The 144,179-nt window shown below is 47.0% G+C and overlaps 10 protein-coding genes across 10 annotated transcripts in view; 5 read left to right on the plus strand and 5 right to left on the minus strand.

Annotated features, from left to right (window-relative positions):
* Nucleotides 1-28,122: 28,122 nt before the first annotated feature.
* LOC138368083 (uncharacterized) lies at nt 28,123-30,386 on the minus strand. The gene is made up of 2 exons (XM_069330381.1): nt 30,358-30,386; nt 28,123-29,938 (listed from the first exon to the last, which is right to left on the minus strand). Exons 1-2 carry the CDS (start codon nt 30,384-30,386, stop codon nt 28,123-28,125), a joined length of 1,845 nt encoding a protein of 614 aa, XP_069186482.1.
* Nucleotides 30,387-39,832: 9,446 nt separating this feature from the next.
* On the minus strand, nt 39,833-44,599 carry LOC138368084 (ice-structuring glycoprotein-like). Its single transcript, XM_069330382.1, has 5 exons — nt 44,574-44,599; nt 42,648-43,528; nt 41,697-42,446; nt 41,129-41,293; nt 39,833-40,797 (listed from the first exon to the last, which is right to left on the minus strand). The coding sequence occupies exons 1-5, from the start codon at nt 44,597-44,599 to the stop codon at nt 39,833-39,835; spliced, it is 2,787 nt and encodes a 928-aa protein (XP_069186483.1).
* Nucleotides 44,600-53,747: 9,148 nt separating this feature from the next.
* On the minus strand, nt 53,748-54,914 carry LOC138368085 (uncharacterized). Its single transcript, XM_069330383.1, has one exon. The coding sequence runs from the start codon at nt 54,912-54,914 to the stop codon at nt 53,748-53,750; it is 1,167 nt and encodes a 388-aa protein (XP_069186484.1).
* Nucleotides 54,915-55,105: 191 nt separating this feature from the next.
* LOC138368086 (uncharacterized) lies at nt 55,106-55,932 on the minus strand. The gene is made up of 2 exons (XM_069330385.1): nt 55,928-55,932; nt 55,106-55,844 (listed from the first exon to the last, which is right to left on the minus strand). The coding sequence occupies exons 1-2, from the start codon at nt 55,930-55,932 to the stop codon at nt 55,106-55,108; spliced, it is 744 nt and encodes a 247-aa protein (XP_069186486.1).
* An 8,870-nt stretch (nt 55,933-64,802) lies between these two features.
* Nucleotides 64,803-66,824, plus strand: LOC138368087 (uncharacterized). Its single transcript, XM_069330386.1, has one exon. It carries the CDS (start codon nt 64,803-64,805, stop codon nt 66,822-66,824), a length of 2,022 nt encoding a protein of 673 aa, XP_069186487.1.
* Nucleotides 66,825-68,846: 2,022 nt separating this feature from the next.
* Nucleotides 68,847-69,377, plus strand: LOC138368088 (protein rtoA-like). The gene has a single exon (XM_069330387.1). The coding sequence runs from the start codon at nt 68,847-68,849 to the stop codon at nt 69,375-69,377; it is 531 nt and encodes a 176-aa protein (XP_069186488.1).
* Nucleotides 69,378-78,157: 8,780 nt separating this feature from the next.
* LOC138368089 (uncharacterized) lies at nt 78,158-86,789 on the minus strand. Its single transcript, XM_069330388.1, has 4 exons — nt 85,940-86,789; nt 85,621-85,797; nt 79,992-80,792; nt 78,158-79,767 (listed from the first exon to the last, which is right to left on the minus strand). Exons 1-4 carry the CDS (start codon nt 86,787-86,789, stop codon nt 78,158-78,160), a joined length of 3,438 nt encoding a protein of 1,145 aa, XP_069186489.1.
* Nucleotides 86,790-90,392: 3,603 nt separating this feature from the next.
* Nucleotides 90,393-91,843, plus strand: LOC138368090 (insoluble matrix shell protein 4-like). The gene is made up of 2 exons (XM_069330389.1): nt 90,393-91,090; nt 91,324-91,843. The coding sequence occupies exons 1-2, from the start codon at nt 90,393-90,395 to the stop codon at nt 91,841-91,843; spliced, it is 1,218 nt and encodes a 405-aa protein (XP_069186490.1).
* A 13,415-nt stretch (nt 91,844-105,258) lies between these two features.
* On the plus strand, nt 105,259-106,698 carry LOC138368091 (uncharacterized). Its single transcript, XM_069330390.1, has one exon. The coding sequence runs from the start codon at nt 105,259-105,261 to the stop codon at nt 106,696-106,698; it is 1,440 nt and encodes a 479-aa protein (XP_069186491.1).
* Nucleotides 106,699-141,585: 34,887 nt separating this feature from the next.
* Nucleotides 141,586-144,179, plus strand: part of LOC138368092 (paternally-expressed gene 3 protein-like) — an 8,051-nt gene continuing 5,457 nt past the window's right edge. The window contains exons 1-2 of the mRNA XM_069330391.1: nt 141,586-141,639; nt 142,026-143,333. Of these exons, the coding sequence (XP_069186492.1) occupies nt 141,586-141,639; nt 142,026-143,333 (1,362 nt within the window). The remainder of the gene's footprint in view (nt 141,640-142,025; nt 143,334-144,179) is intronic.

Here is a 144,179-nt window from a genome sequence, read left to right on the forward strand (position 1 = left end):
TTATTGATGGTGTTATTGGTGATGATGTCTCGTGGTGTTTTGGGGACACCGCGTGTGATGAGGGCGTTGGGGACGCCGTGTGTGGTGTTGAAGGCGTTGGGGAAACCGTGTGTTGTGTTGAGGGCGTTGGGGATGCCGTGTGTTGTGTTAAGGGCGTTGGGGACGCCGTGTGTGTTGTGTTGATGGCGTTGGGGACGCCGTGTGTTGTGTTAAGGGCGTTGGGGACGCCGTGTGTGTTGTGTTGATGGCGTTGGGGACGCCGGGTGTTGTGTTAAGGGCGTTGGGGACGCCGTGTGTGTTGTGTTGAGGGCGTTGGGGACGCCGTGTGTTGTGTTAAGGGCGTTGGGGACGCCGTGTGTTGTGTTAAGGGCGTTCGGGACGCCGTGTGTTGTGTTAAGGGCGTTAGGGACGCCGTGTGTTGTGTTAAGGGCGTTGGGGAAGCCGGAGGGTTGATGGCGTTGGGGGACGCAATTGGGTGGTGAGTGTAGTGGCGTTTGGACGCCTGGTATGGAGTGTGGTGTTGTGGAGTATATGGTGGCGCGTGGGCGCCAGGTAGTGGTCGGTAAGGTGAGTATCGGCTTAGCAAGTTCGGTGCGTTAGGACGCAGGAAGTGGTTGTGAGGATGTGTGGCGTTATAATGAGGTCATCAGTGGTAGGGATGACCAGAGGTGATGGTGTGTCGGAGTGGGTAAGTCTTATGGATAAGATGAAATGTGGATAATTGCCGAGTTGGTGGCTGCAGTAGGCAAGCCAAGTCGATATATCTATCAAGACTCATAAAAGACTAATAAAAATTCAATATTTTCATTAAAATTTTCATTAATTAAGTCGGAGTGGGTAAGTCTTATGGATAAGATTACAAGGTAGAATTTCAAAATTTCAGGTGTTGGTGGTTGCAGTGGGCGAGCCAAGTAGATATACTAATTTCTCATTAATTAAGTTGTTACAGGAATCTCGCTAGAGGCGAGCCAGTGGCAGTATGATGCTTTAGTGACATTAGTTGTGAAATTATTTTAATGAGGGATTTCTTGTGATAATGTATGTGCATGTATATGCTGTATATTACCTCATCGGCACCATTACTGAGTGTTAGGCTTGAGAAGGTCCCCCGGGATCATGTCACAGAGCTTCAGGTAGAGTAGAAGGGAAGCTATGAGGCTACACTCAGTAATTCTAGAAAAAAGGGGGGAGGAAGTGAAGCCAACGTGACGTTATAGGCGAAATTCGCCCCCTGACATAAAAGCAGGGATAAGGGCCAGCTGCAATGGCTTTGCAGCTGCGCTCTGGCTATATACGGGGAGAGAGTAAGGAGCCGAGGAAGTTGTCATGTAATAATGGGATCGAGCCAGGGGGCTCCGAGGGAATATTATGCAGCTACAGCGGTCGGGAAGGTGTGAATACAGGTGGACACACTCTGGGCAGATGGGCCTAGAGTAATGTGCTACAGCTGTGGTGAGCACAGCAAGGAAGGATGACCAGAGAGCTGTGAGGTATCCACAGCGTTCTGGGGTTGGTGCCTTGGAACGAGACGGCAGCATAAACCCGAGGGAACATGACCCTGGGGTAGGAATCTCCGTTGCTCTGGAGGCCAGGATCACGTTAGCTTAGAGCAACGATGGGACATTGACAACATTCACCAGGCTGGACAGCCTGGGTTTTATTTGGGTCATGGAGGATCTATGACCTAGCAACCATGGGACACGAAGACAAGAGAAGTGATGCTGCCGATTGTGGAGGAGGCCAGTGAAACATTGTGTGACCATTGTAAGCCCTTATGTCAACAGTACAGGGCAAGATGTTAAATTGTTATTAACTTGTTACTAAGGATGAAGAACCTTAGATATATATATGTGTTGTGTATATATTAATGACTACTGTCAGTTCTGTTTAAGTGCCAGCATTCTGGTCCATGTAATTTTATGGTTATGTTTGTATGTAATTATATGTCAGCAGTTTAGGTATATGTGCATTGTTGGAGATGGGAAAAAATTTTACAGACTATTTTACCTATGCTATGATGTGAATATAATGTGTATGTTGTAGAAGTGTTGTGAGTCAGGTCGGGGAAATTTTTAACTTAGTTCATCGTGTGCATATTGAACTTATGGGATGAATTTTTAGTTGTACATATATGGTGGGTGCATCCTCCAGGTCCTTGCACCAATGGAACCATTGCAATGATGCATATGGGGACATATGCCTGTTTAAGGAGGGGAGTGGTGTTGTAATCCACAAATTAGTAGGGATTATTAGCTAGAGGATCATTACTACAACATTTAACCAATGATGATTGGAAGTACATGTTAAGTAGACAGACTATGGATCACATATCTAAGAAAGGTCAAGGGATAAAGACCGCAGCTGCTTAGCCAAACTAATAATTCCTGGAAAGAGGACTCAGGCTTCTAGGAACAAGTTTACCGCTTCTAGGGATAAGGTTAATCGGATTATACCTTCCCTGAGAGGCGGGGTGAAATGGTTGAGGCCATGGCTGGCCGAAGACAGTCTTGTTGTGGGAGTTGAACTGGCAAGTCCTCCGAAGTCTCCGTTTGTATCAGCAGCGAAGTGTATCAGACAGCTATGCGAGAGCCTGATGTGATCTTAGTGACCAAGTTAAGTCTGCAGTATGTGAGTATTGAATGTAAGACTAACCGGGTGTGGAGCGTTGTAGTAATCATTCCGTATTAGAGACTTAGGTGGAAGTTACGAGTGCAAGTGGTGACCGCGGAGGTCAAGTGGTTTATGGGTATTGGAAATGTATTTACCTAATAGAGTATGTTAATATGTTATTATTTGTCAAAGTCTATTCTTTGTAATTAAATGACAAAACCCGACGGCCTTTAAATACTTTCCACATGTTCACTCATTGTGTTCCAGTACAAACCTAGTGGTATGCCTCAAGGGTCTGGTGTGTGTAGGAGTACACGGTGGTAGTAACGGTTGCTGAGGCAAGGTGTTATGTGTTGTGTAATCGCTGTGTTCGGAATGAACCGGGGTTCGGCGTCACGACAGAAGACAACAGTCACTGTAGCAACACTGGCAGCATAATGGTTGACTACAGTGACTGTTGCAACACTGGCAGCATTTTGGTAGACTACAGTGACTGTGAGAACACTGGTAGCATAATTGTTGACTACAGTGACTGTGGCAACACTGGCAGCATTGTGGTAGACTACAGTGACTGTAGCAACACTGTCAGCATTGTGGAAGATTACAAAAACTGTGGCAGCATAATGGGAGACTACAGAGACTGTGGCAACACTGGCAGCAACACTGGCAGCATAGTGGTTGACTACAGAGACTATTACAACACTGGCAGCATAGTGTTTGACTTCAGTGACAGTGGCAACACTGGCAGGAACACAGGCAGCATAGTAGTTGACTACAGAGACTGTAGCAACACTGGCAGCAACGCAGGCAGCATAGTGGTTCACTACAGTGACTGTGGCAACAATAGAAGCAACACAAGCAGCATAATGAATGACTACAGTGACTGTGGCAACACTGGCAGCATAATGGTTGGTTACAGAGACTGTGGCAACACTGGCGGCATAATGGTTAACTACAGAGATTGTGGCAGCACTTGCAGCATTGTGGTAGACTACAGAGACTGTGGCAACACTGGCAGCATAGTGGTTGACTACACTGACTGTGGCAACACTGGCAGCATAGTGGTTGATTAGAGTGACTCTGTCAACACTAGAAGCATATTGGTTGACAACAGTGACTGTGGCAACACTTGCAGCAACACTGGCCGCATAGTGGTAGACTACAGAGACTGTGGCGTCACTGGTAGCATTGTGGTTGACTACAGTGACTGTGGCAACACTGGCAGCATAGTGGTTGACTACAGTGACTGTGTCAACACTAGCAGCATAGTGGTTGACTACGGTTACTGTGGCTACACTGCCAGAATAGTGGTTGACTACAGTGACTGTGGCAACACTGGCATCATAGTGGTTGACTACAGAGAATGGAACAACACTAGCATCAACACTGGCAGCATAGTGTTTGACTACAGAGACTTTGGCAACACTGGCAGCATAGTGGTTGACTACAGAGACTGTGGCAACACTGGCAGGAAAACAGGCAGCATTAAGGTTGACTACAGTACTGTGGCAACAATTGCAGCAACACTGACAGCAACACTAGCAGAATAGTGGTTGACTACAGAGACTGTGGCAACAGAAGCAGCATAATGGTTGACTACAGTGACTGTGGCTACACAGGCAGCATTGTGGTAGACCATAATGTCTGTGGGAACACTGGCAGCATTGTGGTAGACCATAATGTCTGTGGGAACACTGGCAGCATTGTGGTAGACTACAGTGGCTCTGGCAACACTGTCAGCATAATGGAAGACGACAGTGACTGTGGAAACTCTGGCAGCAACACTGGCAGCAAAGTGGTTGACTACAGAGACTGTGGCAACACTGGCAGCATTGTGGTTGACTACAGTGACAGTGGCAACACTGGCAGCAACACAGGCAGCATAGTGGTTGACTACAGAGAATGTGGCAACACTGGCCGCAACACAGGCAGCATAGTGGTTGACTACAGTGAATGTGGCCACAAGGGCAGCAACACTGGCAGCATAGTGGTTGACTACAGAGACTGAGGAAACACAAGCCACAAAAGGGTTGATTACAGAGACTGTGGGAACACTGGCCGCATTGTGGTAGACTACAGTGACTGTGGAAACACTAGCAGCATAGAAGTACGACTACAGTCACTGTGGCAACACTGGCAGCCTAATGGTTGACTACAGTGACTGTGGCAACACTGGCAGCATTTTGGTAGACTACAGTGACTGTGGCAACACTGGTAGCATAATTGTAAAATACAGTGACTGTGGCAACACTGGCAGCATTGTGGTAGACTACAGTGACTGTGGCCCCAATGACAGCAACACTGGCAGCATAGTAGTTGACTACAGTGACTGTGTCAACACTGGTAGCATAGTGGTTGACTACAGTGACTGTGTCAACACTAGCAGCATAGTGGTTGACTACAGTGACTGTGGCAACACTGGCAGTATAGTGGTAGACTACAGTGACTGTGGTCACACTGGCAGCACAGTGGTTGACTACAGTGACTGTGGCCATACTGGCAGCATAGTGAATGACTACAGTTACTGTGGCAACACTGGCAGCATAAAGGATGATTACAGTGACTGTGGCAACACTGGCAGCATAATGGTTGACTACAGTGATTGTGGAAACACTGACAGCCTAGTTGTTGACTACAGTGACTTTGACAACACTCTCAGCATAGTAGTTGACTACAGTGACTGAGGCCACACTGGCAGCAACACTGGTAGCATAGTGGTTGACTACAGTGACTGTGGCAACACTGGCAGCATAGTGGTTGACTACGGTGAATGTGGCTACACTGGCATAATAGTGTTTGACTACAGTGACTGTGGCAACACTGGCATCATAGTGGTTGACTACAGAGACTGTGGCAACACTGGCAGCATAGTGCTTGACTACAGAGACTACGGCAACACTGGCAGCATAGTGGTTGACTACAGTGACAGTGGCAACACTGGCAGCAATACAGGCAGCATAGTGGTTGACTACAGAGACTCTGGCAACACTGGCAGCAAAACAGGCAGCATTGAGGGTTGACTACAGTACTGTAGCAACAATTGCAGCAACACTGGCAGCATAGTGGTTGACTACAGAGACTGTGGGAACAGAAGCAGTATAATGGTTGACTACAGAGACTGTGGCCACACTGGCAGCATAGTGGTTGACTACAATGACTGTGGCAAAACTGGTAGCATAATGGTTGACTACAGAGACTGTGGCAACACTGGCAGCATTGTGGTTGACTACAGTGACTGTGGCAACACTAGCAGCATAGTGTTTGATTAGAGTGACTCTGTCAATACTAGAAGCATAGTGGTTGACAACAATGATTGTGGCACCACTTGCAGCAACACTGGCAGCATAGTGGTTGACTACAATGACTGTGTCAACACTAGCAGCATAGTGGTTGAATACAGAGACTCGGCAACACTGGCAGCAACATAGGCAGCATTGTTATTGACTACAGTACTGTGCCAACAATTGCAGCAACACTGACAGCAACACTGGCAGAATAGTGGTTGACTGCAGAGACTGTGGCAACAGAAGCAGCATAATGGTTGACTACAGTGACTGTGGCTACACTGGCAGCATGGTGGTAGACTATTATGTCTGTAGGAGCACTGGCAGCATTGTGGTAGACTACAGTGACTCTTGCAACACTGGCAGCATAATGGTAGACTACAGTGAATGTGGAAACATTGGCAGCAACACTGGCAGCATTGTGGTTGACTACAGTGACAGTGGCAACACTGGCAGCAACATAGGCAGCATAGTGGTTGACTACAGTGAATGTGGCCACAATGGCAGCAACACTGGCAACACAGTGGTTGACTACAGAGTCTGAGGCAACACAAGCAGCAAAAGGGTTGACTACAGAGACTGTGGCAACACTGGCAGCATTGTGGCATACTACAGTGACTGTGGGAACACTGGCAGCATAGAAGTAGACTACAGTCACTGTGGTAACGCTGGCAGCATAATGGTTGACTACAGTGACTGTGGCAACATTGGCAACATTTTGGTATACTACAGTAACTGTGGCAACACTGGTAGCCTAATTGTTGACTACAGTGACAGTGGCAACACTGGCAGCATTGTGGTAGACTACAGTGACTCTGGCAGCACTAGCAGCACAGTGGTAGACTACAGTGACTGTCACCACACTGGCATCATTGTGGTAGACTACAGTGATTGTGGCAACACTGTCAGCATTGTGGAAGACTACAGTGATTGTGGCAACACTGGCAGCATAATAGGAGACAACAGAGACTGTGGCAACACTGGCAGGAACACTGGCAGTTTCGTGGTTGACTACAGAGACTATTACAACACTGGTAGCATAGTAGTTGACTACAGTGACAGTGACCAAACTGGCAGCAAAACAGGCAGCATAGTGGTTGACTACAGAGACTGTGGCAACACTGGAAGCAAAACAGGCAGCATAGTGGTTCACTACAGTGACTGTGGCAACAATAGCACAACACAAGCTGCATAATGGTTGACTACAGTGACTGTGGCAACACTGGCAGCAAATGGGTTGGCTACAGAGACTGTGGCAACACTGGCGGCATAATGGTTAACTACAGTGACTGTGGCAACACTGGCAGCACAGTGGTTGACTACAGTGACTTTATCAACACTAGCAGTATAGCGGTTGACTACATTGACTGTGGCAACACTGGCATCAACACAAGCAGCATATTGGTTGACTACAGATACTGTGGCAACACTGACGGCATAATGGCTAACTACAGTGATTGTGGGAACAAAGGCAGCATAATGGTCGACTACAAAGACTGTGGCAACACTGGCAGCAACACTAGCAGCATAGTGGTAGACTACAGAGACTGTGGCAACACTGGTAGCATAGTGGTTGACTACAGTGACTGTAGCAACACTGGCGGTATAGTGGTTGACTACCATGACTATGTCAACACTAGCAGCATAATCGTTGACAACAGTGACTGTGGCAACACTGGCAGCATTGTGATAGAGTACAGTGACTCTCGGAACACTGGCAGAATAATGGTAGACTACAGTGACTGTGCCAACAATAGCAACAATACTGGCAGCATCACTGGCCGCATAGTGGTTGACTACAGAGACTGTAGCAACATTGGCAGCATAGAGGTAGACTACAGTGTCTGTGGCAACACTGACCGCATAATGGTTGACTACAGTGACTGTGGCAACACTGGAAGCATTGTGGTAGTCTACAGTGACTGTGGCAACATTGGCAGCATAGTGGTAGACTACAGTGACTGTCGCAACACTGGCAGCATTGTGGTAGACTATATTGACTAGGGAAACTCTGGCAGGATTGTGGTAGACTACAGTGACTGTGGAAACACTGGCAGCATAATGGTTGACTACAGAGACTGTGGAAACACTGGCAGCATAGTTTTTGACTACAGTGACAGAGGCAACACTGGCAGCATAGTGGTTGACTACAGAGACTGTGGCAACACTGGCAGCATTGTGGTAGACTACTGAGTCTGTGGAGACACTGGATGCATAGTGGTTGACTACAGTGACTGTGGCAACACTTGCAGCAACACTGGCAGCATAGTGGTAGAATACGGAGACTGTGGCAACACTGGTAGCATAGTGGTTGACTACAGTAACTGTGGCAACACTGGCAGCATAGTGGTTGACTACAGTGACTGTGTCAACACTAGCAGCATAGTGGTTGACTACAGTGACTGTGGCTACACTGGCAGAATAGTGGTTGACTACAGTGACTGTGGCAACACTGGCATTATACTGGTTGACAACAGAGACTGTGGCAACACTGGCAGCAACACTGGCAGCATAGTGTTTGACTACAGAGACTATGGCAACACTGGCAGCATAGTGGTTGACTACAGTGACAGTGGCAACACTGGCAGCAACACAGGCAGCATTGAGGTTGACTACCGTACTGTGGCAACAATTGCAGCAACACTGGCATCAACACTGGCAGCATAGTGGTTGACTACAGAGACTGTGTCAAGAGAAGCGGCATAATGGTTGACTACAGAGACTGTGGCAACACTGGTAGCAAAATGGTAGTCTACAGTGACTGTGGCTACACTGGCAGCATTGTGGTAGACTACTGTGACTGTGGCAACACTGGCAGTATAGTGGTAGACTACAGTGACTGTCGCAAGACTGGCAGCATTGTGGTAGACTATAATGTTTGTGGGAACACTGGCAGCATTGTGGTATGCTACAGTAACTCTGTCATCACTGGCAGCATAATGGTAGACTATATAGACTGTGGAAACACTGGCAGCAACACAGGCAGCATAGTGGTTGACTACAGACCCTGCGGCAACGCAAGCCGCAAAAGGGTTGACTACAGAGACTATGGCAACACAAACAGCAAAAGGGTTGACTACAGTGACTGTGGCAACACTGCCAGCATAGAAGAAGACTACAGTGACTGTGGCAACACTGGCAGCATAGTGGTTGATTACAGTGACTCTGTCAACACTAGAAGCATAGTGGTTGACTACAGTGACTGTGGGAACACTTGCAGCAACACTGGCAGCATAGTAGTGGACTACAGACACTGTGGCAACACTGATAGCATATTGGTTGACTACAGTGACTGTGGCAACACTGGCAGCATTGTGGTTGACTACAGTGACTGTCAACACTAGCAGCATAGTGGTTGAATACAAAGACTGTAGCAACACTGGCAGCATAGTGGTTTAATCCAGAGACTATAGCAACACTACCAGCATAGTGGTTGACTACAGTGACAGTGGCAACACTGGCAGCAACACAGGCAGCATAGTGGTTGACTACAGTGACTGTGGCAACAATAGCAGCAACACTGGCAGCATAGTGGTTGACTACAGTGACTGTAGCAACACAAGCAGCATAATGGATGACTACAGAAACTGTGGCAACACTGGCAGCTTAGTAGTAGACTACAGTGACTGTGGCAACACTGGCAGCATAATGGTTGAATTCAGTTACTGTGGCAACACTGGCAGCATTGTGGTAGACTACAGTACTTGTGGCAACACTGGCAGCATAGTGATTGACTACAGTGACTGTCGCAACACTGGCAGCATTGTGGTAGACTACAGTACCTGTGGCAACACTGGCAGCATAGTGATTGACTACAGTGACTGTCGCAACACTGGCAGCATTGTGGTAGGCTACTGTAACTGTGGCAACAACGGCAACAACACTGGCAGCAACACTGGCCGCATAGTGGTTGATTACAGAGACTGTGGCAACACAAGCAGTATAATGGTTGACTACAGAGACTGTAGCAGCACTTTTTTTTTCTACCACAAACGTGGCCACAAATTTACAATGCTAATCAGCATATATACATTTACTTCTGTCCTCAATGGACAGGGTTAGAGATGTGTTAAACATATAGTTCTAGGGTTTATAGAACAATCAACCACAGAAGGTGCTTCGGTGCTTTTAAAATGCTAAGCTAACCTACATACGTAAATACATAGATACACAGATTTACGTATGCCCTACATAATGTGTTCGATGTGTCTTTTACATAGTGTCATTAATGTGCATTTACAAAAGTGAAATATAATTCTGATCAGCTTCCATATGTACTTTATACACATACATATACATACACACACATACATATAGATACACTCACATACATATATATGTACACATACATACATACGTACATTTATACATACATATATAAACACATTAGCTCAACCCCCTAAAGCACATCTAGGTGTGTACAACTAGTTGAGTACACACATGCATTCACATACATTTGTCTATTTTACTCTGACAGAATGAGACAGCTGATAGAGAAACTAGTGTGCAATTGAGCACTTAATCACTGAAGGTGATGAAGGTGCTTTTACAAGCTCAGGTTATATATTTTCATCACATACATACATTATATAATTGATACATTACATGGTTAACTTGGGTACAAGTCCAATATATCATCAAGTGTTACAGTACTCATATAGTAATTATACATACCTTAGCCCAAGAGGGCGAAAGTTAGTCAATGTGGGACATTCTACAATATAATGTTCAAGAGAGTGCATGTTTTCTCTTTCACAATGTTGACACATTGTGTACTCGACATTTGGGTTTTGAGAAAGCTGCCAGATACGAATATCCCAGGCGTATTCTAGCCACTATAACATCACATTGCCGGGTTCTTGCTCTATTAGTCCCATATGTGAATGTCTCCTCGCGATATCTATCATAAATTTAATGCTACAACTTTCCGGTCTTTGTGAATTTGTTAGGTCTGTGAGAGCAACACTTTGTAGCAACACTGGCAGCATAGAGGTAGACTACAGTGTCTGTGGCAACACGGGCAGCATAATGGTTCTCTACAGAGACAGTGGCCACAGTCTCTGTAGTCAACCTCAATTCTGCCAGTGTTGCCACAGTCACTGTAGTCAACCACTATGCTGCCAGTGTTGCCACAGTCACTGTAGTCAACCACTATGCTGCCAGTGTTGCCACAGTCACTGTAGTTAACCAATATACTGCCAGTGTTGCCACAGTCACTGTAGTTAACCATTATGCCGCCAGGGTTGCCACAATCTCTGTAGTCAACCATTATGCTGCCTGTGTTGCCACAGTCACTGTATTCAACCATTATGCTGTTTGTGTTGTTGCCAGTGTTGCTACAGTCACTGTAATCAACCACTATGCTGCCAGTGTTGCCACAGTCACTGTAGTTAACCATTATACTGCCAGTGTTGCCAAAGTCTCTGTAATTCAACCATTATGCTGCCAGTGTTGCCACAGTCACTGTAGTCAACCACTATACTGCCAGTGTTGCTACAGTCACTGTAGTCAACCAATATGCTACCAGTGTTGCCACAGTCTCTGTAGTCTACCACTATGCTGCCAGTGTTGCTGCCAATGTTGCTACAGTCACTGTAGTCAACCACTATGCGGCTAGTATTCACACAGTCATTGTAGTCAACCTCTATGCTGCCAGTGTTGCCACACTGGCAGCATAGTAGCAGACTACAGTGACTGTGGCAACACTGGCAGCGACACTGGCAGCATTGTGGTAGACTACAGAGAGTGAGGCAACACCGGCAGCATAGTGGTTGACGACAATGACTGTGGCACCACTGGCAGCATAGTGGTTGACTATAGTGACTGTGTCAACACTAGCAGCATAGTGGATGACTACAGAGACTGTGGCAACACTGGCAGCAACACTGGCAGCATAGTAGTTGACTCCAGAGACTATGGTAACACTAGCAGCATAGTGGTTGACTACAGTGACTGTGGCAACAATAGCAGCAACACTGGCAGCATAGTGGTTGACTACAGAGACTGTGGCAACACAAGCAGCATAATTGTTGACTACAGAGACTGTGGCAACACTGGCAGCTTAGTTGTAGACTACAGTGACTGTGGGAACACTGGCAGCATAATGGTTGACTACAGTGACTGTGGCAACACTGGCAGCATTGTGGTAGACTACAGTGACTGTGGCAACACTGGCAGCATGGTGATAGACTACAGTGACTGTCACAACACTGGCAGCATTGTGGTAGACTACAGTGACTGTGGCAACAATGGCAACAACACTGGCAGCAACACTGGGAGCAACACTGGTCGCATAGTGGTTGACTACAGAGACTGTGGCAACACAAGCAGTATAATGGTTGACTACAGAGACTGTAGCAACAATTTTTTATTCTACCACAAACGTGGCCACACATTTACAATGCTAACCAGCATATATACATATACTTCTGTCCTCCATGGACAGGGTTAAAGATGTGTTAAACATATAGTTCAAGGTTTTATTGAACAATCAACCACAGAAGGTTATTGGGTGCTTTTAAAATGCTAAGCTAACCTACATACGTAAATGCACAGATATACAGTTTTACGTATGTCCTACATAAAATGTTCGATGTGTCTTTTACATTTCACCTTTTACAAAGGTGAAATGTAATTCTGATCAGCTTCCATATGTACTTTATACACATACATATACATACACAAACACACATATATATATATGTACACATACATATATACATACATGTATACATACATATATACACACACACACACTTGCATTCACATACATTTATCTCTTTTACTTTGACAGAGTGAGATAGCTGATAGAGAAACTAGTTTGCAATTAAGCACTTAATCACTGAAGGTGATGAAAGTGTTTTACAAGCACAGGTTATATAGTTACATGACATACATACATTATATAATTGATACATTACATGGTTAATCTTGGGTACAAGTCCAATATATCATCAAGTGTTCCAGTACTCATATAGTAATTACACAGTTCAGCATACTTTAGCCCAGGAGGGAGAAAGTCAGTCAATATGGGACATTCTACAATATAATGTTCAAGAGAGCGCATGTTTTCTCTATCACAAAGTTGACACATTGTGTACTCGGCATTTGGGTTTTGAGAAAGCTGCCAGATACGTCTATATCCCAGGCGTATTCTGGCCACTATAACATCACATTGCCGGGTTCTTGTTCTATTAGTCCCATATGTGAATGTCTCCTCACGATATCTATCATAATATTTAATGCTACAACTTTCCGGTTTTTGTGAATTTGTTAGGTCTGTGAGAGCAACACTTTGTAGCAACAGTGGCAGCATAGAGGTAGACTACAGTGTCTGTGGCCACACTGGCAGCATAATAGTTGACTACAGTGACTGTGGCAACACTGGCAGCATTGCGGTAGACTATAGTGACTGTGGCAACACTGGCAGCATAGTGGTAGACTACAGTGACTGTCGCAACACTGGCAACATTGTGGTAGACTACAGTGACTCAGGGACCTCTGGCAGGATTGTGGTAGACTAGAGACTGGCAACATAATGGTTGACTACAGAGACTGTGACAACACTGGCAGCATTGTGGTAGACTAGAGACTGGCAACACTGGCAGCATAGTGGTTGACTACAGTGACTTTGGCAACACAGGCAGTATAGTGGTTGACTACAGTGACTGTGTCAACATTAGCAGCATAGTGGTTGACTACAGTGACTGTGGCTCCTCTGGCAGCATAGTGGATGACTACAGTGACTGGCAGCATAAGCAGCATAATGGTTGAGTGCAGAGTCTGTGGCAACACTGGCACCATATTGGTTGACTACAGTGACTGTGGCAACAGTGCTAGCATAATGGTTGACTTCAGTGACTGTGGTTACACTGGCAGCATTGTGGTAGACTACTGTGACTGTGGCAACAATGGCAGCATAGTTGTAGACTACAGTGACTGCCGCAACACTGGCAGCATTGTGGTAGACTACAATGTCTTTGAGATCACTGGCAGCATTGTGGTAGACTACAGTGACTCTGGCAACACTGGCAGCATAATGGTAGACAACAGAGACTTTCGAAACACTGGCAGAAACACTGGCAGAATAGTGGGTGACTACAGAGACTATGGCAACACTGGCAGCATTGTGGGTGACTACAGTGACAGTGACAACACAGCCAGCATAGTGGTTGAGTATAGAGATTGTGGCAACACTGGCCGCAACACAGGCTGCATAGTGGTTGACTACAGTGACTGTGGCAACAATGGACATAACACTGGCAGCATAGTGGTTGACTACAGAGACTGTTACAACACAAGCAGCAAAAGGGTTGACTACAGAGACCATGGCAACACTGGCAGCATAGTAGTAGACTACAGTCACTGTGGTAACACTGGCAGCATAATGGTAGACTACAGAGACTTTGGAAACACTGGCAGCAACACTGGCAGCATAGTGGTTGACTACAGAGACCATGGCAACACTGGCAGCATTGTGGAAGACTACAGTGACAGTGACAACACAGGAAGCATAGTGGTTCTGTATAGAGATTGTGGCAACACTGGCCGCAACACAGGCAGCATAGTGTTTGACTACAGAAACTATTAAAACACTGGCAGCATAGTGGTTGACTACAGTGACAGTCGCAACACTGGCAGCAACACAGGCAGCATAGTGGTTGACTACAGACACTGTAGCAACACTGGCAGCAACACAGGCAGTATAGTGGTTCACTACAGTGACTGTGGCAACAATGGCAGCATAATGGTTGAGTACAGACACTGTGGCAACACTGGTAGTATAATGGTTAACTACAGTGACTGTGGCAACACTAGTAGTATAATGGTTCAGCATAGTGGCTGACTACAGTGACTGTGGCAACACTGGCAGCATAGTGGTTGACTACAGTGACTGTGGTAATACTGGGAGCAACACTGGCAGCATAGTGGTAGAATATAGAGACTGTGGCAACACTGGTAGCATAGTAATTGACTACAGTGACTGTGGTTACACTGGCAGCATTGTGGTAGACTACTGTGACTGTGGCAACAGTGGTAGCATAATAGTTGACTACAGTGACTGTGGTTACCCTTTCAGCATTGTGGTAGACTACAATGTCTTTGGGATCACTGGCAGAATTGTGGTAAACTACAGTGACTCTGGCAACACTGGCGGCATAATGGTTGACAACAGAGACTTTGGAAACACTGGCAGCATAGTGGTTGACTACAGAGACTATGGCAACACTGGCAGCATTTTGGTTGACTACAGTGACAGTGACAACGCAGGCAGCATAGTGGTTGAGTATAGAGATTGTGGCAACACTGGCCGCAACACAGGCAGCATAGTGGTTGACTACAGTGACTGTGGAAACAATGGACACAACACTGGCAGCATAGTGGTTGACTACAGAGACTGTTACAACACAAGCAGCAAAAGGGTTGACTACAGAGACCATGGCAACACTGGCAGCATAGTAGTAGACTACAGTCACTGTGGCAACACTGGCAGCATAATGGTAGACTACAGAGACTTTGGAAACACTGCAGCAACACTGGCAGCGTAGTGGTTGACTACAGAGACTATGGCAACACTGGCAGCATTGTGATTGACTACAGTGACAATGACAACACAGGCAGCATAGTGATTGTGCATAGAGATTGTGGCAACACTGGCCGCAACACAGGCAGCATAGTGGTTGACTACAGTGACTGTGGCAACACTAGCAGCATAGTGTTGACTACAGAAACTATTAAAATACTGGCAGCATTGTGGTTGACTACAGTGACAGTGGCAACACTGGCAGCAACACAGGCAGCATAGTAGTTGACTAAAGACACTGTAGCAACACTGGCAGCAACACAGGCAGTATAGTGGTTCACTACAGTGACTGCGGCAACAATGGCAGCAACACCAGCAGCATAATGGTTGACCACAGTGACAATATTATCACTGGTAGCATAATGGTTGACTACAGAGACTGTGGCAACACTGACGGCATAATAGGTAACTACAGTGACTGTGGCAACACTGGCAGCATAGTGGTTGACTACAGTGATTGTTGCAACACTGGCAGCAACACAGGCAGCATAGTGGTTGACTACAGTGACTGTGGCAACACTGGCAGCATATAGGTTGACTACAGTGACTGTGGCAACACTGGCAGCATAGTGGTTGACTACAGTGATTGTTGCAACACTGGCAGCAACACAGGCAGCATAGTGGTTGACTACAGTGACTGTTACAACACAAGCAGCAAAATATTTGACTACAGAGACCATGGCAACACTGGCAGCATAGTAGTAGACTACAGTCACTGTGGCAACACTGGCACCATAATGGTAGACTACAGAGACTTTGGAAACACTGGCAGCAACACTGGCAGCATAGTGGTTGACTACAGAGACCATGGCAACACTGGCAGCATTGTGGTTGTGTATAGAGATTGTGGCAACACTGGCCGCAACACAGGCAGCATAGTGGTTGACTACAGTGACTGTGGCAACACTAGCAGCATAGTGTTTGACTACAGAAACTATTAAAACACTTGCAGCATAGTGGTTGACTACAGTGACTAGCAGCAACACAGGCAGCATAGTGGTTGACTACAGACACTGTAGCAACACTGGCAGCAACACAGGCAGTATAGTGGTTCACTACAGTGACTGTGGCAACAATGGCAGCAACACCAGCAGCATAATGGTTGACCACAGTGACTATGGCATTACTGGTAGCATAATGGTTGACTACAGAGACTGTGGCAACACTGACGGCATAATAGTTAACTACAGTGACTGTTGCAACACTGGCAGCATAGTGGTTGACTACAGTGACTATGGCAACACTGGCAGCATACAGGTTGACTACAGTGACTGTGTGAACACTAGCAGCATAGAGGTTGACTACAGTGACTGTGGCAACACTGGCGCATAGCTGTTGACTACAGTGACTGTAGCAACACTTGCAGCAACACAAGGAGCATAATGGTTTACTACAATGACTGTGGCAACACAAGCAGCATAATGGTTGACTACAGAGACTGTGGCAAAACTTTCGGCATAATGGTTAACTAAAGTGACTGTGGCAACAATGGCAGCATAATGGTAGACAACAGAGACTGTGGCAACATTGGCAGCAGAATGGTTGAATTACAGAGACTTTGGCAACACTGGTAGTATAATGTTAACTACAGTGACTGTGGCAACACTGGCAGCATAGAGGTTGACTACAGGGACTGTGGCAACAAAGACAGCACAGTGGTTGACTACAGTGACTGTGGCAACATTGTCAGCATAGGTGTTGACTACAGAGACTGTGGCAACACAAGCAGCATAATGGTTGATTACAGTGACAGTGTCAACACTGGCATCACAGTTGTTGACTACAGAGACTGTAGCAATACTCGCAGCATAGTGGTTGACTGCAGAGACCGTGGGAACACTGGCAGCAACACTGACAGCATTGTGGTAGACTACAGAGACTGAGGCAACACTGGCAACATAGTGGTTGACTACAGTGAATGTGGAAACACTGACAGCATAGCGGTTGACTACACTGACTGTGTCAACACTAGCAGCATAGTGTTGACTACAGTGACTGTAGCAACACAGGCAGCAACACTGGCAGCAACACTGGCAGCATAGTGTTAGACTACAGGGTCTGTGGCAACATTGGCAGCATAGTGTTAGACTACCGGGACTGTTGCAACACTGGCACAATAATGGTCAACTACAGTGACTGTGGCAACAATGGCAGCATAATGGTCAACTACAGAGAATGTGGCAACACTGGTAGTATAATGGTTAACTACAGTGACTGTGGCAACACTAGAAGTATAATGGTTCAGCATAGTGGCTGACTACAAAGACTGTGGCAACACTGGCAGCATAGTGGTTGACTACAGTGACTGTGGCAACACTGGCAGCATAGTGATTGACTACAGTGACTGTGGCAACATTGGCAGCATAGTGATTGACTACAGTGACTGTGTGAGCAATAGCAGCATAGTGGTTGACTACAGTGACTGTGGTAACACTGGCAGCAACACTGGCAGCATAGTGGTAGAATATAGAGACTGTGGCAACACTGGTAGCATAGTAGTTGACTACAGTGACTCTAGCAACAATGGCAGCATAGCGGTTGACTACAGTGACTGTGGCAACACTGGCAGCATAGTGGTTGACTCCAGAGACTATGACAACACTTTCAGCATAGTGGTTAACAACAGTGACAGTGACAACAAAGGCAGCAACACTGGCAGCATTGTGGTTGACTACAGAAACTGTGGCAACACAAGCAGCAGAATGGTTGACTACAGAGACTGTGGCAACACTGGCAGCATAGTAATAGACTACAGTGACTGTGGCATCACTGGCAGAATAGTGTTTGATTACAATGACTGTGGCAACACTGGCAGCATAGTGGTAGACTACAGTGACTGTCCCAACCCTGGCAGCATTGTGGTAGACTACAGTGACTGTGGCAACACTGGCAGCATTGTGGTAGACTACAAAGTCTGTGGCAACACTAGAAACATTGTGCTTGATTACAGAGACTATTACAACACCGGCACCATTGTTGTTGACTACATTGACAGTGGCAACACTGGCAGCAACACAGTCAGCATAGTGATTGACTACAGCGACTGCGGCAACACTGGCAGCAAATCAGGCAGCACAGTGGTTCACTACAGTGACTATGTCAACATTAACAGCATAGTGGTTGACTACAGTGACTGTCGCAACACTGGCAGCATTGTGGTAGACTACAGTGACTGTGGCAACACTGGCAGCATTGTGGTTGACTATGGTGACTGTGGCAACACTGGTAGCATAATGGAAGACTACAGAGACTGTGACAACGCTGGCAACAACACTAGCAGCATAGTGGTTGACTACAGAGTCTATTACAACACTGGCAGCATAGTGGTTGACTACAGTGACAGTGGCAACACAGGCCGCATAGTGGTTGACTACAGAGTCTATTACAACACTGGCAGCATAGTGGTTGACTACAGTGACAGTGGCAACACAGGCCGCATAGTGGTTGACTACAAAGACTGTGGCAACATTGGCAGCAACACATGCAGAATAGTGGTTCACTACAGTGACAGTGGCAACATTTGCAGCAACACAAGCAGCATAATGGGTGACTACAGGGACTTTGGCCACACTGGTAGCATAATGGTTGACTACGGAGACTGTGGCAACACTGGCGGCATAATGGTTAACTACAGTGACTGTGGCAACACTGGCAGCATAGTGGTTGACTACAGTGACTGTGGCAACACTGGCAGCATAGTGGGTGACTACAGAGACTGTGGAAACACAAGTAGCACAATGGTTGACTATAGAGACTGTGGCATCACTGGCAGCATATTAGTAGACTACAGTGTCTGTGGCAATACTGGGAGCATAATGGTTATCTACAGTGACTGTAGCAACACTGGCAGCATAGTTGTTGACTACAGAGACTGTGGTAATACTGGGAGCAACACTGGCAGCATAGTGGTAGAATATAGAGACTGTGGCAACACTGGTAGCATAGTAATTGACTACAGTGACTGTGGTTACACTGGCAGCATTGTGGTAGACTACTGTGACTGTGGCAACAGTGGTAGCATAATAGTTGACTACAGTGACTGTGGTTACCCTTTCAGCATTGTGGTAGACTACAATGTCTTTGGGATCACTGGCAGAATTGTGGTAAACTACAGTGACTCTGGCAACACTGGCGGCATAATGGTTGACAACAGAGACTTTGGAAACACTGGCAGCATAGTGGTTGACTACAGAGACTATGGCAACACTGGCAGCATTTTGGTTGACTACAGTGACAGTGACAACGCAGGCAGCATAGTGGTTGAGTATAGAGATTGTGGCAACACTGGCCGCAACACAGGCAGCATAGTGGTTGACTACAGTGACTGTGGAAACAATGGACACAACACTGGCAGCATAGTGGTTGACTACAGAGACTGTTACAACACAAGCAGCAAAAGGGTTGACTACAGAGACCATGGCAACACTGGCAGCATAGTTGTAGACTACAGTCACTGTGGCAACACTGGCAGCATAATGGTAGACTACAGAGACTTTGGAAACACTGCAGCAACACTGGCAGCGTAGTGGTTGACTACAGAGACTATGGCAACACTGGCAGCATTGTGATTGACTACAGTGACAATGACAACACAGGCAGCATAGTGATTGTGCATAGAGATTGTGGCAACACTGGCCGCAACACAGGCAGCATAGTGGTTGACTACAGTGACTGTGGCAACACTAGCAGCATAGTGTTGACTACAGAAACTATTAAAATACTGGCAGCATTGTGGTTGACTACAGTGACAGTGGCAACACTGGCAGCAACACAGGCAGCATAGTAGTTGACTAAAGACACTGTAGCAACACTGGCAGCAACACAGGCAGTATAGTGGTTCACTACAGTGACTGCGGCAACAATGGCAGCAACACCAGCAGCATAATGGTTGACCACAGTGACAATATTATCACTGGTAGCATAATGGTTGACTACAGAGACTGTGGCAACACTGACGGCATAATAGGTAACTACAGTGACTGTTGCAACACTGGCAGCATAGTGGTTGACTACAGTGACTGTGGCAACACTGGCAGCATATAGGTTGACTACAGTGACTGTGGCAACACTGGCAGCATAGTGGTTGACTACAGTGATTGTTGCAACACTGGCAGCAACACAGGCAGCATAGTGGTTGACTACAGTGACTGTTACAACACAAGCAGCAAAATATTTGACTACAGAGACCATGGCAACACTGGCAGCATAGTAGTAGACTACAGTCACTGTGGCAACACTGGCACCATAATGGTAGACTACAGAGACTTTGGAAACACTGGCAGCAACACTGGCAGCATAGTGGTTGACTACAGAGACCATGGCAACACTGGCAGCATTGTGGTAGACTACGTTGACAGTGACAACACAGGAAGCATAGTGGTTGTGTATAGAGATTGTGGCAACACTGGCCGCAACACAGGCAGCATAGTGGTTGACTACAGTGACTGTGGCAACACTAGCAGCATAGTGTTTGACTACAGAAACTATTAAAACACTTGCAGCATAGTGGTTGACTACAGTGACTAGCAGCAACACAGGCAGCATAGTGGTTGACTACAGACACTGTAGCAACACTGGCAGCAACACAGGCAGTATAGTGGTTCACTACAGTGACTGTGGCAACAATGGCAGCAACACCAGCAGCATAATGGTTGACCACAGTGACTATGGCATTACTGGTAGCATAATGGTTGACTACAGAGACTGTGGCAACACTGACGGCATAATAGTTAACTACAGTGACTGTTGCAACACTGGCAGCATAGTGGTTGACTACAGTGACTATGGCAACACTGGCAGCATACAGGTTGACTACAGTGACTGTGTGAACACTAGCAGCATAGAGGTTGACTACAGTGACTGTGGCAACACTGGCGCATAGCTGTTGACTACAGTGACTGTAGCAACACTTGCAGCAACACAAGGAGCATAATGGTTTACTACAATGACTGTGGCAACACAAGCAGCATAATGGTTGACTACAGAGACTGTGGCAAAACTTTCGGCATAATGGTTAACTAAAGTGACTGTGGCAACAATGGCAGCATAATGGTAGACAACAGAGACTGTGGCAACATTGGCAGCAGAATGGTTGAATTACAGAGACTTTGGCAACACTGGTAGTATAATGTTAACTACAGTGACTGTGGCAACACTGGCAGCATAGAGGTTGACTACAGGGACTGTGGCAACAAAGACAGCACAGTGGTTGACTACAGTGACTGTGGCAACATTGTCAGCATAGGTGTTGACTACAGAGACTGTGGCAACACAAGCAGCATAATGGTTGATTACAGTGACAGTGTCAACACTGGCATCACAGTTGTTGACTACAGAGACTGTAGCAATACTCGCAGCATAGTGGTTGACTGCAGAGACCGTGGGAACACTGGCAGCAACACTGACAGCATTGTGGTAGACTACAGAGACTGAGGCAACACTGGCAACATAGTGGTTGACTACAGTGAATGTGGAAACACTGACAGCATAGCGGTTGACTACACTGACTGTGTCAACACTAGCAGCATAGTGTTGACTACAGTGACTGTAGCAACACAGGCAGCAACACTGGCAGCAACACTGGCAGCATAGTGTTAGACTACAGGGTCTGTGGCAACATTGGCAGCATAGTGTTAGACTACCGGGACTGTTGCAACACTGGCACAATAATGGTCAACTACAGTGACTGTGGCAACAATGGCAGCATAATGGTCAACTACAGAGAATGTGGCAACACTGGTAGTATAATGGTTAACTACAGTGACTGTGGCAACACTAGAAGTATAATGGTTCAGCATAGTGGCTGACTACAAAGACTGTGGCAACACTGGCAGCATAGTGGTTGACTACAGTGACTGTGGCAACACTGCCAGCATAGTGATTGACTACAGTGACTGTGGCAACATTGGCAGCATAGTGATTGACTACAGTGACTGTGTGAGCAATAGCAGCATAGTGGTTGACTACAGTGACTGTGGTAACACTGGCAGCAACACTGGCAGCATAGTGGTAGAATATAGAGACTGTGGCAACACTGGTAGCATAGTAGTTGACTACAGTGACTCTAGCAACAATGGCAGCATAGCGGTTGACTACAGTGACTGTGGCAACACTGGCAGCATAGTGGTTGACTCCAGAGACTATGACAACACTTTCAGCATAGTGGTTAACAACAGTGACAGTGACAACAAAGGCAGCAACACTGGCAGCATTGTGGTTGACTACAGAAACTGTGGCAACACAAGCAGCAGAATGGTTGACTACAGAGACTGTGGCAACACTGGCAGCATAGTAATAGACTACAGTGACTGTGGCATCACTGGCAGAATAGTGTTTGATTACAATGACTGTGGCAACACTGGCAGCATAGTGGTAGACTACAGTGACTGTCCCAACCCTGGCAGCATTGTGGTAGACTACAGTGACTGTGGCAACACTGGCAGCATTGTGGTAGACTACAAAGTCTGTGGCAACACTAGAAACATTGTGCTTGATTACAGAGACTATTACAACACCGGCACCATTGTTGTTGACTACATTGACAGTGGCAACACTGGCAGCAACACAGTCAGCATAGTGATTGACTACAGCGACTGCGGCAACACTGGCAGCAAATCAGGAAGCACAGTGGTTCACTACAGTGACTATGTCAACATTAACAGCATAGTGGTTGACTACAGTGACTGTCGCAACACTGGCAGCATTGTGGTAGACTACAGTGACTGTGGCAACACTGGCAGCATTGTGGTTGACTACGGTGACTGTGGCAACACTGGTAGCATAATGGAAGACTACAGAGACTGTGACAACGCTGGCAACAACACTAGCAGCATAGTGGTTGACTACAGAGTCTATTACAACACTGGCAGCATAGTGGTTGACTACAGTGACAGTGGCAACACAGGCCGCATAGTGGTTGACTACAGAGTCTATTACAACACTGGCAGCATAGTGGTTGACTACAGTGACAGTGGCAACACAGACCGCATAGTGGTTGACTACAAAGACTGTGGCAACATTGGCAGCAACACATGCAGAATAGTGGTTCACTACAGTGACAGTGGCAACATTTGCAGCAACACAAGCAGCATAATGGGTGACTACAGGGACTTTGGCCACACTGGTAGCATAATGGTTGACTACGGAGACTGTGGCAACACTGGCGGCATAATGGTTAACTACAGTGACTGTGGCAACACTGGCAGCATAGTGGTTGACTACAGTGACTGTGGCAACACTGGCAGCATAGTGGGTGACTACAGAGACTGTTGAAACACAAGTAGCACAATGGTTGACTATAGAGACTGTGGCATCACTGGCAGCATATTAGTAGACTACAGTGTCTGTGGCAATACTGGGAGCATAATGGTTATCTACAGTGACTGTAGCAACACTGGCAGCATAGTTGTTGACTACAGAGACTGTGGCAACACTGGCAGAATAGTGGTTGCCTACAGAGACTGTGGCAACAATGGCAGCATAGTGGTTGACCACAGAGACTGTGGCAACACTGGCAGCAACACAAGGAGCAAAATGGTTTACTACAGTGACTTTGGCCACACTGGCAGCATAATGGTTGACTACGGAGACTGTGGCAACACTGGCGGCATAATGGTTAACTACAGTGACTGTGGCAACACTAGCAGCATAGTGGTTGACTATAGTAACTGTGGCAACACTGGCAGCATAGAGGTTGACTACAGTGACTGTGTGAACACTAGCAGCATAGTGGTTGACTACAGTGACTGTGGCAACACTGGTAGCAACACTGGCAGCTTAGTGGTAGACTACAGAGACTGTGGAATCACTGGTAGCAATGTAGTTGACAACAGTGACTGTAGCAACACTGGCTGCATAGTGGTTGACTACAGTGACTTTATCAACACTAACAGCATAGTGGTTGACTACAATGACTGTGGCAACACTGGCAGCATAGTGGTTGACTACAGTGACTGTAGCAAAACTGGCACCACCAGAAGCAGCATAATGGTTGACTACAGTGACTGTGGGAACACTAGCAGCATAAAGGTTGACTACAGAGACTGTGGCAACACTGGCGGCATAATCGTTAACTACTGTGACTGTGGCAACAATGGCAGCATAATGGTCGACTACAGAGACTGTGACAACACTTGCAGAATAATGGTTGAATTACAGAGAATTTGGCAACACTGGCAGTATAATGGTTAACTACAGAGACTATGGCAATACTGGTAGCATAGTGATTGACTACAGTGACTGTGGCAACACTGGCAGCATAGTGGTTGACTGCAGTGAATGTGGCAACACTGGCAGCATTGTGGGTGACTACAGAGACTGTGGTAACACAAGCAGCATAATGGTTGACTAGAGAGACTGTGGCAACACTGGCAGCATATTAGTAGACTACAGTGTCTTTGGAAATACTGGGACCGTAATGGTTGACTACAGTGACTGTGGCAACAATAGCAGAAACACTGGCAGCATAGTGGTAGACTAAAGAGACTGTGGCAACATTAGTAGCATAGTGGTTGCCAACAGTGATTGTGGAAACATTGGCAGCATATCGGTTGACTACAGTGACTGTGTGAACACTAGCAGCATAGTGGTTGACTACAGTGACAGTAGCAACAGGGGCTGCATAGTGGTTGACTACAGTGACTTTTTCAACAGTAGCAGCATAGTAGTTGACTACAGTGACTGTGGCAACACTGGCAGCATAGTGGTTGACGACAGTGACTGTAGCAAAACTGGCAGCAACACAAGCAGCATAATGGTTCACTACAGTGACTGTGGGAACACTGGCAGCATAAAGGTTGACTACAGAGACTGTGGCAACACTGGCGGCATAATAGTCGACTACAGAGACTGTGGCAACATTTGCAGAATAATGGTTGATTTACAGAGACTTTGGCAACACTGGCAGTATTATGGGTAACTGCAATGACTATGGCAACAGTGGTAGCATAGTGGTTGACTACAGTGACCGTGGCAACACTGGCAGCATAGTGGTTGACTACAGTGACTTTGTGAACACTAGCAGCATAGTAGTTGACTACAGTGACTGTGGCAACACTGGCAGCAACACTGGCAGCTTAGTGGTAGACTACAGACACCGTTATCTTGAGGTTATCTTGAGATGATTTCGGGGCTTTTTAGTGTCCCCGCGGCCCGGTCCTCGACCAGGCCTCCACCCCCAGGAAGCAGCCCGTGACAGCTGACTAACACCCAGGTACCTATTTTACTGCTAGGTAACAGGGGCATAGGGTGAAAGAAACTCTGCCCATTGTTTCTCGCCGGCGCCTGGGATCGAACCCAGGACCACAGGATCACAAGTCCAGTGTGCTGTCCGCTCGGCCGACCGGCTCCGACCGTGGCAACACTGGTAGCATAGAAGTTGACTACAGTGACTGTGCCAACAGGGGCTGCATAGTGGTTGACTACAGTGACATTGTCAACACAAGCAGCATAGTGGTTGACTATAGTGACTGTAGCAAAACTGGCAGCAACACAAGCAGCTTAGTGGTAGACTACAGAGACCGTGGCAACACTGGAACCAAAGAAGTTGACTACGGTGACTGTACCAACAGGGGCTGCAAAGTGGTTGACTACAGTGACATTGTCAACACAAGCAGCATAGTGGTTGACTACAGTGAGTGTAGCAAAACTGGCAGCAACACAAGCAACACTGGTAGCATTGTGGTTGACTACAGTGACTTAAGCAACACTGGCTTAATTGTGGTTGACTACAGTGACTTAAGCAACACTGGCTGAATTGTGGTTGACTACAGTGATTTTTTGTCATCACTGGCAGCATAGTTGTTGACTACAGAGATTGTGGCAACACTGGCAGCATAGTTGTTGACTACAGAGACTGTGGCAACACTGGCAGCATAGTGGTTGACTACAGAGACTGTGGCAACACTGGCAGCATAGTGGTTGACTACAGTGACTGTGTCAACACTAGCAGCTTAGTGGTTGACTACAGTGACTGTGGCAACACTGGCAGCAACACTGGCAGCATAGTGGTAGATTAAAGAGACTGTGGCAAAACTGGTAGCATAGTGGATGACTACAGTGATTGTAGCAACACAGGCGGCATAATGGTTAACTACAGAAACTGTGGCAACAATGGCAGCATAAAGGTTGACTACAGAGTCTGTGGCAACAGTGACAGTATAATGGTACCCAACAGTGACTGTGGCAACACTGGCAGCATAGTGGTTGACTACAGTGACTGTGGCTACACTGGCAGCAACACTGGCAGCATAGTGGTAGACTACAGAGACTGTGGCGACACTGGTAGCATTGTGGTTGACTACAGTGACTGTAGCAACATTGGCTGAATTTTGGTTGACTACAGTGACTTTGTCAACACTAGCAGCATAGTGGTTGACTACAGTGACTGTGCCAACACTGGCACCATAGTGGTTGACTACAGTGACTGTGGCAAAACTGGCATCATAGTGGTTGACTAGAGAGACAGTGGCAACACTGGCAGCAACACTGTCCGCAACACTGCCAGCATAGTGGTTGACTACAGTGACTGTGGCAAAACTGGCATTATAGTGGTTGACTACAGTGACAGCGATAACACTGGCAGCAATACAGGCAGCATAGTTGTTAACTAAAGAGACTTGTGCAACACAAGCAGCATAATGGTTGACTACAGAGACTGTGGCAACATTAGCAGCATAGTAGTAGACTACAGTGACTGTGGGAAAACTGGCAGCATAATGGTTGACTACAGTTACTGTGTCAAAACTGGCATTATAGTTGCTGACTACAGAGACTGGGGCAACACTGGCAGCATAGTGGTTGACTACAGAGACTGTGGCAACACTGGCAGCAACACTGGCAGCTTAGTGGTAGACTACAGAGACCGTGGCAACACTGGTAGCATAGTAGTTGACTACAGTGACTGTACCAACAGGGGCTGCATAGTGGTTGACTATAGTGACATTGTCAAAACAAGCAGCATAGTGGTTGACTACAGTGACTGTAGCAAAACTGGCAGCAACGCAAGCGGCATAATGGTTAACTACAGAAACTGTGGCAACAATGGCAGCATAAAGGTTGACTACAGAGTCTGTGGCAACAGTGACAGTATAATGGTACCCAACAGTGACTGTGGCAACACTGGCAGCATAGTGGTTGACTACAGTGACTGTGGCTACACTGGCAGCAACACTGGCAGCATAGTGGTAGACTACAGAGACTGTGGCGACACTGGTAGCATTGTGGTTAAATACAGTGACTGTGGGAACACTGGCAGCATAAAGGTCGACTACAGAGACTGTGGCAACACTTGCCGAATAATGTTTGATTTACTGAGACTTTGGCAACACTGACAGAATTATGGTTAACTACAATGACTATGTCAACACTGGTAGCATAGTGGTTGACTACAGTGACCATAGCAACACTAGCAGCATAGTGGTTGACTACAGTGATTGTGGCAACACTGGCAGCATAGTGGGTGACTACAGAGACTGTGGCAACACAAGCAGCATAATGGTTGACTAGAGAGACTGTGGCAACACTGGCAACATAGTTGTTGACTACAGAGACTGTGGCAACACTGACAGCAAAGTGGTTGACTACAGAGACTGTGGCAACACTGGCAGCATAGTGGTTGAATACAGTGACTGTGGCAGCACTGGTAGCTTAGTGGATGACTACAGTGATTGTAGCAACACTGGCGGCATAATGGTTAACTACAGAGATTGTGGCAACAATGGCAGCATAAAGGTTGACTACAGAGACTGTGGGAACACTGCCAGTATAATAGTTAATTACAGTTACTGTGGCGACACCGGTAGCATTGTGGTTGACTACAATGACTGAAGCAACACTGGTTGAATTGTGGTTGACTACAGTGACTTTGTCAACACTAGCAGCATAGTTGTTGACTACAGTGACTGTGGCACCACTGGCAGCATTGTTGTTGCCTACAGAGACTGTGGCAACACTGGCAGCATAGTGGTTGACTACAGAGACTGTGGAAACACTGGTAAAAACACTGGCAGCATTGTGGTAGACTACATAGACTGAGGCCACACTCGCAGCATAGTGGTTGACTACAGGGACTGTGGAAACATTGGCAGCATAGTGGTTGACTACAGTAACTGTGGAATCATTGGCAGCATAGTGGTTGACTACAGTGAATATGTCAACACTAGCAGCATAGTGGTTAACTACAGTGACTGTGGCAAAACAGGCAGCAACACTGGCAGCATAGTGGTAGACTACAGAGACTGTAGCAATACTGGTAGCATAGTGGTTGACAACAGTGATTGTGGCAACACTGGCAGCATAATGGTTGACTACAATGACTGTGTCAAAACTAGTAGCATAGTTGTTGACTACAGTGACTGTAGCAACACTGGGAGCATAGTGGTTGACTACAGTAACTGTGGCAACTCTGGCAGCATAGTGGTTGACTACAGTAACTGTGGCAACACTGGCAGCATAGTGGTTGACAAGAGAGACAGTGACAACACTGGCAGCAACACTGGTATCATTGTGGTTGACTACAGAGACTGTTGCAACAAAAGCAGCATAAGGGTTGACTACAGAGACTGTGGCAACACTGACAGTATAATGGTTAACTACAGTGACTGTGGAAATACTGGCAGCATAGTGGTTGACTACAGTGACTGTGGCAACACTGGCAGCAACACTGGCTGCAACACTGGCAGCATAGTTGTAGACTACAGAGACTGTGGCGACACTGGTAGCTTTGTGGTTGACTACAGTGACTGTAGCAACATTGGCTGAATTGTGGTTGACTACAGTAACTTTTTCAACACTAGCAGCATAGTGGTTGACTACAGTGACTGTGGCAACACTGGCAGCATAGTGGTTGACTACAGTGACTGTGGCAAAACTGGCATCATAGTGGTTGACTAGAGAGACAGTGGCAACACTGGCAGCAACACTGTCAGTAACACTGGCAGCATAGTGGTTGACTACAGTGACTGTGGCAAAACTGGCATCATAGTGGTTGACTACAGTGACAGTGGCAATACTGGCAGCAACACAGGCAGCGTAGTTGTTAACTAAAGAGACTTTGGCAACACAAGCAGCATAATGGTTGACTACAGAGACTGTGGCAACACTGGCAGCATAGTAGTAGACTACAGTGACTGCGGCAAAACTGGCAGCATAATAGTTGACTACAGTGACTGCGTCAACACTGGCATTATAGTTGTTGACTACAGAGACTGGGGCAACACTGGCAGCATAATGGTTGACTACAGAGACTGTGGCAACACTGGCAGCATTGTGGGAGACTACATAGACTGAGGCCACACTGGCAGCATAGTGGTTGACTATAGTGACTGTGGAAACATTGGCAGCATAGTGGTTGACTACAGTGAATATGTCAACACTAGCAGCATAGTGGTTGATTACAGTGACTGTGGAAACACTGGCAGCAACACTGGCAGCATAGTGGTAGACTACAGAGACTGTGGCAACACTGGCATCATAGTGGTTGACTACAGAGACTGTAGCAACACTGGCAGCAACACTGGCAGCATAGTGGTTGACTACAGAGACTATGGCAACACTGGCAGAACAGTGGTTGACTACAGTGACAGTGACAACACTGGCAGCATTGTGGTTGACTACAGAGACTGTGGCAACATAAGCAGCATAATGGTTGACTACAGAGAATGTGTTAACACTGGCAGCTTAGTTGTAGACTACAGTGACTGTGGCAACACTGGCAGCATAATGGGTGACTACAGTGACTGTAGCAACATTGGCAGCAATGTGGTAGACTACATTGACGGTGGCAACACTGGCAGCATAGTGATAGACTACAGTGACTGTCGCAACACTGTCAGCATTGTGGTAGACTACAGTGACTGAGGCAACAATGGCAACAACACTGACAGCAACACTGGCCGCAACACAGGCAGCATAGTGCTTGACTACAGTGACTGTGGCAACACTAGTAGTATAATGGTTAACAACAGTGACTGTGGCAATACTGGCAGCATAGTGGATGACTACAGGGACTGTGGCAACACTGGCAGCACAGTGGTTGACTACAGTGACTGTGGCAACATTGGCAGCATAGTGGTTGACTACAGAGACTGTGGCAACACAAGCAGCATAATGGTTGACTACACAGACTGTGGCAACACTAGCAGCATAGTAGTAGACTACAGTGTCTGTGGCTACACTGGCAGCATAATGGTTGACTACAGTGACTGTGTCAACACTGGCAACATAGTTGTTGACTACAGAGACTGTGGCAATACTGGCAGCATAATGGTTGACTACAGAGACTGTGGCAACACTGGCAGCAACACTGGCAGTATTGTGGCAGACTACAGAGACTGAGGCAACACTGGCAACATAGTGGTTGACTACTGTGACTGTGGAAACACTGACAGCATAGCGGTTGACTACGCTGACTGTGGCAACACTGGCAGCAACACTGGCAGCATAGTGAAGGACTACAGGGACTGTGGCAACATTGGTAGCATAGTGGTTGACTACAGTGATTGTGGCAACACTGGCACCATAATGGTCAACTACAGTGACTGTGGAAACAATAGCAGCATAATGGTCGACTACAGAGACTGTGGCAACACTGGCAGCATAATGGATAACTACAGACACTGTGGCAACACTGGTAGTATAACGGTTAACTACAGTGACTGTGTGAACAATAGCAGCATAGTAGTTGACTACAGTGACTGTGGTAACACTGGTAGCAACACTGGCAGCATAGTGGTAAAATATAGAGACTGTGGCAACTCTGGTAGAATAGTAGTTGACTACAGTGACCTTGGCAACACTGGCATCATAGTGGTTGACTTCAGAGACTGTAGCAACACTGGCAGCAACACTGGCAGCATAGTATTAGACTCCAAAGACTATGGCAACACAGGCAACATAGTTGTTGGCTACTGTGTTTGTGGCAACAAAGGCAGCAACACTGGCAGCATTGTGGTTGACTACAGAGACTGTGGCAACACAAGCAGCAAAATGGTTGACTACAGAGACTGTTGCAACACTGGCAGCATAGTAGTAGACTACAGTGACTGTGGCATCACTGGCAGCATAGTGGTTGACTACAGTGACTGTGTCAACACTAGCAGCATAGTGGTTGACTACAGAGACAGTGGCAACACTGGAAGCAACACTTGCAGCAATGTGGTTGACTCCAGAGACTATGGCAACACTAGCAGAATAGTGGTTGATTACAGTGACAGTGGCAACACTGGCAGCAACACAGTCAGCATAGTTGTTGACTACAGTAACTTTGGCAACAATAGCAGTAACACTGGCAGCAAAGTTGTTGACTACAGAGACTGTCGCAACACAGGAAGCATAATGGTTGACTACAGAGACTGTGGCAACACTGGCAGCTTAGTAGTAGACTACAGTGACTGAGGCAACACTGGCAGCATAATGGTTGACTACAGTGACTGTGGCAACACTGACAGCATTGTGGTAGACTACAGTGACTGTGGCAACAATGAAAACAACACTGGCAGCAACACTGGCCACTTAGTGGTTGACTACAGAGACAGAAACAACACTGGCAGCATTTTGTTGCTGCCAGTGTTGCTACAGTGACAGTAGCAACACTGGCAGCAACACAGTCTGCATAGTGGTTGACAACAGAGATTGCGGCAACACTGGCAGCAACACAGGCAGCATAGTGGTTGACTACTGTGTCTGTTGCAACAAAGGCAGCAACACTGGCAGCATAGTTGTTGACTATAGAGACTGTGGCAACACTGGCGGCATAATCGTTAACTACAGTGACTGTGTCAACAATGGCATAATGGTCGACTACAGAGACTGGGGCAACACCTGCAGAATAATGGTTGATTTACAGAGAATTTGGCAACACTGCTAGTATTATGGTTAACTACAGTGACTATGGCAACACTGGTAGCATAGTAGTTGACTACAGTGACCATGGCAATACTGGCCGCAAAGTGGTTGACTACAGTGACTGTGGCAACACTGGCAGTATAGTGGGTGACTACAGAGACTGTGGCAACACAAGCAGCATAATAATTGACTAGAGAGACTGTGGCAACACTGGCAGCATAGTTGTTGACTACAGAGACTGTGGCAACACTGGCAGCATAGTGGTTGACTACATAGACTGTGGCAACACTGGCAGCATAGTGGTTGACTACAGTGACTGTATCAACACTAGCAGCTTAGTGGTTGACTACAGTGACTGTGGCTACACTGGCAGCAACACTGGCAGCATAGTGGTTGACTACAGTGACTGTGGCAAAACTGGCATCATAGTGGTTGACTACATTGACAGTGACAATACGGGCAGCAACACAGGCAGCATAGTTGTTAACTAAAGAGACTTGTGCAACACAAGCAGCATAATGGTTGACTACAGAGACTGTGGCAACACTGGCAGCATATTACTATACAACAGTGACTGTGGGAAAACTGGCAGCATAATGGTTGACTACAGTTACTGTGTCAAAACTGGCATTATAGTTGTTGACTACAGAGACTGGGGCAACACTGGCAGCACTGTGGTTGACTACAGAGACTGTGGCAACACTGGCAGCAAAACTGGCAGCTTAGTGGTAGACTACAGAGACCGTGGCAACACTGGTAGCATAGTAGTTGACTACAGTGACTGTACCAACAGGGGCTGCATAGTGGTTGACTACAGTGACTGTAGCAAAACTGGCAGCAACACAAGCAGCATAATGGTTGACTTCAGTGACTGTTGGAACACTGGCAGCATAAAGGTTGACTACAGAGACTGTGGCAACACTGGCGGCATAATCGTTAACTACAGTGACTGTGGCAACAATGGCAGCAGAATGGTCGACTACAGAGACTGTGGCAACACTAGCAGAATAATGGTTGATTTACTGAGACTTTGGCAACACTGGCAGTATTATGGTTAACTACAATGACTATGGCAACACTGGTAGCATAGTGGTTGACTACAGTGACCATGGCAACACTGGCATCATAGTGGTTGACTACAGTGACTGTGGCAACACTGACAGCATAGTGGGTGACTACAGAGACTGTGGCAACACAAGCAGCATAATGGTTGACTAGAGACTGTGGCAACACTGGCAACATTGTTGTTGACTACAGAGAGTGTCGCAACACTGGCAGCATAGTGGTTGAATACAGTGACTGTGGCAGCACTGGTTGCATAGTGGATGACTACAGTGATTGTAGCAACACTGGCGGCACAATGGTTAACTACAGAGATTGTGGCAACAATGGCAGCATAAAGGTTGACTACAGAGACTGTGGCAACACTGCCAGTATAATAGTTAATTACAGTGACTGTGGCGACACTGGTAGCATTGTGGTTGACTACAACGACTGAAGCAACACTGGCTGAATTGTGGTTGACTACAGTGACTTTGTCAACACTAGCAGCATAGTGGTTGACTACAGTGACTGTGGCACCACTGGCAGCATAGTTGTTGCCTACAGAGACTGTGGCAACACAGGCAGCATAGTGGTTGACTACAGAGACTGTGGAAACACTGACAACAACACTGGCAGCATTTTGGTAGACTACATAGACTGAGGCCACAATCGCAGCATAGTGGTTGACTACAGGGACTGTGGAAACATTGGCAGCATAGTGGTTGACTACAGTAACTGTGGAAACATTGGCAGCCTAGTGATTGACTACAGTGAATATGTCAACACTAGCAGCATAGTGGTTGACTACAGTGACTGTGGCAAGACAGGCAGCAACACTGGCAGCATAGTGGTAGACTACAGAGACTGTGGCAATCCTGGTTGCATAGTGGTTGACAACAGTGATTGTGGCAACACTGGAAGCATAATGGTTGACTACAATGACTGTCAACACTAGCAGCATAGTTGTTGACTACAGTGACTGTGGAAACACTGGCAGCAACACTGGCAGCATAGTGGCAGACTACAGAGACTGTGGCAATACTGGTAGCATAGTGGTTGACAACAGTGATTGTGGCAACACTGGAAGCATAATGGTTGACTACAATGACTGTCAACACTAGCAGCATAGTTGTTGACTACAGTAACTGTGGCAACACTGGCATCATAGTGGTTGACTACAGAGACTGTAGCAACACTGGCAGCAACACTGGCAGCAAAGGGGTTGACTACAGAGACAGTGACAACACTTGCAGCAACACTGGTAGCATTGTGGTTGATTTCAGAGACTGTGGTAACACAAGCAGCATAATGGTTGACTACAGAGACTGTGGCAACACTGACAGTATAATGGTTAACTGCAGTGACTGTGGAAACACTGGCAGCATAGTGGTTGACTGCAGTGACTGTGGCAACACTGGCAGCAACCCTGGCAGCAACACTGGCAGCATAGTTGTAGACTACAGAGACTGTGGCGACACTGGTAGCATTGTGGTTGACTACAGTGACTGTAGAACATTGGCTGAATTGTGGTTGACTACAGTGACTTTGTCAACACTAGCAGCATAGTGGTTAACTACAGTGACTGTGGCAACACTGGCAGCATAGTGGTTGACTACAGTGATTGGGGCAACACTGGCAGCATACAGGATGACTACAGTGACTTTGTGAACACTAGCAGCATAGTGGTTGACTACATTGACCGTGGCAACTCTAGCAGCATAGTTGTTGACTACAGTGACTGTAGCAACACTGGCAGCAACACAAGCAGCATAATGGTTTACTACAGTTACTGTGGCAACACAGGCAGCATAATGGTTGACTACAGTGACTGTGGCAACAATGGCAGCATAATGGTAGACTACAGAGATTGTGGCAACATTGGCAGCATAACGGTTTAATTACAGAGACTTTGGCAACACTAGTAGTATAATGGTTAACAACAGTGACTGTGGCAATACTGGCAGCATAGTGGATGACTACAGGGACTGTGGCAACACTGGCAGCACAGTGGTTGACTACAGTGACTGTGGCAACATTGGCAGCATAGTGGGTGACTACAGAGACTGTGGCAACGCCAGCAGCATAATGGTTGACTACACAGACTGTGGCAACACTAGCAGCATAGTAGTAGACTACAGTGTCTGTGGCTACACTGGCAGCATAATGGTTGACTACAGTGACTGTGTCAACACTGGCAACATAGTTGTTGACTACAGAGACTGTGGCAATACTGGCAGCATAATGGTTGACTACAGAGACTGTGGCAACACTGGCAGCAACACTGGCAGTATTGTGGCAGACTACAGAGACTGAGGCAACACTGGCAACATAGTGGTTGACTACTGTGACTGTGGAAACACTGATAGCATAGCGGTTGACTACACTGACTGTGTCAACACTAGAAGCATAGTGTTGACTACAGTGACTGTGGCAACACTGGCAGCAACACTGGCAGCATAGTGAAGGACTACAGGGACTGTGGCAACATTGGTAGCATAGTGGTTGACTACAGTGATTGTGGCAACACTGGCACCATAATGGTCAACTACAGTGACTGTGGAAACAATAGCAGCATAATGGTCGACTACAGAGACTGTGGCAACACTGGCAGCATAATGGATAACTACAGACACTGTGGCAACACTGGTAGTATAACGGTTAACTACAGTGACTGTGGCAACACTGGTAGTATAACGGTTAACTACAGTGACTGTGGCAACACTGGTAGTATAATGGTTCAGCATATTGGCTGACTACAGTGACTGTTACAACACTGGCAGCATAGAGGTTGACTACAGTGACTGTGGCAACACTGGCAGCATAGTGGTTGACTACAGTGACTGTGTGAACAATAGCAGCATAGTAGTTGACTACAGTGACTGTGGTAACACTGGCAACAACACTGGCAGCATAGTGGTAAAATATAGAGACTGTGGCAACACTGGTAGAATAGTAGTTGACTACAGTGACTTTGTCAACACTAGCAGCATAGTGGTTGACCATAGTGACCCTGGCAACACTGGCATCATAGTGGTTGACTTCAGAGACTGTAGCAACACTGGCAGCAACACTGGCAGCATAGTGGTAGACTCCAAAGACTATGGCAACACATGCAGCATAGTTGTTGGCTACTGTGTTTGTGGCAACAAAGGCAGCAACACTGGCAGCATTGTGGTTGACTACAGAGACTGTGGCAACACAAGAAGCAAAATGGTTGACTACAGAGACTGTTGCAACACTGGCAGCATAGTAGTAGACTACAGTGACTGTGGCATCACTGGCAGCATAGTGGTTGACTACAGTGACTGTGTCAACACTAGCAGCATAGTGGTTGACTACAGAGACAGTGGCAACACTGGAAGCAACACTTGCAGCAATGTGGTTGACTCCAGAGACTATGGCAACACTAGCAGAATAGTGGTTGATTACAGTGACAGTGGCAACACTGGCAGCAACACAGTCAGCATATTGTTGACCAGACCACACACTAGAAATTGAAGGGACGACGACGTTTCGGTCCGTCCTGGACCATTCTCAAGTCGATTGTGATGAGGACAGGTAGGGACAGGCATTTGAATAGGCAAGAGAGAGCTGAGGAGGAAAGTCATGTGTAGGGGATAGTAGTAATGAGAACTGCAGCAGGCCTAATGTTCTAATCTTTCTAACAAACGTGACTTAACATAAGCTTTCCCCCTTCCATTTTTTTTTTCTTTCTCTTTTCCTTTCTTTCTCTCTTCTCCCTTTTTCTGTTCATTGTCTTCTACGCTCCCTTGCTATCCTCTTCTTATTCCTATTACTATCTCCTTCGGTGGTTTTAATAGGAGCTGCCTCGTATGGGCCAATAGGCCTGCTGCAGTTCTCATTACTACTATCCCCTACACTTGACTTTCCTCCTCAGCTCTCTCTTGCCTATTTAAATGCCTGTCCCTACCTGTCCTCATCACAATCGACTTGAGAATGGTCCAGGACGGACCGAAACGTCGTCGTCCCTTCAATTTCTAGTGTGTGGTCTGGTCAACATACTTCAACTACGTTATTGTGACTCATCGCCTGCACAGTCAGCATAGTTGTTGACTACAGTAACTTTGGCAACAATAGCAGTAACACTGGCAGCAAAGTTGTTGACTACAGAGACTGTCGCAACACAGGAAGCATAATGGTTGACTACAGAGACTGTGGCAACACTGGCAGCTTAGTAGTAGACTACAGTGACTGAGGCAACACTGGCAGCATAATGGTTGACTACAGTGACTGTGGCAACATTGACAGCATTGTGGTAGACTACAGTGACTGTGGCAACAATGAAAACAACACTGGCAGCAACACTGGCCACTTAGTGGTTGACTACAGAGACTGAAACAACACTGGCAGCATTTTGTTGCTGCCAGTGTTGCTACAGTGACAGTAGCAACACTGGCAGCAACACAGTCTGCATAGTGGTTGACAACAGAGATTGCGGCAACACTGGCAGCAACACAGGCAGCATAGTGGTTGACTACTGTGTCTGTGGCAACAAAGGCAGCAACACTGGCAGCATAGTTGTTGACTACAAAGACTGTGGCAACACTGGCGGCATAATCGTTAACTACAGTGACTGTGGCAACAATGGCATAATGGTCGACTACAGAGACTGGGGACCTGCAGAATAATGATTGATTTACAGAGAATTTGGCAACACTGCTAGTATTATGGTTAACTACAGTGACTATGGCAACACTGGTAGCATAGTAGTTGACTACAGTGACCATGGCAATACTGGCCACAAAGTGGTTGACTACAGTGACTGTGGCAACACTGGCAGTATAGTGGGTGACTACAGAGACTGTGGCAACACAAGCAGCATAATGGTTGACTACAGAGACTGTGGCAACACTGGCAGCATAGTAGTAGACTACAGTGACTGTGGCAAAACTGGCAGCATAATGGTTGACTACAGTGACTGTGTCAACACTGGCATTATAGTTGTTGACTACAGAGACTGGGGCAACACTGGAAGCATAATGGTTGACTACAGAGACTGTGGAAACATTGGCAGCATAGTGGTTGACTACAGTGAATATGTCAACACTAGCAGCATAGTGGTTGACTACAGTGACTGTGGAAACACTGGCAGCAACACTGGCAGCATAGTGGTAGACTACAGAGACTGTGGCAACACTGGTAGCATAGTGGTTGACAACAGTGATTGTGGCAACACTGGCAGCATAATGGTTGACTACAGTAACTGTGGCAACACTGGCATCATAGTGGTTGACTACAGGGACTGCGTCAACACTGGCAGCACAGTGGTTGTCTACAGTGACTGTGGCAACATTGGCAGCATAGTGGTTGACTACAGAGACTGTGGCAATACTGGCAGCATAATGGTTGACAAACAGAGACTGAGGCAACACTGGCAGCAACACTGGCTGTATTGTGGTTGACTACAGAGACTGAGGCAACACTGGCAACATAGTGGTTGACTACTGTGACTGTGGAAACACTGACAGGATAGCGGTTGACTACACTGACTGTGTCAACACTAGAAGCATAGTGTTGACTACAGTGACTGTGGCAACACTGGCAGCAACACTGGCAGCATAGTGAAAGACTACAGGGACTGTGGCAACATTGGTAGCATAGTGGTTGACTACAGTGATTGTGGCAACACTGGCACCATAATGGTCAACTACAGTGACTGTGGCAACAATAGCAGCATCATGGTCGACTACAGAGACTGTGGCAACACTGGCAGCAGAATGGATGACTACAGACACTGTGGCAACACTGGTAGTATAACGGTTAACTACAGTGACTGTGGCAACACTGGTAGTATAATGGTTCAGCATATTGGCTGACTACAGAGACTGTGGCAACACGGGCAGCATAGTGGTTGACTACAGTGACTGTGGCAACACTGGCAGCATAGTGGTTGACTACAGTGACCGTGTGAACAATAGCAGCATAGTAGTTGACTACAGTGACTGTGGTAACACTGGCAGACACTGGCAGCATAGTGGTAAAATATAGAGACTGTGGCAACACTGGTAGCATAGTAGTTGACTACAGTGACCTTGTCAACACTAGCAGCATAGTGGTTGACCATAGTGACCCTGGCAACACTGGCATCATAGTGGTTGACTTCAGAGACTGTAGCAACACTGGCATCAACACTGGCAGCATAGTGGTAGACTCCAAAGACTATGGCAACACTTGCAGCATAGTGGTTGACTACAGTGACAGTGGCAACTTTGGCAGCAACACAGGCAGCATAGTGGTTGACTACTGTGTCTGTGGCAACAAAGGCAGCAACACTGGCCGCATTGTGGTTGACTACAGAGACTGTGGCAACACAAGCAGCAAAATGGTTGAATAAAGAGACTGTTGCAACACTGGCAGCATAGTAGTAGACTACAGTGACTGTGGCATCACTGGCAGCATAGTGGTTGACTACAGTGACTGTGGCAACACTGGCAGCAAAGTAGTAGACTTAAGTGACCGTGGAAACACTGGCAGCATAAGGGTTGACTACAGTGAGTGTCTCAACACTGGCATCATAGTTGTTGACTACAGAGACTGTGGCAACACTGGCAGCATAGTTGTTGTCTACTGAGACTGTGGCAACAATGGCAGCATAAAGGTTGACTACAGAGACTGTGGCAACACTGCCAGTATAATGGTTAACTACAGTGACTGTTGCAACACTGGCAGCATAGTGGTTGACTTCAGTGACTCTGGCAACACTGGCAGCATAGTGGTAGACTACACAGACTGTGGCGACACTGGTAGCATAGTGGTTGACTACAGTGACTGTGGCAACACTGGCAGCATAGTGGTTGACTACAGTGACTGTGGCAAAACTGGCATCATAGTGGTTGACTACAGAGATAGTGGCAACAATGGCAGGAACACTGTCAGCAACACTGGCAGCATAGTGGTTGACTACAGTGACTGTGGCAAAACTGGCATCATAGTGGTTGACTACAGTGACAGTGGCAACACTGGCAGCAACACAGGCAGCATAATGGTTGACTACAGAGACTGTGGCAACACTGGCAGCATAGTTGTAGACTACAGTGACCGTGGCAAAACTGGCAGCATAATGGTTGACTACAGTGACTGTGTCAACACTTGCATTAAAGTTGTTGACTACAGAGACTGGGGCAACACTGGCAGCATTGTGGTAGACTACATAGACTGAGGCCATACTGGCAGCATAGTGGTTGACTACAGTGACTGTTGAAACATTGGCAGCATAGTGGTTGACTACAGTGACTGTGTCAACACTAGCAGCACAGTGGTTGACTACAGAGACATTGGCAACACTTGCAGCATAGTGGTTGATTACAGTGACAGTGGCAACACTGGCAGCAACACAGTCAGCAAAGTGGTTGACTACAGGAACTTTGGCAACAATAACAGCAACACTGGCAACAAAGTTGTTGACTACAGAGACTGTGGCAACACAGGCAGCATAATGGTTGACTACAGAGACTGTGGCAACACTGGCAGCTTAGTAGTAGACTACAGTGACTGAGGCAACACTGGCAGCATAATGGTTGACTACAGTTACTGTGGCAACACTGGCAGCATTGTGGTAGACTACAGTGACTGTGGCAACAATGAAAACAACACTGGCAGCAACACTGGCCATATAGTGGTTGACTACAGAGACTGAAACAACACTGGCAGCATTTTGTTGCTGCCAGTGTTGCTACAGTGACAGTGGCAACACTGGCAGCAACACAGTCAGCATAGTGGTTGACTACAGAGATAGCGGCAATACTGGCAGCAACACAGGCAGCATAGTGGTTGACTACTGTGTCTGTGGCCACAAAGGCAGCAACACTGGCAGCATAGTTGTTGACTACAGAGACTGTGGCAACACTGGCGGCATAATCGTTAACTACAGTGACTGTGGCAACAATGACATAATGGTCGACTACAGAGACTGGGGCAACACCAGCAAAATAATGGTTGATTTACAGAGACTTTGGCAACACTGCTAGTATTGTGGTTAACTACAGTGACTATGGCAACACTGGTAGCATAGTAGTTGACTACAGTGATCTTGGCAATACTGGCAGCATAGTGGTTGACTATAGTAACTGTGGCAACACTGGCAGCATAGTGGGTGACTACTGAGACTGTGGCAACACATGCAGCATAATAATTGACTAGAGAGACTGTGGCAACACTGGAAGCATAGTGGTAGACTACAGTGTCTGTGGCAATACTGGGAGCATAATGGTTGACTACAGTGACTGTGGCAACACTGGCAGCATAGTTGTTGACTACAGAGACTGTGGCAACACTGGCAGCATAGTGGTTGACTACAGAGACTGTGGCAACACTGGAAGCATAATGGTTGACTACAGTGACTGTGGCAACACTGGCAGCATAGTGGTAGATTACAGAGACTGTGACAACGCTGGTAGCATAGTGGATGACTACAGTGAATGTTTCAACACTGGCGGCATAATGGTTGACTACAGAGACTGTGGCAACACTGCCAGTATAATGGTTAACTACAGTGACTGTGGCAACACTGGCAGCATAGTGGTTGACTACAGTGACTGTGGCAACACTGACAGCAACACTGGCATGATAGTGGTAGACTAAAGAGACTGTGGCGACACTGGTAGCATTGTGGTTGACTACAGTGACTGTAGCAACACTGGCTGAATTGTGGTTGACTACAGTGACTTTGTCAACACTAGCAGCATAGTGGTTCACTACAGTGACTGTGGCAACACTGGCAGCATAGTGGTTGACTACAGTGACTGTGGCAAAACTGGCATCATAGTGGTCGACTACAGAGACAGTGGCAACACTGTCAGCAACACTGGCAGCATAGTGGTTGACTACAGTGACTGTGTCAACACTAGCAGCATAGTGGTTGACTACAGAGACAGTGGCAACACTGGAAGCAACACTTGCAGCAATGTGGTTGACTCCAGAGATTATGGCAACACTAGCAGCATAGTGGTTGATTACAGTGACAGTGGCAACACTGGCAGCAACACAGTCAGCATAGTTGTTGACTACAGTAACTTTGGCAACAATAGCAGTAACACTGGCAGCAAAGTTGTTGACTACAGAGACTGTGGCAACACAGGAAGCATAATGGTTGACTACAGAGACTGTGGCAACACTGGCAGCTTAGTAGTAGACTACAGTGACAGAGGCAACACTGGCAGCATAATGGTTGACTACAGTGATTGTGGCAACACTGGCAGCATTGTGGTAGACTACAGTGACTGTGGCAACAATGAAAACAACACTGGCAGCAACACTGGCTTCACAGTGGTTGACTACAGAGATTGCGGCAACACTGGCAGCAACACAGGCAGTATAGTGGTTGACTACTGTGTCTGTAGCAACAAAGGCAGCAACACTGGCATCATAGTGGTTGACTACAGTGACTGTGGCAAAACTGGCATCATAGTGGTCGACTACAGAGACAGTGGCAACACTGTCAGCAATACTGGCAGCATAGTGGTTGACTACAGTGACTGTGGCAAAACCGGCATCATAGTGGTTGACTACAGTGACAGTTGCAACACTGGCAGCAACACAGGCAGCATAGATGTTGACTAAAGAGACTTTGGCAACACAAGCAGCATTATGGTTGACTACAGAGACTGTGGCAACACTGGCAGCATAGTAGTAGACTACAGTGACTGTGGCAAAACTGGCAGCATCATGGTTGACTACAGTGACTGTGTCAAAACTTGCATTATAGTTGTTGACTATAGAGACTGGGGCAACACTGGCATCAAAGTGGTTGACTACAGAGACTGTGTTAACACTGGCAACAACACTGGCAGCATTGTGGTAGACTACATAGACTGAGGCCACACTGGCAGCATAGTGGTTGACTACAGGGACTTTGGAAACATTGGCAGCATATTGGTTGACTACAGTGAATATGTCAACACTAGCAGCATAGTGGTTGACTACAGTGACTGTGTCAACACTAGCAGCGTAGTGGATGACTACAGTGACTGTGGCAACTCTGGCAGCAACACTGGCAGCATAGTGGTAGAATACAGAGACTGTGGCAACATTGGTAGCATAGTGGTTGACAACAGTGATTGTGGCAACATTGGCAGCATTGTGGTTAACTACAGTGACTGTGTGAACACTAGCAGCGTAGTGGTTGACTACAGTGACTGTGGCAACACTGGCAGCAAAACTGGCAGCTTAGTGGTAGACTACAGAGACCGTGGCAACACTGGTAGCATAGTTGTTGACTACAGTGACTGTAGCAACAGGGGCTGCATAGTGGTTGACTAAAGTGACTTTGTCAACACTAGCAGCATAGTGGTTGACTACAGTGACTGTGGCAACACTGGCAGCATAGTGGTTGACTACAGTGACTGTAGCAAAACTGGCAGCAAGACAAGCAGCATAATGGTTAACTACAGTGACTGTGGGAACACTGGCAGCATAAAGGTTGACTACAGAGACTATGGCAACACTGGCGGCATAATGGTTAACTACAGTGACCGAGGGAACACTGGCAGCATAATGGTCGACTACAGAGACTGTGGCAACACTAGCATAATAATGGTTGATTTACAGAGACTTTGGCAACACTGGCAGTATTATGCTTAACTACAGTGACTATGGCAACACTGGTAGCATAGTGGTTGACTACAGTGACCGTGGCAATACTGGCAGCATTGTGGTTAACTACAGTAACTGTGGCATTACTGGCAGCATAGTGGGTGACTACAGACACTGTGGCAACACAAGCAGCATAATGGTTGACTAGAGAGACTGGGGCAACCCTGGCAGCATAGTGGTAGACTACAGTGTCCGTGGCAATACTGGGAGCATAATGGTTGACTACAGTGACTGGAAGCACTGGCAGCATAGTTGTTGACTACAGAGACTGTGGCAACACTGGCAGCATAGTGGTTGACTACAGAGATTTTGGCAACACTGGCAGCATAGTGGTTGACTACAGTGACTATGTCAACACTAGCAGCTTAGTGGTTGACTACAGTGACTGTGGCAACACTGGCCGCAACACTGGCAGCATAGTGGTAGATTACAGAGACTGTGGCAGCACTGGTAGCATAGTGGATGACTACAGTGATTGTAGCAACACTTGCGGTATAATGGTTAACTACAGAGACTGTGTCAACAATGGCAGCATAGTGGTTGACTACAGTGACTGTGGCAACACTGGCAGCAACACTGGCAGCATAGTGGTAGAATACAGAGACTGTGGCGACACTGGTAGCATTGTGGTTGACTACAGTGACTGTAGCAACACTGGCTGAATTGTGTTTGACTACAGTGACTTTGTCAACACTAGCAGCATCGTAGTTGACTATAGTGACTGTGGCAACACTGGCAGCATAGTGGTTGACTACAGTGACTGTGGCAAAACTGGCATCATAGTGGTTGACTACAGAGAGAGTGGCAACACTTGCAGCAACACTGTCAGCAGTACTGGCTGCATAGTGGTTGACTTCAGTGACTGTGGCAAAACTGGCATCTTAGTGGTTGACTACAGTGACAGTGGGAACACTGGCAGCAACACAGGCAGCATAGTTGTTGACTAAAGAGACTTTGGCAACACAAGCTGCATAATGGTTGTCTACTGAGACTGTGGCAACACTGGCAGCATATTAGTAGAATACAGTAACTGTGACAAAACTGGCAGCATATTGGTTGACTACAGTGACTTTGTCAACACTGGCATTATAGTTGTTGACTACAGAGACTGGTGCAACACTGGCAGCAAAGTGCTTGACTACAGAGACTGTGGGAACACTGGCAGCATAGTGGTTGACTACAGTGAATATGTCAACACTAGCAGCATAGTGGTTGACACCAGTGACTGTGGCAACACTGGCAGCAACACTGGCAGCATAGTGGTAGACTACAGAGACTGTGGCAACACTGATAACATAGTGGTTGACAACAGTGATTGTGGCCACACTGGCAGCATAGTGGTTGACTACTGTGACTGTGTCAACACTAGCAGCATAGTGGTTGACTACAGTGAATATGTCAACACTAGCAGCATAGTGGTTGACACCAGTGACTGTGGCAACACTGGCAGCAACACTGGCAGCATAGTGGCTGACTACAGTGACTCTGGCATTACTGGCAGCATAGTGGTTGACTACAGTGACTGTGGCAACACTGGCATCATAGTGGTTGACTACAGAGACTGAAGCAACACTGGCAGTAACACTGCCAGCATAGTGGTTGAGTACAGAGACTATGGCAACACTGGCAGCACAGTGGTTGACTACAGTGACAGTGGCAACACTGGCAGCATTGTGGTTGACTACAGAGACTGTGGCAACAAAAGCAGCATAATGGTTGACTACAGAGACTGTGGCAACACTGGCAGCTTAGTTGTAGACTACAGTGACTGTGGCAACACTGGCAGCATAATGGTTGACTACAGTAACTGTGGCAACACTGACAGCATTGTGGTAGACTACATTGACGGTGGCAACACTGTCAGCATAGTGATAGACTACAGTGACTGTCGCAACACTGGCAGCATTGTGGTAGACTACAGTGACTTTGGCAAAAATGGCAACAACACTTACAGCAATACTGGCCCCAACACTGGCAACATAGTGGTAGACTACAGAGACTGTGGCAACACTGGCAGCATAGTAGTAGTAGACTTAAGTGACTGTGGAAACACTGGCAGCATAAGGGTTGACTAAAGTGACTGTCTCAACACTGGCATCATAGTTGTTGACTACAGAGACTGTGGCAACACTGGCAGCATAGTGGTTGTCTACTGAGACTGTGGCAACAATGGCAGCATAAAGGTTGACTACAGAGACTGTGGCAACACTGCCAGTATAATGGTTAACTACAGTGACTGTGGCAATACTGGCAGCATAAGGGTTGACTACAGTGACTGTAGCAACACTGGCAGCATAGTGGTAGACTACACAGAATGTGGCGACACTGGTAGCATTGTGGTTGACTACAGTGACTGTAGCAACATTGGCTGAATTGTCGTTGACTACAGAGAATTTGTCAACACTAGCAGCATAGTGGTTGACTACAGTGACTGTGGCAACACTGGCAGGAACACTGTCAGCAACACTGGCAGCATAGTGGTTGACTACAGTGACTGTGACAAAACTGGCATCATAGTGGTTGACTACAGTGACAGTGGCAACACTGGCAGCAACACAGGCAGCATAATGGTTGACTACAGAGACTGTGGCAACACTGGCAGCATAGTAGTACACTACAGTGACTGTGGCAAAACTGGCAGCATAATGGTTGACTACAGTGACTGTGTCAACACTTGCATTATAGTTGTTGACTACAGAGACTGGGGCAACACTGGCAGCATTGTGGTAGACTACATAGACTGAGGCCACACTGGGAGCATAGTGGTTGACTACAGTGACTGTGGAAAGATTGGCAGCATAGTGGTTGACTACAGTGAATATGTCAACACTAGCAGCATAGTGGTTGACTACAGAGACAGTGGCAACACTGGAAGCAACACTTGCAGCTATGTGGTTGACTCCAGAGACTATGGCAACACTAGCAGCATAGTGGTTGGTTACAGTGACAGTGGCAACACTGGCAGCAACACAGTCAGCATAGTGGTTGACTACAGTAACTTTGGTAACAATAGCAGCAACACTGGCAGCAAAGTTGTTGACTACAGAGACTGTGGCAACACAGGCAGCATAATGGTTGACTACAGAGACTGTGGCAACACTGGCAGCTTAGTAGTAGACTACAGTGACTGAGGCAACACTGGCAGCATAATAGTTGACTACAGTGACTGTGGCAACACTGGCAGCATTGTGGTAGACTACAGTGACTGTGGCAACAATGAAAACAACACTGGCAGCAACACTGGCCACATAGTGTTTGACTACAGAGACTGAAAAAACACTGGCAGCATTTTGTTGCTGCCAGTGTTGCTACAGTGACAGTGGCAACACTGGCAGCAACACAGTCAGCATAGTGGTTGACTACTGTGTCTGTGGCAACAAAGGCAGCAACACTGGCAGCATAGTTGTTGACTACAGAGAATGTGGCAACACTGGCGGCATAATCGTTAACTACAGTGACTGTGGCAACAATGACATAATGGTCGACTACAGAGACTGGGGCAACACCAGCAGAATAATGGTTGATTTACAGAGACTTTGGCAACACTGCTAGTATTATGGTTAACTACAGTGACTATGGCAACACTGGTAGCATAGTAGTTGACTACAGTGACCTTAGCAATACTGGCAGCATAGTGGTTGACTACAGTGACTGTGGCAACACTGGCAGCATAGTGGGTGACTACAGAGACTGTGGCAACACATGCAGCATAATAATTGACAAGAGAGACTGTGGCAACACTGGAAGCATAGCGGTAGACTACAGCGTCTGTGGCAATACTGGGAGCATAATGGTTAACTACAGTGACTGTGGCAACACTGGCAGCATAGTTGTTGACTACAGAGACTGTGGCAACAATAGCAGCATAGTGGTTGACTACAGAGACTTTGGCAACACTGGAAGCATAATGGTTGACTACAGTGACAGTGTCAACACTAGCAGCTTAGTGGTATACTACAGTGATTGTAGCAACACTGGCAGCATAGTGGTAAATAACAGAGACTGTGGCAACGCTGGTAGCATAGTGGATGACTACAGTGAATGTAGCAACACTGGCGGCATAATGGTTGACTACAGAGACTGTGGCAACACTGCCAGTATAATGGTTAACTACAGTGACTGTGGCAACACTGGCAGCATAGTGGTTGACTACAGTGACTGTGGCAACACTGGCAGCAACACTGGCATGATAGTGGTAGACTAAAGAGACTGTGGCGACACTGGTAGCATTGTGGTTGACTACAGTGACTGTAGCAACACTGGCTGAATTGTGGTTGACTACAGTGACTTTGTCAACACTAGCAGCATAGTGGTTGACTACAGTGACTGTGGCAACACTGGCAGCATAGTGGTTGACTACAATGACTGTCGCAAAACTGGCATCATAGTGGTCGACTACAGAGACAGTGGCAACACTTTTAGCAACACTGGCAGCATAGTGGTTGACTACAGTGACTGTGGCAAAACCGGCATCATAGTGGTTGACTACAGTGACAGTTGCAACACTGGCAGAAACACAGGCAGCATAGTAGTTGACTAAAGAGACTTTGGCAACACAAGCAGCATAATGGTTGACTACAGAGACTGTGGCAACACTGGCAGCATAGTAGTAGACTACAGTGACGGTGGCAAAACTGGCAGCATAATGGTTGACTACAGTGACTGTGTCAAAATTTGCATTATAGTTGTTGACTACAGAGACTGGGGCAACACTGGCAGCAAAGTGGTTGACTACAGAGACTGTGTGAACACTGGCAACAACACTGGCAGCATTGTGGTAGACTACATAGACTGAGGCCACACTGGCAGCATAGTGGTTGACTACAGTGAATATGTCAACACTAGCAGCATAGTGGTTGACTACAGTGACTGTGTCAACACTAGCAGCGTAGTGGATGACTACAGTGACTGTGGCAACTCTGGCAGCAACACTGGCAGCATAGTGGTAGAATACAGAGACTGTGGCAACATTGGTAGCATAGTGGTTGACAACAGTGATTGTGGCAACATTGGCAGCATAGTGGTTAACTACAGTGACTGTGTGAACACTAACAGCATAGTGGTTGACTACAGTGACTGTGGCAACACTGGCAGCAACACTGGCAGCTTAGTGGTAGACTACAGAGACCGTGGCAACACTGGTAGCATAGTAGTTGACTACAGTGACTGTATCAACAGGGGCTGCATAGTGGTTGACTAAAGTGACTTTGTCAACACTAGCAGCATAGTGGTTGACTACATTGACTGTGGCAACACTGGTAGCATAGTGGTTGACTGCAGTGACTGTAGCAAAACTGGCAGCAACACAAGCAGCATAATGGTTAACTACAGTGACTGTGGGAACACTCGCAGCATAAAGGTTGACTACAGAGACTATGGCAACACTGGCGGCATAATCGTTAACTACAGTGACCGTGGCAACAATGGCAGCATAGTGGTTGACTACAGAGACTGTGGCAACACTAGCAGAATAATGGTTGATTTACAGAGATTTTGGCAACACTGGCAGTATTATGGTTAACTGCAGTGACAATGGCAACACTTGTAGCATATTGGTTGACTACAGTGACCGTGGCAATACTGGCAGCATAGTGGTTGACTACAGTGACTGTGGCAACACTGGCAGCATACTGGGTGACTACAGACACTGTGGCAACACAAGCAGCATAATGGTTGACTAGAGAGACTGGAGCACCACTGGCAGCATAGTGGTAGACTACGGTGTCCGTGGCAATACTGGGAGCATAATGGTTGACTACAGTGACTGTGGAAGCACAGGCAGCATAGTTGTTGACTACAGAGACTGTGGCAACACTGGCAGCATAGTGGTTGACTACAGAGAATGTGGCCACACTGGCAGCATAGTGGTTGGCTACAGTGACTGTGTCAACACTAGCAGCTTAGTGGTTGACTACAGTGACTGTGGCAACACTGGCCGCAACACTGGCAGCATAGTGGTAGATTACAGAGACTGTGGCAGCACTGGTAGCATAGTGGATGACTACAGTGATTGTAGCAACACTGGCGGCATAATGGTTAACTACAGAGACCGTGGCAACAATGGCAGCATAAAGGTTGACTACAGAAACTGTGGCAACACTGCCAGTATAATGGTTAACTACAGTGACTGTGGCAACAATGGCAGCATAGTGGTTGACTACAGTGACTGTGGCAACACTGGCAGCAACACTGGCAGCATAGTGATAGACTACAGAAACTGTGGCGACACTGGTAGCATTGTGGTTGACGACAGTGACTGTAGCAACACTGGCTGAATTGTGTTTGACTACAGTGACTTTGTCAACACTAGCAGCATCGTAGTTGACTATAGTGACTGTGGCATTACTGGCAGCATAGTGGTTAACTACAGTGACTGTGGCAAAACTGGCATCATAGTGGTTGACTACAGAGATAGTGGCAACACTTGCAGCAACACTGTCAGCAACACTGGCTGCATAGTGGTTGACTACAGTGACTCTGGCAAAACTGGCATCATAGTGGTTGACAACAGAGACAGTGGCAACACTTGCAGCAACACTGTCAGCAACACTGGCAGCATTGTGGTTGACTACAGTGACTGTGGTAAAACTGGCATCATAGTGGTTGACTACAGTGACAGTGGGAACACTGGCAGCAACACAAGCAGCATAGTTGCTGACTAAAGAGACTTTGGCAACACAAGCAGCATAATGGTTAACAACAGAGAATGTGGCAACACTGGCAGCATAGTAGTAGAATAGAGTGATTGTGACAAAACTAGCAGCATAATGGTTGACTACAGTGACTGTGTCAACACTGGCATTATAGTTGTTGACTACAAAGACTGGTGCAACACTGGCAGCAAAGTGGTTGACTACAGAGACTGTGGGAACACTGGCAACAACACTGACAGCATTGTGGTAGACTACATAGACTGAGGCAACACTGGCAGCATAGTGGTTGACTACAGTGACTGTGGAAACTTTGGCAGCATAGTGGTTGACTACAGTGAATATGTCAACACTAGCAGCATAGTGGTTGACTACAGTGACTGTGGCAACACTGGTAGCAATCTGGCAGCATAGTGGTAGACTACAGAGACTGTGGCAACACTGGTAACATAGTGGTTGATAACAGTGATTGTGGCCACACTGGCAGCATAGTGATTGACTACTGTGACTGAGTCAACACTAGCAGCATAGTGGTTGACTACAGTGACTGTGGCAACACTGGCAGCATAGAGGATGACTACAGTGACTGTGGCAACACTGGCATCATAGTGGTTGACTACAGAGACTGTAGCAACACTGGCAGTAACACTGGCAGCATAGTGGTTTAGTACAGAGACTATGGCAACACTGGCAGCACAGTGGTTGACTATAGTGACAGTGGCAACACTGGCAGCAACACTGGCAGCATTGTGGTTGACTACAGAGACTGTGGCAACACAAGCAGCATAATGGTTGACTACAGTGACTGTGGCAACACTGGCATCATAGTGGTTGACTACAGAGACTGTAGCAACATTGGCAGTAACACTGGCAGCATAGTGGTTTAGTACAGAGACTATGGCAACACTGGCAGCACAGTGGTTGACTACAGTGACAGTGGCAACACTGGCAGCAACACTGGCAGCATTGTGGTTGACTACAGAGACTGTGGCAACACAAGCAGCATAATGGTTGACTACAGTGACTGTGGCAACACTGGCAGCACAATGGTTGACTACAGTGACTGTGGCAACACTGACAGCATTGTGGTAGACTACAGTGACTGTCGCATCACTGGCAGCATTGTGGTAGACTACAGTGACTGTGGCAAAAGCAGCAACAACACTGACAGCAATACTGGCCGCAACACTGGCCACATAGTGGTTGACTACAGAGACTGTGCCAACACCAGCAGCATAATGGTTGACTACAGAGACTGTGGCAACGCTGGCAGCATAATGGTTGTCTACTGAGACTGTGGCAACAATGGCAGCATAAAGGTTGACTACAGAGATTGTGGCAACACTGGCAGCATAGTGGTTGACTACAATGACTGTGGCAACACTGGCAGGATAGCGGTAGACTACATAGACTGTGGCGACACTAGTAGCATTGTGGTTGACTACAGTGACTGTAGCAACACTGGCTGAATTATGGTTGACTACAGAGACTTTGTCAACACTAGCAACATAATGGTTGACTACAGTGACTGTGGCAAAACTGGCATCATAGTGGTTGACTACAGAGATAGTGGCAACACTGGCAGGAACACTGTCAGCAACACTGGCAGCATAGTGGTTGACTACAGTGACTATGGCAAAACTGGCATCATAGTGGTTGACTACAGGGACAGTGGCAACACTGGCAGCAACACAGGCAGCATAATGGATGACTACAGAGACTGTGGCAACACTGGCATCATAGTAGTAGACTACAGTGACTGTGGCAAAACTGGCAGCATATTGGTTGACTACAGTGACTGTGTCAACACTTGCATTATAGTTGTTGACTACAGAGACTGGGGCAACACTGGCAGCATTGTGGTAGACTACATAGACTGAGGGCACACTGGCAGCATAGTGGTTGAATACAGTGACTGTGGAAACATTGGCAGCATAATGGTTGACTACAGTGAATATGTCAACACTAGCAGCATAGTGGTTGACTACAGTGACTGTGTCAACACTAGGAGCTTAGTGGATGACTACAGTGACTGTGGCAACACTGGCAGCAACACTGGCAGCATAGTGGTAGGCTACAGAGACTGGCAACATTGGTAGCATAGTGGTTGACAACAGTGATTGTGGCAACATTGGCATCATAGTGGTTAACTACAGTGACTGTGTGAACACTAGCAGTATAGTGTTTGACTACAGTGACTGTGGCAACACTGGCAGCACAACTTGCAGCTTTGTGGTAGACTACAGAGACCGTGGCAACACTGGTAGCATAGTAGTTGACTACAGTGACTGTAGCAACAGGGTCTGCATAGTGGTTGACTAAAGTGACTTTGTCAACACTATCAGCTTAGTGGTTGACTACAGTTACTGTGGCAACACTGGCAGCATAGTGGTTGACTACAGTGACTGTAGCAAAACTGGCAGCAACACAAGCAGCATAATGGTTGACTACAGTGACTGTGGGAACACTGGCAGCATAAAGGATGACTACAGAGACGATGGCAACACTGGCCGCATAATCGTTAACTACAGTGACTGTGGCAACAATGGCAGCATAATGGTCGACTACAGAGACTGTGTAAACACTAGCAGAATAATAGTTGATTTACAGAGACTTTTGCAACACTGGTAGTATTATGGTTAACTACAGTGACTATGGCAACACTGGTAGCATAGTGGTTGACTACAGTGACCGTGGCAATACTGGCAGCACAATGGTTGACTACAGTGACTGTGCAAACACTGGCAGCATAGTTGTTGACTAAAGAGACTGTGGCAATACTGGCAGCATAGTGATTAACTACAAAGATTGTGGCAACACTGGCAGCATAGTGGTTGACTACAGTGACTGTGTCAAAACCAGCAGCTTTGTGGTTGACTACAGTGACAGTGGCAACACTGGCAGCAACACAGGCAGCATAGTTGTGGACTAAAGAGACTTTGGCAACACAAGCATCATAATGGTTGACTACAGAGACTGTGGCAAAACTGGCAGCATAGTAGTAGACTCTAGTGACTGTGGCAAAACTGGCAGCACAATGGTTGACTACAGTGACTGTGTCAACACTGGCAATATAGTTGTTGACTACAGAGACTGGGGCAACACTGGCAGCAAAGTGGTTGACTACAGAGACTGTGGGAACACTGGAACAACACTGGCAGCATTGTGGTAGACTACATAGACTGAGGCCACATTGTCAGCATAGTGGTTAACAACAGTGACTGTGGAAACATTGGCAGCATAGTGGTTGACTACAGTGAATATGTCAACACTAGCAGCATAGTGGTTGACTACAGTGACTGTGGCAACACTGGCAGCAACACTGGCCGCATTGTGGTAGACTACAGAGACTGTTACAACACTGGTAGCATAGTGGTTGACAACAGTGATTGTGGTCAAACTTGCAGCATAGTGGTTGACTACAGTGACTGTGTCAACACTAGCAGCATAGTGGTTGACTACAGTGACTGTGGCAACACTGGCATCATAGTGGTTGACTACAGAGACTGTAGCAACACTGGCAGCATAGTGGTTGAGTACAGAGAGTATGGCAACACTGGCAGCACAGTGGTTGACTACAGTGACAGTGGCAACACTAGCAGCAACACTGGCAGCATTGTGGTTGACTACTGAGACTGTGGCAACACATGCAGCATAATGGTTGACTACAGAGACTGTGGCAACACTGTAAGCTTGGTGGTTGTCTACAGAGATTGTGGCAACACTGGCAGCAACACTGGCAGAATTGTGGTAGACTACAGAGACTGAGGCAACACTGGCAGCATAGTGGTTGACTACAGTGACTATGGCAGCACTGGCAGAATAGTGATTGACTACAGTGACTGTGTCAACACTCGCAGCATAGTGGTTGACTACAGTGACTGTGGCAACACTGGCAGCATAGTGGTAGATTACAGAAACTGTGTGAACACTGGTAGCATAATGGTTGACTACAGTGGTTGTGGCAACACTGGCGGCATAATGGTTAACAACAGTGACTGTGGCAACAATGGCAGCATAATGGTCGACTACAGAGACTGTGGCAACACTGGCAACATAATTGTTGACTACAGAGACTGTGGCAACACTGGCAGTGTAATGGTTAACTACAGTGACTTTGGCAACTCTGGCAGCATAGTGGTTGACTACAGTGACTGTGGCAACGCTGGCAACATAGTGGTTAACTACAGTGACTGTGTGAATACTAGCAGCATTGTGGTAGACTACAGAGACTAGCAACACTGGCAGCATAGTAGTAGACTGCAGTGTCTGTGGCAATATTGGGAGCATAATGGTTGACTACAGTGACTGTGGAAACACTGGCAGCATAGTTGTTGACTACAGAGACTGTTGCAACACTGGCGGCATAGTGGTTGACTACAGATACTGTGGCAACACTGGCAGCATATTAGTTGATTACAGAGTCTGTGGCAACACTGGCAGCATAGTGGTTGACTACAGTGACTGTCAACACTAGCAGCTTAGTGGTTGACAACAGTGACTGTGGCAACACTGGCATCATAGTGGTTGACTACTGAGATAGTGGCAACACTTGCAGCAACACTGTCAGCAACACTGGCTGCATAGTGGTTGACTACAGTGACTGTGGCAAAATTGGCATCATAGTGGTTGACAACAGAGACAGTGGCAACACTTGCAGCAACACTGTCATCAACACTGGCAGCATAGTCGTTGACTACAGTGACTGTGGCATAACTGGCATCATAGTGGTTGACTACAGTGACAGTGGGAACACTGGCAGCAACACAGTCAGCATAGTTGTTGACTAAAGAGACTTTGGCAACACAAGCAGCATAATGGTTGACTACAGAGACTGTGGCAACACTGGCAGCATAGTAGTAGAATACAGTGACTGTGACAAAACTGGCAGCATAATGGTTGACTACAGTGACTGTATCAACACTGGCATTATAGTTGTTGACTACAAAGACTGGTGCAACACTGGCAGCAAAGTGGTTGACTACAGAGACTGTGGGAACACTGGCAACAACACTGGCAGCATTGTTGTAGACTACATAGACTGAGGCAACACTGGCAGCATAGTGGTTGACTACAGTGACTGTGGAAACTTTGGCAGCATAGTGGTTAACTACAGTGAATATGTCAACACTAGCAGCATAGTGATTGACTACAGTGACTGTGGCAACACTGGTAGCAACACTGGCAGCATAGTGGTAGACTACAGAGACTGTGGCAACACTGGTAACATAGTGGTTGACAAAAGTGATTGTGGCCACACTGGCATCATAGTGGTTGACTACTGTGACTGAGTCAACACTAACAGCATAGTGATTGACTACAGTGACTGTGGCAACACTGGCAGCATAGTGGATGACTACAGTGACTGTGGCAACACTGGCATCATAGTGGTTGACTACAGAGACTGTATCAACACTGGCAGTAACACTGGCAGCATAGTGGTTGAGTACAGAGACTATGGCAACACTGGCAGCACAGTGGTTGACTACAGTGACAGTGGCAACACTGGCAGCAACACTGGCAGCATTGTGGTTGACTACAGTGACTGTGGCAACACAAGCAGCATAATAGTTGACTACAGAGACTGTGGCAACACTGGCAGCTTAGTTGTAGACTACAGTGACTGTGGCAACACTGGCAGCACAATGGTTGACTATAGTGACCGTGGCAACACTGACAGTATTGTGGTAGACTACAGTGACTGTCGCAACACTGGCAGCATTGTGGTAGACTACAGTGACTGTGGCAACAATAGCAACAACACTGACAGCAATACTGGCCGCAACACTGGCCACATAGTGGTCGACTACAGAGACTGTGGCAACACCAGTAGCATAATGGTTGACTACAGAGACTGTAGCAACACTGGCAGCATAGTAGTAGACTTAAGTGACTGTGGAAACTCTGGCACCATAATGGTTGACTACAGTGACTGTCTCAACACTGGCATCATAGTTGTTGACTACATAGACTGTGGCAACACTGGCAGCATAGTGGTTGTCTACTGAGACTGTGGCAACAATGGCAGCATAAAGGTTGACTACAGCGATTGTTGCAACACTGCCAGTATAATGGTTAACTACAGTGACTGTGGCAACACTGGCAGCATAGTGGTTGACTACAATGACTGTGGCAACACTGGCAGCATAGTGGTAGACTACACAGACTGTGGCGACACTGGTAGCATTGTGGTTGACTACAGTGACTGTAGCAACACTGGCTGAATTATGGTTAACTACAGAGACTTTGTCAACACTAGCAGCATAGTGGTTGACTACAGTGACTGTGGCAACACTGGCAGCATAGTGGTTGACTACAGTGACTGTGGCAAAACTGGCATCATAGTGGTTGACTACAGAGATAGTGGCAACACTGGCAGGAACACTGTCAGCAACACTGGCAGCATAGTGGTTGACTACAGTGACTATGGCAAAACTGGCATCATAGTGGTTGACTACAGTGATAGTGGCAACACTGGCAGCAACACAGGCAGCATAATGGATGACTACAGAGACTGTGGCAACACTGGCAGCATAGTAGTAGACTACAGTGACTGTGGCAAAACTGGCAGCATATTGGTGGACTACAGTGACTGTGTCAACACTTGCATTATAGTTGTTGACTACAGAGACTGGGGCAACACTGGCAGCATTGTGGTAGACTACATAGACTAAAGCCACACTGGCAGCATAGTGGTTGAATACAGTGACTGTGGAAACATTGGCAGCATAGTGGTTGACTACAGTGAATATGTCAACACTAGCAGCATAGTGGTTGACTACAGTGACTGTGTCAACACTAGGAGCTTAGTGGATGACTACAGTGACTGTGGCAACACTGGCAGCAACACTGGCAGCATAGTGGTAGGCTACAGACACTGGCAACATTTGTAGCATAGTGGTTGACAACAGTGATTGTGGCAACATTGGCATCATAGTGGTTAACTACAGTGACTGTGTGAACACTAGCAGCATAGTGTTTCACTACAGTGACTTTGGCAACACTGGCAGCACAACTTGCAGCTAAGTGGTAGACTACAGAGACCGTGGCAACACTGGTAGCATAGTAGTTGAGTACAGTGACTGTAGCAACAGGGGCTACATAGTGGTTGATTAAAGTGACTTAGTCAAAACTAGCAGCTTAGTGGTTGACTACAGTGACTGTGGCAACACTGGCAGCATAGTGGTTGACTACAGTGACTGTTGCAAAACTGGCAGCAACACAAGCAGCATAATGGTTGACTACAGTGACTGTGGGAACACTGGCAGCATAAAGGTTGACTACAGAGACTATGGCAACACTGGCGGCATAATCGTTAATTACAGTAACTGTGGCAACAATGGCAGCATAATGGTCGACTACAGAGACTGTGTAAACACTAGCAGAATAATAGTTGATTTACAGAGACTTTTGCAACACTGGCAGTATTATGGTTAACTACAGTGACTATGGCAACACTGGTAGCATAGTGGTTGACTACGGTGACCGTGGCAATACTGGCAGCACAATGGTTGATTACAGTGACTGTGGATACACTGGCAGCATAGTTGTTGACTAAAGAGACTGTGGCAATACTGGCAGCATAGTGGTTAACTACAAAGATTGTGGCAACACTGGCAGCATAGTGGTTGACTACAGTGACTGCGTCAAAACTAGCAGCTTTGTGGTTGACTACAGTGACAGTGGCAACACTGGCAGCAACACAGGCAGCATAGTTGTGGACTAAAGAGACTTTGGCAACACAAGCAGCATAATAGTTGACTACAGAGACTGTGGCAAAACTGGCAGCATAGTAGTAGACTCTAGTGACTGTGGCAAAACTGGCAGCATAATGGTTGACTACAGTGACTGTGTCAACACTGGCATTATAGTTGTTGACTACAGAGACTGGGGCAACACTGGCAGCAAAGTGGTTGACTACAGAGACTGTGGGAACACTGGAACAACACTGGCAGCATTGTGGTAGACTACATAGACTGAGGCCACATTGTCAGCATAGTGGTTAACTACAGTGACTGTGGAAACATTGGCAGCATAGTGGTTGACTACAGTGAATATGTCAACACTAGCAGCATAGTGGTTGACTACAGTGACTGTGGCAACACTGGCAGCAACACTGGCCGCATAGTGGTAGACTACAGAGAGTGTTACAACATTGGTAGCATAGTGGTTGACAACAGTGATTGTGGCCACACTTGCAGCATAGTGGTTGACTACAGTAACTGTGTCAACACTAGCAGCATAGTGGTTGACTACAGTGACTGTGGCAACACTGGCATCATAGTGGTTGACTACAGAGACTGTAGCAATACTGGCAGCATAGTGGTTGAGTACAGAGACTATGACAACACTGGCAGCAGAGTGGTTGACTACAGTGACAGTGGCAACACTAGCAGCAACACTGGCAGCATTGTGGTTGACTACAGAGACTGTGGCAACACAAGCAGCATAATGGTTGACTACAGAGACTGTGGCAACACTGGAAGCTTGGTGGTTGTCTACAGAGACTGTGGCAACACTGGCAGCAACACTGGCAGGATTGTGATAGACTACAGAGACTGAGGCAACACTGGCAGCATAGTGGTTGACTACAGTGACTGTGTCAACACTAGCAGCATAGTGGTTGACTACAGTGACTGTGGCAACACTGGCAGCACAGTGGTAGACTACAGAAACTGTGTGAACACTGGTAGCATAATGGTTGACTACAGTGGTTGTGGCAACACTGGCGGCATAATGGTTAACAACAGTGACTGTGGCAACAATGGCAGCATAATGGTCGACTACAGAGACTGTGGCAACACTGGCAACATAATTGTTGACTACAGAGACTGTGGCAACACTGGCAGTGAAATGGTTAACTACAGTGACTTTGGCAACTCTGGCAGCATAGTGGTTGACTACAGTGACTGTGGCAACGCTGGCAACATAGTGGTTGACTACAGTGACTGTGTGAATACTAGCAGCATTGTGGTAGACTACAGAGACTGTAGCAACACTGGCAGCATAGTAGTAGACTGCAGTGTCTGTGGCAATATTGGGAGCATAATGGTTGACTACAGTGAATGTGGAAACACTGGCAGCATAGTTGTTGACAACAGAGACTGTTGCAACACTGGCGGCATAGTGGTTGACTACAGATACTGTGGCAACACTGGCAGCATAGTAGTTGATAACAGAGTCTGTGGCAACACTGGCAGCATAGTGGTTGACTACAGTGACTGTGTCAACACTAGCAGCTTAGTGGTTGACAACAGTGACTGTGGCAACACTGGCATCATAGTGGTTGACTACAGAGATAGTGACAACACTTGCAGCAACACTGGCAGCATAGTGGTTGACTACAGTGAGTGTGGCAAAACTGGCATCATAGTGGTTGACAACAGAGACAGTGGCAACACTTGCAGCAACACTGTCAGCAGAGACTGTGGCAACACTGGCAGCATAGTAGTAGACTACAGTGACTGTGGCAAAACTGGCAGCATATTGGTTGACTACAGTTACTGTGTCAACACTTGCATTATAGTTGTTGACTACAGAGACTGGGGCAACACTGGCAGCATTGTGGTAGACTACATAGACTGAGGCCACACTGGCAGCACAGTGGTTGAATACAGTGACTGTGGAAACATTGGCAGCATAGTGGTTGACTACAGTGAATATGTCAACACTAGCAGCATAGTGGTTGACTACAGTGACTGTGTCAACACTAGGAGTTTAGTGGATGACTACAGTGACTGTGGCAACACTGTCAGCAACACTGGCAGCATAGTGGTAGGCTACAGAGACTGGCAACATTGGCAGCATAGTCGTTGACTACAGTGACTGTGGCAAAACTGGCATCATATTGGTTAACTACAGTGACAGTGGGAACACTGGCAGCAACACAGGCAGCATAGTTGTTGACTAAAGAGACTTTGGCAACACAAGCAGCATAATGGTTGACTACAGAGACTGTGGCAACACTGGCAGCATAGTAGTAAAATACAGTGACTGTGACAAAACTGGCAGCATAATGGTTGACTACAGTGACTGTGTCAACACTGGCATTATAGTTGTTGACTACAAAGACTGGTGCAACACTGGCAGCAAAGTGGTTGACTACAGAGACTGTGGGAACACTGGCATCAACACTGGCAGCATTGTGGTAGACTACATAGACTGAGGCAACACTGGCAGCATAGTGGTTGACTACAGTGACTGTGGAAACTTTGGCAGCATAGTGGTTGACTACAGTGAATATGTCAACACTAGCAGCATAGTTGTTGACTACAGTGACAGTGGCAACACTGGTTGCAACACTGGCAGCATAGTTGTAGACTACAGAGACTGTGGCAACACTGGTAACATAGTGGTTGACAACAGTGATTGTGGCCACACTGGCAGCATAGTGGTTGACTACTGTGACTGAGTCAACACTAACAGCATAGTGGTTGACTACAGTGACTGTGGCAACACTGGCAGCATAGTGGATGACTACAGTGAGTGTGGCAACACTGGCATCATAGTGGTTGACTACAGAGACTGTAGAAACACTGGCAGTAACACTGGCAGCATAGTGGTTGACTACAGTGACTGTGTCAACACTAGCAGCTTAGTGGTTGACAACAGTGACTGTGGCAACACTGGCATCATAGTGGTTGACTACAGAGATAGTGACAACACTTGCAGCAACACTGGCAGCATAGTGGTTGACTACAGTGAGTGTGGCAAAACTGGCATCATAGTGGTTGACAACAGAGACAGTGGCAACACTTGCAGCAACACTGTCAGCAGAGACTGTGGCAACACTGGCAGCATAGTAGTAGACTACAGTGACTGTGGCAAAACTGGCAGCATATTGGTTGACTACAGTTACTGTGTCAACACTTGCATTATAGTTGTTGACTACAGAGACTGGGGCAACACTGGCAGCATTGTGGTAGACTACATAGACTGAGGCCACACTGGCAGCACAGTGGTTGAATACAGTGACTGTGGAAACATTGGCAGCATAGTGGTTGACTACAGTGAATATGTCAACACTAGCAGCATAGTGGTTGACTACAGTGACTGTGTCAACACTAGGAGTTTAGTGGATGACTACAGTGACTGTGGCAACACTGTCAGCAACACTGGCAGCATAGTGGTAGGCTACAGAGACTGGCAACATTGGCAGCATAGTCGTTGACTACAGTGACTGTGGCAAAACTGGCATCATATTGGTTAACTACAGTGACAGTGGGAACACTGGCAGCAACACAGGCAGCATAGTTGTTGACTAAAGAGACTTTGGCAACACAAGCAGCATAATGGTTGACTACAGAGACTGTGGCAACACTGGCAGCATAGTAGTAAAATACAGTGACTGTGACAAAACTGGCAGCATAATGGTTGACTACAGTGACTGTGTCAACACTGGCATTATAGTTGTTGACTACAAAGACTGGTGCAACACTGGCAGCAAAGTGGTTGACTACAGAGACTGTGGGAACACTGGCATCAACACTGGCAGCATTGTGGTAGACTACATAGACTGAGGCAACACTGGCAGCATAGTGGTTGACTACAGTGACTGTGGAAACTTTGGCAGCATAGTGGTTGACTACAGTGAATATGTCAACACTAGCAGCATAGTTGTTGACTACAGTGACAGTGGCAACACTGGTTGCAACACTGGCAGCATAGTTGTAGACTACAGAGACTGTGGCAACACTGGTAACATAGTGGTTGACAACAGTGATTGTGGCCACACTGGCAGCATAGTGGTTGACTACTGTGACTGAGTAAACACTAACAGCATAGTGGTTGACTACAGTGACTGTGGCAACACTGGCAGCATAGTGGATGACTACAGTGAGTGTGGCAACACTGGCATCATAGTGGTTGACTACAGAGACTGTAGAAACACTGGCAGTAACACTGGCAGCATAGTGGTTGAGTACAGAGACTATGGCAACACTGGCAGCACAGTGGTTGACTACAGTGACAGTGGCAACACTGGCAGCAACATTGGCAGCATTGTGGTTGACTACAGAGACTGTGGCAACAAAAGCAGCATAATGGTTGACTACAGAGACTGTGGCAACACTGGCAGCTTAGTTGTAGACTACAGTGACTGTGGCAAAACTGGCAGCACAATGGTTGACTACAGTGACTGTGGCAACACTGACAGCATTGTGGTAGACTACAGTGACTGTCGCAACACTGGCAGCATTGTGGTAGACTACAGTGACTGTGGCAACAATAGCAACAACACTGACAGCAATACTGGCCGCAACACTGGCCACATAGTGGTTGACTACAGAGACTGTCGCAACACCAGCAGCATAATGGTTGACTACAGAGACTATGGCAACACTGACAGCATAGTAGTAGACTTAAGTGACTGTGGAAACTCTGGCACCATAATGGTTGACTACAGTGACTGTCTCAACACTGGCATCATAGTTGTTGACTACAGAGACTGTGGCAACACTGGCAGCATAGTGGTTGTCTACTGAGACTGTGGCAACAATGGCAGCATAAAGGTTGACTACAGAGATTGTGGCAACACTGCCAGTATAATGGTTAACTACAGTGACTGTGGCAACACTAGCAGCATAGTGGTTGACTACAATGACTGTGGCAACACTGGCAGCATAGTGGTAGACTACACAGACTGTGGCGACACTGGTAGCATTGTGGTTGACTACAGTGACTGTAGCAACACTGAATTATGGTTGACTACAGAGACTTTGTCAACACTAGCAGCATAGTGGTTGACTACAGTGACTGTGGCAACACTGGCAGCATAGTGGTTGACTACAGTGACTGTGGCAAAACTGGCATCATAGTGGTTGACTACAGAGATAGTGGCAACACTGGCAGGAACACTGTCAGCAACACTGGCAGCATAGTGGTTGACTACAGTGACTATGGCAAAACTGTCATCATAGTGGTTGACTACAGTGACAGTGGCAACACTGGCAGCAACACAGGCAGCATAATGGATGACTACAGAGACTGTGGCAAAACTGGCATCATAGTGGTTGACTACAGTGACTGTGTCAACACTGGCAGCATATTGGTTGACTACAGTGACTGTGTCAACACTGGCAGCATAGTGGTTGACTACAGTGACTGTGGCAAAACTGGCATCATAGTGGTTGACTACAGAGACAGTGGCAACACTGGCAGCTTAGTTGTAGACTACAGTGACTGTGGCAACACTGGCAGCATTGTTTTAGACTACAGTGACTGTTGCAACACTGGCAGCATAATTGTTGACTACAGTGACTGTGGCAACACTGGCAGCATTGTGGTAGACTACAGTGACTGTGGCAACAATGGCAACAACACTGGCAGCAACACTGGCCGCAACACTGGCCACATAGTGGTTGACTACAAAGACTGTTGCAACACAAGCAGCATAATGGTTGACTACAGAGACTGTGGCAACATTGGCAGCATAGTAGTAGACTTCAGTGACTGTGGAAACACTGGCAGCATAATGGTTGACTACAGTGACTGTGGCAACACGGGCAGCATAGTAACAGACTACAGTGACTGTGGCAATACTGGCAGCATAATGGTTGACAACAGTGACTGTGGAAACACTGGCAGCACTCTGGTACACTACAATGACTGTTGCAACACTGGCAGCATAGTGGTAGACTACAGTCACTATGGCAACACTGGCCCCATTGTGGTAGACTAGAGTGACTGTGGCATAAATGGCAGCAACACCCACAGCAACATTGGCAGCAACACTGGCATCATTGTGGTTGATTACAATGACTGTGGCAATACTGGAAGCATAGTGGTAGACTACTGTGACTGTCGCGACACTGACAGCATTGTGATCGACTACAGTGACAGAGGGAACAATGGCAGCATTGTGGAAGACTACAGTGACTGTGGTAAAACTGGTAGCATTATGGTTGACTACAGAGATTGTGCCAACACTGGCAGCATAGTTGTATACTACAGTGACTAGGGGAACTCTGGCAGGGTTGTGGTAGACTACAGAGACTGTGGCAACACTGGCAGCATTGTGGTAGACTACAGAGTCTGTGGCAATACTGGCAGCAAAATGGTTGACTACAATGACTGTGACAACATTGGCAGCACTGTGGAAGACTACAGTGACTGTGGAAACAATGGCAGAAACACTGGCAGCATTGTCACTATCAATAACCAGCAACAACAATAGCAACAATGGCAGCAACACTGTCAGCCACCATTCTCAGCATAGTGGTTGACTACAGTGACAGTGGCAACACTGGCAGCATCACTGGCAGCATTTTGGTTGACTACAGACACTGTGGCAACACTGGCAGCATAATGGTAGACCACAGTGACTGTGACAACACTGGCAGCACTGTGGTTGACTACAGAGACTGTGGCAACACAAACAGCAAAATGGTTGACTACATAGACTATGGCAACACTGAAAGCATAGTAGTAGACTACAGTCACTGTGGCAACAATGGCAGCATAATAGTTGACTTCATTGACTTTTGCTACACTGGCAGCATTGTGGTAGATTACAGTGACTGTAGCAACACTTGCAGCATTGTGGTAGACTACAGTGACTGTGGCAACACTTGCAGCATAATGAGAGACTACAGAGACTGTGGCAACACTAGCAGCAACACTATCAGCATGGTGTTTGAATACAGAGACTATTACAACACTCGCATCATAGTGGTTAACTACAGTGACAGTGGCAACACTGGCAGCAACTCAGGCAGCATTGTGGTTGACTACAGAGACTGTGGCAACACTGGCAGCATAGTAGTAGACTACATTGTCTGTGGCAATACTGGCAGCATAATGGTTGACTACAGTGAATGTGACAACACTGGCAGCACTGTGGTAGACTACAGTGACTGTGGCAACAATGGCAGCAACACTGGCAGCAAAGTGGTTGACTACAGAGACTGTGGCAACACATACAGCAAAAGGGTTGACTACAGAGACTATGGCGACACTGGCAACATTGTGGTAGACTATAGTGTCTGTGGCAATACTGGGAGCATAATGGTTGACTACAGTGACTGTTGCTACACTGGCAGCATAGTGGTTGACTACAGTGAATGTGTCAACACATGCAGCATAGTGGTTGACTACAGTGACTGTAGCAACACTAGCAGCAACACTATCAGCATTGTGTTTGAATACAGAGACTATTACAACACTCGCAGCATAGTGGTTAACTACAGTGACAGTGGCAACACTGGCAGCAAGACAGGCAGCATAGTGGTTGAATGCATAGACTGTGGCAACACTGGCAGCAACACAGGCAACATAGTGGTTGACTACAGAAACTGTGGCAACACAAGCAGCATAATGGTTGACAACAGAGACTGTGACAACACTGGCAGCATAGGAGTAGACTACAGTGAATGTGGATATACTGGCAGCATAATGGTTCACTACAGTGACTGTGGCAACAATAGCAGCAACACTGGGAGCAACACTGGCAGCATAGTAGTTGACTACAGAAACTTTGGCAACACAAGCAGCATAATGGTTGACAAGAGTGACTGTGGCTACACTGGCAGCATTGTGGTAGACTACAGTGACTGTGGCAACATTGGCAGCATAGTGGTAGACTACAGTGACTGTCGGAACACTGGCAGCATTTTGGTGAACTATAATGACTGTGGGAACACTGGCAGCATTGTGGTTGACTACAGAGGCTCTGGAAACACTGGCAGCAACACTGGCAGCATAGTGGGTCACTACAGAGACTATAGCAAAACTGGCAACATTGTGGTTGACTACAGTGACAGTGGCAACACCGGCAGCAACACAGGCAGCATAGTCGTTGACTACAGAGATTGTGGCAGCACTGGCCGCAACACAGGCAGCATAGTGGTTGACTACTGTGACTGTGGCAACAATGGCAGCAACACTTGCAGCAACACTGGCAGCATAGTGGTTGACTACAGTGACTGTGGCAAGACTGGCAGCAACACTGGCTGCATAGTGGTAGACTACAGAGACTGTGGCAACACTGGTAGCATAGTGGTTGACTACAGTGATTGTGGCACCACTGACAGCATAGTGGTTGATTACAGTGACTGTTTCAACACTGCCAGCATAGTGGTTGACTACAGTGACTGTTGCAACACTGGCATCATAGTGGTTGACTACAGAGACTGTGGCAACACTGGCAGCAACACTGGCAGCAAAGTGGTTGACTACAGAGAATATGACAACACTGCAGCATAGTGGTTGACTACAGTGACAGTGGCAACACTGGCAGCAAAGCGGTTGACTACAGTGACTGTGGGGACACTGGCAGCATTGTGGTAGACTACAGTGACTGTGGCAACACTGGTAGCATTGTGGTATACTACAGTGACTGTGGCAACAAAGGCAACAACACTGGCAGAAACACAGGCTGCAACACAAGCAGTATAATGTTGACTACAGAGACTGTAGCAACACTGGCAGCATAGAGGTAGATTGCATTGTCTGTGGCAACACTGGCAGCATAATGGTAGACTGCAGTGACTGTGGAAACACTGGCAGCATAATGGTTGACTACAGAGTCTGTGGAAACAATAACAGGATCGTGGTAGACTACAGTGACAGAGGCATTACTGGCAGCATAGATTTTGACTACAGAGACTGTGGCAAATCTGGCAGCATAGTAGTAGACTACAGTGACTGTTCCAATACTGGCAGCATAATGGTTGACTACAGTGACTGTGGCAAAAATGGCAGCAACACTGGGAGCAACACTGGCAGCATAGTGGTTGACTACAAAAACTGTGGCAACACAAGCAGCATAATGGTTGACTACAGAGAATGTGGCAACACTGGCAGCATAGTAGTAGACAACAGTCACTGTGGCAACACTGGCAGCATAATAGTTGACCACAGTGACTGTGGCAACACTGGCAGCATAATAGGTGACCACAGTGACTGTGGCAACACTGGCAGCATGATAGTTGACTACAGTGACTGTGGCAACACTGGCAGCATTGTGGTAGACTACAGTGACTGTGGTACCACTAGCAGCATAGTAGTTGACTACAGAGATTATTACAACACTGTCAGCATAGTGGTTGACTAGAGTGACAGTGGCAACAGTGGCAGCAACACAGGCAGCATAGTGGATGACTACAGAGACTGTGGCAACACAAGCAGCATAATGGTTGACTGCAGAGACTGTGGCAACACGGGCAGCATAGTAGTAGAGTACTGTGACTGTGGCAATACTGGAAGCATAATGGTTGACTACAGTGACTCTGGCAACACTTGCAGCACTGTGGTAGACTACAGTGACTGTCGCAACACAGGCAGCATAGTGGTAAACTACAGTGACTGTGGCAAAAATGGCAGCAACACTGGCAGCAAAACTGGAAGCAACACTGGCAGCAACACTGGCAGCATTGTGGTAGACTACAGTGACTGTGGCAGCACTGGCAGCATAGTGGTAGACTACAGTGACTGTGGAAACACTGGCAGCATTGTGGTAGACTACAGTGACTGAGGGAACACTGACTACATTGTGGTAGGCTACAGTGACTGTGGCAACACTGGCAGCATAATGGCTGACTACAGAGTCTGTTTCTCTACTGGCACCATAGTGGTAGACTACAGTGACAGAGGCAACACTGGCAGCATTGTGGATGACTACAGAGACTGTGGCAACACTGGCAGCATTGTGGTAGACAACAAAGACTGTGGCAACACTGGAAGCATAGTGGTTCACTACAGTGACTGTGGCAACACTGGCAGCATAGTAGTGGACTACAGTGACTGTGGCAACACTGGCAACAACACCGGAAGCATAGTGGTTGACTACAGTGACTGTGGCAACACTGGCAGCATAGTGGTTGACTACAGTGACTGTGGGAACACTGGCAACAACACCCGCAGCAAATTGGTAGACTACAGAGACTGTGGCAACACTGCTAGCATAGTTCTTGACTACAGTGACTGTAGCAACACTGGCAGCATAGTGGTAAACTACAGTGCCTTTGTCAACACTAGCAGCATAGTGGTTGACTACAGTCTCAGAGGCAACACTGGTATCATAGTTGTGGACTACAGAGACTCTGACAACACTGGCAGCAAAGTGGTTGACTACAGTGACTGTGGCAAAACTGGCAGCATAGTGGTTGATTACAGCAACTGTGGCAACACTGCAGCAATACTGGCAGCATAGTGGTAGACTACAGAGGCTGTAGTAACACTGGTAGCATAGTTGTTGACTACAGTGACTGTGGCAACACTGGCAGCATGGTTGTTGACTACACAGACTATTGCAACACTAACAGCATAGTGGTTGACTACAGTGACAGTGGCAACACTGGCAGCAACACAGGCAGCATTGTGGTTGACTACAGAGACTGTGGCAACACTGGCAGCAACACAGGCAGCATAGTGGTTCACTACAGTGACTGTGACAATAATGGTAACAACACTGGCAGCAACACAGGCAGCATAGTGATTGACTACAGAGACTGTGGCAACACTGGCAGCATCACAGGCAGCATAGTGGTTCACAACAGTAACTGTGGCAATAATGGTAGCAACACTGGCAGCAACACTGGCAGCATAGTGGTTGACTACAGAGCCTGTGGCAGCAGAAACAGCAAAAGGCTTGACGACAGAGACTGTGGCAACACTGGCAGCATATTAGTAGACTACAGTCACTGTGGCAACACTGGCAGTATAATAGTTGACTACAGTGACTGTGGCAACACTGGCAGCATTGTGGTAAACTACAGAATCTGTGGCAACACTGGTAGCATAGTAATTGAACAGTGACTGTTGCACCACTGGCTACATTGTGGTAGACGACATTAACTGTCGCTACGCTGGCAGCATTGTGGTTGATTACAGCAACTTTGGCAACACTGGCAGCATTGTGGTAGACTACAGTGACTGTGGCAACACTCTCAGCATAATTTGAGACTACAGAGACAGGGACAACACTGGCAGCAACACTGGCAGCATGGTTGTTTACTACAGAGATTATTACAACACGGGCAGCATAGTGGTTAACTACAGTGACAGTGCCAATACTGGCAGCAACACAGGCAGCATAGTGGTTGACTACAGAGACTTTGGCAACCCTGGCAGCCACTCAGGCAGCATCGTGGTTCCCTACAGTGATTGTGGCAACAATGGCAGCAACACTGGCAGCATTTTGGTAGACTACAGTGACTGTGGCAACACTGGCAGCATAGTGGTAGACAACAGTGACTGTCGCAACACTGGCAGCATTGTGGTAGACTACAGTGACTGTGGGAACACTTTCATCATTGTAGTAGACTACAGTGACTGTGGCAACACTGGCAGCATAATGGCTGACTACAGAGTCTGTGGCAATACTGGCAGCATAGTGGTAGACTACAGTGACAGAGGCAACACTGGCAGCATTGTGGTAGACTTCAGTGACTGAGGGAATACTGGCAACATTGTGGTAGACTACAGTGACTGTGGCAACACTGGCAGCATTGTGGTAGACTACAGTGACTGTGTTAACACTGGGAGCATAATGGCTGACTACAGAGTCTGTTTCTCTACTAGCACCATAGTGGTAGACTACAGTGACAGAGGCAACACTGGCAGCATTGTGGATGACTACAGAGACTGTGGCAACACTGGCAGCATTGTGGTAGACAACAAAGACTGTGACAACACTGGAAGCCTAGTGGTTGACTACAGTGACTGTGGCAACACTTGCAGCATAGTGGTTGACTACAGTGACTGTGGCAACACTGGCAGCATAGCGGTTGACTACAGTGACTGTGGCAACACTGGCAACAACACCTGCAGCAAATTGGTAGACTACAGAGACTGTGGCAACACTGCTAGCATAGTTCTTGACCACAGTGACTGTAGCAACACTGGAAGCATAGTGGTAAACTACAGTGCCTTTGTCAACACTAGCAGCATAGTGGTTGACTACAGTCACAGAGGCAACACTGGTAGCATAGCTGTGGACTACAGAGACTGTGGAAACAATGGCAACATTGTGCTAGTCTACAGAGACTCTGACAACACTGGCAGCAAAGTGGTTGACTACAGTGACTGTGGCAACACTGGCAGCATAGTGGTTGACTACAGCAACTGTAGCTACACTGCAGCAATACTGGCAGCATAGTGGTAGACTACAGAGGCTGTAGCAACACTGGTAGCATAGTTGTTGACTACAGTGACTGTGGCAACACTAGCAGCATGGTTGTTGACTGCACAGACTATTACAACACTAACAGCATAGTGGTTGACTACAGTGACAGTGGCAACACTGGCAGCAACACAGGCAGCATTGTGGTTGACTACAGAGACTGTGGCAACACTGGCAGCAACACAGGCAGCATAGTGGTTCATAACAGTGACTGTGGCAACAATGGTAACAACACTGGCAGCAACACAGGCAGCATAGTGGTTGACTACAGAGACTGTGGCAACACTGGCAGCAATACAGGCAGCATAGTGGTTCACTACAGTAAATGTGGCAACAATGGTAGCAACACTGGCAGCAACACTGGTAGCATGGTTGTTTACTACAGAGATTATTACAACACGGGCAGCATTGTGGTTAACTACAGTGACAGTGCCAACACTGGCAGCAACACAGGCAGCATTGTGGTTGACTACAGAGACTGTGGCAACCCTGGCAGCCACTCGGGCAGCATCGTGGTTCACTACAGTGATTGTGGCAACAATGGCAGCAACACTGACAGCATTATGGTAGACTACAGTGACTGTGGCAACACTGGCAGCATAGTGGTAGACTAAAATGACTGTCGCAACACTGGCAGCAATGTAGTAGACTACAGTGACTGTGGCAACACTGGCAGCATACTGGCTGACTACAGAGTCTGTGGCAATACTGGCAGCATAGTGGTAGACTACAGTGACAGAGGCAACACTGGCAGCATAGTGGTTGACTACAGATACTGTTGCAACACTGGCAGCAACTCTAGCAGCTTAGTGTAGACTACAGAGACTGTGGCAACACGGGTAGCATAGTGGTTGACTACAGTGACTGTAGCAACACCCGCAGCATAGTGGTTGACTACAGTGACTTTTTCAACACTAGCAGCATAGTGGTTGACTACAGTGACTGTGCCAACACTGGCAGCATTGTGGTTGACTACAGTGACTGTGGCAACACTGGCATCATAGTGGTTGACTACAGAGACAGAGGCAACACTGGCAGCAACACTGGCAGCATAGTGGTTGACTCCAGAGACTATGGCAACACTAGCAGCATAGTGATTGACTACAGTGACAGTGGTAACACTGGCAGCAAAACAGGCAGCATAGAGGTTGACTACAGTGACTGTGGCAACAATGGCAGAAACACTGGCAGGATAGTGGTTGACTACAGAGACTGTGGCAACACAAGCAGCATAATGGTTGACTACAGACACTGTGGCAACACTGGCAGCATACTAGTAGACTACAGTGACTGTGGCAACACTAGCAGCATAATGGTGTACTATAGTGACTGTGTCAACTCTGGCATCATTGTTGTTGACTAAAGAGACTGTGGCAACACAGGCAGCAATGTGGTTGACTACAGAGACTGTGGCAACTCTGGCAGCATAGTGGTTGACTACAGTAACTGTGGCCACAGTTGCAGCATAATGGTTGACTACAGTGACTGTGTCAACGCTAGAAGCATAGTGGTTGACTACTGTGAATGTGGCAACACTGTCAGCAACAATGGCAGCATAGTGGTAGACTACAGAGACTGTGGCAACACTGGTAGCATAGTGGTTGTCTACAGTGAATTTGGCCACACTGGCATCATAGTGGTTGACTACAGAGACTGTTGCAACAAAAGCGGCATAATGGTTGACTACAGAGACTGTGGCAACACTGGCAGCATAGTAGTAGACTTCAGTGACTGTGGAAACACTGGCAGCATAATGGTTGACTACAGTGACTGTGGCAACACGGGCAGCATAGTAGTAGACTAGAGTGACTGTGGCAATACTGGCAGCATAATGGTTGACTACAGTCACTGTGGCAACACTGGCACCATTGTAGTAGACTACAGTGACTGTGGCAAAAATGGCAGCAACACCCACAGCAACATTGGCAGCATTGTGATTGATTACAGTGACTGTGGCAATACTGGCAGCATAAAGGTAGACTACTGTGACTGTCGCGACACTGGCAGCATTGTGGTAGACTACAGTGACTGTGGGAACACTTTCATCATTGTAGTAGACTACAGTGACTGTGGCAACACTGGCAGCATAATGGCTGACTACAGAGTCTGTGGCAATACTGGCAGCATAGTGGTAGACTACAGTGACAGAGGCAACACTGGCAGCATTGTGGTAGACTTCAGTGACTGAGGGAACACTTGCAACATTGTGGTAGACTACAGTGACTGTGGCAACACTGGCAGCGTTGTGGTAGACTACAGTGACTGTGGCAACACTGGCAGCATAATGGCTGACTACAGAGACTGTGGCAACACTGGCAGCATTGTGGTAGACAACAAAGACTGTGACAACACTGGAAGCATAGTGGTTGACTACAGTGACTGTGGCAACACTTGCAGCATAGTGGTTGACTACAGTGACTGTGGCAACACTGGCAGCATAGCGGTTGACTACAGTGACAGTGGCAACACTGGCAACAACACCTGCAGCAAATTGGTAGACTACAGAGACTGTGGCAACACTGCTAGCATAGTTCTTGACTACAGTGACTGTAGCAACACTGGAAGCATAGTGGTAAACTACAGTGCCTTTGTCAACACTAGCAGCATAGTGGTTGACTACAGTCACAGAGGCAACACTGGTAGCATAGCTGTGGACTACAGAGACTGTGGAAACAATGGCAACATTGTGCTAGTCTACAGAGACTCTGACAACACTGGCAGCAAAGTGGTTGACTACAGTGACTGTGGCAACACTGGCAGCATAGTGGTTGACTACAGCAACTGTAGCTACACTGCAGCAATACTGGCAGCATAGTGGTAGACTACAGAGGCTGTAGCAACACTGGTAGCATAGTTGTTGACTACAGTGACTGTGGCAACACTAGCAGCATGGTTGTTGACTACACAGACTATTACAACACTAACAGCATAGTGGTTGACTACAGTGACAGTGGCAACACTGGCAGCAACACAGGCAGCATTGTGGTTGACTACAGAGACTGTGGCAACACTGGCAGCAACACAGGCAGCATAGTGGTTCACAACAGTGACTGTGGCAACAATGGTAACAACACTGGCAGCAACACAGGCAGCATAGTGGTTGACTACAGAGACTGTGGCAACACTGGCAGCAATTCAGGCAGCATAGTGGTTCACTACAGTAAATGTGGCAACAATGGTAGCAACACTGGCAGCAACACTGGCAGCATGGTTGTTTACTACAGAGATTATTACAACACGGGCAGCATTGTGGTTAACTACAGTGACAGTGCCAACACTGGCAGCAACACAGGCATCATAGTGGTTGACTACAGAGACTGTGGCAACCCTGGCAGCCACTCGGGCAGCATCGTGGTTCACTACAGTGATTGTGGCAACAATGGCAGCAACACTGACAGCATTGTGGTAGACTACAGTGACTGTGGCAACACTGGCAGCATAGTGGTAGACTACAATGACTGTCGCAACACTGGCAGCAATGTAGTAGACTACAGTGACTGTGGCAACACTGGCAGCATAATGGCTGACTACAGAGTCTGTGGCAATACTGGCAGCATAGTGGTAGACTACAGTGACAGAGGCAACACTGGCAGCATAGTGGTTGACTACAGATACTGTTGCAACACTGGCAGCAACTCTAGCAGCTTAGTGTAGACTACAGAGACTGTGGCAACACGGGTAGCATAGTGGTTGACTACAGTGACTGTAGCAACACCCGCAGCATAGTGGTTGACTACAGTGACTTTTTCAACACTAGCAGCATAGTGGTTGACTACAGTGACTGTGCCAACACTGGCAGCATTGTGGTTGACTACAGTGACTGTGGCAACACTGGCATCATAGTGGTTGACTACAGAGACAGAGGCAACACTGGCAGCATAGTGGTTGACTCCAGAGACTACGGCAACACTAGCAGCATAGTGATTGACTACAGTGACAGTGGGACAGTGGTAACACTGGCAGCAAAACAGGCAGCATAGAGGTTGACTACAGTGACTGTGGCAACAATGGCAGAAACACTGCAGGATAGTGGTTGACTACAGAGACTGTGGCAACACAAGCAGCATAATGGTTGACTACAGACACTGTGGCAACACTGGCAGCATACTAGTAGACTACAGTGACTGTGGCAACACTGGCAGCATAATGGTGTATTATAGTGACTGTGTCAACTCTGGCATCATTGTTGTTGACTAAAGAGACTGTGGTAACACAGGCAGCAATGTGGTTGACTACAGAGACTGAGGCAACTCTGGCAGCATAGTGGTTGACTACAGTAACTGTGGCCACACTGGTAGCATAGTGGTTGACAACAGTGATTGTGGCAACACTGGCAGCATAGTGATTGACTACAGTGATTGTGTCAACACTAGAAGCATAGTGGTTGACTACAGTGAATGTGGCAACACTGTCAGCAACAATGGCAGCATAGTGGTAGACTACAGAGACTGTGGCAACACTGGTAGCATAGTGGTTGACAACAGTGATTGTGGCAACACTGGCAGCATAGTGGTTGACTACAGTGATTGTGTCAACACTAGAAGCATAGTGGTTGTCTACAGTGAATTTGGCCACACTGGCATCATAGTGGTTGACTACAGAGACTGTTGCAACACAAGCGGCATAATGGTTGACTACAGAGACTGTGGCAACACTGGCAGCATAGTAGTAGACTTCAGTGACTGTGGAAACACTGGCAGCATAATGGTTGACTACAGTGACTGTGGCAACACGGGCAGCATAGTAGTAGACTAGAGTGACTGTGGCAATACTGGCAGCATAATGGTTGACTACAGTCACTGTGGCAACACTGGCACCATTGTAGTAGACTACAGTGACTGTGACAAAAATGGCAGCAACACCCACAGCAACATTGGCAGCATTGTGATTGATTACAGTGACTGTGGCAATACTGGCAGCATAGTGGTAGACTACTGTGACTGTCGCGACACTGGCAGCATTGTGGTAGACTACAGTGACTGTGGGAACACTTTCATCATTGTAGTAGACTACAGTGACTGTGGCAACACTGGCAGCATAATGGCTGACTACAGAGTCTGTGGCAATACTGGCAGCATTGTGGTAGACTACAGTGACAGAGGCAACACTGGCAGCATTGTGGTAGACTTCAGTGACTGAGGGAACACTTGCAACATTGTGTTAGACTACAGTGACTGTGGCAACACTGGCAGCGTTGTGGTAGACTACAGTGACTGTGGCAACACTGGCAGCATAATGGCTGACTACAGAGTCTGTTTCTCTACTAGCACCATAGTGGTAGACTACAGTGACAGAGGCAACACTGGCAGCATTGTGGATGACTACAGAGACTGTGGCAACACTGGCAGCATTGTGGTAGACAACAAAGACTGTGGCAACACTGGAAGCATAGTGGTTGACTACAGTGACTGTGGCAACACTGGCAGCATAGTGGTTGACTACAGTGACTGTGGCAACACTGGCAACAACACTGGAAGCATAGTGGTTGACTACAGTGACTGTGGCAACACTGGCAGCATAGCGGTTGACTACAGTGACTGTGGCAACACTGGCAACAACAGCTGCAGCAAATTGGTAGACTACAGAGACTGTGGCAACACTGCTAGCATAGTTCTTGACTACAGTGACTGTAGCAACACTGGAAGCATAGTGGTAAACTTCAGTGCCTTTGTCAACACTAGCAGCATAGTGGTTGACTACAGTCACAGAGGCAACACTGGTAGCATAGTTGTGGACTACAGAGACTGTGGAAACAATGGCAACATTGTGCTAGTCTACAGAGACTCTGACAACACTGGCAGCAAAGTGGTTGACTACAGTGGCTGTGGCAACACTGGCAGCATAGTGGTTGACTACAGCAACTGTAGCTACACTGCAGCATAGTGGTAGACTACAGAGCCTGTAGCAACACTGGTAGCATAGTTGTTGACTACAGTGACTGTGGCAACACTAGCAGCATGGTTGTTGACTACACAGACTATTACAACACTAACAGCATAGTGGTTGACTACAGTGACAGTGGCAACACTGGCAGCAACACAGGCAACATTGTGGTTGACTACAGAGACTGTGGCAACACTGGCAGCAACACAGGCAGCATAGTGGTTCACAACAGTGACTGTGGCAGCAATGGTAACAACACTGGCAGCAACATAGGCAGCATAGTGGTTGACTACAGAGACTGTGGCAACACTGGCAGCAATACAGGCAGCATAGTGGTTCACTACAGTAAATGTGGCAACAATGGTAGCAACACTGGCAGAGGGGCCTCGTAGCCTGGTGGATAGCGGGCAGGACTCGTAATTCTGTGGCGCGGGTTCGATTCCCGCACGAGGCAGAAACAAATGGGCAAAGTTTCTTTCACCCTGAATGCCCCTGTTACCTAGCAGTAAATAGGTACCTGGGAGTTAGTCAGCTGTCACTGGCTGCTTCCTGGGGGTGGAGGCCTGGTCGAGGACCGGGCCGCGGGGACACTAAAAGCATCGAAATCATCTCAAGATAACCTCAAGATGGTTGTTTACTACAGAGATTACTACAACACGGGCAGCATAGTGGTTAACTACAGTGACAGTGCCACCACTGGCAGCAACACAGGCAGCATAGTGGTTGACTACAGAGACTGTGGCAACCCTGGCAGCCACTCGGGCAGCATCGTGGTTCACTACAGTGATTGTGGCAACAATGGCAGCAACACTGACAGCATTGTGGAAGACTACAGTGAATGTGGCAACACTGGCAGCATAGTGGTAGACTACAATGACTGTCGCAACACTGGCAGCATTGTAGTAAACTACAGTGACTGTGGCAACACTGGCAGCATAATGGCTGACTACAGAGTCTGTGGCAATACTGGCAGCATAGTGGTAGACTACAGTGACAGAGGCAACACTGGCAGCATTGTGGTTGACTACAGATACTGTTGCAACACTGGCAGCAACTCTAGCAGCATAGTGTAGACTACAGAGACTGTGGCAACACGGGTAGCATAGTGGTTGACTACAGTGACTGTAGCAACACCCGCAGCATAGTGGTTGACTACAGTGACTTTTTCAACACTAGCAGCATAGTGGTTGACTACAGTGACTGTGCCAACACTGGCAGCATTGTGGTTGACTACAGTGACTGTGGCAACACTGGCATCATAGTGGTTGACTACAGAGACAGAGGCAACACTGGCAGCAACACTGGCAGCATAGTGGTTGACTCCAGAGACTATGGCAACACTAGCAGCATAGTGATTGACTACAGTGACAGTGGTATCACTGGCAGCAAAACAGGCAGCATAGAGGTTGACTACAGTGACTGTGGCAACAATGGCAGAAACACTGACAGGATAGTGGTTGACTACAGAGACTGTGGCAACACAAGCAGCATAATGGTTGACTACAGACACTGTGGCAACACTGGCAGCATACTAGTAGACTACAGTGACTGTGGCAACACTGGCAGCATAATGGTGTATTATAGTGACTGTGTCAACTCTGGCATCATAGTTGTTGACTAAAGAGACTGTGGCAACACAGGCAGCAATGTGGTTGACTACAGAGACTGAGGCAACTCTGGCAGCATAGTGGTTGACTACAGTAACTGTGGCCACAGTTGCAGCATAATGGTTGACTACAGTGACTGTGTCAACACTAGAAGCATAGTGGTTGACTACAGTGAATGTGGCAACACTGTCAGCAACAATGGCAGCATAGTGGTAGACTACAGAGACTCTGGCAACACTGGTAGCATAGTGGTTGACAACAGTGATTGTGGCAACACTGGTAGCATAGTGGTTGACTACAGTGATTGTGTCAACACTAGAAGCATAGTGGTTGTCTACAGTGAATTTGGCCACACTGGCATCATAGTGGTTGACTACAGAGACTGTTGCAACACAAGCGGCATAATGGTTGACTACAGAGACTGTGGCAACACTGGCAGCATAGTAGTAGATTTCAGTGATTGTGGAAACACTGGCAGCATAATGGTTGACTACAGTGACTGTGGCAACACGGGCAGCATAGTAGTAGACTAGAGTGACTGTGGCAATACTGGCAGCATAATGGTTGACTACAGTCACTGTGGCAACACTGGCACCATTGTAGTAGACTACAGTGACTGTGGCAAAAATGGCAGCAACACCCACAGCAACATTGGCAGCATTGTGATTGATTACAGTGACTGTGGCAATACTGGCAGCATAGTGGTAGACTACAGAGACTGTGGCAACACTGGTAGCATAGTGGTTGACAACAGTGATTGTGGCAACACTGGCAGCATAGTGGTTGACTACAGTGATTGTGTCAACACTAGAAGCATAGTGGTTGTCTACAGTGAATTTGGCCACACTGGCATCATAGTGGTTGACTACAGAGACTGTTGCAACACAAGCGGCATAATGGTTGACTACAGAGACTGTGGCAACACTGGCAGCATAGTAGTAGACTTCAGTGACTGTGGAAACACTGGCAGCATAATGGTTGACTACAGTGACTGTGGCAACACGGGCAGCATAGTAGTAGACTAGAGTGACTGTGGCAATACTGGCAGCATAATGGTTGACTACAGTCACTGTGGCAACACTGGCACAATTGTAGTAGACTACAGTGACTGTAACAAAAATGGCAGCAACACCCACAGCAACATTGGCAGCAACACTGGCAGCATTGTGATTGATTACAGTGACTGTGGCAATACTGGCAGCATAGTGGTAGACTACTGTGACTGTCGCGACACTGGCAGCATTGTGATCGACTACAGTGACTGAGGGAACAATGGCAGCATTGTGGAAGACTACAGTGACTATGGTAAAACTGGCAGCATTATGGTTGACTACAGAGATTGTGGCAACACTGGCAGCATAGTTATATACTACAGTGACTAGGGGAACTCTGGCAGGAATGTGGTAGACTACAGAGACTGTGGCAACACTGGCAGAATTGTGGTAGACTACAGAGTCTGTGGCAATACTGGCAGCAAAATGGTTGACTACAGTGACTGTGACAACACTGGCAGCACTGTGGTAGAGTTCAGTGACTGTGGCACCAATGGCAGAAACACTGGCAGCATTGTCACTAATAATAACCAGCAACAACAATAGCAACAATGGCAGCAACACTGTCAGCCAGCACTCTCAGCATAGTGGTTGACTACAGTGACAGTGGCAACACTGGCAGCAACACAGGCAGCATTGTGGTTGACTACAGAGATTGTGGCAACACTGGCAGCATAGTAGTAGACTACAGTGACTGTGGCAATACTGACAGCATAATGGTTGACTACAGTGACTGTGACAACACTGGCAGAACTGTGGTAGACTACAGTGACTGTGGCAACAATGGCAGAAACACTGGCAGCAAAGTCGTTGACTACAGAGACTGTGGCAACACAAACAGCAAAAGGGTTGACTACAGAGACTATGGCAACACTGGAAGCATAGTAGTAGACTACAGTCACTTTGGCAACACTGGCAACATAATAGTTGACTTCAGTGACTGTGGCAACACTGGCAACATTGTGGTAGACTACAGTGACTGTGACAACACTGGGAGCATAATGGTTGACTACAGTGACTGTTGCTACACTGGCAGCATTGTGGTAGATTACAGTGAGTGTGGCAACACTTGCAGCATTGTGGTAGACTACAGTGACTGTGGCAACACTTGCAGCATAATGAGAGACTACAGAGACTGTGGCAACACTAGCAGCAACACTATCAGCATGGTGTTTGAATAAAGAGACTATTACAACACTCGCAGCATAGTGGTTAACTACAGTGACAGTGGCAACACTGGCAGCAACAGAGGCAGCATAGTGGTTGAATTCAGAGACTGTGGCAACACTGGCAGCAACACAGGGAGCATAGTGGATGACTACAGAAACTGTGGCAACACATGCAGCATAATGGTTGACTACAGAGACTGTGGCAACACTGGCAGCATAGGAGTAGACTACAGTGAATGTGGCAATACTGGCAGCATAATGGTTGACTACAGTGACTGTGGCAACAATAGCAGCAACACTGGGAGCAACACTGGCAGCATAGTTGTTGACTCCAGAAACTGTGGCAACACAAGCAGCATAATGGTTGACAACAGTGACTGTGGCAACACTGGCAGCATTGTGGTAGACTACAGTGACTGTGGCAACATTGGAAGCATAGTTTTTTTTTTTTTTTTTTTTTTTTTTTCAACCACAGACGTGGCCACACATTTACAATGCTAACCAGCATATATACATTTTCTTCTGTCCTCCATGGACAGGGTTAGAGAAATGTTAAACATAGAGTTCAGGGGTTTATTGAACACTCAACCACAGAAGGTGATTCGGTGCTTTTAAAATGCTAAGCTAACCTACATACGTAAATACATAGATACACAGATTTACGTATGCCCTACATAAAGTGTTTGATGTGTCTTTTACATAGTGTCATTAATGTACATTCACAAAGGTGAAATGTAATTCTGATCAGCTTCCATATATACTTTATACCCATACATATACACACACATGCGTTCACATACATCTGTCTCATTTACTCTGACAGGGTGAGATAGCTGATAAAGAAACTAGTGTGCAATTAAGCACTTAATCACTGAAGGTGATGAAGGTGTTTTTACAAGCTCAGGTTATATAGTTAGATCATATAACATTGAATAAATGATATATTGAATATAACATTGAATAAGTGATATATTACATGGTCAATCTTGGATACAAGTCCAATATATCATCAAGTGTTCCGGTACTCATATAGTAACTATAGAGTTCAGCATACCTTAGCCCAGGAGGGCGAAAGTCAGTCAGTATGGGACATTCTACAATATAATGTTCAAGAGAGTGCATGTTTTCTCTTTCACAAAGTTGACACATTGTGTACTCGACATTTGGGTTTTGAGAAAGCTGCCAGATACGTCTATATCCCAGGCGTATTCTGGCCACTATAACATCACATTGCCGGGTTCTTGTTCTATTAGTCCCATATGTGAATGTCTCCTCACGATATCTATCATAATATTTAATGCTACAACTTTCAGGTCTTTGTGAATTTATTAGGTCGGTGAGATTTTCATTAGATATTTGTTTAAGTATTCTCTTTGTCACTGCTAATGAAACACCCATATCAATTTCTACCACTGGTTTTCTGCAGGCTGTCTTAGCAAGCATATCAACAGTGTCATGCCTTGAGATGCCAACATGTGATGGTATCCATAGGAATTTAATCTCAAATCTGTTTTCTTTAGCAGCTAAAACATTCATTCGAATATCACTGACTATTTTCTGGGTGTCACTACTATGTGCATTCAGTGCCAGGAGTGCACTCTGCGAGTCACAGTATATAAGTCCACTGCCTTTGTCTTTTAAAAATTCAGTGGCAAGGTATATGCCTGCAAGTTCGGTTTGAGTTGTACTTGCCCAGTCATTGACGCGCTTCATTGCTGTATGTACGAGAGAAGATTGTTCAAATATGTTACATGCACATCCGGTACATCGTCCACCTTCTTCTACAGAGCCGTCGGTATAGCACTGATAAACATCGTTACCCATACTCTGAGTACTTTCAGTGATGCTTTTCAGTGTTAACTGTTTTAATAATGTGGTGTGCACACTATCTTTCTTGGGCGCATTTACAAAATCAACTGATAGATCCCAGTTATCCCATGGAGTAGTTGGCTGATTAATCATTAGTTGAGTTGGGTACATATTTAATATTTTGATGAAGTTGGCTACCTTGTAGAACCAATATACATAATCAGATTTCGTTCTTCTTCTATAGACCTCAGGTGAGTGCAGCATATTAGAAAATTTAGCTTGAAACTTCATGTGTTGTCTAGATCTACTCAATGCCTTCACGCCGAAAACTGTGCTAATAGACAAAATTCTCTCACTTATGGTAGGTAATTTTAACTCTGCTCTCATATTAACTATTCTCGTGGACTTTGGAGCCCCAAGGATGAGACGCACAGCTTCATTTTGCAAGGTTTCAAGAGATTTCAGCTCTTTGTCAGTATACAGTGTGAGATGTAGAGCATTGTAGTCAATCACAGAGCGTATAAATGATACATAAAACATTTTAGCAAGTCTCACGTTGAGTCCATGATTGACACCAACAAGGACCCGCAAGGGCTTTAATCTCTCCCAGAGTCTCCTCTTGAGAGAAGAAAGGTATCCAGGCTCGTTAATGGGGACACCAAGGTATCTGTAAGACTCGCAGTTCTCAAGTGCTCGCCCATCTATATGATAATTGGGTGGTGGAATACCACATGGAATGAGGGCACGAGTTTTCTGTACAGAGATAAGGAGGCCAAATTCCTCAGCTCTAGTAGCAAAAGCGTCGAGCAGAACTTGCACTCTAGGCTCGGAGGCAGCCTGTAAACATATATCATCAGCATAACAAATGACAGTGTCTTCATTATTAGTTGGAAGATCTTTAATAAGTTTATGCATCAGAACGTTGAACAACAAGGGGCTGAGGACCCCTCCTTGTGGAGTTCCCAGTTCAAAGTGTTTGCTCTCTGTGCTTTTAACACCATTAAGCAAAACATATGCTGTTCGATTAGACAAATAGCCCTTTATCCATTTCAGTAATTTTCCTTGTATTCCCAGCTCGGCAAGCTGTTCCAGTATGATTTCTCTGTTTGCTGTATCAAAAGCTGCTGCTAGGTCGATGAAGACTGTTTGAGGGGAAGCTTCAATATGTGCGAAGTACTCAGCAAAACAGTGTTGTGTACTGAGCCCAGGCATAAATCCAAACAGTTGGGGTGACAGGTGCTCCTGTATACGATACATGAGCCGGTTAAGAACAATACGTTCAAGCACTTTGCAAACACACGATGTTAGAGATATGGGTCTATAATTATCTGAGTGTGGTTTGGGGATGGGAACAATGACACCCTTTGTCCAAGCATCAGGTAATACTCCTTCACGTAAACTCATTCTGTACAACACTAATAATGGATTACCTGGTACGTGTGAGACTAATCTCAGTAGACTGTAAGTAATACCATCCTCTCCAGGAGCAGTTGATTTTCCCATCTTTAGTACATGATTTAATTCCCATTCAGTTACATCATTAAGGTCCGACACGTCCATAGCTGTACAGGCAAGATTGATGGTTCGTTGTCTGTTGGGGCGTGTGTCATCAAGTTTGTGCTGTATGTTAATTGGGAGTGAGTCGTAGCTCGATGTTAGTGCCCATTGATCAAGGAGGATGTTTGCTTGTTCTAGTGGGCTGTGGTGCAGTGGTTTGGTTGGGCTGCTTCTAGAGATTTTACGTATCTTTTCCCAAACTTCAACAAGTGTTGTTTGCTCATTTATACTTTGTAGAAACTCTTCCCAATGTTTATTACGTATGACGTTGCTCATGTCTCTCACCTCTCTATTTGCAACTAGAAATGCATGCAAGTCACCTTGTGCTTTGGTTCGTTTGTACGTATCTCCAAGTTGCTTTACTCGTTCATGTTCTTTAACAAATACGGGGTCAAGGACCCACTTGGGTGGTGGTAGGTGTTGCCCACTTCTGCTAGGCTTACGACCTGTTCCCCAACACACCCACGTGTCATAGTAGGTAGTAATCGTATCAACGAGATCTCTGGTGAAGGCTTCTACATTCGTTATTGTGTAATCTTGATACCATTTTGAAATACAATTAATAAAGTGGTCATGCAAGCCATTTGGAATATTCATTTTCCGTCTCTGATGCCTATTAGGTACATCACACTGTACCTCATAGGAAGCAGAAACTGCATAGTGATCACTAACTAAGTGATTTACCAACGAACATTCCATCCTATCCTGCACAAGGTTTCTACCCATTACATAATCAAGTCTGCCTCCCAATAAATGAGTTTGGGTATCCGTAGTATACACGGTTAATCTGTTGTCATACACATATTTGATAAATTTGCATCCATTATCGTTGTTAGTACTGTCTCCCAGCGTAATATGTCTAGCATTAAAATCTCCCATGTATATTGTCCCATGATTGTCTAGATCTGGGAACAATGTTACATTGAGTTTCTGGCTTCTGGCATATACGTTGAGGAATGAAAAGTGGCCTGCTGTAGTTTGTACATGAAAGTGATGGTACTGTGTGTGTACATTGTGTGACGTGCTCACAAGAATGTGCGGTAAATCACTTCTGACGTATGTTAATAGGCCTGTGGCGTTACTGTTATTATAGGATGCATACCCTCTGATCTTTGGTGGGGTTTTGTTTATCATGTTGGACGTGTAGGGCTCCTGTATGGCAATTATATCTATGTTGTTACTGGTAACATGTGCAATTAGGTCATTCAGTCTTTTGTTGATGCTACGAATGTTCCAACTGAGAAACCTAATGATCCTTGTGTCAACAGCAGCCATCGTCTTGGTGTTGTTCCTCCCTGGGACTGGTGGTCCCATTGTTGTCCTTGTCCCACTTACACAATGCGTCAATAAGTGACTCTACGACGTAAAGAGCCACACCAACCTGGCGTTTTGTGTCGTCAGGAACATCTGGTGACATCATCAGATTCTTGATCACTGAGTAACTCGGGATGGTCCGCGAGTGAATGCTCTCTGTAAGTCGTAGGGCATAATTACTATCACGCAGAATATTATCTTTTTCATTCTCGTACTTGGCTTGAGCGCGTTCCTTAAGGACATGAATCATTTTAATATATTCTGATGCAGGTCGACTTCCTTTTCCAGTTAATGTTTCTGTGTCACTATCACTGTTGTCATCCCTGAGTTGACTGACGACGTCGCTGCCACCGCCTCTTCTGTTGTCGCTCTCCTCTCTGCCGCCGCCGCCGCCGCTGCCGCTGCTGCTGCTGCTGCCGCTGCTGCTGCTGCTGCTGCTGCTGCCGCCGCCGCTGCCGCCGTCTCCACCACCACAGGAACCTTTACCAGCGCGGGTCACGGCTGTGACACAGCGGCATGGAGGCTGCTGTATCTCTTGTGGAGGAGCCTGACGTAGCGTCTGTATAATTCCAGTCAGTTCTGCTACCTGCGCTTGCAAGGCTGCCAACTGTCCTTTAACTGTTATTTCAGACTGTTGTGTGTTGTCACGGGGCGTTGCTGGTACTGTCACCGATATGGGGTGGGTCAACAGTACTAGAGCCGGCATCAGTAGACACTTGTTGAGTATCGGGCACTTGCCTCCTTGTGCCAAGGGAGGCTGGCCGTTTGGTACAATCTGAGTGCCAGATGGTGACTCCCTCCATACCACATCTGAAACACCTCAGCGGCGGTTTAGTTGGAGTCACAGTTTCAGGTTGTTGCCCTGCTTCTGTTACAGTGTTCTGTTGCTCCTGTTCCAGTTTTCTTTGGTCTCTGGTCTTCTTATACGGACAGTTCTTCAGTGGGTGATCACCGGAACAGAGAGCACACTTGGGTGTGGAGCACCAGCAGTGCTTAGCTATGTGGCCACTGCCACAGCACTCGTAACACTCCACAGGGCTCGGCTCCCACACCCTGAACGTGCTGGGGGGCGCAAACTCCCCACCAAACCAATACTTTTTAGGTGGCGGATCATGCTTCTTCCAGACTATGACTATTTGATTGGTGGGTTTACCATTTTTGGTCAACCTTCTTGCTTTGTGAACCCCGTCTAATTCATAGACCCACTCTAGTGGATACTCGTGATGGTATCTGTAGACTAGGTATTCATCCATCTTCTTGTTTCGCGATGGATTATCTTGAAGAGAGAACTTTATACCACCTATTGTTCCTTGCTGAAGAGCACCCACAACTTCCTTATTCTGTCTTGAAACGTACACATATGGGGAGTTGACATGTGGACGTAGGAGGTCTACAGAGCCAGGTTCGTACGCCTTGCTCAGTTCCCTGCTCCAAACAATCTTGTCAGCTACACTCGTGCCTGTAGGGAAGGCCAGGCGTGTGTACTCTGTCTTTGGTGCTAGTGGACGTCGTCCACCCTGTTGTTCACCACGCTTTAGTTTCCTTCTCTGATTTTTACTTAACACGGTCATAAACCCATCACTGGGTGGTGGGGTGACAGTGTCACTGGTCATGGTGGGGGGGAGCCCTGATGGCCCGGCAGCTGCCTCCTCCATTACTGCTTCTTCAGGTGACATTAATTTGAACTAATATCGTCCGATACCTGGTTAATACCATTTATAACCATGTGATGATGAATAACATGACAAATGGCAGTGCAAGCAGCAAGCCCTACCAGTCATCAGCGCCAACAGTCATAAACCTGCTCTGAGGGGAAGAGCACTCTCAGTGGGTTGGAGAGTGCTCAGACGACTTGGATAAACACTTGGATATTCCTCTTGGTGGGTTGGGACTCGCAGAGGGTAGCCCTCAGTGACTTATTCTCCTATGTGTGGACAGAATGTCCCCTAAGACAGCCTAATCCTGCTACAAGGGTGATCAGATGCCCAAGTCAAGTGGCCCCCCAGATTTTACAGCTAACCGCATGGGCCACTGGACCTTTCCACTTGACCTGTTGAAATGGCGAAATGAGAAGAATAAGAGAAAGTGGGGAAGATAAGTCTTATAACTAGGAATGTACAGTTGCTCTGTACAAAGCTGGCATCATTGTAGTGTTGGCGGCTGTCAACCTCCCGCCAGGGAAGGGATAGGGGGGACCGTTGGGTCAGCGCTCTAACCGCAAGGGTCAGAGGACCGTGGGGGTCAGATTACGATCCTACAACTCTCCTTGCTGTTTGTTGCCTGAAGCTGTAGATGCCCTGTGGTTCTTGCTAGAGCCTTACAGTGAGTCCCAGGTACACTGTACAGGTGATGCTGTGTTATTAGCACCAGCAATGCATTAAATACAAATGTTTGGAAGGCTTCCCCTAAGGGAGCGGAGGGGGCAGGCTAGCCTGCCTCCAAGCCTCAGGCGCCACTCCCTAGTTCACTCTAGGGTTCCCTTGATACTAGTGACTTATGCAATAGTGTTGGAACACTCAGCAGCACAGTAGTATTGTGACGATACCGCCCCGGCGATCACAGCACAAGGTTGGGGACGAGGGACTTGACCCAAAGAGGGAGAGGAGGCGCGCACATCCTCTCAGCTCAAGGCCTGGCCAGCGAGTGTGGAAGCATAGTGGTAGACTACAGTGGCATAGTGGTAGACTACAGTGACTGTCGGAACACTGGCAGCATTTTGGTGGACTATAACGACTGTGGGAACACTGGCAGCCTTGTGGTAGACTACAGTGACTCTAGCAACACTGGCAGCATAATGGTAGACTACAGAGGCTGTGGAAACACTGGCAGCACAGTGGGTGACTACAGAGACTACAGCAAAACTGGCAGCATTGTGCTTGACTACAGTGACAGTGGCAACACAGGCAGCATAGTCGATGACTACAGAGATTATGGTAGCACTGGCCGCAACACAGGCAGCATAGTGGTTGACTGCAGTGACTGTGGCAACAATGGCAGCAACACTTGCAGCAACACTGGCAGCATAGTGGTTGACTACAGTGATTGTGGCAAAACTGGCAGCAACACTGGATGCATAGTGGTAGACTACAGAGACTATGGCAACACTGGTAGCATAGTGGTTGTCTACAGTGATTGTGGCAACACTGGCAGCATAGTGGTTGACTACAGTGACTGTTTACACACTAGCTGCATAGTGGTTGACTACAGAGACTGTGGCAACGCTGCCAGCATAGTGGTTGACTACAGTGACTGTGGCAACACTGGCATCATAGTGGTTGACTACAGAGACTGTGGCAACACTGGCAGCCACACTGGCAGCATAGTGGTTGACTACAGAGACTATGGCAACACTGCAGCATAGTGGTTGACTACAGTGACAGTGGCAACACTGGCACCAAAACACTCAGCAAAGCGGTTGACTACAGTGACTGTGGCCACACTGGCAGCATTGTGGTAGACTAGAGTGACTGTGGCAACACTGGAAGCATTGTAGTATACTACAGTGACTGTGGCAACAATGGCAACAACACTGGCAGAAACACTGGCAGCAACACTGGCTGCATAATGGTTGACTACAGAAACTGTGGCAACACAAGTAGTATAATGTTAACTACAGGGACTGTGACAACACTGGCAGCATAATGGTTGACTACAGAGTCTGTGGCAACAATGACAGGATCGTGGTAGACTACAGTGACAGAGGCATTACTGTCAGCATAGATTTTGACTACAGAGACTGTGGCAACACTGGCAGCATAGTAGTAGACTACAGTGACTGTTGCAATACTGGCAGCATAATTGTTGACTACAGTGACTCTGGCAACACTGGCAGCACTGTGGTAGACTACAGTGACTGTGGCAAAAATGGCAGCAACACTGTCAGCAACACTGGCAGCATAGTGGTTGACTACAGAGACTGTGGCAACACAAGCAGCGAAAGGGTTGACTACAGAGACTGTGCCAACACTGGCAGCATAGTAGTAGACTACAGTCATTGTGGCAACACTGGCAGCATAATAGTTGACCACAGTGACTGTGGCAACACTGGCAGCATGATAGTTGACTACAGTGACTGTGGCAACACTGGCAGCATTGTGTTAGACTACAGTGACTGTGGTAACACTAGCAGCATTGTAGTTCACTACAGAGACTATTACAACACTGGCAGCATGGTGGTTGACTACAGTGACAGTGGCAGCAACACAGGCAGCATAGTGATTCACTACAAAACCTGTGGGAACATTGTCAGCAACACTGGCAGCAACGCTGGCAGCAACACTGGCAGCATAGTGGTAGACTACAGAGACTGTGGCAACACAAGCAGCATAATTGTTGACTACAGAGACTGTGGCAACACGGGCAGCATAGTAGTAGAGTACTGTGACTGTGGCAATACTGGCAGCATAATGGTTGACTACAGTGACTGTGGAAACACTGGCAGCACTGTGGTAGACTACAGTGACTGTTGCAACACTGGCGGCATAGTGGTAGACTACAGTGACTGTTGCAATACTGGCAGCATAATTGTTAACTACAGTGACTCTGGCAACACTGGCACCATTGTGGTAGACTACTGTGACTGTGGCAAATATATCAGCAACACTGGCAGCAACACTGGCAGCATAGTGGTTGACTACAGAAACTGTGGCAACACAAACAGCATAATGGTTGACTACATAGACTGTGGCATCACTGGTAGCATATTAGTAGACTACAGTGACTGTGGCAATACTGGAAGCATAATGGTTGACTACAGTGACTCTGGCAACACTGGCAGCACTGTGGTAGAGTACAGTGACTGTCGCAACACTGACAGCATAGTGGTAGACTACAGTCACTGTGGCAAAAATGGCAGCAACACTGGCAGCAAAACTGGCAGCAACACTGGCAGCAACACTGGCAGCATTGTGGTAGACTACAATGACTGTGGCAACACTGGCAGCATAGTGGTAGACTACAGTGACTGTGGAAACACTGGCAGCATTGTGGTAGACTACAGTGACTGAGGAAACACTGGCAACATTGTGGATGACTACAGAGACTGTGGCAACACTGGCAGCATTGTTGTAGACAACAAAGACTGTGGCAACACTGGAAGTATAGTGGTTGACTACAGTGACTGTGGCAACACTGGCAGCGTAGTGGTTGACTACAGTGACTGTGGCAACACTGGCAGCATTGTGGTAGACTACAGTGACTGAGGGAACACTGGCAACATTGTGGTAGACTACAGTGACTGTGGCAACACTGGCAGGATAATGGCTGACTACAGAGTCTGTTTCACTACTGGCACCATAGTGGTAGACTACAGTGACAGAGGCAACATTGGCAGCATTGTGGATGACTACAGAGACTGTGGCAACACTGGCAGCATTGTGGTAGACAACAAAGCCTGTGGCAACACTGGAAGTATAGAGGTTGACTACAGTGACTGTGGCAACGCTGGCAGCATAGTGGTTGACTACAGTGACTGTGGCAACACTGGCAACAACACTGGAAGCATAGTGGTTAACTACAGTGACTGTGGCAACACTGGCAGCATAGTGTTTGACAACAGTGGCTGTGGCAACACTGGCAACAACACTTGCAGCATAGTGGTAGACTACAGAGACTGTGGCAACACTGCTAGCATAGTTCTTGACAACAGTGACTGTAGCAACACTGGCAGCATAGTGGTTGACTACAGTGCCTTTGTCAACACTAGCAGCATAGTGGTTGACTACAGTCACAGAGGCAACACTGGCAGCATAATTGTGGACTATAGAGACTGTGGAAACAATGGCAGCATTGTGCTAGACTACAGAGACTCTGACAACACTGGCAGCAAAGTGGTTGACTACAGTGACTGTGGCAACACAGGCAGCATAGTGGTTGATTACAGTAACTGTGTCAACACTAGCAGCATAGTGGTTAACTACAGCAACTGTGGCAACACTGCAGCAATACTGGCAGCATAGTGGTAGACTACAGAGACTGTAGCAACACTGGTAGCATAGTTGTTGACTACAGTGACTGTGGCAACATTGTCAGCATGGTGGTTGACTACACAGTCTATTACAACACTAACAGCATAGTGGTTGACTACAGTGACAGTGGCAACACTGGCAGCAACACAGGCAGCATTGTGGTTGACTACAGAGACTGTGGCAACATTGGCAGCAACACAGGCAGCATAGTGGTTCACTACAGTGACTGTGGCAACAATGGTAACAACACTGGCAGCAACACAGGCAGCATTGTGGTTGACTACAGAGACTATGGCAACACTGACAGCAACACAGGCAGCATAGTGGTTCACTACAGTAACTGTGACAACAATGGTAGCAACACCGGCAGCAACACTGGCAGCATAGTGGTTGACTACAGAGACTGTGGCAACAGAAACAGCAAAAGGCTTGACGACAGAGAGTGTGGCAACACTGGCAGCATATTCGTAGACTACAGTCACTGTGGCAGCATTGGCAGTATAATAGTTGACTACAGTGACTGGGGCAACACTGGCAGCATTGTGGTAAACTACAGAATCTGTGGCAACACTGGTAGCATAATGGTTGACTACAGTGACTGTGGCAACACGGGCAACATTGTGGTAGACTACAGTGACTGTCGCTACACTGGCAGCATTGTGGTTGATTACAGCGACTTTGGCAACACTGGCAGCATTGTGGTAGACTACAGTGACTGTGGCAACACTTTCAGCATAATTTGAGACTACAGACACTGGGGCAACACTGGCAGCAACACTGGCAGCATGGTGGTTGACTACAGAGATTATTACAACACGGGCAGCATAGTGGTTAACTACAGAGACTGTGGCAACCCTGGCAGTAACACAGGCAGCATCGTGGTTCACTACAGTGATTGTGGCAACAATGGCTGCAACACTGGCAGCATTGTGGTAGACTACAGTGACTGTGGCAACACTGGCAGCATAGTGGTAGACTGCAGTGACTGTCGCAGCACTGGCAGCATTGTGGTAGACTACAGTGACTGTGGGAACACTGGCAACATTGTAGTAGACTACTGTGACTGTGGCAACACTGGCAGCATAATGGCTGACTACAGAGTCTGTGGCAATACTTGCAGCATAGTGGTACACTACAGTGACAGAGGCAACACTGGCAGCATAGTGGTTGACTACAGATACTGTTGCAACACTGGCACCATTGTGGTAGACAACAAATCCTGTGGCAACACAGTTGCCACAGTTGTTGAGTACAGAGACTGTTGCAACACTGGCAGCATAGTGGTTGACTACAGTTACTGTATGAACACTAGCAGCATAGTGGTTGACTACACTGACCGTGGCAACACTGGCAGCAACTCTAGCAGCATAGTGTAGACTACAGAGACTGTGGCAACACGGGTAGCATAGTGGTTGACTACAGTGACTGTAGCAACACCCGCAGCATAGTTGTTGACTACAGTGACTTTGTCAATGCTAGCAGCATAGTGGTTGACTACAGTGACTGTGCCAACACTGGCAGCATAGTGGTTGACTACAGTGACTGTGGCAACACTGACATCTTAGTGGTTGACTACAGAGAATGAGGGAACACTGGCAGCATAGTGGTTGACTCCAGAGACTATGGCAACACTAGCAGCATAGTGGTTGACTACAGTGACCGTGGTAACACTGGCAGCAAAACAGGCAGCATAGAGGTTGACTACAGTGACTGTGGCAACAATGGCAGCAACACTGGCGGCATAGTGGTTGACTACAGAGACTGTGGCAACACAAGCAGTATATTGGTTGACTACAGACACTGTGGCAACACTGGCAGCATAGTAGTAGACTACAGTGACTGTGGCAACACTGGCAGCATAATGGTTGACTATAGTGACTGTGTCAACTCTGGCATCATAGTTGTTGACTACAGAGACTTTGGCAACACTGGCAGCATTGTGGTTGACTACAGAGACTGAGGCAACTCTGGCAGCATAGTGGTTGACTACAGTAACTGTTACCTTGAGGTTACCTTGAGGTGCTTCCGGGGCTTAGCATCCCCACGGCCCGGTCGTCGACCAGGCCTCCTGGTTGCCTGACTGATCAACCAGGCTGATTGGACGCGGCTGCTCGCAGCCTGACGTATGAGTCACAGCGTGGTTGATCAGGTATCCTTTGGAGGTGCTTATCCAGTTTTCTCTTGAAAACTGTGAGGGGTCGGCCAGTTATGTCCCTTATGTGTAGTGGAAGCGTGTTGAACAGTCTGGGACCTCTGATGTTGATAGAGTTCTCTCTCAGAGTACCATTTGCACCTCTGTTTTTCAACGTGGGTATTCTGCACATCCTGTTATGTCTTCTGGTCTCATGTGATGTTATTTCTGTGTGCAGGTTTGGGACCAGCCCCTCTAATATTTTCCACGTGTAAATTATTATGTACCTCTCCCGCCTGCGCTCAAGGGAGTACAGTTTTAGGCTCTTTAGTCGGTCCCAATAGTTTAGATGTTTTACTGAGTGGATTCTAGCAGTAAAGGATCTCTGCACGCTCTCCAGGTCAGCAATTTCTCCAGCTTTGAAAGGTGCTGTCATTGTGCAGCAGGACTCTACTCTAGAGAGCACAAGCGTTTTGAAAAGTATCATCATCGGTATAGCATCTCTAGTGTGAAAAGTTGCATTATAGCTGCCACTGTGGCAACAGTGGCAGCATAATGGTTGACTACAGTGACTGTGTCAACACTAGTAGCATAGTGGTTGACTACAGTGACTGAGGGAACACTGGCAACATTGTGGTAGACTACAGTGACTGAGGGAACACTGGCAACATTGTGGTAGACTACAGTGACTGTGGCAACACTGGCAGCATAATGGCTGAGTACAGAGTCTGTGGCAATACTTGTAGCATAGTGGAAGACTACAGTAACAGAGGCAACACTGACAGCATAGTGGTTGACTACAGAGACTGTGGCACCACTGGCAGCATTGTGGTAGACAACAATGACTGTGGCAACACTGGCAGCATAGTGGTTGACTACAGTGAATGTGGCAATACTGGAAGCATAGTGGTTGATTACAGTGACTGTGTCAACACTAGCAGCATAGTGGTTGACTACAGTGACTGTGGCCACACTGGCAGCAACACTGGCAGCATAGTGGTATAGACTACAGAGACTGTGGCAACACTGGTAGCATAGTGGTTGACTACAGTGACAGTGGCAACTGTGGCAGGAACACAGGCAGCATAGTGGTTGACTACAGTTACTGTATGAACACTAGCAGCATAGTGGTTGACTACACTCACCGTGGCAACACTGGCAGCAACTCTAGCAGCATAGTGTAGACTACAGAGACTGTGGCAACACGGGTAGCATAGTGGTTGACTACAGTGACTGTAGCAACACCCGCAGCATAGTGGTTGACTACAGTGACTTTGTCAATGCTAGCAGCATAGTGGTTGACTACAGTGACTGTGCCAACACTGGCAGCATAGTGGTTGACTACAGTGACTGTGGCAACACTGGCATCATAGTGGTTGACTACAGAGAATGAGGGAACACTGGCAGCATAGTGGTTGACTCCAGAGACTATGGCAACACTAGCAGCATAGTGGTTGACTACAGTGACCGTGGTAACACTGGCAGCAAAACAGGCAGCATAGAGGTTGACTACAGTGACTGTGGCAACAATGGCAGCAACACTGGCGGCATAGTGGTTGACTACAGAGACTGTGGCAACACAAGCAGTATATTGGTTGACTACAGACACTGTGGCAACACTGGCAGCATAGTAGTAGACTACAGTGACTGTGGCAACACTGGCAGCATAATGGCTGACTATAGTGACTGTGTCAACTCTGGCATCATAGCTGTTGACTACAGTAACTGTTACCTTGAGGTTACCTTGAGGTGCTTCCGGGGCTTAGCATCCCCACGGCCCGGTCGTCGACCAGGCCTCCTGGTTGCCTGACTGATCAACCAGGCTGATTGGACGCGGCTGCTCGCAGCCTGACGTATGAGTCACAGCCTGGTTGATCAGGTATCCTTTGGAGGTGCTTATCCAGTTCTCTCTTGAAAACTGTGAGGGGTCGGCCAGTTATGTCCCTTATGTGTAGTGGAAGCGTGTTGAACAGTCTGGGACCTCTGATGTTGATAGAGTTCTCTCTCAGAGTACCATTTGCACCTCTGTTTTTCAACGTGGGTATTCTGCACATCCTGTTATGTCTTCTGGTCTCATGTGATGTTATTTCTGTGTGCAGGTTTGGGACCAGCCCCTCTAATATTTTCCACGTGTAAATTATTATGTACCTCTCCCGCCTGCGCTCAAGGGAGTACAGTTTTAGGCTCTTTAGTCGGTCCCAATAGTTTAGATGTTTTACTGAGTGGATTCTAGCAGTAAAGGATCTCTGCACGCTCTCCAGGTCAGCAATTTCTCCAGCTTTGAAAGGTGCTGTCATTGTGCAGCAGGACTCTACTCTAGAGAGCACAAGCGTTTTGAAAAGTATCATCATCGGTATAGCATCTCTAGTGTGAAAAGTTGCATTATAGCTGCCACTGTGGCAACAGTGGCAGCATAATGGTTGACTACAGTGACTGTGTCAACACTAGTAGCATAGTGGTTGACTACAGTGACTGAGGGAACACTGGCAACATTGTGGTAGACTACAGTGACTGAGGGAACACTGGCAACATTGTGGTAGACTACAGTGACTGTGGCAACACTGGCAGCATAATGGCTGAGTACAGAGTCTGTGGCAATACTTGTAGCATAGTGGAAGACTACAGTAACAGAGGCAACACTGACAGCATAGTGGTTGACTACAGAGACTGTGGCACCACTGGCAGCATTGTGGTAGACAACAATGACTGTGGCAACACTGGCAGCATAGTGGTTGACTACAGTGAATGTGGCAATACTGGAAGCATAGTGGTTGATTACAGTGACTGTGTCAACACTAGCAGCATAGTGGTTGACTACAGTGACTGTGGCCACACTGGCAGCAACACTGGCAGCATAGTGGTATAGACTACAGAGACTGTGGCAACACTGGTAGCATAGTGGTTGACTACAGTGACAGTGGCAACTGTGGCAGGAACACAGGCAGCATAGTGGTTGACTACAGTTACTGTATGAACACTAGCAGCATAGTGGTTGACTACACTGACCGTGGCAACACTGGCAGCAACTCTAGCAGCATAGTGTAGACTACAGAGACTGTGGCAACACGGGTAGCATAGTGGTTGACTACAGTGACTGTAGCAACACCCGCAGCATAGTGGTTGACTACAGTGACTTTGTCAATGCTAGCAGCATAGTGGTTGACTACAGTGACTGTGCCAACACTGGCAGCATAGTGGTTGACTACAGTGACTGTGGCAACACTGGCATCATAGTGGTTGACTACAGAGAATGAGGGAACACTGGCAGCATAGTGGTTGACTCCAGAGACTATGGCAACACTAGCAGCATAGTGGTTGACTACAGTGACCGTGGTAACACTGGCAGCAAAACAGGCAGCATAGAGGTTGACTACAGTGACTGTGGCAACAATGGCAGCAACACTGGCGGCATAGTGGTTGACTACAGAGACTGTGGCAACACAAGCAGTATATTGGTTGGCTACAGACACTGTGGCAACACTGGCAGCATAGTAGTAGACTACAGTGACTGTGGCAACATAATGGTTGACTATAGTGACTGTGTCAACTCTGGCATCATAGCTGTTGACTACAGTAACTGTTACCTTGAGGTTACCTTGAGGTGCTTCCGGGGCTTAGCATCCCCACGGCCCCGTCGTCGACCAGGCCTCCTGGTTGCCTGACTGATCAACCAGGCTGATTGGACGCGGCTGCTCGCAGCCTGACGTATGAGTCACAGCCTGGTTGATCAGGTATCCTTTGGATGTGCTTATCCAGTTCTCTCTTGAAAACTGTGAGGGGTCGGCCAGTTATGTCCCTTATGTGTAGTGGAAGCGTGTTGAACAGTCTGGGACCTCTGATGTTGATAGAGTTCTCTCTCAGAGTACCATTTGCACCTCTGTTTTTCAACGTGGGTATTCTGCACATCCTGTTATGTCTTCTGGTCTCATGTGATGTTATTTCTGTGTGCAGGTTTGGGACCAGCCCCTCTAATATTTTCCACGTGTAAATTATTATGTACCTCTCCCGCCTGCGCTCAAGGGAGTACAGTTTTAGGTTCTTTAGTCGGTCCCAATAGTTTAGATGTTTTACTGAGTGGATTCTAGCAGTAAAGGATCTCTGCACGCTCTCCAGGTCAGCAATTTCTCCAGCTTTGAAAGGTGCTGTCATTGTGCAGCAGGACTTTACTCTAGAGAGCACAAGCGTTTTGAAAAGTATCATCATCGGTATAGCATCTCTAGTGTGAAAAGTTGCATTATAGCTGCCACTGTGGCAACAGTGGCAGCATAATGGTTGACTACAGTGACTGTGTCAACACTAGTAGCATAGTGGTTGACTACAGTGACTGAGGGAACACTGGCAACATTGTGGTAGACTACAGTGACTGAGGGAACACTGGCAACATTGTGGTAGACTACAGTGACTGTGGCAACACTGGCAGCATAATGGCTGAGTACAGAGTCTGTGGCAATACTTGTAGCATAGTGGAAGACTACAGTAACAGAGGCAACACTGACAGCATAGTGGTTGACTACAGAGACTGTGGCACCACTGGCAGCATTGTGGTAGACAACAATGACTGTGGCAACACTGGCAGCATAGTGGTTGACTACAGTGAATGTGGCAACACTGGAAGCATAGTGGTTGATTACAGTGACTGTGTCAACACTAGCAGCATAGTGGTTGACTACAGTGACTGTGGCCACACTGGCAGCAACACTGGCAGCATAGTGATAGACTACAGAGACTGTGGCAACACTGGTAGCATAGTGGTAGACTACAGTGACTGCAGCAATACTGGCCGGATAGTGGTTGACTACAGTGACTCTGGGAACACTAGCAGCATAGTGGTTGACTACAGTGACTGTGGCTACACTGGCAGCATAGTGGTTGACTACTGTGACTGTGCAACACTGGCATCATAGTGGTTGACTATAGAGACTGTGGCAACACTGGTAGCATAGTGGTTGACGACAGAGACTATGGCAACACTAGCAGCATAGTGGTTGACTACAATGACAGTGGAAACACTGTCAGAAACACAGGCAGCGTATTGTTTGAAAACAAAGACTCTAGCAACACAAGCAGCATAATGGTTGACTACTTAGACTGTGGCAACACTGGCAGCATAGAAGCACACTACAGTGACTGTAGCAATACTGGCACCATAGTGGTTGACTACAGTGCCTGTGTGAACACTAGCAGCATAGTATTTGACTACAGTGACTGTGGCTACACTGGTAGCATAGTGGTTGACTACAGTGACTGTGGCAACACTGGCATCATAGTGGATGACTACAGAGACTGTGGAAATACCGGCAACAACACTAGCAGCATAGTGGTTGACTACAGAGACTATGGCAACACTAGCAGCATAGTGGTTGACTACAATGACATTGGCAACACTGTCAGAAACACAGGCACCGTATTGGTTGAAAACAGAGACTGTGGAAACACAAGCAGCATAATGGTTGACTACAGTGACTGTGGGAACACTGGAAGCATTGTGGTAGACTACAGTAACTATGGCAACACTGGCACCATAGTGGTAGAATACAGCGACTGTCGCAACACTACCAGCATTGTGGTAGACTACAGTGACTGTTGCAAGAATTGCAGCAACACTGGCAGCAACACTTGCAACATAGTGGTTGACTACAGAGACTGTCAGCTCAAGCAGCATAATGGTGCAGTACAGTGACGGTAGCAGTACTGGCAGCATAGTGGTAGACTACAGTATCTTTGGCAACACTGGCAGCATAATGGTTGACTACAGTGACTGTGGCAACACTGGCAGCATTGTTGTAAACTTCAATGACTGTGGCTACACTGGCAGCATAGTGGCAGACTAGAGTGACTGTCGCAACACTGGCAGCATTGTGGTAGACTACAGTGATTGATAGAACACTGGTAGCATAGTGGTAGAATACAGTGACTGTTGCAACACTGGCAGCAACACAGGCAGCATAGAGGTTGACTACAGTGAATGTGGCAACAATGGCAGCAACACTGGCAGCAACACAGGCACCTAGACTGGCAGCACAGGGGTTGACTATAGAGACTGTGGCAACACAAGCAGGATATTGGATGTCTACAGAGACTGTGGCCACAATGGCAGCATTGTGGTTGACTATAGTGAATGTGGCAACACTGGTAGCATAAAGGTTGACAACAGTGACAGTGGCAAAGCTGACAGCATTGTGGTAGACTACAGTGACTGTGGCACCACTGGCAGCATTGTGGTAGACTACAGTGACTGTGGAAACATTGGCAGCATAATGGTAGACTACACTTGACTGAGGCAACTCTGGCAGCATAGTGGTAGACAAGAGTGACTGTAACAACACTGGCAGCATAGTGGTACACTACAGTGACAGTCGCCACACTTGCAGCATTGTGGTAGACTACAGTGACTGTGGCAACAATGGCAGTAACACTGGCAGCAACACTGGCAGAATAGTGGTTGACTACAAAGACTATGGCAACACAGGCAGCATAGTGGTTGACTACAGTGGGTGTTGCAACACTAGCAGCAACACTGGCAGCATAGTAGTAGACTACATTGACTGTGGCAACACAGGCAGCATAGTCGTAGACTACAGTTACAGTGTCAACACTGGCAGCCTATTGTTTGACTACAGTGACTGATGCAACACTGGCAACAACACAGGCAGCATATTTGTAGACTACAGTGACTGTGGCACCTCTGGCAGCATAGTGGTTGACTACAGAGATTGTGGCAACACTGGCAGCATAGTGGTTGACTACAGTGACTGTGGTAACACTAGAAGCATAATGGTTGACTACAGTGACTGTGGCAACACTGGCAGCATTGTGGTAGACTACAGTGACTGTCGCAACACTGGCAGCATTTTGGAAGACTACATTGACTGTGGGAACACTAGCAGCATTGTTGTAGACTACAGTGACTGTGGTAACACTATCAGCATAATGGTAGACTACAGAGACTGTGGCAACACTGGCAGCATAGTGGTAGACTACAGTGAGTGACAACACTGGCAGGATAATGATTAACTACAGTGACTGTTGCAACACTGGCAGCATATTGGTAGACTACAGAGACTGTGGCAACACTGGCACCATAGTGGTAGACTACAGTGAGTGGAAACACTGGCAGCATAATTGTTGTCTACAGTGACTGTGGCAACACTGGCAGCATTGTGATAGACAACAGTGAGTCTGGAAACACTAGCAGCATTGTGGTAGACTACAGTGACTGTGGCAACACTAGCAGCATAGTGGTAGACTTCAGTGACTCTCGCAACACTGACAGCATTGTGGCAGACTACAGTGACTGTGGTGACACTAGCTGCATAATGGGAGACTAAAGAGACTGTGGCAACACTTGCAGCATAGCGGCTGACTACAGAGACTATTACAACACTGGCAGCATAGTGGTTGACTACAGTGACACTGGCAACAAAGGTAGGAATACAGGCAGCATAGTGGTTGAATACAGAAACTGTGGCAACACTGGCAGCAACACAGGCAGCATAGTGTTTCACTACAGTGACTGTTGGAACCCTGGCAGAAACACTGGAAGCAACATTGGCAGCAACACTGGCAGTCTAGTGGTTGACTACAGAGACTGTGGCAACACAAGCAGCATAATGGTTGACTACAGAGACTGTGGCAACACTGGCAGCATAGATGTAGACTACAGTGTCTGTGGCAACATTGGCAGCATAAAAGTTGACAACAGAGAATGTGGCAACACTGGCAGCATTGTGGTAGATTACAGTGACTGTGTCAACACTGGCAGCATAGTGCTAGGCTACAGTGAATGTCGCAACACTGACAGCATTGTTTTAGACAACAGTGACTAGGAGAACTCTGGCAGGATTGTGGTAGACTACAGTGACTGTTTAAACACTGGCAGCATAATGGTTGACTACAGAGACTGTGGCAACACTGGCAGCATAGTAAGAGACTACAGTGACTGTGGCAATACTGGCCGCATAATGGATGACTACAGTAATTGTGTCAACACTGGCAGCACTTAGGTAGACTACAGTGACTGTAGCAACACTGGCTGCAACACTGGCAGCAACACTGGCAGCATAGTGGTTGACTATAGAGACTGTGGCAACACAAACAGCAGAAGGGTTGACTACACAGTCTGTGGCAACACTGGCAGCATAGTAATAGACTACAGTCATTGTGGCAACACTGGCTGCATAATAGTTGACTACAGTGACTCTGGCAACACTGGCAGCATTGTGGTAGACTACAGTGACTGTGGCAACACTGGTAGCATAATTGTTGACTACAGTGACAGTGGCAACACTGGCAGCATTGTGGTAGACTACAGTGACTATGGCAACACTGGCAGCATAATGGGAGACTAATGAGAATGTGGCAACACTTACAGCATCGCGGTTGACTACAGAGACTATTACAACACTGGCAGCTTAGTGGTTTACTACAGTGACAGTGGCAACAGTGGCAATAAAACAGGCAGCATAGTGGTTGAATACAGTGACAGTGGCAACAGTGGCAATAAAACAGGCAGCATAGTGGTTGACTACAGAGACCGTGGCAACACTGGCAGCATAATTGTTGACTAGAGTTACTGTGGCAACTCTGGCAGCATTGTTGTAGACTACAGTGACTGTGGCAACACTGGTAGCATAATGGTTGACTACAGTGACTGTGGCAACACTGGCCACATTGTGGTAGATTACATTGACTGTGACAACACTAGCAGCATAGTGGTAGACTACAGTGACTGTGGCAACACTTGCAGCATAATGGGAGACTACAGAGACTACGGCAACACTGGCAGCAACACTGGCAGCATGGTGGTTGACTACACAGACTATTACAACACTCGCAGCATTGTGTTTAACTACAGTATCAGTAGCAACACTGGCAGCAACACAGGCAGCATAGTGGTTGACTACAGAGACTGTGGCAACACTGGCAGCAACACAAGCAGCATAGTGGTTCACTACAGTGACTGTGGCAACAATGGCAGCAACACTGGCAGCATCACTGGCAGGAACACTTTCAGCATAATAGTTGAATACAGAGACTGTGGCAACACTGGCAGCAGAGTAGTAGACTACAGTGACTGTGGCAATACTTACCGCATAATGGTTGACTACAGTGACTGTGGGAAGACTGGTAGAACTGTGGTAGATTACAGTGACTGTCGCCACACTGGCAGCATAGTGGTAGGTTATCTCGAGGTTATCTTGAGATGATTTCAGGGTTTTAGTGTTCCCGCGGGCCGGTCCTCGACCAGGCCTCCAACCCCAGGAAGCAGCCTGTGACAGCTGACTAACACCCAGGTATCTATTTTACTGATAGGTAACAGGGGCATTCAGGGTGAAAGAAATTTTGCCCATTTGTTTCTGCCTCGTGCGGGAATCGAACCCGCGCCACAGAATTACGAGCCCTGCGCGCTATCCGCCAGGCTACGAGGCCCCTGCAAATGATTGGTGGCCCTACAGTGGTAGACTACAGTGACTGTCGCAACACTGGCTGCATAGTGGTAGACTACAGTGACTGTCGCAACACTGGCAGCATTGTGGTAGACTACAGTGACTGAGGCAAAAATGGCAGCAATACTGGCAGCAACACTGGCAGCATTGTGGTAGACTACAGAGACTGTGGCAACACTGGCTGCATAGTGGTAGACTACAGTGACTGTCGCAATACTGGCAGCATTGTGGTAGACTACAGTGAATGAGGGAACACTGGCAACATTGTGGTAGACTACAGAGACAGTGGCAACACTGGCAGCATAATGGCTGACTACAGAGTCTGTAGCAATACTGGCAGCATAGTGGTAGACTAGAGTAACAGTGGCAACACTGGCAGCATAGTGGTTGACTACAGAGACTGTGGCGCCACTGACAGCATTGTGGTAGACAACAAAGACTGTGGCAACACTGGCAGCATAGTGGTTGACTACAGTGAATGTGGCAACACTGGCAGCATAGTGGTTGATTACAGTGACTGTGTCAACACTAGCAGCATAGTTGTTGACTACAATGACTGTGGCAACACTGGCAGCCACACTGGCAGCAAAGTGGTATACTACTGAGACTGAGGCAACACTGGTAGCATAGTGGTTGACGACAGTGACTGTGGCAATACTGGCAGCATAGTGGTTGACTACAGTGACTGTGTGAACTCTAGCAGCATTGTGGTAGACTACAGTGACTAGAGAACACTAGCAGCATTGTGGTAGACTGGAGTGACTGTGAAATCACTGGCAGCATTGTGGTAGACTACAGTGACTGTGGCAACACAGTCAGCATTGTGGTAGACTACAGAGACTGTGGCAACACTGACATCATTGTGGTAGACTACAGAGACTGTGGCAACACTGGCTGCAACAGGGGCAGCATAGTGATAGACTACAGAGACTGTGGCAACACTGGCAGCATAGTAGTTGACTACAGTGACTGTTGCAACACTGGCAGCAACACAAGCAGCATAATAGATGTTTATAGTAACTTTGTCAACACTGGCAGCATAGTGGTTGACTACAGAGACTGTGGCAACACTGGCAGCATAACGGTTAACAACAATGAATGTGCCAACACTAGCAGCATAGTCGTTGACTACAGAGATTGTGGCAAAACTGGCAACATATAGGTAGACTACAGTGACTGTGGCAACACTGGAAGCATTGTGGTAGGCTACAGTGACTGTGACATCACTGGCAGCATTGTGGTAGACTACAGTGACTGTGGCAACACTGTTAACATTGTGGTAGACTACAAAGACTGTGGCAACACTGACACCATTGTGGAAGACTACAGAGACAGTGGCAACACTGGCAGTATAGTGGTTACTACAGAGACTGTGGCAACACTGGCTGCAACACTAGCAGCATAATGGTAGACTACAGAGACAGTGGCAACACTGGCAGCAAAACAAGCAGCATAATGGTTGACTATAGTGACTGTGTCAACACTGGCAGCATATTGGTTGACTAAAGAGACTGTGGCAACACTGGCTGCAACACTAGCAGCATAATGGTAGACTACAGAGACAGTGGCAACATTGGCAGAAACACAAGCAGAACAATGGTTGACTACAGTGACTGAGGCAACACTGGCAGCATTGTGGTAGACTTCAGTGACTGTGACAATACTGGCAGCATAACGGTTAACTACAGTGACTGTGCCAACACTAGCAGCATAGTGGTTGACTACAGTGACTGTGGCAACACTGGCAGCATAGTGGTCGACTACAGAAATTGTGGCATCACCAAAGCATAATGGTTAACTACAGTGACGGTATCAACACTGGAAGCATAGTGGATGATTATAGGGACTGTGGCAACACTGGCAGCAACACAAGCAGGATAATGGTTGACTACCATGACTGTGGCAACACTAGCAGCATAATGGTTGACTACAGAAATTGTGGCATCACCAAAGCATAATGGTTAACAACAGTGACTGTGGCAACACTGGCAGCGTAATGGTTGACTACTTAGACTGTGGCAACACTGGCAGCATAATAGTTAACTACAGTGAATGTGGCAACACCGGCCGCATAGTAGTTAACTAAAGCGACTGTGGCAACAATGACAGCATAGTGGTAGACTACAGTGACTGTGGCAATAATGGCTGCATTGTGGTAGACTACAGTGACTGTTACAACACTGGCAGCATAGTGGTTGACTACAGTGACTGTGGCAACATAGGCAGCATTGTGGTTAACTACAGTGATTGTGGCAACACTGGAAGCAATGTGGTAGACTACTGTGACTGTGGCAACACTTGCAGCATAGTAGTACACTACAACGACTGTGGCAACACTGGCTGCATTGTGATAGACTACAGTGAATTTTGCAACACTGGCAGCATAGTGGTAGACTACAGTGACTGTGGCCATACTGGCAGCATTGTGGTAGACTACAGTGACTGTGGCAACACTGGCAGCATAGTGGTTGACTACAGTGACTGTGGCAACACGGGTAGCATAGTTGTAGACTACAGTGACTGTAGGAACACTTTCAGCATAGTAGTTGACTAGAGTGACTGTGGCAACGCAGGCAGTAAAATGGTTAACTACAGCGACTTTGGCAACACGGGCAGCAATATGGTAGACTACAGTGACTGTGGCCACACTGGCAGAATAGTGGTAGACTACAGTGACTGTGGCAACACTGGCAGCATTGTAGTAGACTACAGTGTCTGTGGCAACACTGGCAGCATAGTCGTTGATTACAGTGACTGTGGCAGCACTGGCAGCATAGTGGATGACTACAGTGACTGTGGCAACACTTGCAGCATAGTGGTACACTACAGTGACTGTGGCAACACTGGCAGCATAGTGGGTGACTACAGTGACTGTGGCAACACAGGCAGCATAGTGGATGATTACAGTGACTGTGGCAACACTGGAAGCAACACAAGCAGCATAATGGTTGACTACAGTGACTGTGACAACACTGGCAGTATAATGGTTGACAACAGAGACCGTGGCATCAATGGCAGTATATTGGATAGCTACAGTGACTGTGGCAACACTGGCAGCATAATGGTTGACTACAGAGTCTGTGGCAACGCTGGCAGCAACACAAGCAGCATAATGGTTGACTATAGTGACTGTGTCAACACTGGCAGCATAGTGGTTGACTACAGAGAATGTGGCAACACTGGCAGCAACACAAGTAGAATAATGGTTGACTACTGTGACTGTGGCAACACTGGCAGCATTGTGGTAGACTTCAGTGACTGTGGCAACACCGGCAGCATAACGGTTAACTACAGTGTCTGTGCCAACACTCGCAGCATAGTGGTTAACTACAGTGACTGTGGCAACACTGGCAGCATAGTGGTAGACTACAGTGACTCTGGCAACACTGGAAGCATAGTGGATGATTACAGTGACTGTGGCAACACTGGAAGCAACACAAGCAGCATAATGGTTGACTACAGTGACTGTGACAACACTGGCAGTATAATGGTTGACAACAGAGACCGTGGCATCAATGGCAGTATATTGGATTGCTACAGTGACTGTGGCAACACTGGCAGCATAATGGTTGACTACAGAGTCTGTGGCAACACTGGCAGCATATTAGTTGACTACAGAGACTGTGGCAACACTGGCAGCATAATGGTTAACTACAGTGAATGTGGCAACACTGGCAGCATAGTGGTTAACTTAAGTGACTGTGGCAACATTGACAGCCTAGTGGTAGACTACAGAGACTGTGGCAACACTGGCTGCACAGTGGTAGACTACAGTGAATGTGGCAACACTGGCAGCATAGTGGTTGACTACAGTGACTGTGGCAACACAGGCTGCGTAGTGGTTAACTACAGTTATTGTGGCAACACTGGCTGCAATGTGGTAGACTACAGTGACTGTGGCAAGACTGGCAGCATAGTGGTAGACTACAGTGACTGTGGCAATACTGGCAGCATTGTGGTAGACTACAGTGATTGTGGCAACAATGACAGCATAGTGGTAGACTACACTGACTGTGGCTAGACTGGCAGCATTGTGGTAGACTACATTGACTGTGGCAACACTGGCAGCATAGTGGTTGACTAAAGTGTCTGTGGCAACACTGGCAGCATTCTGGTAGACTACTGTGACTGAGTGAACACTGGCAGCGTTGTGGTACACTACAGTGACTGTGAAATCACTGGCAGCATTGTGGTAGACTACAATGACTGTGGCAACAGTGGCAGCATAGTGGTTGACTACAGTGACTGTGGCAACACAGGCTGCGTAGTGGTTAACTACAGTTATTGTGGCAACACTGGCTGCAATGTGGTAGACTACAGTGACTGTGGCAAGACTGGCAGCATAGTGGTAGACTACAGTGACTGTGGCAATACTGGCAGCATTGTGGTAGACTACAGTGATTGTGGCAACAATGACAGCATAGTGGTAGACTACACTGACTGTGGCCAGAGTGGCAGCATTGTGGTAGACTACATTGACTGTGGCAACACTGGCAGCATAGTGGTTGACTAAAGTGTCTGTGGCAACACTGGCAGCATTCTGGTAGACTACTGTGACTGAGTGAACACTGGCAGCGTTGTGGTACACTACAGTGACTGTGAAATCACTGGCAGCATTGTGGTAGACTACAATGACTGTGGCAACAGTGGCAGCATAGTGGTAGACTACAGATTCTGTGGCAACACTGGCAGCAAAGTGGTTGACTACAGTGACTGTGGCAACACTGGCAGCAACACACGCAGCATAATGGTTGATTATAATGACTGTGTGAACACTGGCAGCATAGTATTTGACTACAGAGACTGTGGCAACACTGGCAGCATAACGGTTAACAAAAGTGACTGTGCCAACACTAGCAGCATAGTGGTTGGCTACAGAGACTGTGGCAACACTGGCAGCATAGTGGTAGACTACAGTGACTGTGGCAACACTGGAAGCATAATGGATGATTACAGTGACAGTGGCAACACTGGCAGCAACACTAACAGCATAATGGTTGACTACAGTGACTGTGGACACTGGCAGCATAATGGTTGACTACAGTGACTGTGGCAACACTGGCAGCATAATGGTTGACTACAGAGATTGTGGCATCACTGGCAGCATAATGGTTAACTACAGTGACTCTGGCAACACTGGCAACATAATGGTTGACTACAGAGACTGTGGCAACACTGGCAGCATAATAGTTATCTACAGTGAATGTGGCAACACTGCCAGCATAGTGGTTAACTAAAGTGACTGTGGCAACAATGACAGCTTAGTGGTAGACTACAGTGACTGTGGCAACAATGGCTGCATTGTGGTAGACTACAGTGACGGTGGCAACACTGGCAGCATAGTGGTTGACTACAGTGACTGTGGCAACACATGCAGCACAGTGGTTAACTACAGTTACTGTGGCAACACTGGCAGCAATGTGGAAGACTACAGTTTCTGTGGCAACACTGGCAGCATAGTGGTAGACTTCAGTAACTGTGGCAACACTGGCAGCATTGTGGTAGACTACAGTGACTGTGGCAACACTGGCAGCATTGTAGTCGACTACAGTGACTGTTGCAACACTGGTAGTATAGTGGTTAACTACAGTGACTGTGGCAACACGGGCAGCAATGTGGTAGACTACAGTGAATGTGGCAACACTAGCAGCATAACGCTTAACTAAAGTAACTGTGCTAACACTAGCAGCATAGTGGGTGACTACAGTGACTGTCGCAATACTGGCAGCATAGTGGATGATTACAGTGGCGGTGGCAACACTGGCAGCAACACAAGCAGCATATGCTTGACTACAGTGACTGTGGCAAGACTGGCAGCATAATGGTTGACTACAGAGACTGTGGCATCACTGGCAGCATAATGGTTAACTACAGTGACTGTGGCAACACTGGCAGAATAATGGTTTACTACATAGACTGTGGCAACACTGGCAACATAATAGTTAACTACAGTGAATGTGGCAACACTTGCAGCATAGTGGTTAACTAAAGTGACTGTGGCAACAATGACAGCATAGTGGTAGACTACAGTGACTCTGGCAACAATGGCTGCATTGTGGTAGACTACAGTGACTGTTACAACACTGGCAGCATAGTGGTAGACTACAGTGACTGTGGCAATACTGGCTGCATTGTGGTAGACTACAGTGAATTTGGCAACACTGGCAGCATAGTGGTAGAATACACTGACTGTGGCCAGACTGGCAGCATTGTGGTAGACTACAGTGACTGTGGCAACACTGGCAGCATTGTGGTAGACTACAGTGTCTGTGGCAACACTGGCAGCATAGTCGTTAATTACAGTGACTGTGGCAACACTGGCAGCCACAGTCACTGCTAGTTACTAGTTTACTAGCAGGATTTAAGTTGAACAACTAATCTCTGTTGTATTGAACAACCCAGATGGTTGAACTCTTTTTAAACTGATGGAAATTGCACAAGCATCTTAGAGAAATGCTATTTCCAATTACAATATGGTTATTTGACCTTTGAGAATTTTTAAATATGGAAGGCTTTGGTGACCTTTGACCAAGGGTTGTCAAGATTCAGAGGTTAGTCCCCTGCTCGTGACGTCACTGACGGTGACATGCTCAGTATTTCGACAATTGAGAATACTCTTGATACATGAACAGAATATATTATTGAATATAATTTCAATGCATACCTGAATTTCTCTAAATTACTGAATTTTGTAAAATAATTCATTATACGTTGCTTAAGACAAAGGCGCCGGCCCTTTTGTAATCTTAACAGTTAATCCCAAAAGAGATACCCCGTGATCCCCGAGTCAGGTCAACTACCGCTTGACTGCAAACTTTCAAAACCCCTATGTCTATGAGAGACTATACTGAATAATTCCCTACGACAAACCTAGTTTGTTACAACCCAAGGCACAAGTAACTTAGTAAACCTTGTTTTAATTACATAATAAAAATGAGGTTTAGTATCCCAACCCTTAATAAAAATCAATAAACTCATGCCTCAAACAAAAGCTAACCTATTTAAGAAAAATTAAAATCATCAGATTGTTCAGCCAACATCACAGAAAAAAATTAACAAATGCACCAAACTCACGGCTGTCAACTAACAGCAATCATCCCACATCAGGAAACATACATCCTACACTGAACTGACATAGCTAAATAAAATATCGCTAATCAAACAGCAAAGACTAGCTATTAAAATTCCTTGGCTCTTCAATAGCCAACCTCGTTTGTTCCCTAGAGCCGGACACACACAATGCTAAACATCAAGAAAAATAATAAAAATCTATCTACAGACTGAACTTTCAGTCATCTGGGAGCGTACCACTGAACTCTACGAAGTTCACATCCGTGTACTATCCACTCCCCAATCAATGTCCTCCTTGACATTCTGTAAATAAAACAAACCTAGTTTTTATTACATATATCTAAAAAAAAAAAAAAAATCTACTATAACTATATCACAGGTTACAGCTGACTGTACTGCGAAGTGTCCACACTCACTTTAAGAGTGCCAATGTTTTTATTGGTCCCCCTCTCCTGTGTTCAAAAATTCTGAAAAAAATAGCACAACATAATTTTCCATAACCGTTTGTTCTGGGCTGAGACAATCACACATGAGGCTTTGTTTTTAATTACTGACCAATTTATATTGTAGAATTGTCATATACCACTATACCAGAACAATATTGATTTTAAATCTGTTTTTCAACATTTAAACAGAAGTGTTTTGACTCGAAATCTGTTTTCCTACATTTAAACAAAAGTGTCCAGATTTGCTTTATATAGGTGTTCAGAGCCAACTTTATCTTTTCACCAATTGTTCATATTGAGTATTTAAAATATATCGATGCTGATGGACGTTGAATGTTCGAATGTAGTCGATGAAGATGATGATGGTGTCGATCTTGCCTCTTCCATGCTAGATGTCGATACCTGGTCTTCTTGTACTCGTATCCGGTACTCTTGAATGACGACAGTGTAGTAGAGCGGAGCGCCAAGTGCCAGCTGTAGAATCCTAGCCAGTCGAGCTGCTAAGACCACGTGGCGCGGGATTCGTTTAGAGTAGCTCTAGGGTCCCTTGGTAATTAAGTGAAGAAAATAGAATACTGGCAGGGGTAAAGGACAGAGTAGAGCCGATACCCCCCCTCCCCCCGTGTTGCAACTGTGCCTCCCTCACTGTGCCCCCATCACTGTGCCTCCATCACTGTGCTACCATCACTGTGCCACCATCACTGTGCCTCCCTCACTGTATCACCATCACTGTGCCTCCCTCATTGTGCCACCATCACTGTGCCTCCATCACTGTGCCTCCATCACTGTGCCACCATCACTGTGCCTCCATCACTGTGCCTCCATCACTGTGCCACCATCACTGTGCCTCCCTCACTGTATCACCATCACTGTGCCTCCCTCATTGTGCCACCATCACTGTGCCTCCATCACTGTGCTACCATCACTGTGCCTCCATCACTGTGCTACCATCACTGTGCCTCCATCACTGTGCTACCATCACTGTGCCTCCATCACTGTGCCTCCCTCACTGTATCACCATCACTGTGCCCCCCATCACTGTGCCTCCATCACTGTGCTACCATCACTGTGCCTCCATCACTGTGCCTCCCTCACTGTATCACCATCACTGTGCCTCCATCACTGTGCCTCCCTCACTGTACCACCATCATGGTGCCTCCATCACTGTGCCACCATCACTGTGCCACCATCACTGTGCCACCATCACTGTGTCTCCCTCACTGTGCCAACATCACTGTGCCTCCCTCATTGTGCCTCCATCCCTGTGCCTCCATCACTGGGCCTCCATCACTGTGCCTCCCTCACTGTGCCTCCATCAGTGTGCCACCATCACTGTGCCTAATTCACTGTGCCTCCCTCACTGTATCACCATCACTGTACCTCAATCACTGTGCCACCATCACTGTGCCTCCATCACTGTGCCTCCATCACTGTGCCTCCCTCACTGTGCCACCATCACTGTGCCTCCCCCACTCTGCCTCCATCACTGTGCCACCATCACTGCACCTCCATCAAAGCATTATAATCTGGAAGAAAATTAGAAGGTTGATGCAATTGAAAAAACTTGACTTTAGGAGAGGACATTATGGCAACCTTAGAATTTTGTTTAGTGAGTATAATTGGACAGACTTGTTGCTAGGCAAGGAAGTGAATGAGATGTATGTCAAGTTTTGTGAAATATATGATAATGGCACGAAAAAATTCATACCAAAACAGAGATGCAAATCTAGGAAATAGAATTGGTTCAACAGAAATTGCGAGAGGGCCAGAGACCAGAAGGTACAAAACTGGAATCAATACAGGAAGAGGCCAAACCCCCAAACATACCAGCGATATAAAGATGCAAGAAACAACTACACGGCAGTGAGGAGAGAGGCAGAAAGAAATGTTGAAAAAGGGATTGCAGACAAATGTAAAACAGAACCAGGTCTATTCTATAAATTCACAAACAACAAATTGCAGGTAAAGGATAATATTCAGAGGTTGAAAATGAGAAATAGATTCACGGAAAATGAAAATGAAATGTGTGAAACATTAAACGAAAAGTGCCAAAGTGTGTTTGTACAGAATGAAATCTTCAGGGAACCAGATACAATAAGAATTCCAGAGAACAACATAGAGCACATAGAGGCGTCTAGAGACGAAGTGGAAAAAATGCTCAAGGAGCTAAATAAGAACAAAGCAGTTGGTCCAGATGGAGTTTCACCATGGGTTCTGAGAGAATGTCCACCTGAGCTCAGCATTCCTCTTCAACTGATTTTTCAGGCATCCCTGTTTACAGGAGTTGTAGCTGATGTGTGGAAAAAGGCTAACATAGTTCCAATCTACAAAAGTGGAAGCAGGAAAGACCCCCTTAATTATAGACCGGTATCATTGACAAGTGTAATAGTCAAAATATTGGAAAAAATAATTAAATCTAAATGGGTAGAACACCTGGAGAGAAATTATATAATATCAGACAGACAGTATATTTTCGATCTGGAAGATCCTGTGTATCGAATTTACTCAGTTTCTATGATCGAGCAAAAGAGATATTACTGGAAAGAGATGGTTGGGTTGACTGCATCTATCTGGACCTAAAAAAGGCTTTCGACAGAGTTCCACATAAGAGGTTGTTCTGGAAACTGGAAAATATTGGAGGGGTGACAGGTAAGCTTCTAACATGGATGAAAAATTTTCTGACTGATAGAAAAATGAGGGTAGTGATCAGAGGCAATGTATCGGACTGGAGAAATGTCACAAGTGGAGTACCACAGGGTTCAGTTCTTGCACCAGTGATGTTTATTGTCTACATAAATGATCTACCAGTTGGTATACAAAATTATATGAACATGTTTGCTGAAGATGCTAAGATAATAGGAAGGATAAGAAACTTAGAAGATTGTCATGCCCTTCAAGATGACCTGGACAAATTAAGTATATGGAACACCGCTTGGCAAATGGAATTTAATGTTAATAAATGCCATGTTATGGAATGTGGAATAGGAGATCATAGACCCCACACAACCTAAATATTATGTGCGAAATCTCTAAAGAATTTTGATGAAGAAAGACATCTTGGGTTGGTTCTAGATAGAAAACTATCACCTGAGGACCAAATAAAGAATATTGTGGGAGGAGCCTATGCCACGCTTTCTAACTTCAGAATTGCTTTTAAATACATGGATGGCGATATACTAAAGAAATTGTTCACGACTTTTGTTAGGCCAAAGCTAGAATATGCAGCGGTTGTGTGGTGCTCATATCTTAATATGAAGCACATCAACAAACTGGAAAAGCTGCAAAGACACGCTACTAAGTAGCTCCCTGAACTGAAGAACAAGAACTACGAGGAGAGGTTAGAGGCATTAAATATGCCAAAACTAGAAGACAGAAGAAAAAGAAGTGATATGATCACTACATACAAAATAGTAACAGAAATTTATAAAATCGATAGAGAAGATTTCCTGAGACCTGGAACTTTAAGAACAAGAGGTCATAGATTTAAACTAGCTAAACACAGATGCCGAAGAAATATAAGAGAATTCACTTTCGCAAACAGAGTGGTAGACGGTTGAAACAAGTTAGGTGAGAAGGTGGTGGAGGCCAAGACCGTCAGTTGTTTCATAGCGTTATATGACGAAGAGTGCTGGGAAGACGGGACACCACGAGCGTAGCTCTCATCCTGTAACTACACTTAGGTAATTACACTTAGGTAATAACTGTGCCACCATCACTTTGCCATCAACACTGTGCCTCTATCACTGTGCCTCCCTCACTGTGCCAACCATCACTGTGCCACCCTCACTATGCCTCCCTCACTGTGCCACCATCACTGTGCCACCCTCACTGTGCCTCCATCACTGTGGCATCATCACTGTGCCTCCTTCACTGTGGCATCATCACTGTGCCTCCATCACTGTGCTACCATCAATGTGCCTCCCTCACTGTGCCTTCATCACTGTGCCTCCCTCACTGTGTCACCATCAGTGTGCCTCCATCACTGTGCCTCCATCACTGTGCCACGATCACTGTGCCTCCTTCACTGTGGCATCATCACTGTGCCTCCATCACTGTGCCTCCATCACTGTGCCTCCCACACTGTGCCTCCATCACTTTGCCTCCATCACTGTGCCTCCATCACTGTGCCTCCCACACTGTGCCTCCCACACTGTGCCTCAATCACTGTGCCTCCCTCACTGTGCCACCATCACTGTGCCTCCATCACTGTGCCACCATCACTGTGCCACCATCACTGTGCCTCCATCACTGTGCCTCCCACACTGTGCCTCAATCACTGTGCCTCCCTCACTGTGCCACCATCACTGTGCCACCATCACTATGCCACCATTACTGTGCCACCATCATTGAGCCACCATCACTGAGCCACCATCACTGTGCCACCATCACTGTGCCTCCATCACTGTGCCACTATCACTGTGCCTCCATCACTGTGCCACCATCACTGTGCCACTGTAACAAACTAGGCTTGTTGTAAGAATTATCCAGAATGGTTATCTACACAGGGGAGAATGGGAAGCTGGACCCACGTGGTGACCTGAGGGGATTGACAATGAAGATAACTGACGCCTTTGTTCACAAGTTTCGTATAATGAATCATTCTATAGTACTCAGTACTTTAAAGAAATTTAGCCTTCATTCATTTTGTATTAAAATTGTATTGTATAATATTCCTGGTTGTAGTATCAAGAGTATTCTAATTATCAGGATAATGAGTTATGTCACCATCAGTGACGTCAGGAGCCAGGACTATGCTGAAGCGCGGAGAGACCTCCTCGACCTGGCAGTCACAGGTCAACAGAGGTTCCATATTCAGTAATTCTCAAAGGTCAAATAGCTATTTTGTGATCGGGAATAGCTCTTCCTTAAGATGCTTGTGTAATTTAACTTCAGTTAAAATAATTCAACCAATCTGAATCATTCAGTGCAACAGAGGTTAACTGTTAAACTTAGGTGGCGCAAGTAACTTAGATACTAAGCGGAACAATACAATGCTCTGGTCTGGGGAAGACCAGACGAGCAAAGATCAGTGTGGTCTGAGGAGCGACTTGGGCAAGGTGGCCTTCCATCATTGGCCCCAAGACAGCACCAACATCTAGCTGGTCTATAGAAGGTAAAGTTGCTCAGAGTGTTATAGGGATAGGTCAACTCATTGCCGTTAACTGTAAAGTCAGGGAGTGTTCAAATCAGGGAGTGATCTGTTTTTAGATTTTATTTAGTTTTGTAATAAATTAATTAGTTAATAATTTGTCTTTTTTATTGATGTCCATTGTGTGTTATATTTATGTGAATTTGTCCTTGTCACGTGGCCCCCACGAGGCAGAGTTGAATTGGGCGCCGATTCTTACACCGTCAGAATTATCATTTCCATTGATTTTTAATTCCACACTTAAGATCCAAGGTTATATGTTACTAGTGGGGATCAAGCCCCAAAGTTATTGATTGGCATGATCGACCCAGACCTCGATCATTGCTCAGTGTTGCAGGTCTGGTGGTGGCAGAGAAAAGGCGACCGTAGGGTTTTGCTAGAAGCCTATGTCACGTCATACGGGTTGTAGAATCTCAAGTCGTTCAATCGTCTTAAGACCACGTGGCGTGGGGTCGGCTCAAGTGAAAGTTTTGGGGTCCCTTGGTAGAGAGAACAAAGTTAAAATACGGGCAGAGAGAGTAAAGTGGGAAAAGAGAACAAAAGAATCCCCCCCTCCCCCCGTGTTACAATGGTGCACAGTGGTGGTTTCAACAATTTTGTTTGAAATTGTTGAAAGGCTCACGCATCTAGCCATTCGGACACGTGCATACATGCTAGTGAGGTCAGCCACAGGCCGCGGGCCAGGATTTGCAGTGAGCCTCACAACAGTGCGATTGAGTGGGGATTAGCGAATCTTTGGGTCGTGCGGGCTGATACGATTCAGGATTAGTCAGTAAGTTAGGCTGTTAAGATTTATGGGCTAAGGAGACCGCTCCGAGTTGATTGGACTGGGTACCTTACTCGACCCATTGCAATTAATTCAGAGGTGTTGGGAGCCACCATACTCTCAACAGCAGTTCCTTGTGCATACAGTCTGGGCGGATATATCTGTGGGACGCCAGGAGATAGTCCGAGAGCGTCGTTAGACGACCCAAAGCGCTAGGAAAAACGTAAATCCGTGAAGGGCGTTGCGGCTTCCGAGGGACGGACTAGTAATTTACCTAGCAGCGATTCAACAACTAAGTGATCGCACACTTAGTGGAGGTTGAGTCGTCCCTAGTCTTAATTGTTGCTGAAAGCTGCGTGTTGCTCTGTTAGAACCTAGATGGTCGAGAAACCTGTGATAGGTGCGGTACGGCGAGCCGGTAGGAGCGATTATAGGATTAATTCGAGTGTATCTTTGAATTAAGTATAATTAAATTTATAAAGTAATTCCTTTTATTTGCGGGTTCGAGAGATTAACAATTTTTGTTTCCCTTAAATTCAATCCCCGGTTAAAATTCTTCCCAAGTGTTTAACATTTCCTTGCATATTAGGCTAGGTGCGTACATTAAGCTTTGCTATTCCCTATTGTATTAATCTAAGTCAGAGGCGTTGTTGCTAGAGTGTAGTTAATCCTCTGAGCTTAGGGCTATATGTCGGTCACTATAGTTAGTGAAGGAGTTTGTTAAGGGATAGCAATTTTCGTTGTAAATGTTTGATAGAGCTCGTGGAAATATTTCTAAGTATTTTGGGATAAGTTTTCGGCTAAGTCAACGTCGGAAAGTCGTTAACTATAATTAATTGGTATTCGCGAGTAATGTATATGATCTGGGTATCATTAGGATTCCCCAGTCGATGCGAGTGATATTATTCTAGTTTACCAATAAGATGATAGAATTGCGTTTTAGACATAGAATTTTTGGTAGAAACGTAGGTGGAAAATTTTCTAAGTCCAGCTTGGGCTAGAATCGGACTATTTGGCGAAAATACGAATTTTCAAGTTTCGCGTATATTCTAGGGCCAGTATTACCCTCTAGTGCGCGCAAGGGAGACGTAATTCTGTTCTTAGGCATTAAACAGTGATAATTACATTTTTGCCGAATTTAGTTATTTTTCGAGAAAATCGTGTTGAAATTTTGTCAGAGTCCAAGTAAGGTGAAAACCTCGGATTTTGACGAAAATTCGAATTAATGAGTGAAACCGCCCGAGGTGCAAGTATTGTTCTGTATACAGCGTCAGTATTAAATAATAACGTATTTATATCTGGGAACGAGAAACCCATTTTTGCGAATTAAGGGAGTTTTGTGATATTTGGGGTGATAGAATTTTTTTGTTCGAGTGCAGGACAATTGGCAGAGTCCAGCATTTGAGTAAAAACGCAGTTTTTTATAAAAATTAAATTTTGGCAAGCAAATATGACCTGGGTGTCTATATTGATCGCTAGAACGGTTTAGTAAAGTAAAACTAGTTATTTCCCTTCAGAATAAAAATTGTGATTTTTCAGCATTTAAGCGAAAAAGCGCGGGACTTAGTTTTTTTTTCAGCGCAGCTGGTCCCGCTCCACCAGTCATCAGTGGCCACGCTGCTTACTTCAAGTGCGTTTAGTGTTAAAGTACAGTAAATATTCTTTATTTAATCCATCACGAGTGCTGCGCGTTAGTTACTGTTATCATTTTAATTGTTTTACATAAATTAGATTCTTTGACTTTTTTTTTAATGTAGAAGACTTTGCTTTCAGTAATAGGACTGCGGTTTATTTCACGGTCAGACACGAGTGCGGGGCAGACGCTCATTCATTGGATTGACATCAGCGATTCTCTCGATTAATCGTTGTATTTCCTATTTTGGGAATTTCGTTGTTTTTTGCTTAGAAAGAGTTGTGATTTTTTTTTTGTGTGTGTGTAAGATCACGGTTGTAGTGAGTCCGGGTCGAGGGTGTATTAAAGGGTAGTTACAAGAGACATGGCACACCAGGAATCACAGGACATATTTAACCCAGACAGTGACCAGTCAGTAGGGACCAGTGGGAGTGAAAGTGTAGAGGACAGCTCCTCTACCGACACCACACGGGACCGCTCAGGTAGCTCAGCTGACGTCACAGGTGGGGTCAGTGGGACTGAAGCGACAGTGTCACGGGTTCTGCATGGGACTGGGCAGTCGAGGGTATCTTTCCACTCCAGGTCAGGTACGATTATTGACATGAGTGGGGAGTCTCGCGAGGATTCGTCCCAGGAGTGGGGGGAGCCGTCTTGGGTTCCCCCACAGACAACATCGACGCCATACCAGCAGGGCACACAGGGAACTGGACAGGGGGAGTCAGTTAGTACGGTAGGACGTCCCACTTCGTTCGGTAGAGAACATGGCCAGCAACCTGTTCAACGTGAACATGAACAGCCACACCAACAGCAGGAACTACCCCCACATAACACCAATACCACAACACCTAGGTACACCTCATCCGTCACTACAACAACCCCAACCCCACCCCCTATACCAACCCCATCCTCAATTCCCATACCAACCCCATACTCATTTCCTATACCAACCCCAACTTCCATTCCTATACCAACCCTTCCCCCAACCGCAGGTCACCCCATATCCATTCCAACAAGCCACCCCATACCCATTCCGACCCCAGGCCACCCCATACCCATCCCAACCCCAGGCCACCCACACCATACCTCAACCCCAACCCCAACCTCAATCCACACCCCAACCCGAGGCCACCCACACCATACCTCAACCCCAACCCCAACCTCAATCCTTACCCCAACCCGAGGCCACCCACACCAGACCTCAACCCCAACTTCAATCCTTACCCCAACCCGAGACCACCCACACCAGACCTCAATCCATACCCCACTTCCAACCTCAATCCATACCCCAACCCCAGGCCACTCACACCATACCTCAACCCCAACCCCAACCTCAATCCACACCCCAACCCGAGGCCACCCAAGCCATATCCCTACCTTCTTCCCAACCCCAGGCCACCCACACCTTACCTCAACCACAACCCCAACCTCAATCCAGTTCCCAACCCCAGGGCCCACCCACTGCCAGTAGCCCCGCGTCATACAAACTGGGAATTGTGAGTCTGATTCCCAAGTTGACTCTGCCGACACTCCTAGGTATGGAGTTGCCGCTTAATAAGGTGGAACGCAACCGCTAGGTGGAAGCCTGGCTTTGTCAGATTAGTTCGATGCTGGAGGCTGTCCCAGAGGATAGTTTGAAAATTACTCTCGCTATGGGGGCTTGCGTAGACGTAGCCGGTCCACTGGCGAGACTGACAGAGTTTCAGCACCTGACGACTTGGCCTCAGTTTGTCTAAGCGATTAGGAACAGATTCAAGGAAAAGGTGTCAGAAGATGAGGCTCATTTTTATCTGCAGTCACTTAAGAGGGATGACCGCAGCACTGTCAAGGATTTCGGGACACTATTAAAGAGCAGGGTTGACGACCTCACTACGGAACTGGGGTTAGATTCGAGTCAGGCAGAGCGATTAGCTAAACAATTGTTCTGCAAAACATTACCTTCTGCTATGGGGCCATTTTTATTTGCGGAGGGAGCGTTTGTGAGTTATAAAGACCTAGTCCAACAGGCTGCCACAACCTTAGACACGCAGATGCGCAAGGAGAGTTAAAAAAATTCAATCAATCTGAATCATTCAGTGCAACAGAGGTTAACTGTTAAACTTAGGTCGCGCAAGTAACTTAGATACTAAGCGGAACAATACAATGCTCTGGTCTGGGGAAGACCAGACGAGCAAAGATTAGTGTGGTCTGAGGAGCGACTTGGGCAAGGTGGCCTTCCATCATTGGCCCCAAGACAGCACCAACATCTAGCTGGTCTATAGAAGGTAAAGTTGCTCAGAGTGTTATAGGGATAGGTCAACTCATTGCCGTTAACTGTAAAGTCAGGGAGTGTTCAAATCAGGGAGTGATCTGTTTTTAGATTTTATTTAGTTTTGTAATAAATTAATTAGTTAATAATTTGTCTTTTTTATTGATGTCCATTGTGTGTTATATTTATGTGAATTTGTCCTTGTCACGTGGCCCCCACGAGGCAGAGTTGAATTGGGCGCCGATTCTTACACCGTCAGAATTATCATTCCCATTGATTTTTAATTCCACACTTAAGATCCAAGGTTATATGTTACTAGTGGGGATCAAGCCCCAAAGTTATTGATTGGCATGATCGACCCAGACCTCGATCATTGCTCAGTGTTGCAGGTCTGGTGGTGGCAGAGAAAAGGCGACCGTAGGGTTTTGCTAGAAGCCTATGTCACGTCATACGGGTTGTAGAATCTCAAGTCGTTCAATCGTCTTAAGACCACGTGGCGTGGGGTCGGCTCAAGTGAAAGTTTTGGGGTCCCTTGGTAGAGAGAACAAAGTTAAAATACGGGCAGAGAGAGTAAAGTGGGAAAAGAGAACTTAAGAACCCCCCCCCCCCCTGTTACACCACCATCACTGTGCCACCATCACTGTGCCTCCATCACTGTGCCTCCATCTCTGTGCCACCATCACTGTGATACCATCACTGTGTCACTATTACTGTGCCACCATCACTGTGCCACCATAACTGTGATACCATCCCTTACGTGCCACCATCACTGTGTCACCATCAATGTGCCTCCATCACTGTGCCTCCCTCACTGTGCTTCCATCACTGTGCCTCCTTCACTGTGCCTCCATCACTGTGCCACAATCACTGTGCCACCATCACTGTGCTGCCATCACTGTGCCACTCTCACTGTGCCTCCCTCACTGTGCCTCCATCACTGTGCCACTCTCACTGTGCCTCCCTCACTGTGCCTCCATCACTGTGCCTCCATCACTGTGCCACCATCACTGTGCCTCCATCACTGTGCCGCCATCACTGTGCCACTATCACTGTGCCTACCTCACTGTGCCACCATCACTGTGCCTCCCTCACTGTGCCTTCCTCACTGTGCCTCCATCTCTGTGCCACTATCACTGTGCCTCCTTCACTATGCCACCATCACTGTGTCTCCATCACTGTGCCACCATCACTGTGCCACCATCACTGTGCAGCCATCACAGTGCCACCATCACTGTGCCACCATCACTGTGCCACCGTCACTTTGCCACCATAATTGTGATATTATCACTGTGCCACCATCACTATGCCACCATCACTGTGCCACCATCACTGTGCCACCATAATTGTGATATTATCACGGTGCCACCATCACTGTGCCACCATCACTGTGCCACTATCACTGTGCCACCATCACTGTGCCACCATCACTGTGCCACCATCACTTTGCCACTGTGACTGTGCCACAATCACTGTGCCACCATCACTGTGCCTCCATCACTGTGCCACCATCACTGTGCCTCCATCACTGCGCCTCCATAACTGTGATACCATCACTGTGCCACCATCACTGTGCCACCATCACTGTGCCACCATCAAAGTGCCACCATCACTGTGCCACCATCACTATGCCACCATCACTTTGCCACCCTCATTGTGCCTCCATCACTGTGCCACGATCACTGTGCCTCCCTCACTGTGCCTCCTTCACTTTGGCATCATCTCTGTGCCTCCATCACTGTGCTACCATCACTGTGCCTCCCTCACTGTACCTCCATCACTGTGCCTCCCTCACTGTGCCACCATCACTGTGCCTCCCTCACTGTGCCACCATCACTGTCACCATCACTGTGCCTCCCTCACTGTGCCACCATCACTGTGCTTCCTATTGTAATCCACAAGTTAGTAGGGATTATTAGCTAGAGGATCATTACTACAACACTTAACGAATGATGATTGGAAGTACATGTTAAGTAGACAGACTATGGATCACATATCTAAGAAGGGTCAAAGGATTAAGACCGCAGCTATTAGCCAAACTAAAAATTCCTGGAAAGAGGACTCAGGCTTCTAGGAACAAGGTTACCGCTTCTAGGGATAAGGTTAATCGGATTATACCTTCCTTGAGAGGCGGGGTGAAATGGTTGAGGTAGATGGCTGACTGGAGACAGTCTTCTTGTGGGAGTGGAACTGGCAAGTCCTCCGAGGTCTCCGTTTGTGGCAGCAGCGAAGTGTAGCAGACAGCTATGCGAGAGCCTGATGTGATCTTAGTGACCAAGTTAAGTCTGCAGTATGTGAGTATTGAATGTAAGACTAACCGGGTGTGGAGCGTTGTAGTAATCATTCCGTATTCAGGACTTAGGTGGAAGTTACGAGTGCAAGTGGTGACCGCGGAGGTCAAGTGGTCGATGGGTATTGGAAGTGTATTTACCTAATAGAGTATGTTAATATGTTATTATTTGTCAGTGTCTATTCTTTGTAATTAAATGACAAAACCCGACGGCCTTTAAATACCTTCCATCTGTCCCCTCATAGTGTTCCTGGTTTGGTTGGTGAGGGAATGTTAGGGAATTGGTACACGACATATTTGGTGGCAGCGCAAACAGGTTTTGGAACACTTTGTGAGATGAAGGAAGTGTGTTTCTGGTTTAGTTGGTGAGGGAATGTTCGGGAATTGGTAGACGTCGAGTTGTGTTGAGAACGGTGGTTACTAGACGGAGGAAAGAAGGGTCAGGTGAGACCAGGTGAGAGGAGTTAGTTAATTAAAGGGACTAGGCCATTGTGGGGCACATGTGGGGTTTATTTCTTTCTTTCCAGATTCCTGCAACGAGAGACGGCTAAGATGCAAGTCTGGATCACTGAAGCATCGGAATCCAAAACAAGTGCAGTGTTCGTAGTGCGGATTATACAGAGTGGCGAGGTAAACTAGCGCGGGTGAATGTGAGCCAGTGTGGGCCATGTGCGGCCATGTGCGGGCCAAGCGAGCCGCACCTTGGCAGTGCATGGTTGTATATTGGCGGTTGGACGAGGGTGAGTAGAGTAATACATGTGTAGTGGCGTATTAGACGCCAGCGTAATGCATAGTATTTACTGTAGTGAAATGTGCATGTTTTGACTGATGATATCATTGATGTAGTATAGTGCATGACATTGTTGGCATTGTAGCGCCAAGGTGTAGCATGTGTAGCGTTACTGGTTGTTGTAACGCCGGGAGTATTGTAGACATTGACGTTGAAGTATGTTAACGCAGGTGGTAGTGTGTGGTGGGTGGCCACTACACAAGAAATTATACCTGACGAGTGTTGGTCAGGTAATTAACGGATTACCAGAGAAAAGTGAGTGTGTGTGGCGTCTGGTTACTTATTGGTGGTGTCGATGGCGTTGGGGACGCCGGGTATTGTGTTGATGGCGTTGGGGACGCCGGATGTTGTGTTGATGGCGTTGGGGACGCCGGATGTTGTGTTGATGGCGTTGGGGACGCCGGATGTTGTGTTGATGGCGTTGGGGACGCCGGATGTTGTGTTGATGGCGTTGGGGACGCCGGATGTTGTGTTGATGGCGTTGGGGACGCCGGATGTTGTGTTGATGGCGTTGGGAATGCCGGATGTTGTGTTGATGGCGTTGGGGACCCCGGATGTTGTGTTGATGGCGTTGGAAACGCCGGATGTTGTGTTGATGGCGTTGGGGACGCCATTGAGTGGTGTAGTGTAGTGGCGTTTGGACGCTTGGTATGGAGTGTGGTGTTGTGGAGTATATGGTGGCGCAAGGGCGCCAGGTAGTGGTCGGTAAGGTGAGTATCGGCGTAGCAAGTTCGGTGCGTTAGGACGCAGGAAGTGGTTGTGGGGATGTGTGGCGTTATAATGAGGTCATCAGTGGTAGGGATGACCAGAGGTGATGGTGTGTCGGAGTGGGTAAGTCTTATGGATAAGATGCAATGTGGATAATTGCCGAGTTGGTGGCTGCAGTAGGCGAGCCAAGTCGATATATCTAGCAAGACTCATAAAAGAGTAATAAAATTTCATTTTTTTTTCATTATAATTTTCATTAATTAAGTCGGAGTGGATAAGTCTTATGGATAAGATTACAATGTAGAATTTCAAAATTTCAGGTGTTGGTGGTTGCAGTGGGCGAGCCAAGTAGATATACTAATTTCTCATTAATTAAGTTGTTACAGGAATCTCGCTAGAGGCGAGCCAGTGGCAGTATGATGCTTTAGTGACATTAGTTGTGAAATTATTTTAATGAGGGATTTCTTGTGATAATGTATGTGCATGTATATGCTGTATATTACCTCATCGGCACCATTACTGAGTGTTAGGCTTGAGAAGGTCCCCCGGGATCATGTCACAGAGCTTCAGGTAGAGTAGAAGGAAAGCCATGAGGCTACACTCAGTAATTCTAGAAAAAAGGGGGGAGGAAGTGAAGCCAACGTGACGTTATAGGCGAAATTCGCCCCCTGACATAAAAGCAGGGATAAGGGCCAGCTGCAATGGCTTTGCAGCTGCGCTCAGGCTATATACGGGGAGAGAGTAAGGAGCCGAGGAAGTTGTCATGTAATAATGGGATCGAGCCAGGGGGCTCCGAGGGAATATTTTGCAGGTGCAGCGGTCGGGAAGGTGTGAATACAGGTGGACACACTCTGGGCAGATGGGCCTAGAGCAATGTGCTACAGCTGTGGTGAGCACAGCAAGGAAGGATGACCAGAGAGCTGTGAGGTATCTACAGCGTTCTGGGGGTGGTGCCCTGGAAGGAGACGTCAGCATAGACCGGAGGGAACATGACCCTGGGGTAGGAATCTCCGTTGCTCTAGAGGCCAGGATCACGTTAGCTCCGAGCAACGATGGGACATTGACAACATTCACCAGGCTGGACAGCCTGGGTTTTGTCTGGGTCATGGAGGATCTATGACCTAGCAACCATGGGACACAAAGACAAGAGAAGTGATGCTGCCAATTGTGGAGGAGGCCAGTGAAACATTGTGTGATCATTGTAAGCCCTTATGTCAACAGTACAGGGCAAGATGTTAAATTATAATTAACTTATTACTAAGGATGAAGAACCTTAGATATATATGTGTTGTGTATATATTAATGACTAGTGTCATTTCTGTTTAAGTGCCAGCATTCTGGTCCATGAAATTTTATGGTTATGTTTGTATGTAATTATATGTCAGCAGTTTAGGTATATGTGCGTTGTTGGAGATGGGAGAAAATATTACAGACTATTTTACCTGTGCTATGATGTGAATATAATGTATATGTTGTAGAAGTGTTGTGAGTCAGGTCGGGGAAAATTTTAATTTAGTTCATCATGTGCATGATGAACTTATTGGATGAATTTTTAGTTGTACATATATGGTGGGTGCATCCTCCAGGTCCTTGCACCAATGGAACGATTGCAATGATGCTTATGGGGACATATGCGTGTTTAAGGAGGGGAGTGGTGTTGTAATCCACAAATTAGTAGGGATTATTAGCTAGAGGATCATTACTACAACACTTAACGAATGATGATTGGAGGTACATGTTAAGCAGACAAACTATGGATCACATATCTATGAAAGGTCAAGGGATAAAGACCGCAGCTGCTTAGCCAAATTAATAATTCCAGGAAAGAGGACTCAGGCATCTAGGAATAAGTTTAACGCTTCTAGGGATAAGGTTAATCGGATTATACCTTCCTTGAGAGGCAGGGTGAAATGGTTGAGGTAGATGGCTGACTAGAGACAGTCTTGTTGTGGGAGTGGAACTGGCAAGTCCTCCGAGGTCTCCGTTTGTGGCAGCAGCGAAGTGTAGCAGACAGCTATGCGAGAGCCTGATGTGATCTTAGTGACCAAGTTAAGTCTGCAGTATGTGAGTATTGAATGTAAGACTAAGCGGGTGTGGAGCGTTGTAGTAATCATTCCGTATTCGGGACTTAGGCGGAAGTTACGAGTGCAAGTTGTGACCGCGGAGGTCAAGTGGTTTATGGGTATTGGAAATGTATTTACCTAATAGAGTATGTTAATATGTTATTATTTGTCAGAGTCTATTCTTTGTAATTAAATGACAAAACCCGACGGCCTTTAAATACTTTCCACATGTTCACTCATTGTGTTCCAGTACAAACCTAGTGGTACGCCTCAAGGGTCTGGTGTGTGTAGGAGTACACGGTGGTAGTAACGGTTGCTGAGGCAAGGTGTTATGTGTTGTGTAATCGCTGTGTTCGGAATGAACCGGGGTTCAGCGTCACGACACTCCCTCACTGTACCACCATCACTGTCCCTCCCTCACTGTGCCTCCCTCACTGTACCACCATCACTATCCCTCCCTCACTGTGCCTCCCTCACTGTACCACCATCACTGTCCCTCCCTCACTGTGCCTCAATCACAGTGCCACCATCACTGTGTCTCTCTCATTGTGCCACCATCACTGTGCCTCCCTCACTGTGCCTCCATCACTGTGCCTCCCTCACTGTGCCACCATCACTCTGCCTCCATCACTGTGCCACCATCACTGTGCCACCAACATTGTGCCGCCATCACTGTGCCACCATCACTGTGCCACCAACATTGTGCTGCCATCACTGTGCCTCCATAACTGAGATACCATCACTGTGCCACCATCAATATGCCACCATCACTGTGCCACCATCACTGAGCCACCATTACTGTGCTACCATCATTATGCCTCCATCACTGTGCCTCCATCACGGTGCCTCCATCACTGTGTCTCCATCACTGTGCAACCATCACTGTGCCACTGTCACTGTGCCACCATCACTGTGCCACCATCACTGTGCCACCATCACTGTGCCGCCATCACTGTGCCTCCATAACTGTGATACCATCACTGTGCCACCATCACTGTGCTACCATCACTGTGCCACCATCACTGTGCCACCATCACTGTGCCTCCATCACTGTGCCTCCATCACTGTGCCATCATCATTGTGCCTCCATCACTGTGCCACCATCACTGTGCCACCATCACTGTGCCCCCATCACTGTGCCACCATCACTGTGCCACCATCTCTGTGCCACCATCACTGTGCCTCCATCAGTGTGCCACCATCACTGTGCCACGATCACTGTGATATCATCACTGTGCCTCCATCACTGTGTCACAAATACTGTGCCACCATCACTGTGCAACCATCACTGTGCCTCCATCACTGTGCCACCATTACTGTGCCAACATCACTGTGCCACTGTAACGGGGAGTGGGGGAAATAGCTCTATCTTGTCCATTATTCCAACCTCCCCCAGTTAACTAACGAGGCCGGGGGAAACAGCTCTCTCTAGTCCGTTATCCCGTCCTCAGTTAGCTAACTATTCTAGAGCACTCCCAGAGTTCCTAAGGCAACCTCTCTCGCTCAACACCTTGTAACCTAGGTATTTGACTACCTAGGTGCTAAGACTACAAGGCGCCGTCACTTGATCAGCTACCCGAAATCCTAGAGAGAACTCTAGAATACATTTCACTGCCACAAACGTATAAGAGACACGAAAGTAAAGAGAAGACTAGTGAAGTAATTAGTGAGAGTTTGGGGTGAGAGAGGTAGAGAGGTGGGAGGAGCGAGGAGGGTCATTAGCTGAAAGGGAAAGTTCTGAGAGGGGTGGAGGGAGAGGAATAGATAGGTAGAAGTAGAAGAGTGGATAGTAGAAGTAGAAGAGTAGATAGTAGAAGACGAAATGCTGCCACCATCCATTTTAGACCATTACATACAAGACAAGGAATGGAACTTGTCTGTATCAAAATATTCTCAAAAGATGTTATTACCATGTATCAACTCCAAACATGTACTCATTAATATCATGAACCAGTAACCACAGAGGCTTTCTCACCTCAACTCAAAAACTTTAGGGAACCAAGTTAAAGGCAATTTAAATAATAAATTTAATTATATTTCACATGATAACTATCATAATGTAAGCAATTCAAATGTTCCAGTTTAATATTCAAAGTGAGTCATCATCCAAGAATTTGAGAACCCTACAACTTGACTGCCCCTGCTTCTCACACAACATATGTAAACACGACCAAGTCACCTTAATGCTCAACTCACCAAGTATCTGCCTATAGCTGGATTGAGGGGGGGGGGGGTCTGTAGTTGACAGAGACTATCCCGCCCTGCCGGCCGACAGCCTCCCTGCTAGGCCGTCTTCTTTCCTCTGCTGGCTGCTGTTCTTCTCCGTCTTGTTAATGCTCTCGAATCGATAGCTCTCCGAGTATATATTGGGGAACCTAGTAACTAACTCCGCCCACAAGTAGATAGCCTCAGGCACTCTACCAAGCCACTCCTTAAACGTCGGCATGTTTGAAGGCTACCAGGCTCCAATTATAAGATTAGCAGAAGCAAGGTGGAATTCGCATGATCTGACCTCAGGTCACTTGGGGGTCATTAACTCTTAGAGGTGTGAGATTCAGGCCGCCAGAATGGCGCCTGTCAAATCCTTGTCTGTGACTCATGTACTCTATGCATTTTAAATACAACTAAACCCAAACACCTCTTACAGTGTTACACCACCATAACTGTGATACCATCACTGTGCCACCATCACTGTGCCCCCATCACTGTGCCTCCATAACTGTGATACCATCACTGTGCCTCCATAACTGTGATACCATCACTGTGCCACCATCACTGTGCCACCATCACTGTGCCCCCACCATTGTGCCTCCATAACTGTGATACCGGCATCCTGTAGTTACCAGGTTGCGTTGCTCCTGGGAGTATGGGTTCGAGTCACTTCTGGGGTGTGAGTTTTCAGACGCATATAGTCCTGGGGACCATTCAGGCTTGTTCGCATTTGTGTTCCTCACGTGTGCCCCAAAGAATGAGGTGATTTGATAAAATGCTATGCCCAAGATTACCATCCGAGTGCCGGCGGGGAAGTGGTTCAAATAGCTTCGGCTATCACTTCCTTATGTCCGGTCGTGATGGTCAAGCGGATTAAGACGTCCTGTAGTTAACAGGTTGCGTTGCTCCTAGGAGTATGGGTTCGAGTCACTTCTGGGGTGTGAGTTTTCAGTCGCATATAGTCCTGGGGACCATTCAGGCTTGTTCGCATTTGTGTTCCTCACGTGTGCCCCAAAGAATGAGGTGATTTGATAAAATGCTATGCCCAAGATTACCATCCGAGTGCCGGCGGGGAAGTGGTTCAAATAGCTTCGGCTATCACTGCCTTATGTCCGGTCGTGATGGTCAAGCGGATTAAGGCGTCCTGTAGTTACCAGGTTGCGTTGCTCCTGGGAGTATGGGTTCGAGTCACTTCTGGGGTGTGAGTTTTCAGTCGCATATAGTCATCATCATCACCACCACTCCAGCGACTACCACAAACCCCACCATCACCACCACTCCGGCGACTACCACCAACCCTATCAACACCACCACCACCACCATCTCCTCCACTCCAGCGACTACCACCACAACCACCAACACTCTGGTAACTACCAGCACAACCACTCCGGCGACTACCACCAACCTCATCACCACCACTCCGGCGACTACCACCACCCCCATCACCATTACTTCGGCGACAACCACCAACCCCATCACCACCACCACAACTACCAACACCTCCACAACTCCGGCGACTACCAGCAACCCAACCACCCCCACTCCGACGACTACCAGCACCACCACTCCGGCGACTACCAGCACCACCACTCCGGCGACTACCAGCACCACCACTCCGGCGACTACCAGCTCCACCACTCCGGCGACTACCAGCACCACCACTCCGGCGACTACCAGCACCACCACTCCGGCGACTACCAGCACCACCACTCCGGTGACTACCAGCACCACCACTCCGGCGACTACCAGCACCACCAACCTCACCACTCCGGCGACTACCACTTCCACCAACCCAATCACCACTACTCCGGCGACTACCATCAACACTACTCTGGCAACTACCACCATCCCCACCACCACCACCATTCTGGCGACAACCAACAACCTCACCCCCACCACTGCGGCGACTACCACTACTACCAACCCCACCAACACTCCGGCGATTACCACCAACCTCACTATCACCACTCCGGCAACTACCACCAACCCTGTGACTGTCACCACCACCACTCTGGCGACTACCACCAACCTCACCACCACCACTCCGGCAAATACCACCAACCCCATCACCACCACTCCGGCGATTACCACCAACCTCACTACCACCACTCTGGCAACTACCACCAGCCCTGTAACCATCACCATCACAACCACCAATCTGGCGACTACCACCAACGCTATCAACACCACAACCACCACCATCTCCTCCACGCCGGCAACTACAAGCACCACCACTCTGGCGACTACCAGCACCACCACTCTGGCGACTACCAGCACCACCACTCTGGCGACTACCAGCACCACCACTCTGGCGACTACCATCACCACCACTCTGGCGACTACCAGCACCACCACTCCGGTGACTATCACCATAACCAACCTCACCACTCCGGCGACTACCACTACCACCAATCACATCACCATCACTCCAGCGTCTACCACCAACCCCACCACCACCACTCCGGCGACTACCAACACCACCACTCCGGCGACTACCAACACTACCACTCCGGTGACTACCACTACCACTAACCCCAGCACCATCACTCCGGCGACTACCACAAACCCATCACCACCACCACTCCGGCAACTACCACCACCCCCATCACCACTACTCCGGTGACTACCACCAACCCTATCACCACCACCACTACCTCCACAACTCAGGCGACTACCACCAACCCGACCTCCACCACTCCGTCGACTACTAGCAACACCACTCCGGCGACTACCACTACCACCAACCCAATCACCGTCACTCTGGCGTCTACCACCAACCCCACCACCACCACTCCGGCGACTACCACTACCACTAACCACACCACCACCATTCCGGCGACTACCACCAACCTCACCCCCACCACTGCGGCGACTTCCACTACCGTCAACCAAACCACCACTCCGGCGATTATCAACAACCCCATCACCACCACTCCGGCGACTACCACTACCACCTCCACCACCACTCCGCCTACTACCCTCACCACCACCATCACCACCACTCCGGCAACCTGCCCGTTAAACCTATCTCCATGCCCCTCCACGGTGGCTAGCACTCTTAAAGCAGTTTATCCTTCATTCTTTATCATACCTTATCATATCATAACCTGTTGTATGTATTTAGATACGGGTGAACACCGAGTAGAAGTAATCAACAGGTTATCAATTCGTCTCTGTGGTCAGACATGCTCCAAGCCTTTGTGGGAGTGTGAGCATTACATTATAATTCTCAATCTTAATATTTTCTCTTTTAATCTTTTTACTAAAACGCAGAAATTAGTTTGCCGTGACTAGAACATAGAGAGATTTACTTCCTTTTCAACCGAGTTTATGTCCTAAAAAACAATATATCACAGGTATCCAGAGACTTAGTTTTTCCATAGTAAGATTTCATAACAAGTGCCGTCTCTTCTCAATCAATCATACTGACTTCGTAATTCTGTTGTTAGAGTATTATTCAATATTAGTGAATGAGAATACAAAAAAAATCCACTTAGTGCTCGCGTATTTTTCTACAACCCCCTTATTTTTTTCGTTTTTCGTCAGTACATATCAAGTATCAATAAGGATGCATAATGATCAGTGTTTATACATATCCCACTCATGAAAAGACGAACTAGTGAAATATCGTTTCGTGTCATCTCAAATGCTATCATAACTCTCATCATTCTTACACTTTAACACATCAGCATGCCTTCATTGTTGCCAAATTATGCCTCACAGGATTAATTCAATTCTATGACCGGGCAACAAAAATCAGGCAAGAAAGAGACGGGTGGGCAGACTGCATTTGTTTGGATTGTCAGAAAGCCTTTGACACAATACCACCATAATAGACTAATACACACATTCTGGAGATGCAGGCAGTAGTGAAAGGGAAGGTACTCCACTGGATTAGGGAGTACCTAAGCAACAGAAATCAGCGAGTCACTGTAAGGGGTGAGGTCTCAGAGTGGCGAGGCGTCACCTGTGGAGTCCCTCAGGGATCAGTTCTTAGACCTGTATTGTTCCTGATATATGTAAATGATCTCCCAGAGGGAATAGACTCATTCCTCTCAATGATTGCTGATGATGCAAAAATTATGAGGAGGATTAAGACAGTGGAAGATAGTATGAGGGTAAAAGATAACCTAGACACGCTGATGGAATGGTCCAACAAATGGATACTAAAGTTCATCTCAAGTAAATGTAAGGTAATGAAACTAGGTGGACGAAATAGAAGGCCAAACACGGAATACCGAATGGGAGATGAAGTCCTTCAGGAAACGGACAGAGATAAAGATCTAGGAGTCGATATCAAGCCAAACCTGTCTCCTGAAGCCCACATCAAAAGAATAACATTGGCGGCATATGCGAGGCTGGCTAACATCTGAAGTTCCTTCAGACACCTGTGTAAGGAATCTTTCAGAACCTTGTATACCACATATGTAAGGCCAATCCTGGAGTATGTAGCCCCAGCATGGAGCCCGTACTCTGTTATGAACAAGACGAAACTGGAAAAAGTACAAAGGTATGCCACTAGGGTAGTCCCAGAACTAAGAGGCATGACTTATGAGGACAGACTACGTGAAATGCACCTCACATCGCTGGAAGACAGAAAAGCTCTGGGAGATATGATCACCCATATACAAAATTCTCAGGGGAATTGACAAGGTTGATAAGGATGGATTATTTAACACAGGTGGTATGCACACAAGGGTGGGGCACAGGTAGAAGCTGAGTAAGAACATAAGAACAAAGTAACTGCAGCAGGCCTATTGCTGAAGGGTGCCAGGGTGCTTAAAGAATGCAAAGAGGAGCTTTCCGAGCCACTACCTACCATATTTAATATATCAATAGAGTCAGACAGAGTGCCAGAGTCATGGAAGGTATCTAATGTGGTACCAATTTTTAAGAAAGGAGATAGATCACTTGTGTCAAACTATCGGCCAATTAGCCTAACGTCTATTGTGGGAAAGTTACTTGAATCAAGAATTGCAAATACAATTCGTCTCCATCTTGAAAAACATAAATTAATAAATGAGTCGCAACATGGTTTTACAAATGGCCGTTCATGTTTAACAAATTTGCTAACTTTTTATTCCAGCATAGTTGAGGCAGTTGATATTGGTAAGGATTGTGAAGTTGTGTACCTTGACTTTAGCAAAGCTTTTGATACAGTGCCACATGAAAGACTAATTAAAAAAATAGAAGCTCATGGTATTGGGGGTGCTATATTAACTTGGATTAGGGCATGGCTATTCCAAAGGAAACAGAGAGTTAGTATAAATGGGGTTAAGTCAGAGTGGGATAATGTTGTTAGTGGAGTACCTCAGGGCTCTGTCCTGGGACCTCTGTTGTTTATAATATATATAAATGATTTAGATTCAGGTTTGAGTAGCAACATTTGCAAATTTGCCGATGATACGAAAATCGGTAGGGAAATTAATTCGGAGGAGGACTCACTATCACTTCAAGTTGATCTAGATAGGGTTTTGAAATGGTCAAATGATTGACAAATGCAGTTTAATGCTGATAAATGTAAAGTTCTGAGGCTAGGAAATGATGATAGAGTTACAAGATACGAGCTAGATGGTGTTGAGATTGCGAAGTCGGATTGCGAAAGGGATCTGGGAGTTATGATTAATAAGAATTTAAAACAAAAGGATCAATGCATGAATGTTCGTAATAAGGCGAATAGGACACTGGTATTTATTAATCGAAGCATTAGTAACAAGACACCTGGTGTGGTTCTTAAGCTATATCTTGCTCTGGTTAGGCCCCATTTAGATTATGCAGTTCAGTTTTGGTCGCCGTATTATAGAATGGATATAAATTCACTTGAACGTGTCCAACGTAGGATGACTAAGTTAATTCCCCAAATTTGAAATCTTTCATATGAAGAAAGATTAACAAAGCTTAAGTTGCATTCACTGGAAAGGCGAAGAGTTAGGGGTGACATGATAGAGGTTTACAAGTGGATGAATGGACATAACAGGGGGGATATTAATAGGGTATTAAAAATATCAACACAAGACAGAACACGAAACAATGGGTATAAATTGGATAAGTTTAGATTTAGGAAAGACTTGGGTAAATACTGGTTCAGTAACAGGGTTGTTGATTTGTGGAACCAATTGCCGCGTAACGTGGTGGAGGTGGTGTCCCTCGATTGTTTCAAGCGCGGGTTGGACAAGTATATGAGTGGGATTGGGTGGTTATAGAATAGGAGCTGCCTCGTATGGGCCAATTGGCCTTCTGCAGTTACCTTTGTTCTTATGTTCTTATTGGCCCATACGAGGCAGCTCCAATCTATAACCACCCAATCCCACTTATAAACATGTCCAAGCCCAGGCTTGAAACAATCGAGGGACCCTCACCTCCACCACGTTACGCGGTAATTGGTTCCACAAATCAACAACCCTGTTACCGAACCAGTATTTACCCAAGTCTTTCTAAAATCTAAACTTACCCAATTTATACCCATTGTTTCGTACTCTGTCTTGTGTTAATACTTTTAATACCCTATTAATATCCCCTTTGTTATGTCCATTTATCCACTTGTAAACCTCTATCATGTCACCCTTAACATAAGAACATAAGAACAAAGGTAACTGCAGAAGGCCTATTGGCCCATACGTGGCAGCTCCTATCTATAACCACCCAATCCCACTCATATACATGTCCAACCCGCGCTTGAAACAATCGAGGGACCCCACCTCCACTGCGTTACGTAGTAATTGGTTCCACAAATCAACAACCCTGTTACCGAACCAGTATTTACCAAAGTCTTTCCTGAATCTAAACTTATCCAATTTATACCCATTGTTTCATGTTCTGTCTTGAGTTGATACTTTTAATACCATATTAATATCACCTTTGTTATGTCCATTCATCCACTTGTAAACTTCTATTATGTCACCCCTAACTCTTCGTCTTTCCAGTGAATGTAATTTAAGATTTATTAATCTTTCTTCATATGAAAGACTTCTAATTTGGGAAATTAACTTTGTCATCCTACGCTGGACACGTTCAAGTGAATTTATATCCATTCTATAGTACGGCGACCAAAACTGAACTGCATAATCTAAATGGGGCCTAACCAGAGCAAGATATAGCTGAAGAACGACACCAGGTTTCTTGTTACTAACGCTTCGATTAATAAATCCCAGTGTCCTATTCGCCTTATTACGAACATTCCTTTTGTTTCAAATTCTTACTAATCATAACTCCCAGATCCCTTTCACAATCCGACTGCGCAATCTCAACACCATCTAGCTCGTATCTTGTAACTCTATCATCATTACCCAGCCTCAAAACTCTACATTTATCAGCATTAAACTGCATCTGCCAATCTTTTGACCATTCTAGAACCCTATTTAGATCAACTTGAAGTGATAGCAAGTCTTCTTTCGTGTTGATTTCTCTACCGATTTTTGTATCATCTGCAAATTTGCAGACGTTGCTACTCAAACCTGAATCTAAATCATTTATATATATATTATAAACAACAGAGGTCTTTCATGTGGCACTGTATCAAAAGCTTTGCTAAAGTCAAGGTACACAACATCACAATCCCTTACCACTCTCAACTGCCTCAACTATGCTGGAATAAAAAGATAGCAAATTTGTTTTACATGAACGGCCATTTGTAAAACCATGTTGCGACTCATTTATTAATTTATGCTTTTCAAGATGGAGACGAATTGTATTTGCAGTTATTGATTCAAGTAACTTTCCCACAATAGACGTAGGCTAATTGGCCGATAGTTTGACGCAAGTGATTGTTACGAACCCGGATCCAGCGTCCGAGGCCGGAGCAGTAACGACCGCGCCATCTGTGGGTCAGCTCCCGAAACCCCCGCCAAACGGACGACGACACCTGGTGAGGATGACGTGTACGGGCCACAAGGGCCAGTTTCCAGTCCTGTGCAGCTCACAACACCGCCGCTGCTGACCTCTGGTGAGGTGGTGCTCAGACTCCAGCGCCATCTATGGAGTGGATAGGTGGGCGTTTGTGTCTGAGCCTGTAAGTGAGGTGCCTTAGTGTGTCCCAGTTATTGATGACGTGTCTGCTTACAGAGTCGACCTGGGACTACTGTGTTGGAAGTTGAGTCAGTCTACCCGAGGCAGCCGTCTCCATACCTTGTACTTTGCTGCAGCAGTTGTGAAGTCGTCCCCCCGGAAGAACACTGTGGTGTGTTTGCCTGCCAGTGGAGTGGCAGTAAAAGGATTACCCGGGACCGACTGTTGGAGACGATTATCCACTGGGGTACTGAGGACAGGAGAGTGATTTGTGATATCACACGAGACTCCTGTCTAGGGTGTTACCCTAATATCGTTCGTGGAGTGGCCTGACCAGCGTTGCGGGTCCGGAACCTGCCAGCAGACCGGCTGGATTTGTGGTTGACGGCCTCCACGGCAGTGCCCCCAGTGGACCTGTGTTTTGGCTGACCTGTGGCCAGGGTAGGCTCGACGTCTTAGAAGAATTCGTTGTGAGGCCACGAAGAAGCACCGAGGACTCAGCACCGAGAGTTTTGCACCAGAGTCTTCAGCAGAAGACAACGATTGTGAATAATCCCCTTGTATAGTGTTAATACCCCTCCCCCTGTGTACTCTTTTTATATATTTATTTGGTGATGGTGAATTACAATCTTAAGTTCTTAACTTTCTTTCCCTTCCCCCTTTAAGTTACTTGCGTCACGGATCACATCCCTTGAAAGCCACTACTGGCTTGGGGCCGGATACTACTTACTCTAATAACATCAGAGTGAGAACCCCGTTGCGTCCCGAGAGGGCCGTAACAGTGATCTATCTCCTTTCTTAAAAATTGGTACCACATTAGCTACCTTCCATGACTCTGGCACTCTGCCTAACTCTATTGATTTATTAAATATGGTAGACAGTGGCTCGGAAAGCTCCTCTTTGCACTCTTTAAGCACCCTGGCAAACACTTCATCCGGCCCTGGGGATTTATTTGGTTTTAGTTTTACTAATTGTTTAATTACGTCCTCCCTGGTAACTGCTAAACTAGTCAACCTGTCCTCATCCCCACCCACATAGACTTTTTCGGCTGAAGGCATATTGTTAAGTTCTTATTTGGTAAATACAGATATAAAATATTTGTTAAAAATACTACTCATCTCCTTGTCATTATCCGTTATTTGACCTGTCTCAGATTTTAATGGACTTATCCTTTCCCTAGTCTTAGTTTGATATAACTGAAAAAAACCTTTAGGATTTGACTTTGCCAATATGGATAATGCAGGGAGAATGAAAAGAACCCTTGCAGGTCTTAAAGGCCACTTAACAAGACAGATCAAGAAATGTGAAGATTTGTCACAACAATCTCAAGTTGATTATGCTGACCTGGAAAGCTATTATCAAGCAGCTGCAGGTAAATTTGAGCAAATCAAATGCCAAATAGCTAACCTTGTGGGCAGACTACTACCATCGATTCATCGGTAGCCCTATTAAATATCAGGGCATAACCATGCTAAATTCTTCAAGAGGTAAATTACTCTCAGGCCCAGTATCAAACCTGAGGAGACCTATGCCTGCAGATACACATTACTAGTAGAAATCTAAATTTGTCAGCTGATTATATTTCTCCAGTAGCATTATACTAAGGAGATTACAGCTGACTATAGTAACAGAGGTTGATGTTAATATCCTCATTTAAAGCAGAAGATGAGTTCATGAGGCCTCCGTGGCCAATCAGTGAACAGTAGCCTAAACCAGCTACAAGTCACTGCGACCAATGTCACTGAACCCACTGCAGTCTCAGACCCATTCTTGACTTTAATGATGGGCTATTCAATCCTCTGAATCAATTAACTAAATTAAACCACAATAAATCTGACGACTGATTTGATACATTTATTATTTAATGAAGATGAATTCCTTGGGCCTCAGTGTTTATATATCAGTGACCAGTTACCTGAACAAGTTTCAAGTTATATCTAATGTCACTGATCTCACTGCAGTCCCTGAATCATACTTGACTGTAGTACTTGATCACATTCAGTCTTTTGGGTTAAATAATATGTAATTAGGCTTGAATTTTAGCCTTTCAAGAGTTAACAGAGAAATGAATTCGCATTAGACTTCTAACCCCTGTAACTTTAGTACGGGACATCCGTCCTGTACGAACAGACGCACAAATGTGTGATTACTAACTACTAACATCAAATTAATCTAATAATTCGAAGGAGGAGTATCGGTGTTCGTCTGTTCTAAATAGAACTTCGACCCGTGAGCAGCCCTCCGGGAAATTATGTCGGAAAATCTGACACCATTAACTAATATTAATTCAACATGCAGATGATATTGCTGCTGTGTTGTATAAACAAGTTAACCCATAGAAAATGTAACTTGTAGTGGAATTTTCCGTCTATGGAAAACGGGATATCATTACCACATACTATTATAAATTCACCACCTATTGTGGTGGGAATTATTCTTAAATACATTAGTCTTTGGACTTTACCATCATAAAAAATCTCATATAAATTAACCTAATTATCAGAATTAAAATAGAGTAAATGTGACCCTTCTATCCCTTACTGTCATCTGGACAATGTAGGCCAGTAGTGTCAGTGAGGAGTGAGTGGTCAGCCATTGTTATTGTACTAAGACCAAAGTCGTTGGAGCTAGTAACTGCTCCTATAAATTCTCTTGGACGAAGTGTGACGAAGATCAGAGTAGTGGTCTTTCATCATCAACACGCTGTCAGCAAATACAAGGAAGGTGTCTTTCCGAAACCCGTTTATCTTTCATTTAAGACCATTTATGTCAGGTAGATAAGGGCTAGCCGGTTAGATCACAAATGATCGACTCAAACAAGGTAATTAAGCCTTGGTCTTTATGGTTCAATGTACAGTGTTTTCTCTGATATAGCGTCATATATTAGGATTCTGGCTTCATAGCTAGAGCCCTTTTGACAGGTCAAGACGAGGAAGCATGCTTTGTGTATCAGTTACTAGGGTGATGGATGCTACCTCACACGAGGAAAATTTGGTGTCTACATCCTAGTTATACCTGGTGGACTAAGGCCTGCTGTACAAATAAGATAAGGAACCTCTTCAATGTATGTAGTCTAATACTGTAGTTTGATTTGCTGCATATATATAAATTCAATATAACCCCCCCCTCCCCTAATGTGTAGAGGATCGATTTGTGAGATTATTGCAGAAATACAGTCCGCTTATCCGGACTGGATTATCTGGATTATTGCAGAAATCAGTCCGCAATTGCTATCGGAGTATACAAATTAACGTAAATATAAATTCTATATAAATTCATATAAATTAAATAAATATAAATCTCACAGGTCGGTTCCCACAAACATCACCTTCTGGGTGAGAATAAAGATTTTGCTGAGAACTTGATATACTAAATCATATTTGCGAAGAGATGAGCTGGCAAACATGTTAACTAAACTAAGATTGACTAGTGAGTGGAAAATGAGCTCGTAAAAAACAAAGATTCTTACAGAAGTTTGAATACGACTGAGTGTAATTGCCTTGTGAGAACACGTCTTTTGTGTGAGTTGATCAAAAAGCATATTTTGAGATTGAGAATATTTCTGGGATGAGTTTTTCTGCCATGTGATTTCTGTGAGAGATATGAATTAATATTAGAAACCAGTAAGTAAACTTGATTTAAAAAAAAATAATTAAGGCATTGAGAACTGAAAAGTAGGACACTGAATTCACTTTGAAAAGCAAAAGTCACCGTGGAAAAAGCTCCAAGTCACTCAGAAAAATACTGAGTAATGTTCTTCTGTTATCTAATAGTAAACTGTCATTCACTGCTTGTATTGCCTCATTCAGAGGCAGCAAACCCCAACAATAATATCAAGCGCTTTATTGGGAAAAGGTGGTACGTCCTTTGTTAGGCACACTGTGTAATCTATCGATATATTGTACCATCAATATCAGGGGATATTGCTTCATCTATCGGGATATTACATCATCAATCGAAATACTGAGTCATTACAATAATGTGATGCATCATCAGGCAGGCGTATGACCTCCATCAACCAATATGACTGGTGTCAGAGAGTGCAAAGAACGAGAGAGGAAGTGATGAAGAGAGGGGGGCGAGACAGCGTGCCTGAAGTGTGTATCCGCACACTGCCTCCAGGGCTATGACACTCTCACAGCCAGTGTGAGAGGCCTCCATCACACACCGTGCAATACGCCGACGCTTACTATCCAATAAAGTGCTTGGATCCGCTATTGTAGACCAGGCAAAAGGCCTGACCTCGTCCTCACAGGCCAAGCCTGAGGTCTAGAGTCGTTGTCACAAACCGGAAGATGTCTGGAGCCGTTATCGCATACTGAATGTCAGGCCAAGAGCCCCTATCACAGAGCAGGTGCTATAACTGGCACCAGTAGAGAATTGAGAGGTCAGCAGAAACTAATGTAGATCAGGCAAGCGACTAACTCTCATTATTACAGAGTTATAAGCTTGCCTCCAGTACTTCAGAACTGGTCAGGGTCCTGGAGTCGTTATTTCAGAGTCGGGGATATTACTGGAGGTCGCCTGAAGTTACTATTGCAGGAGGGGTGAGAGGCCAGGAACTGCTATTGCAGGAGGGGTGAGAGGCCAGGAACTGCTATTGCAGGAGGAGTGAGAGGTCAGGAACTGCTATTGCAGGAGGGGTGAGAGGTCAGGAACTGCTATTGCAGGAGGGATGAGAGGCCAGGAACTGCTATTGCAGGAGGAGTGAGAGGTCAGGAACTGCTATTGCAGGAGGGATGAGAGGCCAGGAACTGCTATTGCAGGAGGAGTGAGAGGTCAGGAACTGTTATTGCAGGAGGGATGAGAGGCCAGGAACTGCTATTGCAGGAGGGGTGAGAGGCCAGGAACTGCTATTGCAGGAGGGGTGAGAGGCCAGGAACTGCTATTGCAGGAGGAGTGAGAGGCCAGGAACTGCTATTGCAGGAGGAGTGAGAGGTCAGGAACTGCTATTGCAGGAGGAGTGAGAGGCCAGGAACTGCTATTGCAGGAGGAGTGAGAGGCCAGGAACTGCTATTGCAGGAGGAGTGAGAGGCCAGGAACTGCTATTGCAGGAGGAGTGAGAGGTCAGGAACTGCTATTGCAGGAGGGATGAGAGGCCAGGAACTGCTATTGCAGGAGGAGTGAGAGGTCAGGAACTGCTATTGCAGGAGGAGTGAGAGGCCAGGAACTGCTATTGCAGGAGGGGTGAGAGGCCAGGAACTGCTATTGCAGGAGGGGTGAGAGGCCAGGAACTGCTATTGCAGGAGGAGTGAGAGGCCAGGAACAGCTATTGCAGGAGGAGTGAGAGGCCAGGAACTGCTATTGCAGGAGGGGTGAGAGGTCAGGAACTGCTATTGCAGGAGGGGTGAGAGGCCAGGAACTGCTATTGCAGGAGGGGTGAGAGGTCAGGAACTGCTATTGCAGGAGGGGTGAGAGGCCAGGAACTGCTATTGCACGAGGGTTGTGAGGCTAGGAACTGCTACTGCAAGAGGAAAGGTTTTAGGAACCACAACTGCTGGCTGGGTGGAAGGCCTGTCCCAGTTATCGCAGACCATGCAGCAGAAAGAATTCTTCATGGAAGCATTGTCTTCCCTAGATGACAGAAGAGTAATGGGAGACATGTTCACTACCTACAAAATTCTCTGAGAAATTGACAGGGTAGACAAAAACTTACTATTTATTATGCGTTATACACGAACAAGGGGACACGGGAGGAAACTTAGTACCCAAATAAGCTAAAGAGAAACCAAAAAAAAAATTCTCAGTTTTAGAGTAGTTAACAAATGGACTAGGAATTGAGGTGTTCGATGCAGACTCCATACACAGTTTCAAATTTAGATGTGATAGAGCCAAAAAGTTTTAGGGAATTAAAAACCAGATGATTGACAGCTGAGAGGCGGGACCAAAACGCCAACGTTCAATCCTCTCAAATACAACTAGGAAAGAACACCGATGGAATCAAACAGAAGCGCCCTCCCCCCCCCTTCTCCTAGGACGCTGCTCAGGTTACCAACACCCAGGACGCAGCTCAGGTTACCAACACCCGTGACCCTGCTCAGGTTACCAGCACCCGGGACGCAGCTCAGGTTACCAACACCCGTGACGCTGCTCAGGTTACCAACACCCGGGACGCTGCTCAGGTTACCAGCACCCGGGACGCAGCTCAGGCTACCAACACCCGGGACACTGCTCAGGTTACCAGCACCCGGGACGCTGCTCAGGTTACCAGCACCCGGGACACTGCTCAGGTTACCAGCACCCGGGACGCTGCTCAGGTTACCAACACCCGTGACACTGCTCAGGTTACCAACACCCGGGACGCTGCTCAGGTTACCAGCACCCGGGACACTGCTCAGGTTACCAGCACCCGGGTCGCTGCTCAGGTTACCAGCACCCGGGACGCTGCTCAGGTTACCAGCACCCGGGACGCTGCTCAGGTTACCAGCACCCGGGACGCTGCTCAGGTTACCAGCACCCGGGACGCTGCTCAGGTTACCAACACCCGGGACGCTGCTCAGGTTACCAGCACCCGGGACACTGCTCAGGTTACCAGCACCCGCGACGCTGCTCAGGTTACCAGCACCCGGGACGCTGCTCATGTTACCAGCACCCGGGACGCTGCTCAGGTTACCAACACCCGTGACACTGCTCAGGTTACCAACACCCGGGACGATGCTCAGGTTACCAGCACCCGGGACACTGCTCAGGTTACCAGCACCCGGGACGCTGCTCAGGTTACCAGCGCCCGGGACGCTGCTCAGGTTACCAACACCCGTGACACTGCTCAGGTTACCAGCACCCGGGACGCTGCTCAGGTTACCAGCACCCAGGACGCTGCTCAGGTTACCAGCACCCGGGACGCTGCTCAGGTTACCAGCACCCGGGATGCTGCTCAGGTTACCAGCACCCGGGACGCTGCTCTGGTTACCAACACCCCGGACGCTGCTCAGGTTACCAGCACCCGGGACACTGCTCAGGTTACCAGCACCCGGGTCGCTGCTCAGGTTACCAGCACCCGGGACGCTGCTCAGGTTACCAGCACCCGGGACGCTGCTCAGGTTACCTGCACCCGGGACGCTGCTCAGGTTACCAGCACCCGGGACGCTGCTCAGGTTACCAACACCCGGGACGCTGCTCAGGTTACCAGCACCCGGGACACTGCTCAGGTTACCAGCACCCGGGACGCTGCTCAGGTTACCAGCACCCGGGACGCTGCTCAGGTTACCAGCACCCGGGATGCTGCTCAGGTTACCAACACCCGTGACACTGCTCAGGTTACCAGCACCCGGGACGCTGCTCAGGTTACCAGCCCCGGGACACTGCTCAGGTTACCAGCACCCGGGACGCTGCTCAGGTTACCAGCACCCGGGACGCTGCTCAGGTTACCAGCGCCCGGGACGCTGCTCAGGTTACCAACACCCGTGACAATGCTCAGGTTACCAGCACCCGGGACGCTGCTCAGGTTACCAGCACCCGGGACGCTGCTCAGGTTACCAACACCCGGGATGCTGCTCAGGTTACCAGCACCCGGGACGCTGCTCAGGTTACCAGCACCCGGGACGCTGCTCAGGTTACCAGCACCCGGGACGCTGCTCAGGTTACCAGCACCCGGGACGCTGCTCAGGTTACCAGCACCCAGGACGCTGCTCAGGTTACCAGCACCCGGGACGCTGCTCAGGTTACCAGCACCCTGGACGCAGCTCAGGTTACCAACACCCGGGACGCTGCTCAGGTTACCAACACCCGGGACGCTGCTCAGGTTACCAACACCCGGGACGCTGCTCAGGTTACCAACACCCGGGACGCTGCTCAGGTTACCAACACCCGGGACGCTGCTCAGGTTACCAACACCCGGGACGCTGCTCAGGTTACCAACACCCGGGACGCTGCTCAGGTTACCAACACCCGGGACGCTGCTCAGGTTACCAACACCCCAGCCAGTCCACGGCTGTGTCTGCCAGCTGGTCCACGGCAGTGTCTGCCACCTGGTCCACGGCAGTGTCTGCCAGCTGGTCCACGGCAGTGTCTGCCAGCTGGTCCACGGCAGTGTCTGCCAGCTGGTCCACGGCAGTGTCTGCCAGCTGGTCCACGGCAGTGCCTACCGCCTGGTCCACGGCAGTGCCTACCACCTGGTCCACGGCAGTGTC

The sequence above is a fragment of the Procambarus clarkii genome, chromosome 24 (genome assembly GCF_040958095.1).
Source record: "Procambarus clarkii isolate CNS0578487 chromosome 24, FALCON_Pclarkii_2.0, whole genome shotgun sequence".
In the NCBI taxonomy this organism is placed as follows: domain Eukaryota; kingdom Metazoa; phylum Arthropoda; class Malacostraca; order Decapoda; family Cambaridae; genus Procambarus; species Procambarus clarkii.

Coding starts and splice junctions, on each gene's coding strand:
- LOC138368083 (XM_069330381.1), bottom strand. CDS start 30,386: ATGCTGCCTGTGTTGCGGCCAGTGTTGCT. Junction 29,939..30,357: donor GTGTTGCGGCCAGTGTTGCT/GTCAGTGTTGTT, acceptor CTATGATGCCAG/TGTTGCCACAGTCTCTGTAG.
- LOC138368084 (XM_069330382.1), bottom strand. CDS start 44,599: ATGCTACCAGTGTCGCCACAGTCTCT. Junction 42,447..42,647: donor AATCTCTGTAGTCAACCACT/GTGAAGCCAGTG, acceptor GTGTTGCCACAG/TCTCTGTAGTCAACAACTTT. Junction 40,798..41,128: donor TGCTGCCTGTGTTGCTGCCA/GTATTGCCGCTA, acceptor GTGTTGCCACAG/TCTCTGTAGTCAACAACTTT.
- LOC138368085 (XM_069330383.1), bottom strand. CDS start 54,914: ATGCTCCCAATATTGCCACAGACACTGCAGTCTACTACTATGCTGCCA.
- LOC138368087 (XM_069330386.1), top strand. CDS start 64,803: ATGGCAGCAACACTGTCAGCCACCATTCTCAGCATAGTGGTTGACTAC.
- LOC138368088 (XM_069330387.1), top strand. CDS start 68,847: ATGGTTGTTGACTACACAGACTATTGCAACACTAACAGCATAGTGGTT.
- LOC138368089 (XM_069330388.1), bottom strand. CDS start 86,789: ATGGAGGAGGCAGCTGCCGGGCCATCAGGGCTCCCCCCCACCATGACC. Junction 85,798..85,939: donor GCTGAGGTGTTTCAGATGTG/GTATGGAGGGAG, acceptor TATCGGTGACAG/TACCAGCAACGCCCCGTGAC. Junction 80,793..85,620: donor CACAGCCGTGACCCGCGCTG/GTAAAGGTTCCT, acceptor GTGTTGCCACAG/TTTCTGGAGTCAACAACTAT.
- LOC138368090 (XM_069330389.1), top strand. CDS start 90,393: ATGGCTGACTACAGAGTCTGTTTCACTACTGGCACCATAGTGGTAGAC. Junction 91,091..91,323: donor GCAGCAATACTGGCAGCATA/GTGGTAGACTAC, acceptor GGTTCACTACAG/TGACTGTGGCAACAATGGTA.
- LOC138368091 (XM_069330390.1), top strand. CDS start 105,259: ATGGTTAACTACAGCGACTTTGGCAACACGGGCAGCAATATGGTAGAC.